At 55.9% G+C, this 129,465-nt stretch overlaps 4 protein-coding genes across 15 annotated transcripts; 1 reads left to right on the forward strand and 3 right to left on the reverse strand.

Moving 5' to 3' along the window:
• Positions 1-3: 3 nt before the first annotated feature.
• GRIFIN (galectin-related inter-fiber protein) lies at positions 4-823 on the forward strand (the record flags this gene model as incomplete). The annotated part of the gene is made up of 3 exons (XM_080830774.1): positions 4-89; positions 190-349; positions 653-823. 3 exons carry the CDS (start codon positions 4-6, stop codon positions 821-823), a joined length of 417 nt encoding a protein of 138 aa, XP_080686900.1.
• Positions 824-32,678: 31,855 nt separating this feature from the next.
• CHST12 (carbohydrate sulfotransferase 12) lies at positions 32,679-53,519 on the reverse strand. 12 transcript variants are annotated; one of them, XM_080830766.1, is made up of 4 exons: positions 53,446-53,499; positions 45,524-45,582; positions 37,483-37,679; positions 32,935-34,676 (listed from the first exon to the last, which is right to left on the reverse strand). In XM_080830766.1, exon 4 carries the CDS (start codon positions 34,586-34,588, stop codon positions 33,329-33,331), a length of 1,260 nt encoding a protein of 419 aa, XP_080686892.1. In that variant the 5' UTR covers positions 34,589-34,676; positions 37,483-37,679; positions 45,524-45,582; positions 53,446-53,499; the 3' UTR covers positions 32,935-33,328. The 12 variants fall into 12 exon arrangements, with proteins under 12 accessions (XP_080686886.1, XP_080686896.1, XP_080686892.1 ...); XM_080830760.1 differs by lacking the exon at positions 45,524-45,582 and having other exon boundaries at positions 32,679-34,676; XM_080830770.1 differs by lacking the exon at positions 45,524-45,582 and having other exon boundaries at positions 32,929-34,676; positions 37,543-37,679; positions 53,441-53,476.
• An 11,513-nt stretch (positions 53,520-65,032) lies between these two features.
• Positions 65,033-97,361, reverse strand: LOC308359396 (kinesin-like protein KIF19; the record flags this gene model as incomplete). Its single annotated transcript, XM_080830429.1, has 20 exons — positions 65,033-65,130; positions 66,208-66,315; positions 69,170-69,299; positions 71,065-71,457; positions 71,934-72,042; positions 75,640-75,767; positions 77,149-77,270; positions 77,876-78,146; positions 79,077-79,260; positions 80,407-80,584; positions 83,934-84,084; positions 85,848-85,970; positions 86,546-86,698; positions 89,495-89,689; positions 90,373-90,498; positions 90,626-90,762; positions 91,514-91,601; positions 93,309-93,419; positions 96,846-96,926; positions 97,263-97,361. The coding sequence occupies 20 exons, from the start codon at positions 97,359-97,361 to the stop codon at positions 65,033-65,035; spliced, it is 2,985 nt and encodes a 994-aa protein (XP_080686555.1).
• Positions 97,362-98,551: 1,190 nt separating this feature from the next.
• On the reverse strand, positions 98,552-120,033 carry EIF3B (eukaryotic translation initiation factor 3 subunit B). The gene is made up of 19 exons (XM_080830757.1): positions 119,571-120,033; positions 115,250-115,442; positions 113,518-113,637; positions 113,134-113,191; positions 112,813-112,941; positions 112,390-112,547; positions 109,453-109,584; positions 109,304-109,370; positions 108,883-108,929; positions 107,809-108,019; positions 106,874-106,946; positions 106,014-106,136; positions 104,514-104,592; positions 103,698-103,836; positions 101,944-102,069; positions 101,354-101,431; positions 100,945-101,053; positions 100,579-100,695; positions 98,552-99,950 (listed from the first exon to the last, which is right to left on the reverse strand). Exons 1-18 carry the CDS (start codon positions 119,977-119,979, stop codon positions 100,592-100,594), a joined length of 2,355 nt encoding a protein of 784 aa, XP_080686883.1. The 5' UTR covers positions 119,980-120,033; the 3' UTR covers positions 98,552-99,950; positions 100,579-100,591.
• Positions 120,034-129,465: the final 9,432 nt, after the last annotated feature.

The following is a 129,465-nucleotide window of genomic DNA, read 5'->3' on the forward strand; positions in this document are numbered from 1 at the left end:
TGCATGCAGTTCGAAGCCTTCTGTGCAGGGGGCCTGGCCCCTGGCTGGAGCCTGCTGGTCCAGGGACACTCTGACTCTGGAGAGGATAAGTAAGGGTCACCGCCCTCCCCAGGGAACCCCCTCTCAGCCTTGGGTGGGGTGACTCCCCAGCTACCTGCTGTCCCACAACTCCCATGACGCCCCCCCCAGGTTTGAGATCAACTTCCTGTCCGAGGCGGGGGAGATTGCCTTCCACGTCAAGCCCCGGTTCTCCAGCGCCACCGTGGTGGGCAACACGTTCCAGGGGGGCCGCTGGGGCCAGGAGGAAGTGTCCAGCGTCTTCCCGCTGGTGCTGGGGGAGCCCTTTGAGGTGATGAGGGCAGCAGAGGGAAGGCCCGTGGGGGGCAGGGGGAGGCCCGAGGGGACCGGGAGGCCATCCGGGCTATCCTGCTGCTGCTTGATAGGAAGGACGCTGTGTCCCCATGTACTGCAGAGGATTCTGGGTAAAGACTGGGGGAGTCTTGCGGCTGGGTGCACCCCTCAGAGAGGGAAGGGATGTCCATCTGGCAGGGGTGCAGGGCTCCCATCGGGGGACTGCACGATGGGGGATTCCATGTGCTGAGGGGCCCTGGGCTCCGTGGCGGACCATGGGTCACCAGCCTCCTGTCCCCAGATGGAGGTCAGCTCAGACGCGGAGCACTTCCACGTCCACGCCCAGGAGCACAAGGTGCTACAGTTCGCACACCGCCACAGGCCGCTGGCAGCCATCACCCGGGTGCAGGTGCTCAGTGACCACCGCCTGGCCCAGGTGGAGCTGGCCAGGAGGGACCTGAGCTGGTGGTAACGTACCTGCCCCCCCGCAACCGCCCAGCTCTGTTCCCTGCCGTACCCGGGATCCGACAGGCCCCAGCAGCCTGGGAGGGGGGCCCAAGGGAGCAGGGCCCACCGAACATGTCCCACCCTTAAGGCTGTACTGGGGTCTGGGCCAGGCTGGGGCTGAGGCAGGTGTCTTGGCTGCTTGCAGGGACGGGGGCCACTGAATTGTGCCCGAAGTCCCCAGAGGGAGCCTCAGTCAGCAACCTTCCCTTGTCCGGTGGAGCCCACGCTGGGAGAGCTGAGGGGAGTGGTGTGTGGTTCGGCCCCTCCCATTCTAGCTCCACCTTCAATAAAGTTTGAGCAGGCTGCAGGGGCTCTGCTGCTCTGGGGGGGTTGGAGGGGGTGAGGTGGGGTGATGGACACAGCCCTAGAGTCTCCCCACCAGAGATGGGGGTGGGGTCTTCCCCGAGACTCGTGTGTCCTGGGGATGGTCTGACCCCTCACCTCTTCCCCTCGCTCCCTGGGAGGGGAGTAGTGTCAGATGACATCAGATGATGGGGGGCTCCTGGCCAGCTGCCCTTGTGAGGCCCCTGGGCACACCCCCTCTGGCTCAACCCGTGGGGGAGCATCCTGCCCAGTCCAGGACCGTCTGCTGGGAGGTCCCGAAGCCTCCTTGCCCTGCTTCCTGTTGGGTGGAAGGAAGGAGTCTTTCCTGTTTCTCCTTGTCCCACCTGGAAGTGAGACGTGCTCCCAGCCCTGCTGTGTGTGTGAGCGCGCGGGTGCATACGTGTGCATGTGTGCATGTGTGCGTGTGTGTGTGTGTGTGTGTGAGGGGTGGGGGCAGGGTGGGCCTAGAGGAAGGGAGGGAGCCCTGGCAATCTCGTCCGGGGCAGCCGCCCAGTGCTGCCGTCAACCCCAGCGACTCTCTCTCCCCGGCAGTCATTGGTCTGTCCATCCTTCTACCTACCCATCACCTGTCCCTCGCTCTACCCTGATGGAAGTGCTGATGTCACAGCCCAGGATGAGGCTCCCCGAGGTTGTAGCCTGAAAGAGGGTGTAGCCTAAAGGGAGCTCCTTAAGGAAGAGGCAGGTTGGTGTAGCAGACAGCAGGGCTGAGCAGGGAAGGCCCTGGACTCTGGAGCCTGCAGCCCGGGTCCCACTTCCAGCCCTGCCTTCCTGAGGTCTGACCCTGGGCGAGTTCTGGGGTCTCTGGGGACAAGCGAAGCCCTCAGCCCAGGAGGGGGTCTGGGCAAAGCCCTGGAGGGCTGGCTGCACATGTCACCTGCTGTGCAGTTTCAGACACAACACGCATCTGGCCATCTGAGTTACAGACTGGGAAACTGAGGCTAGGGTGCAGGAGACAGCCGCAGGGTGGGGCCCGCCTGCCTCCTGAGCCGAGGGGCCATCTCAGCACCCCCACCCCCAGGTGAGACAATGGTGGCCCCAGACTCCAGCAGTGCGGCTTCCTTCCTGTCTCCGTGCACTTCCCTGCTGGTGTCCACAGCCCAGCTGGCCCAGGAGCCCCTTCCCGCCCTGCCCCCGCCTCCTGTGTCCACGATGGGGTGGCTGGGGGCTGGCAGGCAAGCCTGTACCCTGGGCAGACCTGCGGTAGCAGGAAGGGGGTCACTCACACCGCGTGGCTCAGGGGGAGCCCTGGCCTGCGTCTGTGATCTGCCCAGGCTGCTTTGCTCTCGGGGACTCTGAGGCCAACGATGGGGGCATCCCTGCTTGGGGTGCCAGGCCCCTGCTGCTCTGTGACCTGAGCTGGTGGCTCACACTTCCTGGGCCTCAGTTTCCCTACACACCAAAAGCTCCCATCACGGTGAAGTCGGTCTCCCCAACAGCCATGCAAGGTGGGAGGGCAAACTAATAAAATGAGATGCCGGACTTTTCCAGGGGGTGGGAAACGGGAGCGCCGAGCCCGGAGATGGCCTGTGGCTCAGAGTCGGACACACTGTGTAAGTTTTGCCGGGCTCTGCATGGGGGCCAGGCCCACACCGTCTCCCAGGAACTCGGCCGGGTATGCAGAGTAACACTCGTCCTGCAGACGTGAAACGGGCTCAGAGAGGCTGAGTAACTTGAGGAGGCTTGCTCAGCAAATGGGGGATGGAGCCCCTAAATCCAGGCCCGACGTGCATGCACATGCACATGCACATCGGTCCCTCCGCCACGGGCCCTGAACTGAGTCAGCTTCGCATCAGCCCTTCGTCCACTCCCGCTTACAAGCTGCCAGGGGACAATTCAGACCCCTGCATTCGTGGGCCTCAGTTTCCCCTTCTGTGAAAAGGGGCACAGGGAGCTATGAGCTCAGGGGGTCCTGCCCTGGGGGTGGAATGCCTTGTGATGACCCCTTCCACTACTCCCCCTGCCCTCAGCACACAGTGTGGGTGCCTGTCTGGCCTGTCCGGAACTGTGTCCCAGCGCAGTTCTGCAGCCTCGCGGCTGGTCCATCAGCTGAGGCCTCCTCCAGGAAGCCCTCCCTGACCTCTGGCTTGGCTTTACAGTCTCTGCTGGCCTCTGCTCTGCACCCCTATCACACGGCCTCTTCTGGAGGTCAGGAACCAGGCCATCCCCCAGCGGCCTGGAACACCGCTGGCTCTGAGAGGTGTGCTGATGGTAAGTGAGCTAATAAATGCCTGACTTGAAGAGAACCACTCAGAGCTTTGGACGAGCTAGAGACATCACCCCCCAATAGGGACCCCAGAAGCACAGAGGCTCCAACTAATAAGCTGGTCCCTGAACTCACGAGATGGGAAGGAGCCCAATCTCCCCCACCGCGGCCCAAAAGCCCTGCAACTTTGGCTTCATCCACACAGTCACCCTGTCACTTGTCTGTCTCCCTTCCCATCCTGAACCTCAGGGAGCCATCTCTGCCCCAGGGCCTTGGCACCGGCCCCTCCCTGCTGTTCTTCCCAGCATGCAGCCGGGCTCACTCCTTCCCGCTACCCGTCCCAGGTAGCATGTAGTGGTTCATGGGTTTAGCACCCATCACAGGTGCACAGCTGTCCTTCCCTACTGATGGCCAGCTCCACGACACGATCAACCAGGGAGCTCACCATGGGGGTCCTCACACCTGCAGCAAGGCCTGGCACATCACACACACCAATAAATATCTGTTAGATAAACGAGTGCATGGAACCAGACCTCGCTTAAACCCTTCTAGGGACAAGCAGCTCACTACCTACCACAGTAGCGACTGAAGCAAATTCTAGAGGTGGTTTAACTCCCACTCTTCCTGTCCCTCCTCTGCACCATAATGGTGGCTCCTTGGAAAGAGGCCACACATTCCCTGAGATCCTTCAGAGACCCTTAGACATCAGCAAGGTGGGGTGCCCCAGCCGGGGGAGTTGAAAGAGGCCCCTCAGGACAGCCCCCTGCTCCCCACAGGCTCAGCCAAGCCCTCAAAGCGCCAGAGTCCCCTCTCAGTCATCTGCGTGTGTGCGTGTGTGTGCGTGCAAGGGGGGAACCACTGGGCCGGGCTGTGTGGGGAAGCACAGCTGCCTCACCCAGGAGGTGGGGGCCCTCGCAAGGTCAGGTCCACAGGCTTCCGATGCCACCGGTTGGCTGAGGGTGCCAGGCCCTCTGGATGGTCGAGGAGAGAGCGGACATGCCCACAGGGCCACGTAACTCAATGAGGCAGGTGGGCACAGGGCAATAGGGACTGGTGTGGTCTGTGGCTTACAGGAAAGCACATGGCCCACCATGCTCAGCTCCTTCCTTGTGCCCAGGGAAGTGTGCAGAGTGGGCAGATCTTCCAATTTTAAAATATCTGACGTTAACGCATCTGATAACCTGTTTTGAAATACTAGTCATCATAGTGAGACCCAGACCCAGTATCAGTTGCAAAGCAAGCTGCCCCAGGGGCGGTCAGTATGAGATCTGTGGTCTAAAGCCAACTTTTACCCTGCTTTGTCTTCCCTGGATGCCGGAGGGTGGGGAGTGCCTTCCTGCCCTCCTGCCCATAGTCCAGCCCCTTCCTAAAACTTCCCGGGTCCACAGGGAGAAACAGACCACCCAGCAGAGGGCGCTCCAGACACGGGTTTCCCCTCAACCCCAGCTCCAGGTGGCAAAGACCCACTCTTTGTTTCCCCAGAATGAGAACCTAGGCCCGAGGCCCAAGGGAAAGACTGGAAGCATTGGGAATGGCCAGCTTCTCCCACCCCCCAACCCAGGCCTAATTGCTGGCAGAACCCAGAGCCTGGCACCGGGCTGAAGGATGGAATGAATGCACAGAAGCCCTGTGGGCGTGAGCAAATACCACTTCTAGGAGCCTCGGTTTCCAATTCTGTTGATGGGGCCGAGGTACGTTTGGCACCCCCAAGTGCAGGAGAACATTGTCCACATGAGCCCCTCTGCTCCCTCCCTGCCAGGCCCTGTGGACATCTCCACGCCCCCCCCCGCCCCGGGGTGTCCTGGGCCTTGGCTCCCCCTCTGCCCTTCCTGCAGGTCCTGGAACAGCGGCCATGAGTGCCCGGGTGCAGAGGGAGGCTGATGCCCAGCATGACCCTGGGGGTGCTGGGGGCTACCAGGCCAGGTGCGTGGGCCTAAAGTAACACCCCCTGGTTCGCCTTCTCTCCACCTAGGGCAGGGATGGCCTCGAGCAGCTGAGCCCATCACCTCCTTGGGCCCCCAGGGCCATTCCTATGACAGGGTGTGGATGATGCCTCTCCCAGGGGACCCACAGATGTCTCTGCCAGAGGTCCCACACCGGCAGCCCTGGGGACAGCTGCCCACGGGCAGCAAGGCCTGCCCCACAGTGGGACGAGAAGAGATAGGTACACACCTGACTGTCCACCGTTGACCAGCTCCGGAAGGCTCAGGAGACCTGGCTGCAGCAGCTACTCCTAGTAGCAACGGGGACCTGGGGAGGGGGTGGCAGGTGAAGTGTGCATTTCTCCCCCTCCCCCCGACATTTCGTCACGGAAAGTTTCAGACATCCAGAGAATGGAAATGCGTCCAGTGAACACCTGCAAACCACAGCTCCCTGAACTTGGGGGTGAGCGCTTTGCCCCATGGCTTCCTCCCACCCCATCCTGGGTTTCCATGCATTTCAGCCCAAGTGGCCAACCTTGGAACCACACCCTGGACACTCCAGCTCATGCATCCCTAACTAACGTTCACCACCCCTTCACAGCTCTTCTTGGAAGCCTACTTTGCTCTCCTGTGAAACGGGGTAGCAGTGTCTCCAGGAGCCTGGGGGCTGTGGGCCCTGGTGCTGCCAGGCAGGGGACACTTGTCACACAGAGAGGGGCCAGGGGGGCAAGGTGTGGACAACAGCAAGGGGCAGGGGTGGGACCTGGACGCTGGCCTCAGCTCCCCCCACCATCTGGCCTGGGCCCCCAACTCCCTTGTCATGGGACGCCCTGCATCCCAGAGGCTGGCCACAAGTGGGGCTGTCCTCCCTAGCTCCCTCCCTCCGACGCTGGCTGGCCGCTGGCCGGAGCTGTCTTTTCAGCACCAAGCAGAGCAGCCCTCCGCGCCAGAGCGCTGGACAGGACGACCCTGAGCTCCACACCCACAGCGGTGGCTGTAGACCCCTGGGGCAGGAGGAGATGAGCAGCCCGGCTCAGGAGGGTGGGACCCTGGGAGGCTGGGGGGCCATGGGGACCTGTGGGGAGTGGCTGGGTAGGAGAGGAACCCTGGGCAGGAGGGACCTCCTGGAAGGAGAGGTTTGGGCAGGGGTTGTGGCTTCTACCCACCCAGGGGCCAAGGTCAAGGTGGGATAAGTAGGTTGGCCGAGATGGGGGAGGGCACATGGAGGGCTCTCATCGCTTGGGTACCTGCTGGAAGATCGTGTCCTCTCTGTACCTGGGCAGTGGGGTCCTTTTCCCTGGGGAGCACTGCTCTTAGATGAGGCCCAAAGGCTTTCCCTCTCTGCCCTCTGCATGGCCCCAAGACTGCCAGGAGGTGGGAGGGCAAAAAGGGAAGCATAATACCCCCTGCTTGCATCCCTTCTCTGCAGGGCACCCCAGCTCCAGCTTTGGTGCCCCATGGATATCACCAAAGGAGCCCAGCACACTGACCCCCAGCTGACTGGGGGAGGTGCTCCTCAAGTCGGCATGGAGCCCCCAGCCCTGGGTCTTCTGGCCCTGATGGCTCTCCTCCAGGAGGTCAAGGTGGCACTGATGCGTGTGCCTGACCCTGGGTCTCCCCTCTGACCAGCGGCCTGGTGGTTTCTGGGGTCAAGGCTTGTCAGGCCATGGAGGTGGGGACCTATAGAGAGGACTGGGCCCCCTCTCTGTATCATGCACAGTCCTGGCTTTTTGCTGGGGAGCAGTGCCTCTGGTTTGCAGAGGGGGTTAGGATAGGGTCTAGCTGGCCTCATTGTATTTCAGCCCTGCAGCCATATTTTAGGTTTCCATGGGGGGGAAGAGCAGATAGGAGGAAACTGCCCACCCTAGTCCGCCCCTAGTCCCTCCAGCAGGGACTGGTCCCACCCCCGCCCAGGCTCTCCCTAGGAGGGCAGCCTAGACCAATGGGGAAGTGGGGGGTGGGGGGATCCAAGGGGGACAGGATGACTGGTTGGGGAAGGAACACCACCTTGCCTCTCCCCTCCCCCCAGGCTCTCCCTGACCTCCCACCTCCTCTGGAGGCCCCTCCAGGGGGTGGGCTCCTGTCCCCAGCTTGGGGGTGGGTGGTAGCACCACCTTAAGTTCCCTCTCTGCTCTCTCACCCTTGCTGGCTGGGGTTTTCATGAGCATTTCAGGAGCTAAAGGCAGACCTGGCAGAGAGGAGGGCAGTTGGGGAACTCAGGAGAACTAGGACCCTGAAGGCCTGGAGTGGGGCCAGGCCCTTGATGGCTCAGGAGAACAGGTGTCCTTTCTAACCACTTAGTGATGACCTCGCTTTTGCTCACAAGAGCCCTAGGAGGTTGTCTTCGTGGCTGACAGAACTCAGACACAGAGGGGAGCCACCTGTCTGAGGTCACATAGCTTGTCTTCGGCAGAGCAGGATTTGAACCCAGGCGACCTGATTCCAGAGTCTTCTAGATATCTGGGTGGCTGCAGTTGGAAAAATACATATATTCAGTCCCATTTGTAGAGTTTTTCTTCTCACTTTTAAAAAAAATGAGGTCTTTTTGGGGAGACTCTGACCCCCACGGCTGGGGAGGGGTTGGTCACTTTGGGCCAGACAGACGCTCCACACTCATGGCCCACGCTTCTTAGGAAGGAGGCAGAGCCAGTGGCCGAGCCGTATCCAGGCTCTGAGAGAGCCCAGGGAAGCCTGGAGGGGACCCCGTGTACTCTGGCCAGCTGCCTGGAACATCCCGGAACTTGGAGAGGCAGCCTCCTTCCGGGAGCACCAGGGCCCTGCACCTTGTGGGGCCCTGCACAGAGGGTGGGGGTGTGGCGGGGGTGGAGCGGCTCCCTGCAGCCCCTCGGGGAAGGCATTGCCAGCAGTGTGGTGACCCAGGCCGCACTCCGACCCAAACCTGGCTGTGGTTTCAGGACCCTGGAAACAGCTCCCCATCCTCATCTCAACCTCAACCCCTCTCCAGCCAAGAGCGCCATTCCTTCTCGGTAAGCACTGCCCTCCTTGACAGCCAGCCATTCTAAGCCTGCTAGCACGGGAGCGGTTCCAGCCCGCGGGACAAAGCCGTAACCAGGGCCGCAGACCGGGCTGACCCTGGACAGGCAGTTGGCGCTGCTGCCTCGCAGGGCCCCTCGCCATGGTTACGGCCCACCCGCAGTTCCACTCAGAGGCGGGCATTGTTTGGGCGCCAGAGTGTGGCAAGCGCCCAGGAGACCGGGCTGGCACAATGGCCTTGGCGTGTCTTTGGCCATGGACGTGTAGCTGAGTGCTTTCCCACGCTCCGGCCTCTCAGGAGCCCTGGGAAGGTGAATGCACCCTGGAGAAACTGAGGCCTGGAGAAGATGTGCATTAGGGAGTCGGGGCAAGCCTCGGATAAGGCTCTGAGTCAGGGCTTGCTTCAATCAGACAATGGGTGGGATGCCCAACCTTTGCTGAGCAGCGTTGGTGAAATGACAGCAACACCATGATGTGGACCATGAACCTATGTGAGCCAATGTGGTGGTGTCACCTGTCCCTCCTGCTCTCTGTAAGCCTGTCCCTAGGCAGACAAAAGCACATGCCGCTTGCACACTGTATAGCCTCCAAACCTTGGCCCCCATTGACCACTCTGCCCAAATGTCCTTCTCCTGATTCTCTCCCTATATACTGTCACCTTCCTTAATTCCTCCCCATCCAGTGTGAGGGGACACTTATTTCACTTGCCCCTTTCCAAGCACATGCCAATTTCCCTTTGGAGAACTGCCATGCCCTGCAAAGTGTGGTCCTGGAGTGTGGATGATCCTGGAGTCCACCCTCCCATCTCTGGGAGGTACCCCGGACGTACTTGGAAGGTCTTCTGGCTGGACTCTTCTTCTCACTGCCCAGATCAGCAAGGATGGGCTGGTTGGTGCATTTGCTTCCCAGACTTGGGTCTTGAATGGAATTTGCAAAGTTGGAGCTATTGCTTGCACCCTCTGGCTCAAGGCCACCACAAGGTCGTAATCAAACCAGGGAGAAAAGTAAGCGGCAGCAAGAGGAGAACCACCCTCACATATTCAGGAACGACAGCATTAGCAGCTCACTTCTTAGCAGAAACCAGAGAAGCTGGTGAAGACAGCAGAGTGACATGGCTAAAGAGAAAAGAAGCCAACCCAGAATCCTATATCCAGCAAAACTATCCATCCAAAATGAAGATGAAGGAAGACCGTCTCCAGGTGTGAAAAGTCTAAGGGAATGTGTTGCTAGCAGACCTGTCTTAGAGTAAGACCTAAAAGAAGTCCTTTAGGCTATAAAAAAAACAACCCAAGGTGGTCACTCAAGTCCGCAGAGAGAAATGGACAGCTCTGGGAATGATGGCACGCGTTAACACACCAGACTGTGTGCACACACCTTGCCAATGTCGTGTGTGGACAACGACAACACAGGGCAGTGGGGAGAGAACAAGTTGAGAGCCGCAAGGTTTCCGTGTTTCCCTGGAATTAAGTCAGGATTAATCAGAAGCAGATTGTGATTAAGAGGTACACCCAATCCTCAGGGAAATCACTGAGAGAGAGAGAGAGAGAGAAAACTAACAAATAGAGTTTAAAAAATCAACAGAGAGGGGTGCCTGGGTGGCTCAGTGGGTTAGAGCCTCTGCCTTCGGCTTGGGACATGATCCCGGGGTCCTGGGATCGAGCCCCGCATTGGGCTCTCCGCTCAGCAGGGAGCCTGCTTCCTCCTCTCTCTCTTCCTGCCTCTCTGACTACTTGTGATCTCTCTGTCTCTGTCAAATAAATAAATAAAATCTTTAAAAAAAATCAACAGAGAAATTTCAATGGCACACTAAAAAACATTGATATAACATGAAAGAAGGTAGTGAAGGAGGAAGAGAGGAAGGAAATAGTTGGGAGACATCTAGAAAATAAACAGCAGACTTAAAGATGTAAACCTAACTACGGAATAGTCAAGTGGTTTGGCCTTTGTTGCTGGCACAGAGCTCCTAAAACCTTGGAATTTCCTGATTGATGCCTTCTGTTCTTCATAATCAGCCCCTGTGGCCCACTCCTGGGTTTATGCTAATGAGGGCCTCGGGATGGGGCAGTGCCCTGGACAGCTTCGGAGGGGTGGTCCCCAGAGGAACCAGCCAAAGTTAGAGGGTTGGAAATTTCATCCTCCAGGGAAGAAAGAGGGCCCAAGACTGAGCTTAATCATTAACAGTCAATGATTTAATCGACCATGCCTAAGTAGAGAAACCCCATCCAAACCCCCAAACAAGGGGGTCTAGGGCTTCCAGGTGGTGACACAGATGTGCTGGGAGGGTAGTGCATCTGGAGGGGTGTGGAACACTGGGCACCCCTCTCCCTCTCCCCCACCCCCACCATGCCCTGTGCATCTCCTCTATCTGGCTGTTTCCGAGTGGTATTCTTTGTATGATGACTGTAATCCTAAGTACGGTGGTTTCTTGAGTTCTAGGAGTCATTCTAGTGAAGTACTGACCCTGAGGGAGGTCATGGGAGCCAATGAATGGGCAGCCAAGTCAGACAGGCGTGCAGGCAGCCTGGGAGCTCTGGACTTGCAGCTGATGTCTGACGTGGGGGCCGCTCACCTGTGGGGTCTGCACTGACTCCAGGGATTTCGCGTCAGAACTGAACTGACTTGTAGAACACTCAGTTGGTGTTGGAGGATTGCAGAATTGGGTTTATAGATATTATGTCAATAATTACATTAAATGTAAATTGGGGGTCTAAACATCCCTATCAAAAGGCAGAGGTTTTCCGACTATATTTTCTAAATACTTTAAAAAAATCAATATCCTGTTTCACACTGCCTAACCCTTTGATTCAAAGACACAAATGGATGGAAGTAAATGGATATGTAAAGAACAGCCATAAGAGAGCAGGGGTGGCTACGTTACTATCCTCCCACAAACGCAAGTCTAGCCCAGATGGCCTTACTGGTAAATTCTACCAAATACTTCAAGAAGAAGTAATATCAAATCCATCACAAGATAAAGGATGGGGGCAACGTTATCCTGATTCTAAAGTCAGACAATGACATCACAAGAAACCTGCAGAGTGACGTCCTTGGGAACACAGATGCAAGAATCCTTAAAAAAAATATTACAAACCAAATCTAGCAACACATACAAAGGACCAGATGGAATTTATTCCAGGAATGCAAAGCTGGTTTAATGTTCAAAACCAATTAATGGGATACACTGCATTAATAGAATAAAGGACCAAAAAACACATGATTGTGGCAATAGATGCAGGAAAAGCATCTGACCAAGATTAACACCTGTTGATAATAAAAACTCACAACATACTAGAAATAGAAGGGGATTTCCTCAAGCTGATATAGGCATCTATCAGAAGCTGTAGCTAATGACTGTGCTTAACGATGAAGGACAGAATTTTTCCCCCTCTAGCTTTGTTATTCAACTGTTATCCTTGTTATTCAACATTACACTGAAGACTCTAGCCAGGGGAAATAAGGAACAAATAAAATGAACCAAAACAAAAGAAACTAATGAAATCCAGATTGCAAAGGAAGAAGTAAAACTATCTTTATTCACAGAAGGTATAATCCTTAATGTAGAAAATCCCAAGGAATCCCCCAAAAGGGTTACCAGACTAATAAAACCAGGTTAGCAAGGTGGCAGGATATAAGATTAATATACAAAAATCAATTATAGGGCGCCTGGGTGGCTCAGTGGGTTAAGCCGCTGCCTTCGGCTCAGGTCATGATCTCAGGGTCCTGGGATCGAGTCCCGCATCGGGCTCTTTGCTCAGCGGGGAGCCTGCTTCCCTCTCTCTCTCTGCCTGCCTCTCTGTCTACTGTGATCTCTCTCTGTCAAATAAATAAATAAAATCTTTAAAAAAAAAAAAAAAAAAAAAAAAAATCAATTATAGCTCTATATACAAGCAATGAACATTCTGAAAATAAAAATAATTCCATCTACAGAAGCACAAAGAATAACACAGTAGTTAAATGTGACAAAAGAAGGGCAAGTCTTGTATACTGAAAAGAACAAAATATCACTGACACAAATAGTGCTTAGATGGAAAGACAATCTATATTTCATTCTCCCCAAAGTGACCTACAGGTTCAACACAAGCTTTATCAAGATCCTGGTAGGTTTTTTGGGGTAGGAATTGAGAAGCTGATCCCAAAGTTTATTCGGAGATTCAAAGGACCCAGAACAATTGCCAAAACAATTTTGAAAGAGAAGAGCAAAGCTGGAGGGACGGTACGACACAACTTCAAACTTGCGATAAAACCACGGGAATCAAGGCACTGTTATACTGGCACAAGGATAGGAATATAGATGAGTGGAACAGAACTGAGAGTCCAGAAATCAGCCCTTGTATTTATGAGCAGTTGGTTTTCAACCAACCAAGACAAGACAAAGCCAAAGAACCAAAGAACCAAGACAATTCAAGGGAGAAAGGACAGTCTTTTTTTTTTTTTTTTAAGATTTTATTTATTTATTTGACAGACAGAGATCACAAGTAGGCAGAGAAGCAGGCAGACAGAGAGGAGGAAGCAGGCTCCCTGCTGAGCAGAGAGCCAGATGTGGGGCTCGATCCCAGGACCCCAGGATCATGACCTGAGCCGAAGGCAGAGGCTTTAACCCACTGAGCCACCCAGGCGCCCCGAGAAAGGACAGTCTTCTCAACAAATGCCGCTAGAACCATTGGGTATTGCAAACACAAAGGATAAACCCCACACCAAGCACAAGAAATCACTCAAAATGCTCCATGTAACAGCGAAAGCTAGAGAACTTCTGTAAGAAAACAGTGGAAATCGCTATGATCTTGAGTGAAATACACCACCAGAAAAGCACAATCCACAAAAGAGAAATCCATATGCTGGACTTCACTGTAAATAAAAATATTCTCTTCAAGGGACACCATTAAGAAAATGAACAGATGAGCCATAAACTGGGGGAAAAGAGTGAAAGCAGCCCGGCAGCTTCTTTACAAAGTTAAATATGAACTTAGCATACGACCCAGGATTCCATGCTTGGGAATTGACCCAAAAGAAATGAAAACCTACGTCCACGTGCTGAGTACATGAATGTTTATAGCAGTGTCTCCATAACACCTCCAAGACGGAAGCCATCGAAACATCCATCCACTGGGGAAGGGAAGCACCAAATGTGGTCCAACCACACAATGGAAAGCTATTCAACAAGAAAGGAATGAAGGATGGATCCCTGCGATGTGGGTGGACCTTAAGAATGCAATGCTGAGTGCAGCTGGACACGGGGACCCTGTATTGTAGGGCTCCATGTACAGGAATGTTCAGAAAGGGCAAATTTACAGACATGGACACCAAGGGCTTGGGTGGAAGCAGGGGGTGGCTGTCGATGGGCTGGGGGAAGCTTATGGGGTGACGGAAATGTTCTGAAATGGGATTGCAGTGGTGATGGTGCAATCCTATAAATCTGGTAGAAGTCATGTAGGACAGGTATATTTTATGGGGTGCTAATCGCATCTCAATGAAGTCACTTTTAAAGAAGTGAATGTTATTTTTATGGTATTACTGTATCTGTGTTTGTTGTATCATTTTGCTGTGTCAAAAATACAATACCAGCGGCGCCTGGGTGGCTCAGGCAGTTAAGCTTCCAACTCTTGATTTAGGTTCATGTCATGATCTCAGGGTCGGGAGATAAAGCCCCATGTTGGGTTCCATGCTGAGCATGGGGTCTGTTTGAGATTCTCTCTCTCCCTCTGCCCCCTTCCTCCCACCCCTGCTCACACACATGTGCTCTCTCTCGCTCTTAAAAAAAAAAAAAATGCATAGATTCACATCTAACAAAACATGCACAGACTTCAATGCTAAAAACTGCAAACTCTGAAGAAAAAAAATAAAATAAATGGAAAGACATACTATATACCATGCTCATGGATTGGAAGGCTCAACATTGGGAAGGTGTCACTTCTCTCCAAACTGGTATAGAGATTTAATACAATTCCTATAAAAATTATGGAAATATTCTTTTTTGTAACTATAGACACAATTATGTTAAAATTGATGGGGAAAGGCAAAGGACTTGAAGAGGTAACACAAACTTCAATGAGAAAAGTGAGAAGAGTCCCTGTACCTGATTTCAAGCCTTCCTAGAGAGTGGCAGTGACCAACGCTGGATGGGATAGGCAGAAGGCAGACACAGTGGCCAATGGGATGGTCTAGAGAAGCCACGGAAAGCCCTGTGTATGTACGGCCAGCTGACTTCGGACAAAAGTGTGAGAGCAATTCCCTGGAGGGGAGATGGCCGTTCCAATAAACAATGCTGGAGCAATTGCATACCCTCAGGCAAAAAGCAAACTTCAATCCACGCAACACACCCAATTTAGAAAACCAACTCAAAAGGGACCATGCATTAAATATAAAGCTTTCAGAAGCTAACACAGGTGAAAATCTTTAGGATCTAGAGCTTAGTGCTGACACCAAAATGACAATGTAGACAAGAAAAAAATCAGTAAGCCGAACTGCATGAGAACCAAATACTCTGCCTTGCAGAGGACCCTCCTGAAGGATGAAAAGATAAGGTATAGAACAGAAGTGAATGTTTGCAAACCACATACCTGACAAAGAACTCCTATCTCGGGTACGTTAAGAACTCACAAAATCCCCCAAATGGGCAAAAACACCTTAGAGACATTTCACTGAAGAAGACGTGGCAGACAGCCCCAGTCCCTGAGTGAACACAGACCAGAGCCCGCCTCTGTGCCTGCTACCAGAGCTCGTGGGCCACGGGCAGGACATCCACAATGGGGCATCCCACCCACCATGGGGCATCCCACAGAATACGGCATGGGGACACACAGCGTGAACTTTCTGCTGGCATCATGGCACCACGCTAAGTGAGAAACGCTAAACTCAAAAGGCGACAGATTATATGATCCCATTTAGGTAACATTCTCGAAACGACGAAACCACAGAGATAGAAGCCAGACTTGTGGTCGCCAAGGTGAGGGACAGCAGGCCTGGGGTCAGCTGCACGATGGAGGGGCGGCACGAGGGGGTCTGCATGGGGGTGGAGTGTCTGGGTCTTGGTTGTGGTGGTGGCTCCGTGTTCACACATGTGAGCTCAGGACATGGAAGTAGACAGGCCCACTGTACTCCTGTCAGCCTCCTGGTTCGGATCTGACATTGTGATCACGTGAGATGCAGCCATTGGGGGAAAACCCAGGACCTCTCTGTGCTGTCTTTGCAGCTTTGCGTGATTCTGTAATTGTTTCAGAAAAAGAGGTTAGAACAATAGTGACAGAAGCGATCACTGATTCTCTGTTTCTGTGGGTCAGGAATTTGAGAGTGAGGTTGTATGGCGGTGCTGGCTTACGGTTTCTCACGAGCTTGCCCCCACGAGAGGGCAGACGTTGGTTGGCCTGCTGTCATCTGAAGGCCCGACTGGGGTAGGAGGCCCCGCTTCCCACTGGCTATAGGTGAGGGTCTCGGGTCCTTGACCGGTGACCCTCCTCAGGGCCACTTGAGTGTCCTGACATGTGCTGGCATCCCCCCAGAGTGAGTGACCAGGAGACAGCGAGGGGGAAACCACCTTCTGGGGGGCAGGCAGGCTGCGGGATACTCTGAGCCCTGGACGGGGCTGGGCGGCTGGCAGGACAGCAGGCCATGGAGTTCTGTTGCCAGGGTCTTTGCTGAGTCTCTCCTCTAGGGCCGCTCTGTTTCCAGAGAAGATGCTCATTTTCCAAGTGGCGTGGAAGTCTGTTCCCGTCTGCTGTCAGTCTAGGATGCCCACTGTCCGTGGGGCCTGGGGTCCCCAGGAGCACACATAATTGTTCCTTCCCTCTCAGGCTGGGCTGGGGAGAGGCGTCTGGGGACTGTTCCCCACCCCCCTCCACGCATCCTGGTAACACCTCCTGTCAGCCCCTCTGAGGATCCAGGGGACAAATCAGGCTGGGCTCGGCTTTCCCACGGCTGCTGATGGTTTACTTCTCCAGGACGGCGTGTCATTACCATTTGTCATCTCTGCTCTGGTTTCTAACATTTGCCGCTGTCACATTCTCTCCTGTCCTCCTCATACCTGCAGATTTACGCCTATAAAAATCTCTTATCATTGTCATTTATGGGAAGCAACAAAGGGAATGAAAGCAGATGCCTGTGTTTAATCACCATCTGGACCCCAGACATCAAAAATAAAAATTTTTTTTTAATTAGATTTTGCTAAAATCAGTTTTGGTTGGTTGTTGTCACCATGACTGATGCAGGCAAAATTCCCACACGTTTTCTTCCAAGGGCTCGTGGAGTACTTATTCCATGCCAGGTCCAAGGACACGGGCAAGGATGTCTCAGGAGGACGGGGGAAGGTCACCATGAGGGCAGCCCCCCCCCTCCCCCGGTGCCGAGAGCTGCTCCCGAACAATGAGCTGAACTTGAAATAAGGAGGGCACACGGCGGGGACAATGGCAACGCCATGGGCGTGGAAAGGTGGGGCGGGGCGTGGTGGCCGGCGCAGACTGCACGTGCAGGAGTGACTGGTGTGGCCCTTCGCAATTAGGCTGAGGAACTCAGGGGCTCTGTTGGCACCAGGGGGCCAGGAATGTCTCTGCAGATCTGTGGAAAACGCGCTCAGAGCCCAGCTACAGGGAGAGGCAAGCAGAATGACCTGCGCAGAGCCGAGGGAAAGGAAGAGGGAGGCCCCAATCACCCAGGAGCTGGGAACATTCAGTAGCCTGGTCTGGGTGGTGGTTACACAGGAGACACATATGTGAGAACTTATTGGGCTGTGCACGTGGGGATTTCTGCAGTGAACTGTGTGTAGCTGATGCCTCTCTTGGAAAGTAGGGACAATACTACTAATGTCCCACGGAAGAGGTAATCAGAGTATCAATTCAGGTGGGGTGGGGAGAGCCACTGCTCCAAGTTCCAGTGCGGCAGGAGTTCAGACATGGCTCGGGAAGGCAGCTTGGAGGAGGGGCCTGGAAAGGACGCATGGCTGGGAGAGACCAAAGCAAGCCAGGAGCCAGTGGGCAGAAGCCCCAGGAAAGACAGGGACAGAACATTCTAGAGACGAGACATTGCTTGAGTGAAACTGACAGATCCACACCGAGACCATGGCTCTGAAATGCAGCAGGACCCTGTCCCGGGAAGCTGGGACAGGACTTTGTCCCCAACAAAAGGACCCTCTGCGTTAGCCAAGGGATTCCCTAAAGGAGGCTTCCAGCAGTAGGCTCCCTGGGGCGTGAAAATGGGATTTGAGGGTCAGAGGCCCAGGCAGAGGCAGCAGCTCCTGGGAAGGTACTCCAGTGCCCGCCCCCGGGGGCCCCCCAGGTGGACAGGTGTATGCTGGGGAGCAGGGGCTGGGTCCTGCCACACTTGGGGCAGCATCGTGGACCTGGCAAATACCCATGTCCATGTGTCAGGATGACCCGGGCCACCTCCAGGATAGAGGAGGCCCAAAGACAGGCTCGGGCCTGGTGGTCCAGGGGGCACGTCTGCAGGGCCCCAGGGCCTGGGGAGGCTGAGACACACATCCCCTGGATCCCCCACGAGTTGCCCAGGGCAGAGAGTCCCCTTCCTCAGGGATGACAAGTGAGGGAGCTGGTGAACCTGGGGTCTGAGCCCTGCCCTGCCCTGTCACTGTCTGGGTGGGCCTGGCTGCTTCCCACTCTGGGTAAAGGGCCTGGGGGCATGCACCGTGAAGATGACGGATAGGGGGACATTCCAGGCCAGGGTGACCAACTCCCTGCCCTCTGCGTGCACCATCCTCACTTGGCCACCCGGGGCTCTGGTGGCCACAACGTAGCTTCTGGGTGGGGCTGGGCACATCCCACTCGCCCCCAACAGAGGCTCTCTGCCCATAGGGCGTCAGTCTGCTCCTTCAGAGCAATCATGTGGCCCTGGGCCCATCATTCCAGAAAGAGTCACCAAAAGTGCGACTGCCCAGCACTTGACCAGTGAGGTCAGCACCAGCTCGCTTAGTGGAGCCCCCTGGAGTGCCCTGCCAAGTCCGCATTTATGACCCGAGGCTGCCCCCTGGTGGGAGGTGCCGGGGACCAGGCCAGCCCAGCTCTACGCTGCCCCTCGAGGACACAGGCCACCTGAGCTTCAGGCCCCCCTGTTCAAAGGGCACCTGCTCGTCACGTTCCCTTGTTGCACAAGGCTGCAGGGTTCCCAGTGGACAGTGGGAGAGGGGGCATCGGCCCTGTGGAAGCACTGAGGGTCATTCCAAGGGAAATCCAAGGGACCAGGACAGTGTCTCTGGGAAGCCCCGGCTGGAAAAAGCGCCAGATCCTGGAGCAGGTGCTGGGCGGTGGCCTCAATGTGTGACTTTGGGCCTCAGTCTCCTCATGTATAAAACGGGAATAGCTCTGAGCCCCACTCCTTAGAGTTCTGCAGCCTATTATAGTGGCCACTGAGCATGTGGAATGAGCTGGTCTTACCTGGGGCGCCCTACAAGGGTAAAATGCACCCGGGGACAAAAACCTGCCAGTCCCCCAGAACATAAACTATCTCACAAATAGTTCTGATAGGACTCACAAGTTGAAATGACCATATTTGGGATCTACTGGGGCAAGTGCATTATGAAATTTAATTCCACCTTCCGCTCTTTGCTTTTTAAGGCATTTCCCTCCTCCCAAATTTTAAATTACCATGTGACTCCCAAGGGTTCTGGAGGATTCTATCAGTAGACCTTGACAAACAGCGGCCAAAACCATCATTACTAGCACAGAGTAGTTGCTAGAAGGAGAGATTTCTTCAAAACCTTGTGTTTTTATCTGAAAAACATCATAGTAATTTTGCATTCTTCTCCATAATCTATCTGTGCTCCTTTTCGTGAAAAACAAAATGTATTTCTTAACAAAACTTGGATCAAAGTCACTGGGTGAGGAAGACGTGCCTGCTTCAAACCTGTGAGTCAGGGGCAGGGGCTGTGGCTGGAGGAAGCAGGGAGGGCTGGGCACACTTCCAGGCCACGTGGCCTCTGTGAGCAGGAGGTCCCAGACCCACAGGCCCTGCTCCAGCCCCAACACTGGTGCCCGGCCTTCATCACACACGGCAACGACCCCGCCACAGGTGAGCATGGCCAGCCTGGTGACGATATCTCTGTGCCCCAAAATGTAACCGGTGGGTGGTCCTGGGATTCTCTCTCCCCTACACACCCCAAGCTTCCGGAGACAGGCTTGGACAGATAAGACCCTCTTCCAGGCACTCCTGCCTGTTCCTGCTAGCCGAGCCCCCCAGTCGATTCAGAGGGGGCTGAGGGGAAGCCAGAGATGGACATCCACCCCAGCCCAGGGGCTGAGCCTCAGACGATGCCCACCTCCCCAAGCCCTGGATACCAGGCTGCTGGGCTCAGCACCCGCGGATGGTGCCCAAGGGCCCAGTGTACAGCCTTGCCAGCACCTGCCCGTCTGACCACAGCCGTCCTGCTGGGGGACAGGGGAGGGCTCACTGTGGTCTCGGTTTGCCGTTCCCTGACCAGTCGCCAATGCTGAGCAGCTTCTCTCGTGCCCACTGACCGCTCCTGTCTTCTCTGGAGAGAGGTCCATTCGAGTCCTTTGCCCATTTCTGAAAAGGGTTGTTTTTCTCTTGGACTTCAGGTCTCTGTATATTCTGTACACTCCTCCCATCAGACTATGCTCTGTAAGGCTTTTCTCCCACTCTACGGGTGCCTTTCCACACCGTCGGCAGTGTGCTCGATGCTGCACACTTTCTTGGCACATGGTCTGCTCCAAGCCTCCATCCACGTGCTTCCTCACTCTCTCTGCTCCCCTGATCACGTGCGTGTGAGACTCAGGTGACACCTGTGGTGGCGTTTCCGTGCCCTTCTGAGTGGTACCCCAACTGCTCCTCCCTCTGTCTAGCTGGAGCACACACGCACGCATACAGGCGTGCACGCACCCGCACCCATGTGCACACATGCAGACACACATGCACACACATGTGTGCACAGATCCACACCACACACACACAGACACTTGTGTACATTCCTGCACACATGCACATGCTCCTGAATCCAGTGGCCAGACTGCAGGCCCAGCTGCTGACTTCACACCCTCCCAGGGCAGAGGCTCAGGAAAGCCTAGGGAAACGACTCCCAGTGGCCAATTCTTGTATGATAACACGAAGTGTTTGGACAAGACAGGACACATTTCCTCAAAACATCCCCCGTGTGCTGAGCAGAGCAGACGTCATCGTCTTCACTGGCTGAGGGACCCGGAGGGGCTAAGACCCCCAACAGAAATGCCAGCTCTTCTTTGCCCATCTGGAAAGTTCTCCAGGCAGTGGGGCAGAGGCCGAGGGATGGGGTCGTGATTCCCCTGAAGCAGTCATGGGTCAGCAGCCCGGCTCTGGCTCCCACTCTTGCCAGCCTCATGCAAGTCTTTTTTGGGGAAAACTGAGGGAGACAAGACACAGCAGCGGTCCAAGATCTTCCAAGATCTAAACACACCTCATGCGGATGAGGCCACCCTTCTGTCCCAACAGAGAAGGCAGATCTGGCTCAATGCTCGTTGGAGCCTATGAACAGACGATTTTCCGACCAAGGAGGGACAGTGAGGTAGTGAGCCCCTCGCCACGGCGAGTGTGCAAGGCTGCCATGGACTCATGGCCATACCAAGACCTCCTCCAACTCAAATATTTCCTTTACCTGTACAGATGTTAAATGTGCTTCTTCTTTCGACAGATGACCGTTAAGGGGGCGGCAGGTCCACCAAAAAAGCCACTTCTCAGGGAAGTCCTACGAAATAACCTCTGTGCTCCCATGGAGCCTTGTGTGGTTCCCATGTGGGAGCAGAGAGGGTCCACGCGGGGAGAGAGAATGTGGGTGGGGAGAGGCAAGAGGGAGGGGAATTTAGAGAAAGCCCGAGGCCTTTACAGCCTGAAGGCGTTGTCAGGGAAGGGTGGGTTAGAAGTGGCACGGGGAGGCCTCGAGGAGGCTGCTGGCCTCGCCGCCACAAGCCCGGCCTCTGCCAGACAGACGGTGGGCTGTGGACGGCCTTGCACCCAGGTGGGCCCGGTATGGCAGGAGCCGTGCAGTGGGGTGAAGGGCTAGGACCTCAGGAGGCCTTCCACTGTCCTTCCTCTGCCCCTGGTCCCCTGCAGCCCTCATGTGCTCCCACCAGAGGACACCCCACACTCAGGAGAAGCCAAGGCGGCCACCCCAGGGTGGTTCAGTCTCTGTGCCTTGAGGGCAGGAGCACATAGAGGGACCCTGGCCGGTGGTTGGCTCCAGCCCTCTCTGGGACCCTGGTAAGTCTGTCCCTGTGTGCTCCTTGGTTTCAATCCCTCCAGAGTGGGGGTCCCAGATTGTTGGGGCAGCCAACCCAAATGCCTTCAGCAGCCAGGCAGGCAACAGAGAAGGGGGAAGCTGGCCAGGTGGGGCTGACATCGGCCCAAGGAACGGGACCCAGAGAGCACGGCCCTGCCCACAGGAGCCCACAACCAGTTCCGTGGGAAGACGTGGCACCAACCTCGACACCCAGCAACCTCCCCGCTGCTGCCCCAGACGATATTCAGGTCCTTCCAGCTCGGGACAGCGTGTCAGGAGGCCGGCAGACACCAAAGCAGGAGAGGCCCTCGGTGGGGCCCTAGGAGCTGGCTGGGCCCTGGGGAGCCGGGCCCCAGCACTGAGCCCCAAACCCCCAGCAGGCCAGGCCAGGGCCAGGAGGCTCTGCGGGTAGCCCCCTGCCCACACTCAGCCTACAACCTGTGGCCAGAAGCCCAGAGGAACTGAAGTCTAGGATTCTGGGCCCTGTTTGCTGACTCACTCGAAGCTGCTGTCCCCCCCTCCCCGCGTCCGGCCCCGGGCCCATCTCCAGGCCAGGTAATCTCCACGTGTGTGGATCAGCAGCCAGACAGCGAGCAGTTCAAGCTCAGGGTGGGGGGGTGTGGTGGAGAGCCAGGGCTGTCCAGTTTCCCACTGGCTGTGGGCATGGGGCTCCCCCTTCCCAGGAAGATATAAGAATGGGGGAGGACGCAGCCAGGCATCCCCCACCCCGCTGGGCTGATGCTTCACAGATATCTTTGTACCGGGACAGTTCCTCTGGGTTGTGTCCGTGAGATCCCTCCCTCGAGGGGCATCGGAACTGGCTTCTGGAAGGAGCTTGTGGCCACAGTTGGAGCAGGAGGCCTCAGACGTCCTTGGCAGATAAGGACCCAGCAGCCCTGAATGCAGGCATGCCCAGCCCTCCCAGGCCGCCGCCCAAGTGATGTGAGCTGCACTGGACGGGAAGTGGCCCCCAAATTAACTAACACATTTCAGGCGAGATCTTCTTGGCTCCCTGGTGAGGCCGCACCCTGGGTATGACGGTCCTCTTGTCCCAGCCACACCCTGGGCTGGTGATGTTTTCCTAAGTGCTGGATTTTTCCTCTCTCCTCCTCTCTGCTCTGGGCCTCTCTGCCAAGACTCTGGGTCGCCCACATCACCCCACCCCAGCACATGAGGCCACTGTCAGCTATGCGCCCTTCCCACCGACTCCCCATGTTCCACTGTCAACAGGGGGAGCGCCAAGTCACCGGAGGCCATGCCAGTCCCTTCCAGCCACGGTCCGGGGCTCAGCTGGCTCCTCTAAAGGCTGGGCCAGGCAAGGCAGACCTCGGGGCCGACACACGTAGACACAGAGAGGCCATGGGAGGGGCCTGGCTCAAGTGCCCTGATGGCAAACCAGGCTCCTGAGGGGGCCTTTGAAAGGTCTGGGAAAAGCAGAGGTTCGAGGTCAGAACTTGTGGATCCTGGAGTAATGGTGGGATCTGAGATGGTTATGCTGCCTTTCTGCCTCAAATTCTCCATCTAGAAAATGGGACCAATAGTCCTGGCTCAGCCCCTGACTTTACAAGAACCTTGCACAAAGCCCCAAGCTCCCACTCACACGCCTTTTCCCATACAAGTCTCCTTTCTTGAAAGGAGTAGTCAGTCTCCAGACAGCCTTCTCCCTGGATCGGACACCTGTGGACAGGAACACGGAAGCCAGGCATGCAGACGGCGGTCGGGACAAACGGGGCCCCCACAAAGAGTCAGGAACCCACCCGCAGAATGCCCTGCGGGGAAGGCTGGGGGAGAAGGGCAGGAACTGGTTTCTGAGGACACAAACACTCACCAGAGCTGGGCCTGAGCCAAGCCTCACCTCTCGATGGAGGACAGAGCACACAGACCCCCCCCCCACCCCCAAGGCGGGGATGGCCCTTGCTCACCCTGGTCCACCCACCACGGCTGACACACCTCCTCTCCCCACCCCACGCTCCGCTCCAGCCCCTCCCTGGAGCCCTGCAGGCGCTCTGTGCTTGGGGACACATTTTTGGAAACTTTTTGAACCAAAACATTTTTCAATCAAACCTTTTAGAAGCCTAGACCACTGTCAAAGCCAATCTATATGGAAACCTGACACTTTCAAATCCATTTTGGGAATCTGTGCCTCAAAGTTCCGAAACCAAAGCATTCTGGAAACCTCCTGGAAGCAAGATACTCTGGAAGAAAAACAGCTAAAAGGGCAAAAGCTGTTTCATCGGGATTTTTCGAGCCCCCAGGCCTTGCCAGCGGCAGTTTCCTCCAGGACTGTCCCGGGAAGGAACTCTGGTGTTTGTACCAGGTGCAGAGAAGGGCTCACTCCATGCACACACACCAGGCGGTAGACAGTGGCGTCCGCATCTCGAAGTCTTGGATCCCGTGCTCTTTCCCAACTCTCAGCCCAGCACACTGTCCCAACTCTTCCCTCTTTCGGACACCATTGTTCTTGATATCGGTGGTAGGAAAACCCACCCAAAAGCCAGCATCAGGATCTCCTATGTCTAGACCCCCAGCTCTCTGGAGCCTTGGAACCCTTCCTGTGTCCAACAGGGCACAGAGTGGCTGCAGGACGCAGACGGGCGAGCAGGGACAGTATAGAGAGACGGTTCTTTGCAGCTCTGACCCCTGTGCTCGGGTCTGGGGTCCCTTGACGTCTCATCTTTCCCTCCCTCAGTGCCCCAACAGGCCCAGTGAGGCACCACCGAGTATGCACGTGGGGGCAGGTCCCTGTGGCCACCAGCCTGGGCTCCTGGTGTGGAGGAGTGGGGAGGGACACCCGGAAATGCATGGAAACACACGGGCCGAGGGGGAGCCCAGGGCTTGGAGGGGGTGGGGGTGGGTCGAGGGTCCCGAGCGACACGGCTCTGCTTATCGTTTTCAGCTGGTGGAGCTTTCTCGAGGGCTGTGACCTTCCCGTTTACCAGGAGCCAGCCAAGGTACCGGGTGCTACCGGCCTGATGGCAGCATCACCCCAAACTGGTCTCCCAAGCCACTGGTCAGAAGTGGCCTGTGCCCAGCCGGGGATGCAAGGGTGCCGATTCCTCCGCAGGGAATGCCCTGCGTGAGACGTGAGAGGTGAGGGGAACGTCTCTGCATGGTCCTGGTCTGGGGTGGGAGGCCCGTGTCTCCCTCACCACCCCTGCCTATCCGGGCCAGCGAGCACGGGGCCTGCTGCAGCACATCATGGGCCAGGGCCGGAGGCGGGGGGCAGCAGCGGGCTGGAACCGCACGCAGGGTTCAGGAGGCTCGCATGCTAGGGAAGACCGACAATGAGGGGCGTTCACGTGTCCTTGTCTGTTAGCGTTTATGGCAACGACAAGCACTGAAATTCAATTGTGCAAAACAGGAAATCCGGACTCACCACATGGCCCAGCAGTCCCATTCCCGGGTCTGAGCCCAGAAGGACTGCAAGCACGGTCCTGAAGAATTTGCACCCCGTGCCCAAAGGTGACTTATCTGCATGGCCAAGAGGCGCAGCCACTCGTGTCCACCGGTGAACAACGGGTAAACAGAATGTGACGGATCCCCTCCACCCCCCACTGCAATAGTTGAGAGGAAGGGAATTCTGGCACGTGCTCGACACAGGTGAAGCTCGAGGACGCGATGCTCGGTGAAATAAGCTGGACACAGAAGGGCAGACACAGGTGACCCTTGAACAGCAGGGGGTTGAACTCTCTGGGGCCGGACGGCAGTGACAGCTGCCCAATACAGATGTTCTCAATACCACGGACTTATGTGCTGAGAGATGGTTCGGACAGGGAATTTCACATCATGTGTATTTTACCACCACTTTATTTTATTATTTTTTAATGAATTTAGATTTTTTTTATGTATTTGTCAGAGAGAAAGAGGACACAAGCAGGGAGAGAGGCAGAGGGAGAAGCAGACTTCCTGCAGAGCAGGGAGCCTGATGCAGGGCTTGAACCCAGGACCCTGGGATCACGACCTGAGGCAGACTCTTCACCGGTGGAGCAGCCCAGGTGCCCCTTCCGCCAGCATTTTAAAAAGAACTGAAATTATCGCCACCAGGGCCACCCTCGGTTAATCCAAGAAAACGTATCCATGAGATCAACTTTTTTTTTTTTTTAATTGTGAGAAACCCATTCTCCCAAAAGGATGGCCAGCCTTCATATGATAAACAGGTTTACTGGCTGAAAAAAAGCATTTTAAAGGTTCTCACTCCAGGTTCACATAAGAAATAGACTCCAGTCCAGGGCAGGAGCTCCGAGGCTGGAAGTCACTGCCTGGCCCCTGGCCCGCTACCTGGATGCAGCTCCCTGGGCCTGCCCCTCACACCTGGGGAGGTGTGGGTGCTGCACCCAACGAGGCTGGGTGCGGTTCCCTCCCCGCCCCGGGCTTCCCTCCAGGGCCTGTGGGAATTCCTGAGCATAGTAGCCGACAGGTCAGGGCACTGCCCGAGCACAGCCCTCCGCTTTGAAACTCTGAAACGTTATAAGCAGAACATTGCCCCAAGACTGGAAAGGGCAGCTAGCTGTTCACGAAGGTGCCCAGACAGCACGTCACCGTTGCTCGTGCGAGAATTTCAAAGTGCATTTCGATAGACTTATTACCGCTCGTCAGGTGGGTGAGGTCAGGTGCACGGACACAGAAACGGAGGCACCAGAAGCTTGGTTGGGCTCCCCAGCCCAAGACAAATCGAGAACCAGGTGCAGAACGGAGCACGCTCTCCACACCCTTACAAAAGGGCTTATTCTAGCCAATCTCCTGGATAGTGGTGTTCTCGAGGCTTGCGTGTACACAAACCTTCCTATTCGTGTGATGACGGGTACCACCCAGAAGCAGAAGGAAGCTCTGAGTGTAAGAAGATGACTCACAGACCAGCCTGCAGACCCCTTTGCTGTGGGCGCCCCTGCTAACCATTCAGGCTAGCCCCCCCCTCCTGCCCCCAATGAACCTTCCTTCTCTTCAAAGCTTGGCGCTGTGCCCCCTCAAACCCGCACCCAGCCTAAGGGCGCCCCATTCCAAAGTGCCAAGACAGTTTTGGACGCCCAGGCTCCCATGCTGAGCTCAGGTCCAACACCCCCTCTCCTGGGAAGCTGTATGTCCCACTGCAAACACACACACTCACCGTCTCGCCTGCCTGCCAGCCCCCAGGCAGGACTCCAGGCTCCGACACTGAGATCCACAGAGCGCAGCAAGCAGGCAAACAGGCTGGGTTCCCTCATCACCTGCCGAGTCACCCCACACATCCGTGACACACGGCCCGCATCAGAGGCACTGGGGGTCATAAGCCGAGAGGAGTTCAAAGCCGGTACTCTTTCCCATTCCCTGTTAGCTTCTCTCTGAGTGATGCCTGAAGAAGTGATTCCGAGGGAAGAAATAGCCCAGGTCCGGACTGAACCTCTCTGCTGGTTGGAAGTGGTATCCCAGTAGGGGACCTCTCAGACCAGGGTCTTGGTGGAGTGAGAAGACAAAGTTTCGTCATGTGAATTGCTCACACCTGCATGAACCATACCCCACGTGCCCAGAGGTCATAATGGCTTCTCTTGGTTAAGGGAACAGCTCTAACCCGACTACAGGATGCCAATGTAGTGATTACACAGTGTAGGAGTCAGGATCCCGTATGTTAAATGCCAGAGACCCAGCTTGTAGGAGCTTTAGAAAGTGGGAGCGTGTTGGGCCCACACCTGCAGGTGTGGCGAGGCGCAGGAGGACCCAGCCTCGGGTGCGCACAGCCTCCAGCCCTCACCTCATGGTCTGACTCTCGGTGCGGCTCTGCTGTTCCCGTCCCACCGGAATGGCCAAGCCCCCCTACAAAGACTTCTGGCCGTGGGCCCTGGGTCTGATGGGTCCACGTGGGGGTGTGACACAGGTCTGCCTCTACCGAGCACGTGGACACCCCACCAGAGCTCAGATGTGGTGTGGGACGGCCTGCCCAACTCTTCCAACTGAGAGGGAAGGAGGGAGATGGGCTCTCTGACCAGGAGGAACGCGTGTCAGCATACACAGTAGGCGTCTACTGCAAGGGGTCATTCACCTGATTAGTTTCAGATTGATCGTCTACACTACCCCTGTTTTACGGGGTGGGCAGAAAAGGATGTGTAGTTTATAAATAAATGAGCAATAATTACCGCTGGAGAATTTGCTTGGGTGAGCGGACCCCCTTGGGTCTGCGTGGTATCTGAGAACCTGTTTCCCGGAGGGCAGGACCACCAAGGAGAACAGACCACCTGTCCGCCAGGAGCCTCACGTGGCCCTGAGTGGCAACCCCTTCCAAGCCAGGAGAGCAAACGCGGAGGAGAAAAGTCCTGCCAGAAACCGAGCTTCCCCCTGGAGAAACTGAAGGCGGCTCTGCGGACATCCGTGTGGCTACCGGGAAGCATATCCGGTGCTATGTGTTACAAACCAGCTGGCACCACTGGCCCAGAGCTAGGTCCCCCTCACGGTGCAGCCAAAGTGATACCCGGGGGCTCTGAAGGGCCTGCTGGGGAAGGTGACCAGCACAGTCACCAGATGTGCACGTCACTTGTGGGGCTTGGATCCACATCAGTGGGGTCCATGAGCTCCTGGCCCTCCAGCCACCAGGGCCAGCCAGCCAGCCCGCCTGCATCCTTCACTCCACGCTCCAGCCCTCTTGGGATGAGAGCAGGGAAGGAGAGGAAGCTGGGCTGTTCCTGCAGCTGAGCATGGACACGGCAGTCCTCACCCTCTCTGGGAGGAGGGACGGGGAGCCATAGCATCTTTCAGGGGAGAGAACACAGGAAGGAAGAGAAGACACACTATTCCTTTCTGAAATGGGGGATAGCTAACTTCTCCAGGAACGTTGCAAGCCGCCCTTCTGGACCCCACAGACCCCGGAAGTGCCGGAAGGCAGAAGCAATGAACTCTAAGCCCACTCAGTGCCGGTCACTGAAACTCCACCAGCCTTACAAACACCTGGACAGGACAATGGCAGCCCTCCTTGATGGGTTCAGAAAGAGGTTCAGGGGGGCGCCTGGGTGGCTCAGTGGGTTAAGCCGCTGCCTTCGGCTCAGGTCATGATCCCAGAGTCCTGGGATCGAGTCCCGAGTCGGGCTCCCTGCTCAGTGGGGAGCCTGCTTCTCCCCCCTCCCTCTCTCTCTGCCTGCCTCTCTGCCTAGTTGTGATCTCTGTCAAATAAATAAATAAAATCTTAAAAAAAAAAAAAGAAAGAAAGAAAGAAAGAGGCTCAGGGCCCCACCCTTTCACTCTCTCCCTCCCTGACCATGACCCGGGGGATGCAGAGCCCTGCCCAGGTGCAGGTGTATGGAGGAAGGCTCTGACTGCAGCCGGAGCTGTCCCTGCACACGCCTGTGTGCAGGGACTCAGCTGCAAACAGAAGCATGGGACAGCGGTTCTGGAAACCCTGGGGGGCTCCACGCATGCTCTGAAACGAAGCTTCATGGGATAGGCAGGCTGTACAGCCATGCTCCTCCTGGCTTCTGCCTCCCCTGCTCAGGCTCCTGTCCCACCCCAGGGGCGGGAATCCCTGCTCCCGCTGCTCCCTGCCATGTGCTGCCTGCTGATGGGCTGGGGACAGCCCTGCACTAGGGGGTGGGCGGCCCTGAGGCAGGCCCCTGCTCCTCTAACTGCTCCCCATCAGCGGCAGAGCTGGGTTAAAGCCCCACCTTCACGAACATACAGAGGCAGGTACCCAGGTACACACTGACTGCCCCAGGAAGAAGAAATGAGATCATGACCCTTGCTGAAAACAGACTTAAAGTTCTTCTAATAGTGGAAAATCCTTCAAAAGAAGGCAAAAGCAACGCAAGGCCCCCTAGACGTGCACCAGAAGCCGTAAGTGGGAACTTTGCATCGACACATGAAGACGCGTACCATTTCTAGAGGAATGAGGACTGACGGTGTCTCTCACTCGCACGTCTGTGCGTGCACGCGCGCGCGCGCGTGCGCGCGCGCATGCTTCAGGCATCGGGTGAGTTTCTCCCACATCCCTCTTCCCAACTGAAAACAGACAAAGTGCACTGGTGGCCATGCTGGGAGCTCCATGACAACGCGGAGAGGATCCTGTACCACACACCAGGGCGTTATTAGGACAGTGTGCAAATGTGTCAGCAATGGCTGGAGATGAGACGTAAGCAGAAACGAAGAATCAGGTTTATGGAATTGCTTGGTTAAATGAGCTAACTGCAATATCAATTTAAAAATTTTTATAGTGTCTTAGCACAAGAAAAATAATTTCTCTACAGGACACAATTCTGTGGGTCAGGGAAAGAGGCACCCGAGAGAGGGACAAGGTGGGGGCCCCCTCTCTTCCCACAGCCCGTGGAAGGAGGGCAACGGTTGATGAGGACCTTCTCTGCCATCACGTCCTGAGTCGTCCCCCAGTTGACCCCGAGGTCATGTCCAGCTGGCAGCACAGGAATCCAGACAGGTGTGTGGCTGCCGCGGAAAGCCGCTCCCACAGTCCCTGCACACATGTCCCCCAACACCCAGGGAAGCTGACCCACAGTGTAACTACCTGCAGAACCACAAATAAAGGAATGCAGAGCCGGGCCCTGCCCTTCGTGAGCCCAGCACCCGGTGAATTTTGTCGTTTGTCGGAACATTCCCAAAACAAACACATTTCAGCAAGAAACTACCACGAGAGACAGATGCCAAGAGCCACGCTGATGATGGCGGCTGAAGACACGTTCTAGAACTGCGATTTCAATGTGATAGCCCATTCTGATGAAAACCAGTTCCTCAAAATTACGGCCCAGGGCTGAAATCTATGGTGTCCTTAACACACGTAGAGGAGATTGGAAACTGTCCCCGATACTGTCCTTCTTCCCCAGGACAGCCTCCCAGCTCGCCTCTAGCCACGTGACATGTCATCTGCATGTCTCCCCACCCCGACGCAGTTTGCCAATGCTGACCAGGTCAACTACGACTCAGCAGCCCACTTCTAGGAACGGGAAGCTGTAGTTCACACAGATCTGTGCACACGCGTGAGCATGGCCACACTGCTCACAACAGCCAAGAGGTGGAAGCAATCAAGTGCTCCCTGGTGGGAGAACGGACACACGCCATGGGGTGGCCCATCCACCCCTAGGAACACCCTGGGCCTTGACAAGCAAGGGCGCGCGGCCACCAGCCACCGCAGGGACGGACCTCGAGGACAGCATGCTGGGTGAGAGAAGCCAGAGCCCAAGGGACAGACACTGCAGGATCCCACCTCTGTGAGGTCCCTGGAGTCGCCAGGGTCACAGACACAGTGAGCAGGAGGGTGGGCGCCAGGCGGGGGGAGGGAGGAATGGGCGCAGGGTTTCACCCAGAGGGGAGATGAGAAAGTTCCAGAGTCTGATGGCCATGGGGGCGGCACACTGGTGTGAATGCCTTTAATGTCTCCGAAACAGATACTTAAGTGGTTAAGAAGATAAATTCTATGGTACGCGTATTTGACCACGTATCGGTGGAGGGATGTTACAGGTCAGAAGAAAGATCTGTGTTGTGCTCTTCTGACTTTCCCCTGACTTCTCCCTGCTTCTCTTTCGTCATACACAAGAACAGCAGCAGCTTGGGAGGGAACCTCTCCAGAATACCATCCCTCCTCCTGTCTGTCCATCTCCCCACTGTCCCTGCACAGGCCCCTTCTGAGCAGGGCAGCAGCCGTCGCCTGCTGACCAGCTTCCCGGCCGCCTCCATGCCTCAACCCGACGCCACACTGACTCTCCAAAGAACCCAAATTCCTCCATCCCCAAACCTCCACCACGGCTTGCTGCTGCCTAAGTGAGACCTCAACTCCTGGGCCTGACAGTCAAGGCCACCAGACTGCACTCACAGCCCATCCACATCCTAGGGGTGGAAGTGAAGCCCACCAGCTCCAAGTCCTGGCCCCACCTGACCTCTGCCATGCAGCGTCCACACCAGAGAACAGGACCAAGGGGACGGGAAGGACATGCGAGGGCGCTTGGCAATGAACACCAGTGGTTAGTACCTCCTGTCTCTGACACATCCTGCTCCTGTGCTGACGTCACACACTCTACCATGGACGTCCGAGCCACCCCCCATCCTTCAGGCCGGGCTCATGCACCAGCTTCCTCAGGACACCTGCCTTTACCTCACCTCGCTTGCTGACGCTCTGTCCTTGAAGGCCTTCAGCCCACTGGCCTGGGGCTGGGGGTCCCTGCTCTCGTCTCACACAGCAGGGTCACAAGGTTCCCCGAAGGCAGAGCTACCCCATCTGCCTACTGACCTGAAGCCCAGTGCTCGCAGTGCCATGGACAGCTACGTCCTAGGAGTCCTCAACGTGGTGATGGCTCTTCAGTGACTCTAAAACTGGACTCCTTGAGTTGGAGCATCTTTGCTGCCAACTGTTTTATAAAAAGGGGAACTTACAGAAAGGAAAGTGGGTGGTTTTGGGCCCCGGGGAGCCCGAGTCTGAGGCGGGCACCCAGAGGCCACAGCTCAAACCTCAGTGCCATCCTGAAGCCATCAGAGCAAGGACACCACACATGAAGGAGAGCTGGCAGGAGGACGTCACAGTGAGCGGCCAGCTCCCCGGAAACTTGGGCCCTGAGGACCAGATGCTACAGACTAAGGAGACGAGGTCACACCTGAGGCCCACACGCCATGGAATGACTGCACATTTCCCGCCAACTACAGGGTCCCAGCCACAACTGCAGATTGGTCTGAACCAGATGTGCAGAAAGAGCCTTCCTGGACAGGCCCACACGGACACCGCTACGAAGTCGGGACCACCAAATGTGAGAATCCCATGGTCAGTCACATCCTCAAGGGGGAAGGTCACGGGAACTGAGGCCGACCAGCTATGTCTCTGACAACAATCCCATCCAAGCCTCACCTTGCTCACAGCAGGGAATGGATTCTCGGGTCAAAGCCCTACTCATCCCGTCCCTGTGACAGCACATCCATGATTTATAGCCTCATGGGAACAGCTAACATCCTGCTTCCATGACTGCGACCAGAGGTACGGTCTCAAGGACAAAATCCTTTCTAACTGCTTTCCCTTCTCACTGATAACACATGGTCAGAGAGCTTTGGCTCATGAAGCATCTGTCTGCTACCCTTTTAAAAATACAGGTGAGGGGGCACCTGGGTGGCTCAGAGGGTTGAGCCTCTGCCTTCAGCTCAGGTCATGATCCCAGTGTCCTGGGATCGAGCCCCGCATCGGGCTCTCTGCTCAGCAGGGAGCCTGCTTCCTCCTCTCTCTGCCTGCCTCTCTGCCTACTTTTGATCTCTCTCTGTCAAATAAATAAATAAATAAAATCTTAAAAAAAAAAAAAAACAAACACAGGTGAGGCCTGATTTCAAGGATAGGTTCCTCCTTTTTGCTGAAGATGACCATGAAAACTCCCTGCCCTCACCGGAGCTTCTGAGGTCCAATCCCTCGAAGCCCCTTCCCGAGCACCTGCCGCTCTACCAGAATAACCACGGAAGCAGGCAGCAGAAGCAGATGTGACCTTTACTCCATCCTCTCCTCCACTTTTCATATTAAATATCTGAAATATATTAATCTTAAAAAAACAATATTAACACAGTACTCAAGGAATACAGGCAGTGGAATAAACAGTACGTCCAGATTGCAAAACCGCAGGTGATATGAAAAACCGGAGTGTGGGAGCCGTCGATTCCAGGTGTCTCCAGCTGCCTGGTCAACGGGAGCGCTGTGGAGTTGCGCCATGGGCCAGACTGGGAGGGAAACAAAGCCATAAAAAAATACACATGGCAACCCCTCGCCCATCCTCGGGAGGAAGGCCGTGGTGCGGCAGGACCCTTGGTCCGGGTTGGAAAAAGCCCCACCCGCCCAGCTGGCTTTGAGGTCCGGGACTGCACCCGACGCCTTCAGTCTCTAAGTAGGTTTTCGGGCTTGGGGTAGCCAAAGAGGACAAAGTCGGCCTCGTAGAGTTTGTAAAGCTGCTGCCTCCAGGCCAGGGGGATGGTGGAGAACCAGTCCTCCTCCCAGCTGCTGGCAGTTCTGTTCCGGTAGCTTGGGGGGAAGTGCAGGAGCTTGTCCACCTTGAGGAGCCGCAGGAGCTGGGCGGCATCCTGGTCCAGGGTCTCCAGCTTCCCCACAAAGTCATAGTCGATCTGGCAGGGGTGGCAGAGGCGGTGCACCTGCCTCCAGTGCTCGTTGAAGGGCGCCAGCTTCTCGGTGCGCGGGTCCAGCAGATACTGGATGAAGTTGGCGAAGGACACCTTGAGGCCCGCGCTGAAGGCCTCGCTGACGGACGCGGGCAGGCCGCTGCGGTTGGCGTACATCTTGAGCATGGGCACCGCAAACTTGCGGTAGAACTCCTCGTTCTCCAGCTGGAACTTGCTGCGGAAGGCCGAGATGAGGCGCACAAAGGGGTCCCGCACGAACAGGAACTTGGTGTACTTCTTCAGCTTGATCTTCATCAGGTGGCGGGAGAACTTGCCGTAGCGGCGCCAGAATTTGTTGAAAGTCAGGTGGGTGCTGGAGTTGTGGACGTACTCCCGGGGGATGTCCAGGGGGTCGCGGTAGGGGGCGCCACGGTCCAGGAGGCTCTCGCTCAGCACAATCATCACGCGCTTCCAGTTGGTGCAGGCCACCTTGGGCACGTAGCAGTAGATGACCCCGTGGCGGTCGTCCACGATGAGGTGGTTGAGCTCGTAGTTGGGAATGTCGTCGAAGGAGCGCTCCTTGGTGGGGAACACGAAGCTGGCATTGGCGCAGAGCCCCCTGAGCACACTCCGCCTCTCGGCCTGCTGCCCGCCCGGGTCTGGGCCCTGCTGGGCGTCGCGGGTGGACCAGTCGTAGCCCCTCACGCTCTCCTCTGCATTGCTCAGCACAGGCCTGTTGGAGGCCGGCACAGAGGGCTGCTCTGTCCTTTTACCCGAAGGGGCGTTCTGCTTCAGGCTGCCACCGAGCAGCTTCTGCAAAAACGCGTCCACGTCAGACGTGAACTCCTTCTCCGCCCCGTGTGTGGGGGTGGGCAGCGGCGCCAGGGGGTGCGGCCTGGGGAAAGAAGTGTGCAGGTAGAAGTGGGCAGTGCCCACGTTGTCCCAGTACACGATGATCAGGAAGACCATGAAGACAGACCCCAAGACCAGCCACAGGCGGAAAAGCCGGGTTTTGGTCATCCTGTCCGTGGACGGGGTGGTGGGGGGGCCCTTTCACCTGGATACTGTCACGTCAGCTTCATGGAGACGGGACACTGCACTCAGGACCCTGGAAAGGTAACACAGAGCTACGTTAAAGACTACGGTCCACCTAGGGTGTCCTCTTGCACTCTGACTCCTAAGGACGGTGCTTGCTGATGTCTCGGACCTCCCTTCATGGTCCATGTCCCTGCCCCACCCCTCACACCTCCATCCTCCAAAACTCAGGCTTTACAAGGCCACCTCTGCTGAGTCTCAGCCCCTCTGTGTGATAGGAGGATGAATGCCGCTTTGAGTGCTGCTTCGAAGGGCCCGGAGGACGGGGGTGGCTGGCGAGGTCATTGGAGATCCTTCGTCACTGAACTGAAAAGGGAGGGCTGACAGACCAGGCTCGGGCAGGGACACAGACCTCTTAGGCAGGAAATGCAGAGGAGGAAGGAAAGGCGCTCAGCAAAACGAAAACACAAGGTTCAATTTGAGTGTATGCTACAACTTACAAAAATGCTAAAGATGTCTCAGCCTCTGAGGAAAACCTTTTGCTGTGCACATTTAATGCAAATAACCACATCAAAGACAGGCCACTCTGTGCGGCTGACATGTGCTGGACACTGCGCACCATCTCTGTCCCCCTCTACGTGGAAAGGATGGGCACACTGGAGATCAGAGGGGGGACAGGGAGGGTTCACGGGGCAGCTGAAAGGGGGCCCATGCAAGAGTTTTCCAGGCTCTAAGAGCACCGTTGGTAACCCCACAGAGGAGTGAGACCGTAGCAGAGCCACGGATGGAGATGGGGAAAGGCTGCCTGATCTTCAAGAACAGAAGGGCGGGAGGGCAAAGGGAGGCAGGGCAGATTGGCAGCGGCGAATGTCAGCGGGTGCTGGAATGGCACCCTGGCAAGGTCGACCAGCAGGCCCACTGGCTCAGGGGCAGGCGGCTGCCCTTGTGCATGGGGAGAAGCAGGCTGGATATTGGATTTGTGGTTCCCTTACAACTTGCACTGAAGGCTGTCCTCGACCACAGTCAAGATCAATTCCAGAAATGCCAGAGGAGCCCATCCTTGGGCCGGTCCTGCCTGACACATAGGCTGAGCCCCAATTCTGTCCCAGGTACTTGGAGAAGTGCTAGGGACACCACAGGAAAAATGCAACGTCTGACCTAGTGCTGGGACGCTAGCCCAAAGATGAGAGGATGTGCCGTCACCACCTACTGGGCCACCCCGGGTTTCCCTTCTGGTTCCACCCGGAGGGGGCTGCACCATTACCAATCTGCTCACTCACAACAGAACCACAGATGGAACACAACCAACAGGCACAGGAAGGCTCGGGAAGGACAGTCCAAGGACCTGGCTACTTGAGGTGCCGCAGAAGGACGAGCTTGTCCCTCGTCACAGAGGCCACTGCCTCCGACCCTGAAGAGCCAACAGGTATAGGAGAAAAGCTCCAGGAAGAGCCGCCGAAGAACCCTGGCAAAGGACGGGCAAGAGCAGCTGTGGTAAAGGACCGAACCTCTGCCCTAAGAGGCCTCTTCTGCCCGCACCTCCTGGGAGAGGCTTTGTTTACTGGGGGCCTTGGGCTAACAATGTGATCGGGGGCTGGGGACTAAGGTCAGCCATGTGGGGAGTCGATCTGTTTGATGACAAAGCCCGAGGAGAGACTGTGGATGCAAAGACATGGGGGCGCACTCGACCCGCTGTCACCCACGAAGATGTGGGGGCGCACTCCACCCACTGTCACCCATCAGCGGTAGCTGGAGTTGGCGCTATCTAGACCTCCCGCGGAGGGGACAACTCTTCCCTCTGCGTCTCTTCCCTTGGCTTGTCATCTGAATCCTTTGCTGCCACGAACCTGAACGGTGAATACACCTTTCCATGAGCTCCGCGGGTTCTTCCAGTGAATGACCCAACCCGAGGGAGGTCTTGGGACCCCACCCCCATTTATGACTGGTGCACAGAATGAGACGGGCCTTGTGCACTGTCCCTAACCTCACAGCGACCCAACAGCAGGAACATCTTTTTGGAGACACCTGCTCTACTTAGGCCAGACACCAGTGGAAAAACCACCCCTGCCCTCACGGTTTAGCAGGGCCAGGCAGGGAGCTGACCTTCCCCCTGGGCACCAACAGGCAGACGAAGATGGCACAGAGCAGCATAGTCACACTTGGACTCCCCTCCCCTTACAACAGGAGGACCCAGGGGGAGCTGGGCCTGCACCTCCATACCAGGCCATCATCACTGGGATGGACGGAGGTGGCACTGTGCTTCCCATCCCACTCCAGGATGGAAAACATTTGTCGCATATTAATCAATGGAGGTTAGCCCCTGATGGCCACCTACCAAGGTCAGTGTACCCCCTAGCCTCCTGCCAGATCCCCCAGTATGTGAGTCTGTTTACCTCCTCCCCAGGGGCAGTCTCCCATGCCACCGGCAGAGCTGGCCCACCCTGCCAGCGACTGAGAGCGGAATCTAGATGAACAAATAAGCTGGAAAGATGGGCTGGAAATCAGAGCTGGACACTGGGATTGTGATGAATGTCAAGCTATCCACCTAGATCAAAAAGAACCAATGATACAGGACAGAGACCTCGGAGCTGGACACAAGGCAAAAAAGATGAAGTGGACAGAAAAGCGAAGGTGGTACTAATCTGTGAACACACACGGCTGCAGCTATAGACCCGCCACACCTGGCCCCTGTGCCCAGTGCAGTCCCAGGACATCAGCTCTAAGGAAGGATGCTGGCCATGCTCATGGGTTCCACAAGACGCTAATCCCTTCCAGCGAGATCATTCCCCTCACCTCTCTGTTCTGAGGTCTATGTTTTGGACTCGGACCATCTGACAGCCCCTCGCAGCGTGTGGAGGGTAAAATACAAGTTTTCATACCCGTGTTCAGTGAGTGTGACCTGACAGTTTGAGGTTTCTGGAAAAGTTCAAGATCTGTACCCTTCTCTTCGGCCTTCACCTCCTCTCCGTAGAACCGTTCGACGGGCATGTGTCTTAATCCACTTGTTAAGACCAAGTGGGGTCCTTGCCTCTCCTCCAGCTTCTGACGGCTCACAGGGTCTGTTCCCCCACAGCACCTGTGGAAGGGGAGCAGGTTGGATCCTCTGGTTGGAGAAGAGATTCGTGTCAGCGAGAGGGCTGTCCCGTGGGAGGGGAACAGACTTACCCTGTGCGGCTTCAGAAGACAGAACTCAGACCTGGGTCCAGCCTAACGAGACAACAGATGCACGACCATAAAGGGGCCCAAAGCCAGAGTGTCCACTTTTCAGACATACTGGGAGCCCTGTCAGGATTAGCGGGCATCCAACAGTCTCAGACAGAGCACATCTTGGGGTACTCTCTGACTTCTCCCTGTCTGAACCTTCCAAGTCTGTATTCCCTGTGCATGCTCAACTATGCACCTGGGACCCGATGCATTTTCATTAAATGAACCTAAAAGTTCATGAGGCTGAAGTTTGGAAGCGATCTCCACCCACCTGTGCAGTTTTTGTTCACACTCACTTCATTTTGTTTTTTTTTATGGAGAAAGTAACACATGCTCACGGTACAAAGGTCGGCAGACAAAGGGCAGTGTGGGGCTTTATGTGAAAGGTGCTGAAACAGGCAAGTGACAGACAAAAAATGACATTCTGGTCACTGCCACCTTCATGAGTCCTTCCTGAGCCCCCAGCGCTCTCAAGGCCCCCCTACAGAAAAGGCCACCCAGCTGGGGGCACAGGAAAACCCCACGCGGCTGCAGCCCAGGGATGAAGGGAGTCACCGCGCTGTGAAAACATCAGAGTTAGAGGTGCTCGTCTCGTACACGGCTGCTGCCAGAGGTCGGCTAGCGCCCTTTGAGGGCATCACGGCTGTCCGGAGAACAGGAATGGTTATAATCTCACCACATCACAGCCTGTGTGTAAAGCTAGATCATAAACACAGGCCACTGAAGTTTTCCAGACCATCCCTTCCAGAGGATGTAAAAGGCTGAGCAGTTCCAGAGATGAAGGTGAAATCATATTAAAAAAACAAAAATAAAATTTAAAAAAAAAAAAAAAGTTTCGCCGAAAGCTGAGAAAGCAGCAAAGGGAAAACGTGCTGGAAAATGTCATGTGCTTGAGAGCCTGGCTTCCAGCTGTGTTTTCAGAGCAAGATTCCCAAGCTCCGTGGAAATGGGGCAGAGACCCGGTGTCCCATCCGTGGGCACAGGCACCACCACACATCAGGGACAGGCTGTCACTTGTGCACGGAGAACGCCAAGAACAGCCAGCAAGGAGGACATGTACACTGACAAATGCCAGGGCCTACAATAGTTTGGGGGAAACGGACGCTCTTTACTAGTCACGTCACACGACTTCAGTTGAATTGCAAGAAAAGACATGGTCGATTATTTTTAGGATCACAGGATACGTACAGGTAATATCTTTTTACTAGGAGCTGCCCTTTAAAGGGCTCTCACCACCAAGTGCGAGGTGCTTGGAGCAGTGTGCTACCCACGTCCTTTCCCTCAGGCCCTCTGCACGTGGCCTTGGGGAGGGCAGCATGACCCCCGACAGCTGAGGGACCCGAGGTCCAGAGGGGTCACATCAGCGTCTGGATTCAAGCCTCACTCCGGAAGTCAAGGCCCACGCAGGCTCCCCTGCTCCGCTGTTGAACGTCCCCGTTCTTCTGAACCGCTGTGGGAGGTGCAAGTGGCACACAAGCGACTGCACCGACTTCACGGGGACAGTCTGAGGCGTCTGGACTCCCGTGTGTGCCCCCGACCCCAACACCACGGTCAGAGCGGGAACACCTCCACTGACCCCCCAGAGCTCATGCCTGCCCCTTCTCACCCTTCTCCCCAGCTCATCCCTCCCCTCCAGCCACTCATCTGCTTTCTGTCACTATAAATTAGTTCGCATTTTCTCGAGTGTTCTATAAAGGGAATCACACGGCGAGCTTTGAGACTCATCCACGTGGTCATATAGACCCACGGCTCCTTTCTTCTGGATCTGGATGGTACTCTGCTGTAGGAGGCACTTGCATACAGGGTCCTGGTAGGACACCCCCTCCCCCCACCATATAGTCCCATCTCTCCCCAGGGACTGAAGTCACATGTGCGAAGTTTCTTCTTAGTCTAAGTTCAAGCTGGTGAACAGAAGGGGCTTAGAAGGATCATGCTTCCTTGGAAGTCCAGGTGCTGACAGGTGCCTCTCTGTCACACACAGGCACGTGTTTCCTGTGTTCTCTGACCTGACAGACACAGAGGCACTGGTCCTGGGGTCAGAGGTCACAGCCAAGTGAGCCCCAGTCAGCCTACAACCAGCCCTTGATGCTCCCCTCGGGTAAGTCTGCACAGAACAGAGGCGGAGCAGGCATACCGGACGTTTCTTTGTTACCTGTCCTGAACGTGGTTCTCTAAGTGCAAAGAAAGCCTGTCTTCTCTTAACCAGGAACCATTTAAAGTCGCTCTGATTTTTTCCTTATTTGGTGGATTAGCACCAAACACTATCATCTTTTAGCCTTTAATACACTCAAACTCTACAGTTTTGTTCTTAGTCCATAAATAACCTACGTAAGTATGACTGGGCACGGAGAAGCACCCCGGCTGAGGAGCCCCATTCTAGCCCTGAATGTCTCACAGCTTGGCCCCGGGCCAGCAGCAGGTCACGCGGGCAGCCCCCCATCCGGCTCTTCTCATCCACGCAGTGAATCTATGGCTTATGTTGTAAACAGCGAGTCAACTAACTTATTTATAATGAGGCTCCTAACCTGAATCAGACTAGACCACTCAGTGGGCTGTGGGTCATTGTAGGGAGCATTCCCGGGTCAGGGGCTGGCTGTCAGACAAGCACGGATGGCACACAGGGAAGAGGGCCCCGCCACCAGCACCAGCCCCAAGACAGCATCAGCAAGCACCCCCAGGCGGTGGGAGTCTGGGTGATTGACTTACTGCTTCATGGCTTTCTGTATTTAAAGTTGTTTTTGTTTATACTGAGCACTGACTGGTTTTTACTATGAGAAAAAAGCATTTTTCCTTTCATAAAAGATACACAGCAATAAAAAAAATTAAGGCATTAACGATCAAAGAAAAAAAAATTAACCAATTGGACTTCATGCAAATTAGAAAGTTCTGGGCATCAAAGGGCACTATCCACAGGGTAGATTCCCCCAGAATGGGAGAAAAATGTTTGCAAATCATGTATCTAATGAGGGTTTAATATCCAGAATAAATGGAGAACTCCTAATACTCAAAAGAAAAATAACATCCAACAACCCAGTTCAAGAAAAGGCAACAACTTGAACGGACATCTCCCTGAAGACAGGCAAACAGCCCCTAAGCACATGAAAAGATGCTCCACACCACTCATCGGGGAAACGCAGGGAAGTACCAGCTCACACCCATTCGGATGGCTCCAGCCAAAAACTAACAAGACAAGACGGGGGCTTGGCTGGCTCGGTCAGTGCAGGGTGCGACTCCTGATCTCAGGGTTATGAGTTCGAGTCCTATTTTAAAAAAATAAATAAAATCTTCAATGAAACAAAGACCAACCCAGAAGGTAAGTATTGGCCAAGACAGGGAGGAACTGGAACCCTCTGGCCCGATCAACGGGAACGCAAACTGGTGCCGCCGCTGTGCAAAACAGTAAGAAACAGTAAGAAGGTTCCCCCCAAAACGGAAACTTGAATAACCACATAAAATGACCACACGGCCCAACAATTCCACTTCTGGGTCTATAGTCAGAAGGACTGGAAACAGGGTCTCCAAGTGGTACTTGTGAGGCTATGCTCACCGCGGCATGATCCGCACCAGCCAACAGGTGGACCCGCACCAGCCAACAGGTGGACATACCCCAGCGTGCCCGGGAGGACAAACAGGTAACAGAGCGTGGCGTACATACGTATGGTGGGGTATCGCACGGCTCCCAAGAGGAAGGACGTTCTGGCAGCCCCTACGATGCGGAGGAACCCCCAGGAGCCGCTGTGGGGTAAAAGCAGGCAGGCACAAAAGGCAGGTGCCGTAGGATCCCACTCCCGTGAAGTCCCGAGGGGACTGGGAGGGAATGGGAGGGTCAGTGTTCCATGCGGACAGAGGATCAGTTTGGAAAGATGAGTGAATTCTAGAGACGTGCTGATGGCTGCACAGTGTGACTGTGACTGTGATTGTGCTCCAGGCTCCGTGAAACAGGCTTAAAAATGGTTACGATGGTGAGTTTTACGTTACATGTCCTACTACAATAGAAATATTGGAAAAAAAAGAACTGGAGCCACAAGAGCGGACGTGGAGGAACTGTCGAGAGGTACTGTTGAATAAATAAGGCGAATGCAGGAGACTGTGTAAAAAACACATGAATGACAGTAAATAAAACGCACAAAGACAAGGAAGGCCTGTAGTGGGGGACAGCCGTAAGTAACAAAGGCTATAAACCTAGAGCCACGGCTTAACCTCACAACCCTGCACAAAAGCTCAACAGATTGACTTTACCTGCAATATGTTTATCAAATGTTGAAGTTTTAGAAACGTACAATGATGGGATGGGTGTATGGAAACAAGATGAGTCTTCCCTTTGGGACTCCCCAAACCCCATGCATCTGGCTCTTCGTCGGTGAGACTGGTCCTGGAAGCCTTGCCTTGCCCTGGAGTTCTGCCCCAGAACCAGGCTAGCTTCAGGGGCAACCCCTTCCAAGCCCTTTCCAAACCGATGTGGGAAGCCCCTCCACGCCACTCGCCAATGAGGCTGAGGCCGAGGCCATGGGTCATGTTCAAGGTCAGGGAACAAGGGCAGTCCTGGGTGCTATCCTCTTCAGCCTCGAACGAGCCTCATAAATAGCAGTCGTGGAGACAAGGCGGGCCGAGGGTATGAAACAGCCTGTGCGAGGAAGGAAGGAAGGAAGGAAGGGCCTGTGCTGCTTCAAACAGGGTGCACAGCTCCTCAGGGGTGCACAGTGCAGGGACAGAGACCACACAGCACTGCCAACAAGCTTTACCTTGCCACATGGAGTGGGACCCGTGTGTTTCTGGCCCAGGCATGGAGGCAGCGGGAGCCAGGGAGGGCTCTGGGGGAGCACTCTGCTGCCTTCTGGGGAGGACAGCACACAGGGTATGGGGGGGCAGGTAAGAACTGAAGTGGGTAGCCCTTCAGAAGCAGAACCAAGTCAGGGAACAACACTGACCTCAAAGGAGTATTCATTCACAAAATAAGGGCATTATTTCCAAACACAAATCTCCCATGACTTCAAAAAAGCGGCTAACAAAAAGCCTCAGAGTTTTTGGAGACCCAGAGGCCCTGCTGAGCAGGCTTGCTGGGAGTCAGCCTCCAGCTTCTGCCTCCAGCAAGAGAATGGGGAGCCAACTGTCACCCAAAAGCTTCACCTTGAGGGCTGGTTTTCTGCAAGGGCCCTGTCAGCGCCCTGTGAACAATCAGGCTTCAGGTTAGCTTTAACCCCAACATGAGGCGGCTGTGCAGAAAGGGCGGTGTCTCAGCTCAGGGAGGGAATGCTTAACACTCCTCTTCTCACATATGCGAGGGCAGGAGCTCATGCCAGCAGCCCACGGAAGGCTCTGGTCTGAAGGGGCCCTTACACCCGCGGCGCGCAAACATCAGGGGGACGACAGGGCGGTCTGTGGTGGACAGCGGGAGGCTGAGCTCCCTCCCAGGCCAGGGTGCGTCACTCTCGTGGGGGAGAGGGACCCCATGGCCACACCGCGGGAGGACCTGCGTCAGGGCACCTTCCACACTTCAATAGCAAAACCGGTGACTGCAGGGCACACAGGTCAGGAGGCACGTGCTAGTTGATTCTGGGTCCCCTTTGCTGCCCACAAGGTTTCCGGGGCATGTGTGTGGGGGGGTGTTTCTGGATGAGACTGACCTCTAACCCTGTAGACAGAGTCAGGCCCACGGCGCTCCCAGACGGGGCTTCCCCAACCTACTTGGTGCCCGAACAGATCGACCAGGTGAAGCGAGAGAGAGTCTCCCCTCTGCCTGCCTGTCTTCAAGCCGGGACAGAAGTCTCCTGCCCTCAGGCTTGGACTCGGCCCCCCTGGGTCTGAGCTTCTCAGCCTCCATAACCACACGAGCCGATTCCTTAAACACATCTTTTTCCACACACCCTACGGATTCTGTTCTCTGGGGAACCCTCATATGCATATTTGCTTCATCACTTGCACTGTAAGGGTGCGTGTGTGTTTACTACACGTTGTAGACAGAAGAGATCGAAGGAGTGAGAACTAAACAGTAAGTGTCAAGAAATGGAGGATGCCTGGGAGGTCGGTGAAGCGTCCGACTCTTGGCTTCGGCTCAGGTCATGACCTTGGGGTCGTGGGACTGGACCCCACGTCAGGCTCCGTGCTCAGGATGGAGTCTGCTAGAGATTCTCTCTCTCTCTCTCCCCCTCCCTCTGCCCCCTTCCCCCACTCATGGCATGCTCACTCTCTCTCAAATAAGTAAATCTAAAAAAAAAAAAAAGTGTTAAGAAATGGATATATAGTTGTTTGCCACAGTAGAAAAGAATGTCCAATGAGAGACTTGCAGCCACTAGCCAATAGGACTATCCCAGAGGCCGGGTTGGAATTAACTTCCCCCATATAGATACCCCACTGTTCTGGCACCATTTCTTTGAAAGAACCTTCTTTCCTGATTAACTCACCTCTGCTTCTCCTTTTGTTTTTGAATCAGGTTTTATGAGGTCTGATTTATATACAGTAAAACTCAGTCTCTTTAACTGTAGAGTCTGACAAGTTGGCAAATATACACCACTATTAAGATTCAGGACATTTCCATTACTCTCTGAAGTTACCTCCTCCTCCCCCAACGCTCAGCTCTAGGCAACTACTCGTCTGTTTTTTGGCCTTGGTTCTGCCTTTCCTACAACAGCACCTAGTGAAACCATGTAGGATGCAGGCTCTTCACAAACTGCTTCTGAGGTCTGTCCGGGGTGGTGTTCATGTCAGCTGTAAGCTCCTTTTTGTATGGTCACCAGTATTCCATCATATGGATACACCACTGTTTACCCATTTACCAACTGATGGACTTTTGGGTTAGTTCCCTTTTTTTTTTTTTTTTAAATAAAGATGTTATTTATTTATTTGACAGACAGAGATCACAAGCAGGCAAAGAGGCAGGCAGAGAGAGAGGAAGGGAAGCAGGCAGGCTTCCCACTGAGCAGAGTGCCCAATGTGGGGCTCGATCCCAGGACCCTGGGATCATGAGCTGAGCAGAAGGCAGAGGCTTTAACCCACTGAGCCACCCAGGTGCCCAGGTTAGTTCCCTTTTTTTGACCACTACGAATAAAGCTGGTATCAACTCTTTCTGCATACAGACCAGATTCTTTTTTTATGCTAAAACTTTTTAAAAAGTCAGAACAGTTGGTATTAAAAAACATCCAGCATATTTTTCAATTCCTAGAAGGTTCTACAAGAACCATGAAAGTGGATATGCCACAATAATGCTTAGGGACTCTATTTAAAGACCAATCAAACTGACCACCAAAATATGATAAAAATCTTAAAATTACTTACGATTTTTCAATTACAAAATTTTAGGGGCTCAAGCGACTATAGCTAAGTTTGTAGGATACAAAGTTAATATACAAAAGTCAACTAGTTTCTTACTTATCCACAATGAACAAGTGAAATTTGAAATTAAAAACACAATTCCATTCATATTAGAACTCCCGAAAATAAAATATTTAGGTATCACTCTAACAAAATACATGTAACATGCATAGAGAGATATTCCATGTGTGGACAGAAAGACTCAATGTTGTCAAGGTATCAGGTCTTTAAAATCTTAAAAAAAAAAAAAAAAGATATCAGGTCTTCCCAATGTACAGCTTCAATGCAATCCCAATCAAAATCGCAGGAAGTTATTTTATTACCCACACTTTCTAACGTTTATATGTGAGGGGAAAGACCCAGGACAGACAACACATTACTGAAGAAGAATGAAGTTGGAAGACTTACCAGAAAGCCACAGCAAACAAGAGCACGTGGTATTGGCAAAAGAACAGAGAAGAAGATCACTGGAAAAGAACAGAGAGCCCAGAAACAGACCCATAAATACAGTCAACTGGTCTGGAACAAAGGCAACCCAAGGCAGCAGAGACAGCCCGCCTCAATTATGAGCGCTGAACAACCGGACGTCCACACGCAAAGAAACAAACACGTAAAAGAATCCAGACACAGACCTTACTGCCCTCACAAAAACGAACTCCCGGTGGATCACAGACCTACATGTACACGGCAAAACTAGAAAACTCCTAGAAGATCATAGGAGAGAACCTCGATGACCTTGGGTGATGCCATTCAGATACAGCAGCAGAGACCAGCCCCCTGAATGCAGGGACTGTCCACATGAAGATGTGGACAAGAATGCTCACTGCAGATTTACTCAAAATAGCTCCAGTCTGAGAACATTGCAGAGGTCCTTCACCAAGGGAATGAATACACAAACTGGGGTGGACTCGTTCAGTGGAAAACTACCCAGCAATAAGGGAGAACGAGCCACGGATTCATGAATCAGTACATGCAATGACACAGAGAAAGCTCTTGGATATTATGCTGAACAGAAGAACTCAAACATAGAAGAGTACATTCCACGTGATTCCACTCACAGGAAGGTTTCAAAAGGCAAATCCAGTAACAGAAATCACAGCATGCCAAGGGCCAGGAGGAAATCCGGGCGATGGAGATATTCTCCAGAAGCTAAACCTTTCCAACATGAACGCCATGAACTAGCTCTCACCAGTTTCCACAACACAGGATGAAAACACCAGCCCCGAAGTCTTACAGACATTCACACACCGGGAGGAAGAGGAAAGGCATCCTGGGGCCCAGGCCAGGCTCTGCTGTGTGGCCCGAGACATCACCTCAAGTCTGAGTCTTAGCTTCTCGCCCACAAAACACCACCGATTAAGGTCTTTCTGCTAATCAGAGCTACTGAGAACATGAATGTGATAACATATGAACTATTTTGTAAAATATTAAGCCATCCTCTTTGGACTAGGCGGCTGGCCTTATTTATTTTCCCATCTTTATCGCGCCCTCAAATATTTGTATTCTATTAATATGTTATTTTTTTATTACTCATACTTTCTACCAAGAGTCAATTATCAGCAAAGAAGTCTCTATGCTTTCAACTAATTTTATCGTAATTACAACAATGGCTAATATGTTTTCAAAAGTGATACGGTAAGGTCTTACGTGTATTAATTTATTTAATCCTCATACTAATTATGATAAAATTGGGGCAAAACATTCGGACAACTCGCCCAAGCCTGCATGGCTAGCACCTGCAGAGACCGGGCATTTGAGCCCTGGCAACTGATTTAGGAACCCACTGTCCCATGCACAACTGCCTGGGTTTTGGCAGACACTCAAAAATTATACTTTGTTTCTGAGAAAATTTGCTTCTTCTTGTCCAAATAACCAACTTCTGAGCATTAAATCAAGTGACACGGACTTCACTAAGAACTCCGAGAATGTTTCCAGTTTTATGCATTTATGCGACTGGCAAAAATATCAGAAACTACCCACTTCTTTTCCAGCTTCGCAAACACTACCTAAAGCAAAAAATTCACTGCAGTTCCCATCACTTAGTCAACAGAAATTTGGAAAGTTTCCGTGAGTGGTCTCAACATTTACTCTCTGGGCTGTGCCTGCATCTTTGGAGCTGGATTAAAACCCCCACAGTAAAACAGACATTCACATGAAGCCACCAGAACTTGGGTTCATCTGTTTATAGAATTACTTCATTTGTATTGTTAACCCCGAGAACTACATCTGACAGGGTATCTACATAATAACAAGTAATAAATGGTCATGTTGATGAAACAGAAGGTTAATGTGCATCCCAGGAGACCTGAATGAAAATCGAGCCCAAAGTTGGCCTGTGAGGTTAAGTAACTTCCCCCAGGAGCTGGGCCCAGGGCATGGAGGGCTATCCACTCACACTGGTCTCTTGGCCCCGGGTTCCTAAGCCCCACTGATCTCCCCATGTAGACGGGCTCTCAGGACATGCATACTAGCCCCGCATTCCCAAACTTCAAGTTCTTAGAAGCCGGGGATGGCATCTCCTGTACCTTCCACCTTCTTCATAAGACTCAAGGATTTGCTGCATGGAATTTAACTCTGGAGTCCAAATGAGCACTCATTTCTCAGAGTTAAGTTAATTCAAATAAATTATTTCACGGGAAAATATTGATGATAAATTTCACCATAACTGGTTTAAGAACCTGCCTGGAGCCTTCCCTCCAAAATACGGCCAGACTCTAACCTCTTCCAGTCCCTCTGGTGCCCACCCGTCCCCTGCACCCTGTTCCAGCTAGCCTCAGCTCTCACCTGCATGACCACAGCAACCTCCAACCTGCTCTCTGTGCTCGAGCCCACACAACCCACGTTCAACATGGCAGCATGGTTATTCTGAGACAAGTCAGACCATGCCACTTCTCTGCTCAAAACCCTCTGATCACTGAGTCTCACAGCTTCCCATTTCCAGTCCTTACAGTGGCCGCTGACAAGCCCTACCTGATGGGATCCCACACTCTCATCTCTTCCACTGGCCCCCTCACAGGCTCCACTCCAACCGCAGTGGCCTCCTTGCTGTTCGTGGGCTCCCTCTGCCTGCCCCGCATCCACTGTCCTCTGACTAGACGTGCATGCCTGGGGAATCCAGTGGCTCAACCCTGCACTGGCTTCTGACCTCTGCTCAGAGCTCACCTCATCGGCGAGGCCTCCCCTGGTCACTCCCGACCCTGCACTCCCCATCATCCAGACCCGCTTTTCCTCTGTGGCATGTGTCATCGCATTCAATACCACACGTTCTCGGGCTTACTTGCTCCCTGTCTGCACTAACCCATAAACTTGAGAAGGCAGGTGGTCTGAAGGCTTAGAATAGTGCTTGGTACACGGCAGGTACTTACTAAAGAGCTGTTCTGCTAACAGAAAACAGATAAACACAACTGACCCTGATTTTATAATTTCCGAAACCCGGCAAAGGGAACGGAGAATTCAAGAGCACTCTTCCTACTTTTGAATATGCTTGTAAACCCCCTTTACAGTAAGTTAAAAGAAAAATAATATAGTTCAAGGAAGCACGCAGCCTCTGCTATGCGACTACAGCCAGGAGACAGGATCCAGAGAACAATGACAATAATGAAGAGGAAACCAAGACAAGTCGACTCTCCTCTCTGGAGTGAGGAAAAGGGCCCAGGAGGGAGCAAGCCCAGCACCAAAAATGGGCGAAATTCTGCCTGCCTCACCCAGTAGAGCCGGAAGCGCGGTGTGACTGTCTTTATCAACGTTCCGCACACACGTGTGTATGTTAAAGGGTGAGATCGTGCTGGGGAGTTTGCCACAAACCCCAGCAGCGCCTGTCCCTTCCCCGTTACCCATCTGCACGGGGTTGGCCAAACCTTGCAGGCTCCCCATCGCCTCTGAAGAGCAGGGGACTGGCTTTAGGCCAGGGCCTCCCGCACTTCCCCCCGCCCCGGGGGGGGGGGCAGGTGGAAACGCAGTATCTCCTCCACCCGCCCCCCGTCCCCTTCACACACCCACGTCCCACTCACCCTACACCATCTCCAGACAGGCACAATATGTTTCAATTAGAACAATATTCAGTGTTTACATAAACGATCACTGCGCAAAGGCTGTTCACAGCCTCGCCTCGCCGTACACCATAATTATTTCTCTCTTCCTGCACAACAGTCTATTTTCCCTGGAACTAATGACAGTCTTGTGCTCTCATTTGCTTTGTGTTCCATGGACTCATCACTAATCCAGCCCAGCCCCACCAGCTGTCCCTGTCCACATCTCCTCTCCAGATGTCCCAGCGCCCGGGTGCCATGTCAAGTTCACCTTCCCCAAGAACTCTCTCCTGGGGAGTCAGCTCCGGACAGGTGTGCACGCTGGCCTCCCCACCTCCTCTCAGGAAAACCCCGTCTCCTCTGGCTCTGTCCTTCCAGACTCACCACCTCCCTATCAGTTGATTCCTTAAAGTACGTGAGACGGGAACTTTTGGGGCGTGTCTGAAAATACCTTTATTCTACCCTCTTTTGCCTGAGTATAGAGTTCGAGGTGGAAGGTACTTTCCTTCAGAATTCTGAAAGCCATGCTCTCTTGCTTTCCACCTTCCAGCGTTGCTGTGGACAAGTCCCCACGGCGTTATGCACCATTCTGTGATGACCTGCTGGTGGCCTGTTCTTACTCTTTTTCTAGAAGCTACCACAATCAGGGGTGCCTGGGTGGCTCAGTGGGTTAAGCCTCTGCCTTCGGCTCAGGTCATGATCTCAGGATCCTAGAATCCAGCCCTACATCAGGCTCTGCTCAGCGGGGAGCCTGCTTACCCCCCAGCCCCGGCCTGCCTCTCTACTTACTTGTGATCTCTCTGTCAAATAAATAAATAAATCTTTAGAAGCTACCAGAATCTTCCTCGTCCCAGAGTTCTGAGATTTCACAGCAACGGACCTTGGAGTGGGTGTGCACATCTCTCTCTCCATCTGCACTCTCACTACCCGAATTCTGAAACTGATGGCCTCGAAAGCATTTCCAGATAAATCCCATGTTTCCCAAACTCTCACTCGTTACTGTGGAAACATGGCATCCCTCACTGTGCAAACCTGCTCCCCACCTTGCAAGGACCCACACCGGGAACTGAACAGATGGGGAGAGCGAAGGACATCTGCCTTTTCACACACAGTGCTGGCCACGTAGGGAGCCCCCTTCCTCACGAAGTTTTGGTTCTAGGAAATTCTCTTGCATTATTTTGTGGACAGCCTTGTCCTATTTTCTCTCTTCTTACTGAAACAGATCATTCAGATGTCAGCCTCCTGCTCTGATCCTTCCCTTTTCTCTCTCACTTCCCATTTTTGCTTTTAGGTTTGTCTTCCCCAGCTCCTCAACTGTATCTTTCACCCACCAACCGGGCTTTTTATTTCTCCAACTGTGTTTTTTTATATCCAAGAGTTCTCTTTTTGGTTCTTCAAGTGTTCCCCCCACTTTCTTTTTTTTCTTACTAGAGTGGCCTGCTCTTGTCTCTTGCATACAGTAGTTCCCCTTCTCTGCGTGTGCATGTTAGTGACAGTCCGCTTGTTCAGTCCTCCTCCTGCACGCCCTCCACCGCCTGCAAGCGTGAGCTAGGGTCTCTACCTTCCAAATGAGAGGTGTCTTCCCATGTCCTTGGTTATCTGTTCCTATTTAAGAGGTAGGGTGCCAAAAGAACTTGGAAGCTTTGAACCATGGTGAGGTTCCATCTGAGCCTCCTTACCGGGGGCCCTCTGGTGTCACTATTTTTAGGTCCTTTCTTTTGAGCTACTCACACTCCCCAAAGACTTTTTCACTCTCCTGCCTGGAGAGGCAAGTGCCAGCTGGTGGTGTTCCAGGAGCCATCAACTCTACTCACTGCATCCCGCCCCTCTCCCCCTACCCAGCTATGCCTGGCATTTCCCATACCTCTCTGCAATATTTGTCAAGTTCTGTAAGCAGTTACAGAAACCGCCACCTGGGTTAACTGCAGGAAGGACGGAGTTGCTGTGTCAGCTATCATGAGGCCCATGTTCGCGAGAGTGGCTGAAGAAGCAGCAGCCCTTGGCCACAGCCACAGACACACTAAGGAGGTGTGAAACCAACAGCTAGCTTCTGGAGGGAGAGAGACAACACAAAATCAAAAATAAGATATAAGTTGTGGGTCTTTTTTTTGGTTGTTGTTGTTTTTTTTTAATGGTACACTAGCTGCATCTCCTTCAGCAGTATCAATAACCGGTCTCTCCTCCACAAGCACACCTTAGCCTCAGGACCTTTCTAGAAGGCAATCACCTCCCAGCTGTGGTGATACGCAGTAATGGCCATGAAGTGCAGGCCCAGTGTCAGCCGTCAGACGCATTTCTCTTCCAGCACCTATCCCTTCCTCGCTGGTATTCCCCAGGCTTCTGCCCCAGACACTCGTCCATGAGAGGGTATCTCATCCAGGAGGCCCACAAACACTATGAACCCTGCAAGCCTACAAGCCTACAACCCAAATGCCCCTCCACACCAGCTCCAGCACTTCCCATCACAGACAGCAGATCTGTCCTTCGAGCAGCCGAGTGAGAAACCTTGGTTACTCTAGCATTTTTCCTTTCCCTTTCACCACACCCTACAGAGCACCACATGCTGTGGGTTCTCCTGCTTGCTTGAATCTGATGACCGTCTCCACTCTTTCGGCCTCCATCCCGAAGCCATTCCCTCTACAACAGCACCCAACTCAGTCTCCAGCTCCCCACACCGTGAAACCACCTTTCCTGTTCCCTAGCCCTACTTTTCTGAAACACAGACCTATCACATCCCACCCAAAACCCTGACCACCCCCTCACTGAAGATCGGGATAACAGCCCAAAGTCTAAAACAGCATTCAAGGCCCTTCGGTAAGAAACCTCTTTTTGGCCTTAGCTTCCACCCCAATCCTCAAACCCCCTTTCTCAATGAATCCAGGGACTTGCCGCCCCGACCCCCCAAACACCCCATTCCCTTCCATGTTTCCACATGCCTTGCTGCCTCCACCTGGAATGTTCTCTCCAACCTTCACTCGTCCTTCAAGGCCACCACATCCATCCCACATCTGCACCACAGAAAACTCCAACACCAGGAAATAAACTTCACTCTTCCCCCTTTCTTCACACTTTGTAAATAACTGCCTAGACGCACGGGTCACACTGTATCATAATCAGCCTAACTTTATCACCAGCAGCTAGCCCAACTGGCCATCCTGCAAAGAACCCGTGGCTTAGTGTTTGCAGGACGGATGAAGCGGGCTCACAGTCACAGCGAGCCGAATTGCAGGCCTGAAATACCCACCCGAAGTCCTATCAACTAATTTGCAAGAAAACCACCAAGCAATTCCATGCAGACGCGGTCCAAACACCCAGGAGCCCGGCCTGTGCTGGGTGTGGGTACGCTCCTGGGGTGGGCAGATTGCAACACGCAAGTGTATCAAACCCGCCCTTGTAACACCATCATACACAATGTATGTAACTCCACCTCCATTTAAAACAAATGTCCTGACGTCCCTATGCCCCCTCCTTCTCCCCCCACCACCAGACCGAGGCCTGCACCCACACCCTGGGGGGGGGGCAGCACCCCTCAAGGTGCATCTGCCTGCCCGCGTTCAACCCGGGCCTCCTGAGCTTGTCCGAGGGCAAGCACAGAGTAAATAATTTAATAAATCGCGGACACACAGTGTCTTGTTGTGCTCCGCGCCAGCCGGACCTCGACGTGCGCCAGTGGCTCGCCAGGGATGCCCCGCGGCCAGGAGCCTGAGCGGGCGGTGGAGGTCCCTCTGTTAGTGGCCAGGGCACGGCTTCCTCGCGCGGGAGACGCGGCCCCGCTGTTTCTGAGCAGAGGGTCCCGGAGGGGTCCCCTTCCAGGCCTCGCGGCCCCAGAGCGGCGGCCTGGGGTCCCCCGGGGCGGGGCCGCGCCTCGCAGGCCGGCGGGAGGTGGCCGCAGCCCCCCGGGAGCGCGGCGGTGGGGGTGGAGGGGTGGGGGTGGAGGGATGGGGGCGCCCGCCCGGCCCGGGGTCCCCGCGCAGGGCCCTCGCAGCACTGCGGCGTGGGGGCCCCGCTCCGAGCACCGCCGAGCTGGCGTCCACGCTCCCGCGGCGCCCCACAAGGGGACCGGGAGCGCGCCTGCGAGGCGCCCCACCCGCCGCCGCCGCCCTCCAGCGCCGGGCGCCCGGGGGCTCAGAGAGGGTGCGAGCCGGGCCAAGGTCACACAGCGGCCGGAGCGGAGGCTCGGCCCGAGGCCGCAGCGGACCTGCTCGCGGGCTGAGGGAGAGAGCCCGGACCCGCCCGCCGCCCCGCCGCCCCGCGCCGCACGTCGCCCCGCGCCCCCGCCTCGCGCGCCTCAGCTCACCTCACCTCACCTCGTCGTCGTCGTCTTGCAGCCGCCGCCTCGCCGACCCTCCCGAGGCCGCCCCTCCTCCGCCGGCTCCGCCCCCGGCGCCCGGTGCCCCGCCTCCCGTTCCACATCTCGCGAGAAGTCGCTGCCCACGGAAGGGCCACGGAGGCTGAGGCACTCCCGCCCTCAATGCGCCTGCGCCCTCCGCACTCAGCGGTCCCTCCCCCCAAACCGGTGCCATGTGGCGCCGTATTTACGACCCTCGATCGGCCCCGCCCCCCGGCTCCGGGAGCCCGCCCCCTTCCCCAGCAGCCAATCCGGTTCTGCAGGTCGTGGCGTAGGCTCCGCCTCCAGCGGGTCCGCGCTAGTTGGGCGCGGGACACCGTTTGGAGCCTGGCGATGTCCCTCTGCGCTTACGGAGCGCTTGCTGTTTGCCTCGCTCGTTCGCGACCTCCGGACAGCTGGCAGAGGATCGCGACGCTCTCTGGCGGGGGCCTTGGGGGGGGGTGACCGAACCTCTCCGAGGTTGTCCCAGGTCCGTCCAGAGGGTGGTGCCTTCACCTTGCGGGCAGGTAGCAAAGCCCTAGGCCAAATGACCCTTGTTCTCACCGATGGGTTTTCTTCAGTGGGGATAAAATACGCATGTGACAAAATTCACCACCTTAACCACCTTAACTTGTTTCATGCACATTCATATTTGTGCAGCCTTCTCCACCAGCCACCCACAGAACTTTTCCAATCCGTGATGGTTTCTGCGGTTCCTCGCAGAGAACCGCAGAGTGCCTTCAGAGCGAAGGCTCTGTCCTCACTCCTTGTCCAGCGGCCAGTCAGCACGGAGTCCCCACCAGTTGGGTCCTGAGACACAGCAAGGCCCTGCCCTCCCGGAGTATCTCTTCGGCGGGGGAGGGGGGGGGACCGTTAACAAACAAGCCCACCGACTGCTCCTTTCCATTGGATCATCCTCTCCACCTGAACCGTGGTCAGGCCTCTCCCAGCTTAAAAACAAAAACAAGGGGCGCCTGGGTGGCTCAGTGGGTTAAGCCTCTGCCTTCGGCTCAGGTTATGATCTCAGGGTCCTCGGATGGAGCCCCACATCGGGCTCTCTGCTCCGCAGGGAGCTTGCTTCTCCGTCTCTCTCCGCCTGCCTCTCTGCCTACCTGTGATCTCTCTGTCAAATAAACAAATAAAATCTTTAAAAAAAGATAAAAACAAAAACAAAAACAAAACCAGTACCCTTTACCCCCTCCAGCTAGCACCTCAGCTAACACCTCAAAGCAGTGGGTCGCTCTCTACAGCCTCCAGTTTCCATAAGTCCTCTTCACTCCACTCCCTGGGAAGAGGTACCCTCCAGCAGGCAGGCAGCGCCAGCGTGGATGGGATGGCACAGGGCAGGTGCACATGGAGCAGATGCACAAGGGTGGGAGGACGTGGGACGGGGTGGCCTGGGACAGGTGCACACAGGGCGGTATGACATGAGGCGGGATGGCATGGGGGCAGGTGCACATGGGACAGGATGGCACGGGGCAGGTGCACACAGGGCCGGTGCACACAGGGCAGGATGACACAGGGCAGGTGCACACGGGGTGGGACGGCATGGGGCAGGTGCACAGGGAGAAGAGAAGGTAGTGGTTACATTCTAGGTCTTAAGTTGGTGGTAGGTGATGGGTAGGTTAAATATAAGATATTTATTTCACCTGTTTTGTTTTGTATATGTCTTAGCTTGCTCAGGCTGTCATAACAAAGTGCCACAGGCCAGGAGACTTCATCCCCAGAAACTGAATCCCTCTCAGTTCTGGAGGCTGGAAGTCAGAGAGGCTGCTCCCTTCCGAGGCTGCAAGGGGCAGTCTGTCCCAGGCCTCTCTCTTGGGCCTTTTGGCCATCTTCTCTGTGTTTCTTCACATTGCTTTCCTCTGTCCCTGTATCCACACTTCCTCTTTGGTAAGGGCACAGTCACAGTGGAAGAGGGCACACCCTAATGACCTCATTTTAACTTGATTTCCTTCTTAAAGTTCCTGTCTTCAAATAAGGTCCCATCTGAGGTTCTAGCGGTTAGTACTCCAACATGTCCTTTTTCGGTGAGGACACAATTTATCAAAAACTATATAATAATAAACTATTTAAAATGTTATTTCCTTTTTTAAAAAATTAATTTATTTATTTGACAGACAGAGATCACAAGTAGGCAGAGAAGCAGGCGGAGAGAGAAGGGGAGAAGCAGGCTCCCTGCCGAACAGAAAGCCCGATGCAGGACTCGATCCCAGGACCCTGAGATCATGACCCGAGCTGAAAGCAGAGGCTTAACCCACTGAGCCACCCAGGTGCCCCTAAAATGTTATTTCCTTTTAAATATTTATGAGAATGGTTAAAATAAAATTTTAAGACGTGACAATACCCAGTGCTGATGAAGGTGTCGAGAGCCTGGAGCTCTCCTACATGGTGGGGAGGAAGGCCAAATGGTCTGGCCCCTTGGAAAACAGTTGGGCAGTTTTGTAAAAAGTGAGAGCAGAAGTCTACCGCGCCAGCCAGCAAACCCACTCCTGGGTATTTGCCCAAGAGAGATGAAGATTTCTATTTGCACAAAAAGCTGCACATGTGTGTTCTTAGAGGCTTACTCATAATTGCCCCAAACTGGAAACAACCCAAAACTCCTTCGACCAGCAAACGATCAGAAAAACTGTGGGACATCCATACGGACAACACAGATGAACCTAGTGTGGGGTCAACCTCAGAGCAGCACACACCCTGTGATTCCACTTAGATGACATTCTGGTTGAGGCAAAACTGTAGTGGCAGGTGCCTTCTGGGGCTTGGGGTTAGGGGAAGGGTGACTACACGGGGGCAGGGGGAGGCTTTAGGGCTGATGACACTGTTCTAGATCTCGATTGCGGTCCTGGTAGTTACGTGGCTATGTTTGTCAAAGCTTCCGTAAATCCGTAAACTTCCCATTCAAAAGGACAGATGTTAACGTGTGAGTTAAATATCTTCATTTAAAACAATCTTCTTAAATGTAATTTTCTCCCAGCCAAGGTTTTCTTAATTATGAAGAAGTGGTGCACGACGAAGATAAAATCATTTAGCCAGGGGCCCTGCATTCAGAGGTGCTCGTTTAATATTTCCTCTAGGCCAGCAATTCCCCAACGATTCCTGGAAACAGCAGCCTACAGAGGGGGTTACGAACGCCCCCGCGGAAAGATGAAAGTGATCCCCAGTCAAATAAGAGTGGGCCCAGGAAATAAAAGTTTAAATGTTTAATTACAACCAGACTTCTCAGATCCTTTGCCAGGATAAAGCATGTTGTGGATTTTAAGGAATTCCCCCAGGAGTTGCCCCACATCTGGGGGGGTGGGTTCGGTAAAAGTTTGTTTGGATGAAACAGAGCTTCAGATGCCCAGGAGCCAGAGCCAGCATCTCACGTGGGAATTCAAGCAAAGCTCCCAGGCCATTTGGTGAGCGCCAGGACCCAGCTCAGGAAACAGGGTGAGGGTCTCAGTGGACAGGACATGATGCTGAGGTGGAATCAGCCCTTCCCTTGAGGGGGAGGGGGAAGGGGGAGCAACAGCAGAATACAGCGAGGTCCCCTTTGGAAGTGATGACACGTGGCGGAACCAGCTAGAGGTCGTGGTCACCGAGCATCGTGAACGGGCTGAATGCCGCTCCGGAGTTCACTTGAAATTGTTGGTTTTCGTCTTATGTCAGTTTCACCCTGATTAAAAAAAGCAAACCCAAACCCAAACCTAATTCTTCACCTTAACTCTGCACCTACATTCTTGTTTCCCTCTCTGACAGAGCTACGTATTCTCTCCCCATCACAGATGAGGTAGCAGAGGCTCCGAGAGGTGAAGCCACCAGCCAAAGACACACAGCTGTGTAAGCGGCAGAGTCAGGAGCAGGAGCAAAGTCAGGGCTCTGGGGCCAGCGCCCCCCAGCACTCCAGAGGTTGCCTGGGCCCGGGCACAGGCCCAGGGACTCACCTGCTAGGAGGGACCCGTGAGCAGGCCAGCTCCACCCAGAAGGTGACGTCCCTCTCCCCCTCCACCAGGCCCTGGGCGCAAAGCTGGTGGACCCCAGCTGTCTGTCTGTCTCTACAGCAACTTGGTGGTCTGTGGCCCGCCTCGGCCCCCGGTGCAGAGGTGGCAGCCTCCCCAGGCTGACCCAGCCTGGCTGGCTCAGTCTCAGTGTTTTGGTCTGAGCTATCTTGATGTCCTAAGCCGCCGACAGTTATGTCTGGTTTCCCAACCGCCACTACCACAGGAAGAAGAGAAAAGTGGCTGGGGCCCGGGCCAGGAAGTGTCACCTGCCTGTGATAGAGGCAGCAGGGAGATCCCAAGTGCACGCTGGGCACCAGATTGGTGAGCATCCGTGAGGAAGGAATGGAAGAATAAAGCAGAGAAGTGAGGATCCCCAAATCAACCCGAATCTTTGCAGGCCAGAGGGAAAATCCCAGAGAGCAGATGTGTCCTGGCCACGTGCGCCCCCTGCCCCACCCCGGGCTCACTGCAGCGTTGCTTTCCACTGTCTACCAGGTGCCAGGGCCCCGCCACGGATGCTGGAGCCATTTCCCAGCCCCTGTGCCACCTCTCGTCTCTCTGAGCCCCCACATCCTTAGCTGGATAATGCTGGAAATGATAACCCTTCCCTCCTGCAGCGGTTATGCCTGAGAGAGACGGTGTGTGTGGAGAGCTGGCCCCTGACAGCCTCTCTGCAGGGAGACCAGCTGCGAGGCACTGCTGCTGCTGCGTGGTGGCAGTGTAGGGGAGCGGGTGGGGGAAGAAGACCGGGGGTTGGAATGGAGACGGTGGGCTTAGGACTGGCTGATGGAGGAAGAGGGCTGAGGAGTCAAGGGTGAGCCACCAAGAGAGGTAGGAAACGCTGGAGAACAGTCAACGGCACAAGCCTTGTGAACTTGGTGCTGGGCGTGCAGAGCGGGAAACGCGCGCGTAACTGTCGGGAAGACAGCAGGGTGCTTCCTTCTTGAACTCGGGGGAAAAGGGGTGCTGGCTGGAGATGGGAACATCAGAAGTGATCAGCAACTACCAGGGCCCCAGGGCTCTGGCCAAGCCTGATGCACCTCACCCCAAATCTAGTCCTGGCAAACCCTCTCTGCTGCCTTCTGCTTCACCCTCCTGGTTGCTGGAATCGCCAGTAGGGGACAGAGGCCACCGAGGCTCCATTTCATTCAAGCGGCAGCAGGAGTCCCCAGAGGGAAAGGAAGGGGGCCCCTGGAGGGCCACGGTGAGGGGCCCATGGCTCTGGCTCATGGAGCCAGAGAAGCACTGTTAGAGTGAAACCCAGCCCCCCAGTCCCGCCTGCTAAGGGCTGTCCTGGGGGATGGACAGGAAGCCAGGGGACCCTGAAGGGAGGAGAAGCCACTAGCTGAGTCGTACCCAAGCCCTCATGATCCACACACAGGCTAACCCGTACAAACTCAGAAAGGACGAGCCAGCTCAGAGAGTACGTGACTCTTTCTCAGGAGAAAGCACAAGAGCGGTTAAAGGTCCCGTCACCTGATGGCTTCTGTCACCAGTGTGATCAGGGGCTTGTCCCTGCTTGCACACCTGCAAAGTCACTCCTCTGGGCCACCCACACTTCACATCATCCTCTGCAAGAAAACCCCCCAGCACTCCCCAGCGGGGGCTTCTGCCCTGCCCATCTCTCTCCAGGCCAGATTCTGGAATCTGCTCCCCCATGTCCCTCTCCTCTTGCAGCAAAGCCTCGGAACGACACAGTGCTGAACATGGAGTGTTTCCCGCAGAGTCCCCTCTTTGGCAGGTTCATGGGACAGCATCCACCCTGCAGGCAGGCAGGGGCAACTCACAAGTCTTCACGTGTTCTCTGTCAAAGCTCCAGTCCCCCATAGGACCTGCTGGGTCTCCTGCTGCAGTGCCCACACCTCCATCCGGAGCCCTCCTTCACTGCTTTCCTATCTCAGTCCTTTCCAGCTGCTGGAACAAGATCCCGTGGACAGGGACGCTTAGAAACAACACGCATTTATTGCTCACGGTCCTTCAGGCTGGAAGTCCAAGATCAAGGGGCCGCACGGCCACGTTCTGGGGACGGCCCTCCTCCTGATCCATGGCCAGCACCTTCTTGTTGTGTCCTCATGTGGTGAAGGGGTCCAGGTAGGGCACTGGTCCCATTCATGAGGGCTCCTCCCTCATGAACCAAGACCACCCCCACCCCCGCAGAGGCTCCATATCCTAATGCCATCATCGCTGGGGGTCAGCATTTCAAAATAGGAATTTGGGGGGGACACAAACACCGAGGCCACTGCACCTCCTGAGTCTCGCTCAGGGCTTCTGTGTTAACTGCATTACCTCATCAGAGCCAACATCACCCGTCTGCCCTCTACCCTTGCTCTGCTCCCTACCTGGGCTGTACTTCCTCCAGGAGGCCTTCTTTGACTAGCCTCTCTAAAGTAGCCTGCCCAGCACTCTCTCCCTGTAGCTTGTTTTCATCACAGCGCTCCCTGCTCATTCTCTGTCCCCACCTTCTCTAGAACGTGGGCTCCGCGAGGGCCGGTGTGTGGCTGCCCAGGAGTGGCTGTGTCCTTGGCACTTAGTGCCAGCGGGGGCTCCATTGGCCCCACCTTGGGCCTTCCTGGATTCCGTTTCCCTCCCCGACCCGCCTGGTACCTTTGCACCACCTGCACCTCGGGTCACAGGCAGAGGAGAAAGCTGACCCTCCAAGCCTCAGAGCAAACCTTCCAGGAAGACCTCTGATAAAGTCAAGGGCGGCACAAAACTCCCTCCCTTCCTGGGAGGGGCCCCATGGACCGGATCGGGGCTCGCAGCACGCACAATTACACAGGCACACAGGCAGCTCCGACAGGGGTTCTAACCGGGGACGTAGCAGCCCCAGAAACTTGGGGAGAATCCTTCTGTAGAACAAAGACTCCTTTTCAAGGGCTGAGTCCTACCCCTTCATCCCAGCCCCATCCGCTCTCTCAGCAGCGGCTTGGGCCGTGCAGCACAGGTTTCTGTCTCTGTGGCTTGGGAATTCTTTGAGAAATAATTCACATCCACCACACAGGCATATGTTATATAATTGTCATCATATAGACATAAAAGCATTTCATGCATACTGTTCGGAGCCTCTATTTTTTTTTTTTCAGTTGGTGTATTTGAGAGAGCTGCCCACACCAGCATATAATGGAATCACGGCTGTTTTTAAAATAATTCCATTTTTTTCCCACATTAAGTCATGCAGGAACACAGTAAAGGTTGAAATAGGTAGAAAATGGATGCAGTGAAAAGGGGTCTGCTGCCCATGTACCCCCAAGCTCCGTATTGTGACCCGTTTCTAGGATCTCCTTCCACGGCTGTCCCACCTGGCACACTCAGGTGACTGTAGACTCACGGGGTCGTGTCTGCTGCACATCCCAGCACCTGCGGGATCTTACCCAGTTGGCAAGCGTTAAAGGACTCCCTGATGTTCCCATTCCTCGTCCAGCAGTGGCACGCGAGGCACCAGGTTCCATGCAATAGAGAGACACACTCAGGTTTCTCCCTTGCTTGTGAACATGCTGTGGCTCCCTATTGCCCAGCATATCTGGTCTGGCTTCCAGGGGTGACAGGGAAGAGGCCACCCACCCTGGGTTCAAATCCCAGCCCAGTCACCTAGTCATGAGTAACCAAGGCAGTGCTCCAGGTCCCTGGGCCACAGGCAGATGATACCCCCCAGAGGCTTGCAGCGATGTGTGGGGCTGGGTAATGGTTTACCCTCCCCCTTCTTTGACAGTGTTCATTTCAGTGCCTGTGTTTCCTTGCCTCACCTGGGTCCCAGCACGGGTACAGCAAAGCCCCCAGATGGCTGCTCTGCATGTGTGCCCCTCTGCACATCTCCCATCATGTCACACCGCCGCGGAGGGAACCAACCTCCCTGCACACACAGATGTCCCAGGCCAGGGCCCCGGCCCTGCACCCCCAGCTCTGAGCGCAGTGCCTGCCCGCACCCGCTCATTCACTCACCCTTTCATTCCACAGCCATCCCAGGTACCTGCTCTGGGCCAGGGAGGATGCAGAGACGTAAGGCAGGGCCTGGTCTGTGGTGCTGAAGGTGCGGTGGTGGGGACACTCACAGAAAGACAGTCATCACATGGTGCATACACTCAGTGGCGGAAGAGGCTCTGAGTCCCTGGCCCAGTAGGCAAAGGGTAGAGGCCTCCTGGGTAAGGACCAGAGGCTGGCGGGAAAGGTGGGGAGGGCTTCCAAGCTGACAGAACAGGATTAACAACAGCAGCGAGGGAGGCGGGAGACAGGTGCATGGGTGTGCGTGTGTGTGCACGCGTGCATGAGTGTGTGTGCACGTGAGTGTATGAGTGAGTGAGTGTGCAAGGGATTTTTTTGTCCCGGATGCCTTCGGCCCTCAGACCTCGCCTTGGCCTTCACCTGCAGCCTGCGGACAGTGCTGAAACGGCTCTGAGTTTTGAACCGGAGTTTCCATTCTCTGCCCTAGGGCTCCTCTACTGCTGGGGACAGGGCGAGATGCCCCGGCCACTTGCGAACACAGCCTAATGCAGAGCCCGTGCCCCCCGGATCCCGTCCCCTGACACTCGGGGGTCCACTCCAGAGGCTTGCTCGTAAGCCTGAGTCCCGGCAGCCTCCGCCTCCGGCTGCTGGCAGCAGCTCCACGGTGGTGCCCGTGCTTGGTGGCTTTTCCCCTCTCCCCGCCCCCTGGCATCACCTCCCCCAGAAGCCACCTGTGCCCTATTGTGGCAGCCTCTGCCATGGTGGGGGACCTAAGTGGAGACACTTCTGAATTTGGGTTATTCTGTGGGGAAACTGGGAAGAGCATGCTCCCAGTCATTGAAGAGGACTTACCTCCGAGAAGGCAGGGGGTGGGGGAGGATGTATTATCGCTCCCTTTATATAACTTTCCGTCTTTTTAAAGTGGTGAGATCACAGTGTGACCCTCATGTCACAGGTACAAATCTGCAGTCACCTGAACTCCCATGCACCCACAAACAACCCCTGGGGACATTCAGACACTTATACAATTTTCCTCGGTCATTTTGGGCTCAAACTGGGCCAAATTCAAGATCTGCCCCCACCCTCCGTCCCCCAGGTTGACCCTGAGCTCAGGGGTCTCCCTGGCTGTCACAGACCGGCACAGAGCAGGTGACCCTCTCCAGCCTGGCTCTTCCAGGTCTTGTGTCACCTCCCATGATGGTGAATTTCATGTGTCCACCTGGCTGGGCCGCGGTGCTCACACAGGTCAGATGTTATTCTGGATGTTTCTGCGGGGGTGTTTTGTGGTGAGATTAACATGTAAATCAGCAGACATTGAGTAAAGCAGATGGCCCTCCGTAAAGTGCGTGGGCCTCATCCCATCATCCCAGGGCCTGAACAGAAAAAAAGGCTGACCTGTCCTGGGCAGAGGGCGCTGCCCCAGGTCTCCCCTGCTGACTCACCCCGCAGACGGTGGACTGGCCAAGCCTGCACAGTCACACCAGCCAGTTCCCTAAACTAAATACCTCCTCACACGCACCCCCTGGCAGTTCTGATTTGCTTGAGAACATTAACACCCACTATGAGGCTGGAGCCCCCATCCTCAGTCCCCCAAATGTAAGTGTCTCCTCAGCCCTTTCTCAAGTGCATGGGCCAGGCCGCAGCTCTTTTCAGCCCAGCTCCAGATGCAGTGTAGGAAGAGCAGGAGTTTCTTCTGCACACTCACGCCAGCCTAGGAACCTCTTGGGGTCCATGCCTGACCCCAAGCCTCATCCCGCCATCCTGTCATTTCTAATCTGCTGATGTCACTCCCCAGAAGTACCAGGGACTTCTCCACCCACAACTGGCAATTGCCTGGGCTTCCCCTCCCTGATCAGTTAAGATGAGGTGCACTTGTTCCTCTATCAAGTCCGCATCTGGGGGATGGGATGCAACAATGCTGAGAGGCAACTCTGCTCCTCCCAGCTGCCTGCTCCATCCTCCTGAGGGTATGGCCTTTGTCCTCAGGCCTCAAAATGGTGGCTAGAGTTCCAGCCCTCACATGCAAATTCCAGGTAGTAGGACTGAGGAAGTAAAGAAGGCAAGAAGCATGAAGAACGTGCTAATGATCCTTTGTGCTCAAATTTCCTGGAAGCAGCTGCTTCTGGCTTGTACCCCATCTGTAAGAACTTAGTCACGCAGCCATATGCAGCTGCAAAGGAGGGTGGAACATCCAGTCCTTATTTGGGAAGCCATGGAACTAGCTAAAAATTGGGGGTTCTATTATCCCAGAAGAAAGCGAGCAGAAATGGGGGGCAACCAGCAATTTTTGCCCTACCCAGGATCTGGGGCCAGGGTGGGAAAGAAGGAGTTATCTCTGCCTCCAGGCTCAGCATTGCCCCCCAGGGAAGGGGAGGTGGGCATCAGAGGGTGTCCCCAGCAGGTCTGCTCACAGCAGGCAATAGAGCCCCCAAAGATAATGTGGGACTGACCTCCCCTCCACACATTCCTCCAGAAGGCTCAGGAAGGACAAGCCCCCTGCAGGCCTTCCTTGACAGTGGGTCTTACGACAACGAGAGGGGAGGCAGGCTGTGGTGTCCAGCTGTGGCGTTTGCACAACACATATGAGCTGTCCCCCTGTGTTGGGCACCCATGCGTCCAAGACAGCCCACTTCCCAGGTGGGCTGCGAGGCCCCACCAGCACCTCCTTTCGGCCCTGAGCCCCAAAGTGCTACAAGTGGCCTCCCAGAGCCCCTTGCTTCCACCAGATGCCCCAGCCGGTGGGGATCCTGCCGCTAGGGAGGCGGCTCCAGTCCCCACGGCCCCCACACAGGGTGCCCCTGAGAGCCCGTCATGCGGGCAGTGGATTGAAAGCCACAGAAGTGCCAAAAGCAGAGCCAAAGAAGGTGATGGCCTGGCGCTCCGCGGATGGTGCTCCGGGTTTCCCAGACTCTTCTATCCTGATGCGACCTTAGAGCCTCGGTTCCTGGGTTGGCGGCCGACACGTTGGCTCCCGACCACTGGCCATGGTGTCCTCTGCACAGGGGCGCGTGGGGAGGGACGTGAGAACACAGTGAGGGGGTGGGGGGGGTCACGGGAGTGGAGGGTGTTCTCATTCCCGATGCTGGCTTGTTCTGGATCCCGTACACATATGGAGATGGGATGCTGACCCTTGGCTGGCCAAGGCTTGTGGGGAATGGGGGTTCACTGGAGCATCAACTCAGCCAGGCCACCACACCTGGGTGTTTGGTCAAACACCAGGGTCAGTGATGCTGCCCAGGTGTTCTGCAAATGAGATTAACGTTCCAGTCAGCGAGGAGACTCCCGTTGGACAGGGTGGGCCTCGCCCCATCAGCTGAAGAGTGAAAGCGTTCTCCCGCAGCAGAACCAGCAGGGAGGAGTGATCCTGGGAGGAGCACCCATGACTAGGAATGACACCAACGAGGCCTGCCTCCTCCTGAGGATCCTTCAAAAGGGCTCTGACATCCTGTCAACCACCCTCCCTCTGGAGGGGGTTAACGAGGCAGCTGCCAGCACAGAAAGCTGTGGAAAGCTGGCTAGCTGCCCCCGAAGGGTCCCCGGCAGGGCCCCATCTCTTGAACTCAGCTCCGGGGAGAGGGAGCCCTGTGCCTGCGGCCGCTCTCCACCTGCCCCCACGTGCCTGGTCCGCTGGCTGGCATCCTTACTTCGGCCTTCGTGGTCGCTTGGCGCTGCCCCGGGACTTGCGGGGGGCGCTGGGGGGCAGTGGACTGTGGTGTCGGCCTCCACTATCTGTGGACCCTGGAGGGGTGGGGAGACTCTAGTTCATGGTCGAGGCCGACTCCCGCAAAGCCAGAGTCCCCACTGCCGGGTCCCTGGTGCGGATGTCCCAGGCCTGGCCCAAGCCGCCAGCCCCTGGGCTCAGGACCTGCATGGGCACGCCTTCCTCTTCCAGCTCTGCATGGGCCCCTGTGGAACTGCGCCTCCCCAGCCTGGGACCCCACTTCCCCACACACTAGTGACACAGGCCTGTCCCGAGACCCCCCTCAGCCACTTTCTCCACCACAAAGGATGCATGTAATTAGGGTGGGGGCATCCTCGTGGAGTGTTTCCCATCCCCCACGCTGTTTAAATTGGCTGGTGCCACTGCCCCCAAGGGCACGGCCAGCAAACTCCTTTGAGACCCTTTCCCCAAGAACCCTTGGAAAGGAGGGCCTAATAACGAGTTCTTGACCTGTTCTGAAACAGTAACAGGAAAGCGTCTGTTAAAGGTACAGCAAGAGGGACTGAGGTTAGACATAAGGAAGAACTTCCCTCCCTGGTGGGCTTTAGGCCTATTGATGATTTATACCCATCCTTCCCGACGACTCGGCTGTGTGTTGGTTTTGGGGGTGTCGGGGGAGCGGAAAACATTGCCAGAGGGCGGGTCCCACCCCCAGAGAGGACTCGGGTGGCTCCTGCCTCCCAGGCTGGGGAGAGGGTCACATGCACTCAGAAGCCGACATGCTTAAACCATCTCCGGGTCACAGCCTCAGTGCCTCTGAGACACAGGCAGAGAAGAATGGGGTGTGCCCTTGGGGTTTCCGGGTTAGCACCCAGGCCCAGTGGTGTCATGGGCAAATTGGTGCTTCCACGATGCCACGGGCCAATGTGCAAAGTTAACAGCCCTCCTGGGGGGCTGTTCTAACCGTCAGTCACGGAACAGGTATCGCTGTTCCTGAATGCGAGCACCTAGCTGGCACAGTGCTCCTGCTCCCATTCGGGACCCGAGCCCCCACCAGGGAGCCACTGGGGAGGTATGGCTGCTGTGGACATGGCACAGGCACGTTGGGGGGACAGACGGGGGCGCAGGAGCTGTGGGATGGTGCAGGCACTGACCTCGGATGTCCCGGGGCCGGAGCGGGGCCTTGCTCGGGCCTGGGCTGCTCTGCCACGTGGCGCTGGGGAAGGTGAAGCTGACCTCGGGCACTGAGGGCCTCTTCTCATCTACACAGTGAACAGGAGAGGAGAGGACTTTAGTTTAGGGGCACCCTGTGAGTCCTGGAGAGGAGAGGACATCACGATCGATACAGCATGTTGAGTGCCTACCTCATGCCCACTGGGCTCTTTGTGTGTACTCCCACAGGCCAGCCCTTTCTAGAACATTCCCTCCTCCAGCTTTGGTTCCTTTCCCTCTCCCTCTCCTTCCCTCTCCTTCCCCTGTTTGCTCTGAGCTGGCCATGACCCGGCCGCGGAGTGAGTATCCTGGGGTTACTGAGTGGAGGAGGATGCAGGGAGGAAGAGGGTATCTCCCCGAGACACAGCTGGGCGCCCTGTGCAGAGGCCACCTGACGGCCTGAGCTCAGATCGCCGGCCCTACGGTCCACCCTGGTCACTTTGTTTTCATCCCAGCACCTGCCTCCTCCTGGTGCACGTGTCCCCACGAGAGAGGGGGCTGTTCTGTTCTCAGGCTGCCGTCCCCCCACAGGCCAGAGTTCTCCTGACACTTAACCAGGACTGGGCCCACTGCTGCTGGGGAATCGGGGAAGGAACGGGGAGTCAGAGGTCTGGGCCCAGGAGAGGTGACAGGGCTGAGCCTGCAGAGCGGGACAGAGACTCAGGAGTGCTGGTGGTGATGCACCATGGTTCGGCCCTGGTGGGAGACAGGGCTGTGGTTTCCCAGGAAATTCAGCGGAGGATTGCCTTGGGACACACAGACCCACGCCCGGAGCTAGCCAAAGACCCGGAAACAGAGATTCACCATGGCTGGGAGGAGCAAACCACCGGGGACAGTACAAGCACGTGGCCTGTGGGAGACGGACTAGTACTCGGCTGTAAGGGCCTGAGCCCCGATGCTCCCACCGCCCCGAGACGCCCTTAGCAAGAAGCCACACCCCATGCAAGAAGCCCAGCCTTTGCTCAGGGCACCCACAAGCAGGGCTCAGCACCTCCCATGAGTTGGGGGCTCCGGCTGTGCCCCTTTCTTGCCCACTGATGGGGCCAAGTTTAGCCCACTCTGGTTTACTGGAAAATGCTGGTTTCCTTTTGTACGCAGACGTAGGGAAGCCACTGAACCTGTCTAGCCATGACGTGCAACAAACAGTCAGTCATCACAGACAGAAAGCGCTCTGAAGATGCACGGGGGAGGCAGACCACTCGGGGATTTTCTGGAGAGCACTCCAGGAAAGCAAACAGCACATGAGTGGATGGAAACGGATGGAAGCGTGTCGCGGGAACACAGGAGCGGAGCTGGCAGAGAACAGCCGCTGCTGGTACCGGGAAGCTCCCACCGGAGATCTGTGTGCTGTTGTCCCGACATCTGGGTGCATGAGCAATTTCATCATAAAACGGGAGGCAAAGCAAGCTCCTTTGTAAATCAGCTGTAGAGACAGGTTCCAAGGGGCTTGTCTGCAGGGGACGGGAGATCACAGAGCCATGAGGCTTTGGCTACGTGGGGACAGCCAGGCTTCTCCCAAGCTGCCCCAGGCAGGTGTCCCCCTGGTGCCTCTCCAGGTGAGGGCCTGCTGGGAGGATGGTGGTGGGCACACACCTGGCCCTGCACCACAGAGTTCCCACGCCTGACGCCACTGCCCTCTCCGGGACCGGGTGACTGTCAATGAGCACGGTGGAAACAGGAAGATGAGTGAATCAAAGCTTCTGAAAGCGGCAAAGTCCATACGGATGAAGAACCTTGAAGAGCTTCCAAGGTTTTGCTGTCCTATCATGGGCCTGTGTCACCGCCAGCAGTCCCAGGAGCCGAACTGAGAAATCACCAGGGTTGGGGGGGTCCGAACTCTGTCCCTAGGCCAGAGATTTCTGAAGAGTTTGAGAGTGTGGATGCGAACCGGGTGGTGCAAGGTGTACACCCAGAGTGAGACAGAGTGTGGCTGTCACACCGTGGCCACGGCCCTAAGACACACTCCCTCCTTGACCCACACATACTCTGACATAGAAACAAGGTACAAGGGAAGGCACAGGAGTGTGGTTGGACACTAGGGAGTGGGTCTACACTCCCAGCTGTGGGACCTCGTGCAACGCCCCGAACGTCTGTGCCTCAGTTTCCTTCTCTGCCCACGGGGACAAGTGGGCTGACATCCACCAAGCGCCTGGCACAGAGTAAGCATGGCGTCATTGTGAGCTCTGATCATGTGGCCAGTGAAACAGGCTCCTCCGTGGCCAGGACTGGCCTGCTTGTGGGTTTTTCCCAGCCTCTATGGGATGGATACTTCGGCAAATATGACAGAGACACATCACTGGAAAGACCAGTGGAAAGATTTTAAAAAGACAGGATGCAGGCAGTTTATCCCAAATGGTGGTACTTCTAGAAGCTGGGTCTTGACATCCTCCTGGTGCAGGTCTGGCACAGCCTGTGGGCACCCTTGCGGGAGCACCGACACCCCCGCCTGCGTCCACCAGCCACACCCAGTGGCCCGCACAGGGGCCGGTATTCACGTCCTACCCACCCGGGAGGGGGCCACCTCACAGCCAAGTACACAGGTGATTTTCTCTCGTTGATGGTTTTGTCTGCATTCCCGAGCCCTCACCACGAGCGTATCCTGGGCACACAACCACAGGAGCCAGCACTCAAACCCAGGCCAACATGGACCGCACTGGCCACCCAGAGTGTTTCAAACTCCGTTGGATTGCTGGGCGGGCCAGAAGCAAAACTGAGCACCTCTGGGAACATGGCATCTTGTGGGACCGGGGGCCTTGGCCCACGCCCAGCCCCGAAAACCTGAAACTAACAGCAAGGCACAGACAACTGACAGTGGCGCACACCGTCATGCTTCCCAAAGACTTGCCCTGGGCAGGAGGGGCTGACAAAGACCTGGCCTACTAGCTTATCTTCCCAATCCTGTACCTGTGTGGACACTGAGGCTGGGCTTTGTCTTGGAGGCCGTGGGGACAGCAGGGAAGAAGCTCTTTCCGGATGACTTTGTCAGCTGTGGGAGTGCTGGGGACAGCTGGCTGTCAGCGGCAGAGTCTGGCACCTGCAGGGACAAGCACATTCAGGCCAGGGCATGGGGAGCGGGCATGGAAGGGGTGACCCGCCAAGGTCACTTTGAGCCAAAGCCACGCACAGATCACGGGTCTGCTGTGTGGCAGATGGCTGTAGGCATGTGGCGTACCTCAGCGCACACCGGCAGGATCACTGCTAGCGCTCTGACCTCCAGAGAGGAATGAATGAGTGAACAAATCCATGATCCTCTTCTGGCTGCTAGCTGTCCCCCCTACCATCCTCTCCTCTCCGTGCCCCCCCACAATAGGGGGGGTTAAATGGTTAACATTTAAATAGATCGACTGAGTAAAGCAAATTTCCTGCCAAGTGTGGGTGGGCCTTGTCAAATCAGTTGAAGGCCCGGATACAACAAAAGCGCGGACTGTCCTGGGAGTGAGGGAGACTGCTCCTGCCTAATTGTCTTGAGCTGGGGCTTTGGGTTTTCTTGGCTTTGGACTTACACTGGTCTCTAGCTTGCCAGCCACGGCTCTGGGATCTGTCAGCCTCCATAAATCACGTGAGCCAATTGCTTATAGTAAACCTTTCTTTGTGTGTGTGCGTGCACATGTGTGAATGTGTGTGTGAACATATATGTGTGTGCATGTGTGCGTGTGCATGAGTGTGTAAATATGAGTGTGTGTGCATGTCTGAGTGTGTGAGCATCTGTGTCAAATGTGTGCATACACATTCTACTGCTCGGAGAGCTCTGACTGGTATGCTCACCTTCTGACCCCTGCTATGGTCCCACCTTTAATCACACCGAGTGATGGTGGAGTGGCTTCAGATTGAGTTAGCAAATGTCCACTGTGTGGCTGGCAGAGGCAGAATGACGTCTGCCAGGCCCCTGACGACCAGCCAGCATGCCCAGAGCGAAGCCTGCTCACTTCCTCCAGTTTATTTAACTAAGTGTAGGATGGAAAGAAACCTCGCCAAGGAAACACCATTTCCATATAGACTAGAACACGTGGCAAACCCACCCTCTCCATCACGCAACTGCAACTTCACACCACCATGATCACTGTAGTCAGGGAGTGGTCAGTGAGGTCAGGGAGTGGTCACTGGGGTTAGGGAGCGGTCAGTGTGGTCAGGGAGAGATCACTGCAGTCAGCTAGTGGTCAGTGCGATCAGGGAGTGATCAGTGCAGTCAGGGAGTGATCACTGCAGTCAGAGAGTGGTCAGTGTGGTCAGGGAGTGGTCACTGTGGCGCTCTGCCGTGTGCTGGATTTTGCTTAAATGCTGATGAGACTTCCACAGGTCGACACCATCCAGCGTCCCTGGAAGGTAACTAGAAATGAGGAACACCCCACAGAGGGATGCCCAAGGGGTCAGAAATGAAAGACGACCTACTTGGCCATGAAACAGGGAGCAGATGACCATCAGTAGCCGCTCAACGGGACCGCGTGTGGAGCTCAGCCCCGGCAGTGGGGGGTCACGCGTGCCAGGCTCGGTGCCAAGCTCCCGTGGAAACGGGACACCATGTGGAGGCAGCTGCTATGTGGCTGACATGTGCTAGAACCTAGTGGGGCACTTTAGGGCTAAAATGCCAACACCATTTGCGCACATGAGCACTTATGGAAGAACGTTAGGGAAGGACCCGAGATGGGAAACTGCTGCCTGCACTGTGACGTGGCTGCAAGGAACATGCCCACACCTGGCTTCCGATTAGGAAGGGGTGGGCGCGCCTGGGGGACCCTCCCTCTCTGCCGGCTCCACTGGACCCCGGGACTGGCCTAGGAGGCCCGCCAATGTCCACCTACTGGCTGCACGCTCCAGGTGAGGGATGGTGACCGCTTCCTCCTGGCCTTCCTCTCCACAGAGTGGTCCCTGCCCGGGCTGGCAAGGGGCCACCTTCGGTCTGCTGGGCTTGGGGCTGGGGTGACACTGGCCTTTGGGTCCCTGGAGTCCAGGGCCACTTCCTCCGGAAGGTGGAGGGAGGAGTGGCCGCTGCCCCAACCGCGGTCCTGTGCCCTGAAGCGCCGGGCAGCTGCGATGAGAGCGATGCTTTTGGTGCTCACGGCCATGTCCTCGAGGGCCTGGGCGCTCAGGGCCGGGCTGCTGGCCTCCGCTGTTGCCCGTGAGGTGCCCACGTCTGGGCTGGTCATGGAGCACAGCTTGGAGACCAAGTTCTTCACACTCAGGGAGTTTGATGGCTGTAGGAACCAGTGCCACTGATGGTCAGATGTCACCGGGCCAACCCAGTTGGCCCGACCCTGGCTGCACCCCAGAAACCAACTCAGGGCCAGTGATTCAAGGTCAGTTGGGTGGGAGGAGGGCCAAGACAGGTGCGTGAAGAAGCAATCTCTGGGACCAGGACACCCCAGAGGCACAGGTCACTGCTCCCAAGGGCCGAGGGGCCCAGGGCATCTCACACGTAGAGACATGGATGTGGCTTCTCCCAAGGGAGCTGAGCTTCCAAGCACCCCTGCTAGGCCAGAGGACTCCCCGTGGGGCAGGGGGTGTCCTCAGCACGTGACCCAGAGTGCGAGCGCTCACTGGTCATGAAACTAGCAGCTTCTTAAAGGTAGTTCATAGGAAAGACATGAATATTCACAGCCGCCCCCACCGCTCTGCAGGAGCAGGGGAGGCCTCCCCAGAGCCTAGGCCCCACTTAGGGCCGCACACCAACCTCATGAGCTGGAGGGGTCAGCAGGACGCGGAGGGATGGTGGAGGGAGAAGAGAATCTTGCTTGTCCAGCGTTCTCGATGGTGTGGCTTCCAAGGACCTGTAGCCACTGCTGTGGGGGACACGCGATGCACCTGCTGAGGTAGCTGCCGGGGCCTGCGGCCCTTCATCCAGCCAGGGACAGCAGGGTCTGAACCCCAGGACACTGCGGCCCATGTCAGGCCACAGCAAGGGCAGAGGACACGCTGGGTGCATGAGCTCAGTGTCCTTATCAGACCTGAGAGGGCTGCAGGAACCTCTGAAGTGGTGGTCAGCAGATCAGAAGCACGGGTGGCCCAGGGACTCCACCTGCAGCTGGCCTCTGCCATGGGGGCAATCGTGTAGAGGACAGAGGCCCTAACTGGTAGGGTCTATACCAGCTCTGGGTGGTCAGTGTCAGAACTGGGCTGCGGCACACCCAGTCAGGCATTCAATCAGCCACGGGACAAATGCAACAGGAGCAAATGTCTAAGCAGAGGCCCAAAGAACAACAATGGAAGACCTGTGCTGAGTGCTGTCAGGAGAACTTGCTGGGCACAGGACAGCATGGGCAAAGGCCCTGGGGCAGGGACCAGCTTCGCACATCCAAGGCACAACAAGGAGAGGAGGATGGAACAAAGACATGGACTTGGCCCAGGACCCTGTGTGTGGAAGACTTTGGCTGTTGGAAGGGTAAGGGACGGTGACAACCTTCCAGCCAGAACTTCCAGAGAGAACTACTCTGCAAGAACAGCGTTTTCTAGCAGCATCCTGTCGAGGCAGGTCATCAGCGACTGCAAGAACAAAGCGTCACACGTCACACCCAGGCTCCCTGACCAGTGGACTCACATCCCTGAGCTGTGCTCTCTCATCTATGAAATCTGAGTGGTGACAAGCCGAGCTGCTGGGAAGACTGCCAACCCACCGCTGGCTGGACGACAAGGGGTGTCTGAGCACCATGTGTACTGCGGAGGCCTCTGGACGCTGTCAGGAGAGCACAGGCCGGTGCCCCAGGGCCAGTGCTCCAAACTAGAGACAGACGCCTGGCCTGCATTTCCTCATGGCAAATCCAAGCAAGCTCTGGCGCCCCTCCAGCCCCCTCTTCACCCATAGAGTGAGACAGCATGTGCCCTTGGTGCAGGGGGCCCCCCGAAGCCCATCAGAGCGCCCCAGCTCCCTCCCACCAAGGGCAGTGCCTGACATGGGCAGGAACATTTCCTCTGCCAGATGCAGACTCAGGACATGGCCCGGGAGCAAATGGCACCCTCCCCTCCCCTGCCCCTTGCAGCTGCAGAGACAGCGGGTTGAGGGCAGGGGTCGCGTCCGTCTTATTCACCTCCCACTGTCCGGCACCGGTGCTCAATGAACACATAGTGAGGTGTGCAGATGCCCTGCTTGCCCCTGCAGCAGCCACCCCTTGGTGCTGGTAAAGAGCCCCAGAGCAACTCTGCGTGACGACATGGCCAGCCCTGAGACGTGGTCTGACTTGGCCTGTCACAGTCCTCCCTTCCCTTCTCTGTAGGGAACTGGCGTAGCAGAGAGCACACGATTCACTGACTTAGGGACATCTACGGGGGAAGCTGATGGAAGGGATTTTTCTCCCAGATGAAAAAGAGAGCCCGGCCCTCCCTTCCTCTTGGAGGTATGATCTGTGGAGCTGTGGCAGCCTCTTTGACCCTAAGGGGAGACGTTATTTCCATGTAGACACATGGGCATCATCAAGTCGTGTAAATCACGGCCCCAAGTCCACTCTTCCTGTGTATACACCTGTGTTGATTAGATCACCGCACTGAGAATTCTGTCACTTACAGCCAAAAGCACTCTGAGTGAGGACCAAGAGCAACCGAAAACTAAAGGGGATCTGGGGCAGAGGCCCAAGTCCAGGACGGGAGCCTAGCTTGCATGCGAGGCAGGCTGACGGGCTTCCTTCCTGCACCCCTCACGTTAGGTGGTCCGCTTAACGGCAGCCCTGCGTCATGTGGCCCCACCATGTCAGCATGCATGGCCCTGCAGGGAGGCTTGGTGACCCCACCAGCCATTGGACGGGACCATGGGGCAGTTGACCCACATAGCTGCGACACAAGCCTGGTCAGCATGGCTCAAGGGCTGGCTGCCCATGGGCCATGGGCTGGATCCCAGGGACTCCGCCCAGTTAGGGCCCCTGTGCTGGGCCTCAGCTGTTGTATGGGAACTGGCTTGGCCACCCTGGGTTAGGCCGTGGGCGTCAGCCGCCCAGCCCGGCTGCCGGGAAACACAGCTCCTCTCGTGCCATCTAGAACATGGAACCCGCCCTCCGGCTCACGGCAGACAGGGGGCTTCGCTGGCTGTGTCCCCACAGTCCGAGCTACTGTAGGGCAGACCCTTCCTGTCTACACTGAGGACTGGAGGTGAGAGGCTCACTTTGCAACCAGCCTGCAATCAGCCCGATGTCAGCATGGGGCCAATGCCCGTCTTCTCTCACCCACAGGTCAGTGGCAAGTTCAAGCAGGTGTGGGCCCAGGAGCAGGTGGAAGAGGCATCTAGTCCTGACTGGGGGGATGGGTGCTTTGTTCTCCTACACACACGCACACGCATTCCCAAACATACACACGCACCCCCATGAGACACTGCAAACATGCACACACTTGCACACATAGGGATACCTGGGCCCAAAGAAGCACATGCATGCACACACACGTGCGCACACACACACATGCACGCATGCCCCAAGGCTGGAGCCCTGCTGTTCTCATTCCCCTGAAGGACATGGAGCAAGACGAGGATACGGGGCCCCCGCTGCCCCCGAATGAGACAAACCAGTGGCAGAGGGATTTGGGGCCAAACTGGGGAAATGGGCCCCTGGCGAGGATCCGAGACAACATTGAAGATATCCTGCTATTTTTCCTGGGGATGCTAATGACATCGTGGTCACGGACAGAGGCATCCCAGCTGTAGAGCTGCATACAGACATTCTGGGGGGACAGGTCACGACGCCAGGGGCCCAGGGGACAGCGGCGATCTGAACTAGGTCCCCCCAGAGCTCCTGTGCTGAAGCCCCTGACGTGACCATTCTGAAAAGGGGCCTTTGGGAGGTCAGCAGGGGCCCTGAGTGCACAGGACTGTGGCCTTCCAGAGAGGGGGGGGGGTCCCTCTGGCACACAGGTGCATGGCACAGACGGGTGTGCAGGCTAGGAAGAGGTTTTCGACAGAAGGGCATGCCACCACTCCCCTCCCCCTGCAGTTGCCCCGCCTCCACACTGTGAGAAGTAGGCGCCAGGTGTAAGCCCCCTGCCTGGGTCACGCTATCAGGCAGACGGGCGGCTAAGACGGGACACACACCGACCAATGCTAACGTGAAAACTGGGGGGCGAGTCTGTGAGCAATTGCTTTACGGGTCTGCTCTGGTGTGGAAGGCATCGAGGCTAAAGTTAGCAGAAGAGAGGGGGGAAGCAGCGACAGTGGCGCACAGCGGCCACGAGGGAACAAAACACAAAGTGAAAACAGCCTTTCTGGCGGCCAGCCCACCAGCCTTGTGACCACCCTGCGCCTCAAGGATCTCCTGGACCCGTTCGTTTGTATGAAACAGCCCTGCAAGGAGAGGACATCGGGCAGATTTCCCAAGAGGAGACCCCAGGACCATGCTCCCTGGGGCCGCACTGCGCCTGCCGAGAGCACGGCAATGCCCAGACGGCAGAGGGGAGAGTACGGGTACCTGTCCGTCTCCAGCAGCATCAGCGGCAGCTCAAACTGGGCACCCCACGGGAGGTCCTTCCTGTCGTCCGGCTGGTCTTGGCTGGCCTCCTCCGGCGGCGGTGGGGATATGTTCAGAGCCGAGCCATCCTGGGGGCAGAAAGGACGCTCTGTGCAAGGGCGAGAGCCAGGGAGCACCAGGGCACAGCCTTGACCTTTGAGCAAAGGTGGCACACAGACAGACACTGTCAGAGCAGCCTCAGAGACCACAGGCCCTCAAGAAGCCACGCAGAGTCATCACGTGACCCAGCAACGGCCCCCCCCCCCCGCCCCGCTCCGGGGCATACACCCGAAGAACTGGGATCAGGGACTCAAGCAGGTGCTTGACACTCATGTTCGCGGCAGCATCACTCCCAATAGCCACACGGCAGAAGCACCCATGTCTATCAGCAGATGGTGGGACAGACACGAGGTGGCCCAGCCACACCATGGAACATCCCTGGGCCTTAGAAAGGATGTTCTGACACCGGCTTCTGCAGGGACAGACCTGGAGGGCATTGTGCTTGGTGAAGGAAGCCAGTCCCAGGAGGACAAGGACTGTCAGGCCCCCAGGTCATTAAAACCACAGGGACAGAGAGTAGATGGTGGTCCCCGGGGCCACATGCTTCCTAGGGACAGACCTGCGGTTCAGTGTAACACCCTTTCTGAGCTCCGGGAGCGCATCTAGAGAAGTGAGCCTGAGGGTGGTCTTGGGGACCCTGGCACACACTACAGGACACACGGGAAGAGGGGAGGAGAGCCTCCAAAGGCTGCATTCTGTGATCGAGCAGGAAGCTCTCAGATCACATGGCGCCCAAAGCCACAGATGATGCAGGTACCAGGGATGCCAAACCAGGGATGGGAAGTGGCTTTACACACCTTCGGATCCCTGGACCAGGCCCCGTGCTACACTTCTGGGCCACTGCCCCTCGCCCGCTGGAAGCCTGGGGGCTCCCCATTTTCTCTCCTGAGAAGGTGAAGCAGGGGGGGCAGGGGCCCAAGCGGCGGGCAGGGTGGAGCTGGTGACAACAGCAGCCATCGGCAGAGTACGTGCAGAGCCGTCCCCCAGCCCTCTTCCCCAGGGTGTCCCCGGAATCGGCCCCTGATGCCCCAAATCACACAGCAGATTGCTGGCATGCCCCGGAGGAGAGATAAAACCCACTGAGGTTCCCTAGAAGATGTCCCTCCCAGGATCCCCGAGGCACCCCGGTCCTCCCCACGCTCTGGCATCCTTCCCCTCAGCCCTCTGTCCCCCACACAGAGTCTGCAGCTGCCAAGGGACACGGGCCCGCGGGGTGAATGTCTCCATGGACCCAGAACACCCCCTCACAAACCTTCAGGGCACCCTCAAAACCTCCCCAAAGCCCGGCCACCACCTCAGCTAACCCAGCGCTGCCCACGCCAGCTCCTAGTGGGGGCTGAGCTTCTTCCCCCGGTGTTAGGGTCGGTTTCCTTGTGGGGCTGGTGGCGGGAGCACCCTGGACGGACTCACCTGCAGGGAGCTGGACAGGACTGAGTGCAGCAGCAGCAGGTGGTTCAGCGAGCCTGTGCCCAGCTCCCGCAAGTACAGGCGGAAGCGCCGGTCCAGGGCCTCCGGCACCTCGACGCCGCCACCTGCGGGACCCGGGAAAACAGGCGGATGGGCGAGACGTCCCTACTAGTGTGAAAGACAGCATCATCTTTTTATGGAAGTTTGTAGGCAGACGTTCCAACCTGATGAAGGAGGATTTTCTGGGGGCGGGGGGGCTACACACACTTCCCCGTGGACAGTTGGTGCCCCATGTGAGCGATTTCTGACATGCTGTGCTTGGCCTTCCCTAGCTTACATCACAGAGAGTGTTTCACACCCAGGGACAGGGGCTGGGGACAGAGTGGGGGACAGGTGCAGGGGATAGGGGCAAGGGACAGGGGCAGGGGACAAGGCGGGGACAGAGCAGGGGGCAGGGGCCGGGGACAGGGTAGGGGACAGGGATGGGGAAGAAGGTGGGGGACAGGGGCTTGGGACAGGGCCGGGAACAGGGCAGGGGACAGGGGCAGGAGACTGGGCAGGGGTCAGGGCAGGGGGACAGGTCCAGGACCAGGGGTTGGGGACATGGTGGGAGATAGGGATAGGATATAGGGTGGGGGGACAGGGCCGGGGCGAAGGCCAACGGGGGTCTGCCTCTACGCCCTGGGAGACCGGGACTCTGCTTGACCCGGGCCGGGGCGGGCGGCCTCACCCTGCACCAGCTGCCACAGGTCCTGGATGAGCCGCTCGCACAGCAGCCGGTGCTGGTGGTGGCGCTGGATCACCAGGTCCTTCTGACGCAGCAGGCTCCCCCGGCAGAGCTTGTCGGCCCGCAGCTCCGTGTTCTCCACCTCCAGCTCGTGTGCCCGGCACAGTAGCCGCAGCACCTCCCGCTGGTCCTCGCTGACCGCGTGCGTGGGCAGCAGCTTCTCCAGCTGCGATGCCTTTCTCTTGGCGTTGGCCAGCCGCCGCTCCAGCCCGGCCTGCCGGGGAGACGGAGCACTCAGGGCCGGCGCCTGCAGTCTGTGCTCCCATGCCGGTGCGTTCCGGGGGGCTCAGCTTTGCAAACCGTGCTCAAGAGAACACGGTGCGGGGGAGACCTATGGGCTCCGAGGACGTGTGCCCATCGCCCCACACTAACCACACCCTTTATCTCCTGTGTTCCGATGCTTTCACATCTGGGCCCTCGCCCACCCTGGAGGGACTGCCCCTCCCAAGGTGAGCTGGTTCCCAAGGGCCTAAACCACTCACCCAGGAGCACAGATCTCCAGGGCAGACCAACCAACCCAGAGCCTGCACCCCAACCCCCTCCTCCACAGGGCTCTCCACGAGCCTAAACAGACACTGTGCACGGTGACCACCACGCAGACGCCGGGGTTCTCCAGCTATGCCAGAATAGGGACCATGAGACGATGAGCCACAGCGTCACAACTCATGGTTGTGCAAGAGGCTCCTTTCTGCAGGGAGGAGCCTGACTGACTTCCTCTGACCGTGTCCCTCCAGCCTGTGCCCAAGACCTGACTCAGGGAAGACGGAGCAAGAGGCCGAACCAAGCACAGACCCATGGGGAGCGCCTGCCCACAGGACCCCTGGAGCTGGAGGCTCTGCCGCTCTGGACAGAGAGGGTGGCTGTCTTTGTAGATAGGCAGGAACTGCCTCGTCTCCACGGCCACTGGCTCCTCTGTCCCCCAGGCCACTCCTCCTGCGCGCTGACCCCTGCCACCCCCGCGGCCATCACTAGCATGAAGGGCAGGGACTCTGCCGTCGGCTTCCCCTGTCCCTGGGGACATGGAACAGTTCATCTCAGCTCCCTGAGCCTGGTCCCCATCTACAGGACGGCAGTGGCAGGCCCCACCCGGTGTACTGTGGTCACACCGCTGCCGTGACCCTGCACACACAGCCCCTTCCCCCACCTTGAGGGCCGCAGTCTTCCGCTGCTCGGCCAAGAGCATGTTGACCTCCTCTCTGGCCAGAGCCACCTCGTGTGGCTCTGCGGACTCGCCCTCGTCCCCATCCACGTCGGCGTCGGCTGGCTCCTCATCCTTCTCTGGTGTCCTGTCCCTGTGCGTGTGCTGGTGGGTCTTCTCCCGCTCCCAGCTGCAGCCACAAAGGAGGGGCCAGGGGTCAGGGTGCAAGCTATGCCCAGGCTGGTCTACCCACAGGCCTGGGCAGAAGCGGGTCTGCTGCCTCGTCTTTCCAATCTTGTAAAACACAAAAACTCACGAACAAAACCCGGAAGGAAACAGAAGCAGTGAACACTATACAGGATTGTCGGACGATGAAACACAGGTCTCTGCTGCCTGGGGCTCCAGCTCTGCCCCGGGGACTGCGGGCCGCCTGCACACAAACACGCTCCCGCTGAGCCCAGCCCCCTCGGCCGCAGGACTTGGGGGGCAAGAGCACACTGGGGCTCTAAGGATTAGTGTGATGACCTCCACTCAGGGCAAAACCTCAGAGGGCCACCAACAGGCTGTGAATAACCATGGGCACCATTCGGGAGGGACAGTGGGAAGGGAGGACAGAAGCAGCAGGGCTGGGGGCAGCGTGTGGATGGAGTGGATCTCTGGGTGGAAGAATTCCTCTGGTGCAGGTATCATGCTCTGTGTATAACTCAGAAAATACACAGAAAGGAGGAAGCGGCAGGAGAAGGAGAAATGCGGGGAGGATGGGACAAGAAAGCACTCAGCGTAGGTTACCACAAGCAGCAGACCCAGGCATCCCAATCTGAGCAGGACAGGGCCGGGCAACCCCGCTCCTGGTGTGACTGTAACTAGCACCCCTCCCCCGCTCAAAAGCGTCCCACTCCAGGTGACAGACGACACAGTCCCTCCATATGCGGTCAGTCTATTCACGGTACGTACAAATAGCAAGGATGTGAGAATGGCAGAAGGGTCCTGGCCTGGTGTGTGGGCAAACCCACACCCCCTCTGAGCCTCAATGTCCTCTTCTGTGAAATGCGGTTGATCCTAACCTGCCAGGGCTGGCTCTGGACCCCAGGCTGGGACAGAGAGATCGCAGGGACCCAGATCTCCCACCCGGATCTCCCACCAGGCCCAGCTTGGCTACAGGGGAAGGACAGCAGGAAGAGATTGTGCCAGGAGTCCTGCCCAGGAACACAGGGTGCCCTCACTAAAGTCCCCCTTGGGGACCTGCAGGCAGTAGCACAAAGGCGCTCCCATCAGTGGCCCGTGGTGTCCTGGCTGGCCTCCCTGCCCCTTGCGGCTGGTATGCGAGCACACTCACTCTGCAATGGTCAGCAGGTGGCGGGACACGTCAACGTGCATCTCGATGTTGGTGTTCTCCAGCTCCACCAGGCTGCGCCGCATTTCCAGCTGCTCCTTGAAGGCCCCGATGAGCTGCGCCCTGATCTTGTTCATCTGCAGGCAGCTATCCTCCTCTCCATCGTGGGCGGGGATCATGACTGGGGGCAGGAAGAGAGCCAGCTGCCCCAGGAGCAGTGCCACCTAAGCCAAGCTTGAACGCCTTGCTTGCCCACCAGCACAGGCTCTGCACTAAAGAACTCTGTACATGTTTAGAGAGATGGGTGGGTGGATGGATGGATGGATGGATGATGTGTGGGTGGATAGATAAATATCGAATGGATGAATTAGATGGTCTCTTTCCCTGGCTTGGGGTCAGATTACCGTGGATTTGAGTCTCAGGCACCCAAGGAGGGGTGTGGCTGGGCTAGCCGTCTGAGCTCAGACCTCACTTCCTCAGGGAAACCCTCTCAGATTCTCAATCTGGGTCCACCTGCCACTTGTTCTGGTAACACCCTGCCTTCTCTGTCATAGTCCTCTGCATATCGATAATCGATAAACATTTTGTGATACATCTGACACCTGTTTCCTGCTAGAATGTCAGTTCCACAGAGTAAACTAGTTCTTTTTGTTCCCCATGTAAGTTCCTACCTAATGGTTGTCCATGATTCACGGACAGTACTCCCTGGCCACCCCACTGTAGCTCCGCTCTGGCCACACACGGTCTGTTCCCCTGACCTGGAGGGCAGTGATCAAGGGGCACGTTTTCCTTAAATACCAAGTGATCTGAGATGGGCAAAATGAGCACTGCATCCAGAGACTAGACCACTTAGTCATTAAAACAAGATCTGGGGGTGCTTGGGTGGCTCAGCAGTTAAGCGTCTGCCTTTGGCTCAGGTCATGATCCCAGGGTCCTAGGATCAAGTCTCACATCGGGCTCCCAGCTTGGCGGGGAGGCTGCTTCTCTCTCTCCCTCTTCCCCTGCTTGTATTTCCTCTCTCGCTGTGTCTCTCTCTGTCAAATAAATAAATAAAATCTTTGAAAAAAAATAAAACAAGATCTTGGGGGCACCTGGGTGATTCAGTGGGTTAAAGCCTCTGCCTTTGGCTCATGTCATGATCCCAGGGTCCTGGGATCGAGCCCCACATCAGGCTCTCTGCTCACTGGGGAGTCTGCTTCCTCCTCTCTCTGTCTCTGCCTACTTGTGATCTCTGTCTGTCAAATAAATAGATAAAATCTAAAAAAAAAGAAAAGGGGGGGGCGCCTGGGTGGCTCAGTGGGTTAAGGCCTCTACCTTCGGCTCAGGTCATGATCCCGGGGTCCTGGGATCAAGCCCCACGTCGGGCTCTCTGCTTGGCGGGGAGCCTGCTTCTCCCTCTCTCTCTGCCTGCCTCTCTGCCTACTCGTGATCTCTGTCCGTGAAATAAATAAATAAAATCTTTAAAAAAAAAAAAAAACAAGATCTGGAAATGCTCATAATGCTCCTGACAGAGGCGTGCACACCAGGGTCCCACTGCTGCCCCAGGCACACCACAGCAGGACCCAAGGGAGCCCGTCATCCCCTCAGGGCTCACCAGAAGACCACCACCCCTCACGACGTTGCCTGTCTCCCCAGAACACCTAGGACCAGTCCCAAATAATTAAGAGCCCATCAGGGTGAAAACCCTTGCGGCACGCATCCCTGTTGACCCCCGAGCCCTGAAGAAGCCCAAACATCCTGGTCACCGCTCAGCTTTGCACATTCTCTACAACCACCCCATCTTCCTCCCCACTGGCCTCCCAGCCCTTCACTGGCCCATGGGACTCGGTCTGCCATCAACCACAGCCCCTTCCCTTTGAGTACTTCCTTCACTCTCTTGCCCCAACAGAACCCTGAGCCCTCCAAGTCACCTAAGACAGAGGGACACCCATGTGTCCAAGGAGGCTGAGTAGCTAGAAAGCCCCAAAGTACCCATCAGATGGGATGAGATAGACTCCAATGGAATGCTCCACGGCTGTTAGAAAGAATGTGGCAGATCCACCGCGCAGGTGGACGGCCCCTAGGACACACCGCGATGTGAGGAAAACAAGAAACAGAACAAGAGCCGCAGGCTGGTGTCACTTGCAGAACAGCCCAAAGCCGATGCCCTGCTTCACATGCACAAGCACACAAACCACGTGTCCCTCTCCGGACACCAGTGTCCATGATGCTGCACATAACATGACAGGCTCACATCAAAATGACAGCAGTGACCTCAGAGAACACCCCCTCTTCCCAGTGCTTAGACACAATGCCTGACTTATAGGACCTCAGAGCACAGAGCAGTCGGCAAATCCACGGGACAAACAACTCAGGTTCTTGAGCAAGAATTGGAAGGAAAACCAGGAATGGATTCAGTGGACGGCCACTGAACAGAAGAGACCACATTCAAGGTGTGGCCCGGTCACATGGCTGGGCTTGCCCACCCAGCATCCGAGGACACCAGCAAATATGGGAGCATCTTCTCGGGTGTGGGAAAGGCACCACTGTTTTGTGTTGGCCAAGTCCTTGCTTCTTGGGGAGTACATCCTGACCTATTTCTGAATACAGTGATACGATGTCTGGAATTCAATTTGAGATGACAGGATGGGGCCACGTGGGAGGACAGAGCGAGTGAGAGTGGCGAGGAGTGTATATATATACACTTACATACACCTGACTTTCCTCCTGGTGGTTTTTTTTTTTTAAGATTTTTATTTATTTATTTGACAGAGAGAGAAATCACAAGTAGGCAGAAAGGCAGGCAGAGAGAGAGGGGGAAGCAGGCTCCCAGCTGAGCAGAGAGCCTGATGCGGGGCTCGATCCCAGGATCCTGAGATCATGACCTGAGCCGAAGGCAGAGGCGTAACCCACTGAGCCACCCAGGTGCCCCCCTCCTGGTGTTTTTAAGGACACATTTTTTACCTACCAGTTAGCTTATAATTTCTGGAAAAGTTATGAGATGCTGACCCATAAGGGAGGCCTACTGAAAGCTGGTTTGGGAAGAAGGGGGGAATGAAGAGAAACTGTGTGATGGGCACAGGGTCTGCTCTGGGACCAGACGGAGGTGGTGGCCACAGGGCACCGCGGACAAGCCGCAAACGCCACTGAGCTGTGCACGCAAAGATGGTGAACTGTAAGTTGTATGAGCTTTGCCTCAGTAAATAAATACAAATTTAGATGCTGACATTGGGGGGAGTGGAGAACTCTCTGTACTATCTCTGCAACTATTCTGTAAATCTAAAATTATTCCGGAATGGAAGACTGTGTTTTTAAAGAAAAACTGATCTGGGAGGAAGGAAGAAACAAAACAGTGGGAGGGTGGGAAGGACAGGAAGGTAGAAAGGAGGCGCTCAGGAGAGGGCAGGGAAGGCGGCCGCTCCCCCAACACGCTGTGGGCCAGGAAACAGAAGGCAGTGCGTGGCAGGCGAGGACTGAAGCCCATGGCCACGGCCACGAGCTCGGGGGGGCAGGCAGCAAAACCACAGGGACCCCAGGAAGCTCGGCTCTACCTTGCGCATCCCGGGTGCCGGGGTCGCCTCTCCTCTCCTCCTCCTGAGTCTCAGTTTTGGACTTGAGGCGCTCGATCTCCCGGCGCAGATCAGAGATGACGTCCGTGTACTGCGCGATACGGGAGGACGCGTTCAGCAGGTTACGCTTCACCTGTGGGGGGGACCCACAGTCAAGGTCAGCACTCGGAAACTGCCCCGCCACGTGATGTGCTCGTGATGCCACGAGGACGACGGCACATTTGGTTAGGAAAATTTAGATTGATGCAACTTGACCTTAAAGACAGAGGGAACCGGACTCCTACCCTGTGGGGAAGAGCCCTGAGGACACCAGCCAGACATAGAAGGACACGCCTGGGAGCCCCACGCACACGAGGACCTGGAGTCATCAGCCTTACAGACACAGAGAGCAGATGGTGGGGCCGGGACTGGGGTAGTAGTTGGGGGTCCGTGCATCACAGGGACAGGGTCTCCGTGTGTGGGAATGGAACATTCTGTAGCTGGACGGTGCCCCTGAACCAGACGCTGAGAAATGGTGAAGATGGCAAATTTTATGTCGTGCATATTTTGCCACAGTCAAGAAATGTCCAATGATCCTTCAAGAGTTGTTGAAAGCCCCTCCGCTTGGGTAAGCTCTGCGATCACTCTGATCGGCGCCCTCTGGACCGTCCCCTCTGGAGTTCTGTGTGTACATATACATCTACAGACACACACGGAGCTTCTCAGTAGAGGCTTGGCTTCGGTTTTTAATGTAAATTATATCAGACCAGAGCTCGGGCCCCACAACCTTGAGATTGAGACTCGCCAGCTCCACCTACTGGGCCAGCCGGGCTCCCCCCACAGCTCTTCTCTAACTTGCTTTCCTCATCCAACGCTGTGGCCAGGAGGCGTCCACTGCACAGCTGGGTCTAGCCCATTCCTTCCAAAGCCGCATAGTGGTCCACGGCAGGACGCACCCGTCTGCACGCCCCGTCCCATTCCGTGGGCACTTTGGAGCTTTCGAGCACATGGACCTGAGAATGTCTCTGGTGCGTCTGGAGGGTGGAAGGAGTGGTCGCCGTCTGCACAGCCTGCCCTCCGATACTCGAGGCCTAGCATCCTTGACCCAGCCCCTCAGCACTGTCTTCCCAGCCACTCACCCTTGTAGCACCCCGTGGCTGCCATTTAGAGCACTGAGCATAGTTGGAAGTGACATACTGATCTGTGGGAGGTGGGGTTTGCCATGTGCCCCCCACACCCGCAGCGAAGCTCACAGTTTGGCTGAGAGCAGAGGCCATCCTGCCACTGAGCTCAGGGCTGTGTGGCAGGGAGGGCTCGACCCAGGTCTGATGGTGGGGATCACAGCTCTACTCGCTGGCCGCCAGGCATGCATCCCTGAACCCATGCCCCGCCTCCTGACATGAGCCCTCTGTGCTGAGCACAGCAGCCAGAGCCAGAGAAGCCAGTGCTCGCAGCGCTGTCCCCAGAGCCGGGCACCCTGTGCTGTGAGCCTGCTCCGCTCGGGCTGTGGAAGGTTGGAGAAGTGGCTTTTTCTCTCTCTGTCTCTCTCTCTCTCCGTGCCTCAGCTGCCCAGGTTGCAGAACGGGATAACAGGCCCCACCTTCCGGGGACATCTGGAGCTCACAGTGCACCTGGAGGATGGCTAAGTCCATGTTGGAAACATCCCAAGCCCTGTGACTGGGGCCTTATGTGAAGAAAGGGTCTTTGTCGATGTAATTAGGGATCTCAATACGAGACCGTCCTGGATTTGGGGGGCCCGAAACCCAAGGCCTGCGTCCTCATCAGAGAAGAGAAGGGAGGAATAGAGAAGTCAGGCGCCACACACCCAGCACTGCCAGGAGCCGGGGTGGAAGGGGGACCACCCCCAGAGGTTCCGGAGGGAGCGCGGAGTGAGAATTTGGCACGTGGGGGCCTCACCCGCGTCTTGATGTTCTTGGCCCTGTAGGCGTAGAGCAGGGTGGTCCGAGACTCCTCGAAGGACGTGCTGGCTGGGCTGATGTGCGTGATCATCACTGTGCGGCTGTTCCCCCCCAGGGCGTCCTGCTCAGCAGAAGGTCCTGGTGGAGGTGAGGGGAACGGGACCCCACCTCCCGTCCCAGGCCCCTCTGGACCAGCCCTCTGCGGTTCCCGCTCCAAACCCTGAGAAAGGCAGGCAATGCCAGGACCGAGGGTTTGGTGCTCAGGGAGGGGATGCCAGGACAAAGTGAGATCTGCACCCGGCCCTCCCAGGCAGACTTCTGCTCTGATGAGAACAGAGTAGATTGAGAAGCTAAGTCTATAGAACGTTTAAGTACTGCTTTGCTGGCCTGTTCACCCACATCCTTGCTACGTAAATAGAGGGGACAGTGTCCAGCTCAGAAAAGAGGGCAAAGTCTCACTGTTAGACTATCCAAGATGGGACAGGCAGCATCAGTAAGGTAGTGAGCTCCCTGTGGCTGGGAGTGTGCAAGCCCAGGCTGACCCCTCCTCAGACGGTTGGGGCGGGCGTCACACAGTGACTAGGCATGGTTTCTACAGGGTTCTCGTGCCTTCAGGGGTTCCTGGAGGGGCCCTGAGACCCGGGTCCGGGCCTCCCTCCTGGCAGGGACGCCCCCTACAAGGCGGGTGGGCTGTACCTTCAGCAGTCGTGTGAGCTTGCTGTCCCGGAAGTTCACATACTGTGCCCTGCTGCCGCCTTTCTCGCTGAGTGCGCTGATGCAGTTGCCCAGAGCCAGCAGGGAGCGGTTGATGTGGGCGCCCTCCTTCATCCTCTTGCCGCGGTTCTGGGTCTGGGAGGGAGAGGAGAGGTCCGGTCTGGGCCGTGTGCTGGCCCAACCCTCCCCGGCCTGAGAGGCTCAGCCGGCACGCATGGATGGCTCAGATGGTTATAGGAGGGGACGAGGCAGAGCCGCGTGCTCACGCTCACGGGGACCATAAGCTCTTCGTTAAGTGAAATGAGAACTGGGGTTGGGGGCTGTCTGTGCACAGGAGCCCCACCTTCATGAGACACAGACCAGGGCTCATCCTGACAGCAACCCCCAGGCCGGAACTTCCCCATCCTTCGGCAGTGGCTCGGTATCCCCTCCTGCAGGGGCACTCCCCCGCTGGCTCTCCAAAGCGGGGACCGTAGCAGCCGGACCACCATCCTATTTCTTCCACCACTCCACTTGCCCGGCAACCACCTTGCTCTCTGCTGCATTCCGCATCTGCCTGCCCGCTCCCCACTGGACCCCGGGCTCCCTGGTAGCCAAGTGTCCCCGGAGCCCAGGACCCTGGCAGCACCCAGCCCGCAGTGTGGGCCTCACGGATGAGCCAAAATGCCCTCAGGATAAACACCTCTGAGTGCAAGCACGGCAAGGTCTCTTACTTTCTTCCCCTTATCTGTAGTTTCCACATTTTCTGCACTGTGCTTCTAATACATTTGAAATCAGGAAAAAAATGTTTTTCTCATTAAGGGCGTGGGTTTGGGAGGCAACCTGGAACATGGTTTGAGAATCTCGGACAGATCTCCCAGTCTGCCCCAGCTTCCTCACTCTCCCAACCTCACGGGGTAATGGGGAGGATTTAGTGTGTAACATGTGCAACAGGCCAGGTCGGGCTAGGCCCCCAGAGGCAAGTGGTAAATGCCAGCTACTACGTTTGTTATGGGGGAGCCGGTGCAGGGCGGGACCGCAGCTGCTAGTGTAGCTAGAGCCAGGGCAGCTGCTCATGTCACGTGTCTGTGTCATAGAGTTGGGGGGCTTTCTCCGAGACCTCGTGCCCTGGAACAAAGGCTTTCACAAGTGATTTTCTATGAAGAAACAACAGCTCATGAGAGCCAAGCAGATTGTAAAAGTAACCCACGTAGGCCACTTGAATATACACCTAAACCCAAGCCAAGGCCCAGAGAGGGGCAGTGGCTTACCTAAAGGCACACAGCAAGTCAGAGCAGAGTGAGAGCAAAGACCCAGACCCTGGAACCCTCCTGGTAACCCTCTCCATCTTGTCCCAAGGACACAGATGGGCCTAGCTAGAACAGGCCACAGTCCCAGACCTCTGTCACATGGGGCACCCCTGTGTGATCTTGTCTGTACCCACATCTGTCCGTGGGTCAGCTATGCCCTTCCCTCTGTGCTCTAATGCTCTGACAGCTGGGGTCCTTGCTGACCCTGGAGGGACTGCCCTTCCCAGCATTAGCCAATTCCCAGCGATACAGAACAACCTTTTCAAATCCAGACCACCAACCCAGAGCCCACACCTCTGCCACCTCACTCTGGGCCACTGTCACCCTGCACTAATCCCCCAGGGCCGGGGACCAGACAAATAGCCATTATGCCCCAGAGCCATGGAAGTTACTCCAACTAGCCATCCTGAGCCTGCTCACTCCGCCACACCCGCTCCTTCCGGGGGAACCCGCGAGAAGGCTGTCGCCCACAGTGCGGCCTCCCTCTGCCTGCTGACCGGCCCTGCTGCCTCCCAGCGTGAAATCCCACACACCCTCCTCTGCGAACTGTGAGTGGGACTATCTTTGCAATGGCGGTCATCTCCGGGTCTCCTGGCCCTACTGTGCATCAAATGGTCTATGAACCCATGGCATTTCAAAGCAGTCTGCCCCTGGCCGCTGGCCCGGCCCTCCTCACTTCAGCTACAGGAACACCAAGGGCAGGGCATGAACAGATGTGACGACCCCGTGATCAAACCCCAAACAGAGAGTGTCAGTGCAAACCGGGGCCAGCTAACACAGCAGCAGATGGCACGGATTTGGGCAAGACGCCCCTGGGTCCAAAGCTTGGATCTAACACTGAATATCTTGTGCATGGCCAAGTCACTGCACCGCCTGGGGCCCAGCCCCCACATCGGCGGCCCACCTTATCCTCTGCTGGGGGGATTACATGGATTACACCTGCTAAAGGCCTGGGCGATTGGTGACAACACTACTGTGCAAGCACGGCCTCCGTCCAGCACCTGCTCTGTGCCCGGCCCTGGGCTGGGCAGAAGGTAAGCACAGCCCCCACTTCTAGTGACAGGTACCGCCAAGGACAGGCAAACCAAGAGCTTGGGGGCAGGCAGGTGGGACCCTCAGAAGGACTGTCAGGCTTACATCCACATCGGGCTGGAGTAAACTGGGTGCCGTCCTCCTAACAGCCACGCTTTGCACACACTGTTCCCTCCACCTGACATGCCCTTCCTTGCATCCCACCAAACTCCTAAGGACCCCCTCAGGCTCAGCCCCGAGACTGCATGCCAGCACCCTGCCCTCCTCTGGGCTCGCACAGCTCTGCATGGACCCATCTCCAAACACAGGCCTTCCTGTGCCGTCTTCATCGGCTCACGCGTCTGTCTTCCCCCTGGAGGCTCGGCACTGGGGTGGGTCTGGGCACCGCTCATTGTCGGGACAGCCTGCCACTCAGGACTTACAAGCCTGCAGGTACAAGCCCTGCGGGCTCTGCCTCGCAACACTTGAGACTCCATGCACGAGGTAAGCAGGTGGCGGGCGGGCGCCGCCCTGGGAGCTGCGGGTACTGGCGGACGAGGAGGGGCAGGGCCCCGCTCACAGACTGCGAGGGGTAACCATGGGGATGTTGGGTGGGGGGCGGTCAGAGAACCTGTGACGCCCGCTCCGAGCCCGCCAGGTCCACCATGAAGAGCCTCCCGACGCGCACTTCCTCCAGCGAGTCTGCCCCGCGGCTCCGCCGGTGCACGGTGACCTGCAGCACGGCGTGGGAGCGAGAGGACGTCTTGTTGGCGGCGGTGGGCTCCTGCGTGCGCTGCCGGTTGCCTTTGGTGAGGAGCTGCATGATCTGAGGACACAGGTGGAGCTGGGCGGGGGCGTCCACACACTCCCCCAGCACCATGTGGGGCCCACAGGAGGGCTGGTTCCCCCAGGCCCCCTCGGGCAGCTCTTCGCAGAACCTTGTCTGGCAGAAGCAGTGCCTTGGTTGTGGCACGGAGCAACCCATCGATCGAGCTAACCAACCCAGCTGGGATGGCAGAGGGCAGACACTGATGTCGCCCTCCCCCTTCTCTACCCATGGCAGACCCCGTCACTGGGTCACCCACATCTTCCCCACACAGCCAGGGCCAGTTCTAGAACCTTCCGCCACAGAACCCCGCAGGCATACTGGCTCGCTGAGGTTGGCAGGTGGGCTGGAACCCATCTGTGTGCAAGCCGCTGCAGGAACCAGGCTGGTCAGCCTCGGTGGGGTGCCCACTGTGTGCCAGGAGGCACTGGGACCACAGAGCATGTGGGGGATTTCAGACCGGCTGGGACTGGCTGGGGTGCCACGTGGGAACGGGCTCCTCACCCACATCTGGGTGCAGAAGGAACAGTGGTCAGCAATGTCTGCCCTGAACACACCATTTGCCACCCCGTTAGCCAGGAAACAACGTGGGGCCGCGTGTCTGGCTCCCCTCCATGAGCTCTGGAGAGTGTGGCTGCCGAGGCCAAGGCCCCCTTCCCTCTGTGGGCCCCCGTGACCCTCACCTCCTGGGCGTTCGAGGTGGAGACCTCCATGATGCCTGCGATCTGGATGTTGCCCCGAGAATCCTCCCTCAGGTCCAAGAACCCCGAGGATGGGTTCAGGAGATCCCGGATCACTTCGTTATAAATCTGGGAGGACAGACATAAGCGGGAAATGCAGCAGCTTTGGGGCAAGAACAGCGCAGTAGGTACATCTCCGCAGAACTCCGACACCCTGAGGGCTGAGGTCTCCCAGGAGGCCAGTGGGCAGGCTCACCTCCAGGTACGACATGGACACGCTGCAGTCCGCATGGTCGCGGGTCTCCTCAATGGCCCGGAAGAGGTCGGTGAGGGTCCGCAGGTAGATGCCGGGCTCCGCGTCCATGCCCAGCATGGTGTAGGTCTTCCCCGCGCCTGTGGGCAGGTGGACAGCCGCCAAGGCGGGGAATCCTGAGGCGGGCTCCTACCTTGCCTGGGCACGCGCCACCAGGAGACGGTCCACACCTCCGCCACCTTAGGCAAACAGTCCTGAACACTCAGACCTGCTCATTTTCTGTTTCGGAAATGGGGGCAAAGGGAAGCCTGCGAGAGTCTGATGGCTCCCCTGCACAAGAAACCCCGGACACGGGGGCCGGGCTCGTGCCTATCGACAGGAACGCCACCTGCCCCCTGCCCCAGCTCCCCAAAGACCCCCCTCTGCCAGAACCTGGCAGGCAGTAGGTGCGTGCTAACGTCCACGGTGTGAGTGACGTCCCCAGACCGTGACCCTGGGCCAGGGGCTTCCCAGGCCTCCATCTCCCCATCTGCGCCAACCTCTGCCATCCTGGCTTTCAGGACGTGAGAGGTGGCTAAGCTTTGGGGACCATCGTGGAGTCCAACTGCTAGTTGGGGAGACGTCTGTGGGTTCTTGTGGGCAGCAAGGGGCAGACGTGGCTGGACCCCCACGCACATGCCTACCAGCCGTGTGCGCTCTCTGAGGCTCAGCTTCCCCGTGTGTGCCAAGAGGGTGGCGCTCGCTGCCCATGGGGGCCTCTACGAGGATGGAAGGAGCCAGTGGGCGCAGGGAGAGCAGCACGCGCTGGTGCAGGGTGGTGCTCTGTGCTGGGAGGGAGAGCACTATGGCTGTCAGCCCCACCCCCTCTGGGGGCCCTGCCCTTGGCAGTACCTGAGGGGCCATAGGCAAACACCGTCACGTTGTACCCAGACACGACACCTTCCACGAGGTGCTGGGTGGTGGCACGATACACATCTTCCTGTGGACGGATGGAAGGACAGACAGTGGGACACGTGATCCAGCCAGAGTTGGACCGGTGTGTGGTGTCTGCACATGGCCAGGGACCGTCGGGTGGGGGCCAGTCTAGATGCGGCATGGGCTCCAGTCCCCATCCTGCTGCTGTGCTACCCCAGGGAGTGAGACAGGGCCGGGCTCCTGGAGAAGCCACCGGGGAGGATTACACACGAGCGTGCATGACAGCTCCCGCCATGAGGCCTGTCACACGTCTGGTGATGGACGCGGATGGGGCCACTCCAGGCTTCTCAGGAGCCAAGAGAAGTCAGACACAGTGCCTGGGACTGGAAGGCAGCACAGGACTTGTAAGGGCATTAGGACCCCTCATCATGGGATAAAACCAGGATGGGCCTGACCAATCTCAGGCCAACAAAGTCCCACGTAAGGTAGCCAACACCTAGCAACAAGTGTGGTAGTGAGCTCCCTGCCCACAGGGGTATTCAAGGAAGGACACCTCCAGGTGTGTAGGTATGGCTGGACCTGACAGAAACGACAATGCTGTTATCTGCTGCCCTTCCTCCGCACCCGTCTGGACCCTGCTCCCCATGTCATAGAACTGTCCCAGTAGCCCTGGATGGCAACACGGCTCACAGCATCTGGGCATGGGTACTGCTTTCCCCAGCTCTGGACTTACATCATCAGGGACTGGGACCTGGCCTGCAACTCTCTAGCGTCCAGCCTTGGTTTCCCCATCTGTACAATGGGCCCCATCACAGGACAGTGTGGAGAGCTTCCAAGAGGCTGGCAGGACCACGCACGTGAGGACAGCCCTCAGCAGGGGCCGCTGTTCAACTCCCTCCTACTTCCAGCCCCATGAAGATCTTGGGAGTAAGAGCACATGTCCGCTTGGACAACACCTGACTCGGCCACACGGAGCAAATCCGTTCTCGATAGAACTATGGCTGCATCCTGAAGCGGGGGGCCACTCCCGGTGCCCCCAGCAGCCAGTGTGTCCGAGACAAGCCTTGCCGGGGCCCAGCGGGCAGGGACAGGGTGGGCAAGGCTGGACAGGTCTCGGGGCCAAACATCCCCTAGATGTCCTCTCCCTGGCGGACATTCCCATCTCAAGAAGCCCGGGTACCAATCCTGCTCTGCCGGACTCCCCAGGCTCCCCTCTGTGGCGTGGGGTGATAAGACCCCTCTCACAGGTGGGGGTCAGGGGCTGAGCTGGACAGCCTTTCCTCCTTGGGGGAGGGTGCTGGTGAGTGCGGCCTGATGCTGGGACTCCCGCGCTCGGTCTGCGGAAGGGGCCACCTAAGGCCCGCGCCAGGACCCCTCGTCCCCTGCAGCTGTTCCCGCTGGCTCGACCCTCCTCCGGATCCCGGCTCACCGCCACATGCCTGGCTGGTCCCCACGACAGTGCTCACTCAGCACCTGCCTCCCTCGCTGGATGGGGGCCCATGTGGGTGGGGAGCATGCTCCAGCCACATGGCAGAGGGGACCCGCCCTGTCTGGATCGACGAACAAGAACGTGCGTGAACCCGGGGCCCCGTGCGTGAGGCCTCCCGCTCCCTGCCCCAGGACAACCCAAGTGCCAGCCCCTTATTCAGCAGGGAGACTCCTGTGACAAGTGGTGGACGGGACCACCTGGTCACTGAGTCCTCCCCAGGAGGGCTCCAGGGTCTGGTGAGCTCCCGTGGGAGCTCACAGGGGCCGGTGGGCCGCAGGGTACCTGTGACGCATGCTGGTCCAGAACAGCGTCGAAGATGAAGGTCTTCTCCCGTGACCGGTGCGTGCGCAACGTGTCCTCGGGATCTTCGCTGGGGCCCATGAGCACCACTGTCTGCAGTGGGGGAAGGAGGTGTCAGAGAAGAGGCTACTCACAGAATCAGGGTGGGCTCCATGTGACCAGAAGGACCCCAGGCCTGGTCCTTGCCTGAGAACGCCCAGGACTTAGTCTGCATCCCAGAAGGGCTGCAAGCCTCTTTGCTCAGCCGGGGCACCGGGGTGGGGGCTGGTCCTCCACCCCTGGGCATCCTCTCCATCTCTCATCCATGTTCCTGCACCCCTGCCCCGGGCCTGCTGAGCTCTGCACCCCAGCACCCATTCAATAGGGACAGGGCCCTTTGATGAGTTAAAGGAAGAAGGGATGGCAGGAGCTGGGTCACTCCGTACCCCCACAACCCCGGGGTGCCCAAGAGTGCACCCATGCCCCTCCTGTCCACCCCCCAAGCTCTGTGGTCCCCTCTGCTACTCCAAGCCAGTGCAAGGTGGCCCCCTCCCCCAGGCCTCTCCCATCTCATACAAATACATAATTACGAAGCACGGTGTAGGAGGGCCTCTGGGGATGGGGGGCAGGGCAATTAGAGATCAGTCAGCTCTGTTTACTGCAGGAGGAGCTCCTGGGCTGGTGGGAGGCATGGGTGCTGGGTGAATCCTGCATGCACAACTGGGCAGACCAAGAGCCCGGCCAACCTGTGTACCCACACCCTACTGGCCACCCGGCCAACCCCTCCCTCTGTCCACAGCTTTGGAAACAGAGGCCTCAGGAGGCAAGGGCTGCCCAGAGGCTCCTAGGGAGTCAGGCAGGGCTGGGAGCCCCCGGGGCCTGCCCCGGCTTCAGGCCAACAAGTTTTCCATGACATAAGCTAACCACTTTCAAACTTTGTGGAGAAGATCTCAGGAAAGGGACCCGGTGGGGGCAGCCCCCATCCATACAGTTCCCGCCAGGTGAGCACGCTGTCAGCCAGGCCAGAATGTCAGGGGACCAGGTAGGTTCAGAACAGGCTCTCACCAGCAGAAGTCCTTGGGCAAGTTTCCCCACCAACCTGGGCGCTGTTTTCCCATGTATAAGGTGGACTTGGGAGCAGAACCCACAGCCGTAAGGGGCACAAGCAATCACATGCTCAGTATCCAAGAAGTATCAGTTGCAATGGCTCTCATACGCGAAAAACAAACCTTTTTTTTATTTGCTATAAAATAACACGATTGAGAGAAAAGAGCCAGCCATAAACACATGTGCTGGTGAGGTATCATCAGTACCGACTTCTTTTGATTTTGGTCGCTGTCCCGTGGTTGCAGAATATCTGTGTTTTTAGGGAACACACAGGGACATCTCTGGGGGTGGAGGGGCGCAACGTCTCTAGCAGCCCAGCGAAAGGGAGCGCGTACACACAGGGAGAAGAGGCCAGGCGCCCCTGTGGGGGAAACGTGGTGGCAGACAACACGGGGGCTCTTACCCGGGTCTCTCTGCCTCTGGCTGGCCTGAGGTCCCATCAGAATATGGTGTTACACAGAAACGTGGATGTGCCACCACACAGATGAGCCTCAGAACCACCAGCCTGGGTAGGACCAGGCCACACCCTGTGGGCCTCAGTCAGCAAGCCGGCCAGCGAGGGCCAGGGGAGGGTGGGGGGCAGCTCAGAGCAGGCAGGGGACCCTTCCCAGGAGATGGAAATGTTTCGAACTGGACAGAGGTGGTGTCTGCCCAGGGCTGCGTGTCCTCACAGCCACTGACTTGCTCAGCTTAAAATGGTGACCTGTAAGTTACAGGGGTCTCCCTCCAGTTCTTAAAAACCCAGCTGTGTTTCGTGCAGTATGGAGCAAGGGGGCCTTGGAGCCAGGCCCCAGGTGGGCTCTGAAAGGACCCTGCAACGGAAGGAACAGAAGAGCAGGCGGCATGTGGGGGAAGGGAGGGCAGAGAGGGCCTCGGGGACCTGGCACACACAGCCCCACCTGTGCCAAGCAGACCAGCCAGGTCACAATGTCCGAGGCTTCAGAAGGACGATGGCCCCGGGAAACATGAAGCTTCAACTCACAAATGTCACTTCCTTCCCCGCCCTCCAGAAGTGTCCTGTTTCCCTCAAGTCACCGGATCCCCAAAGCCAGAGGAGTGGGAGAGTCTCATCATGACCTGCGGGAACCCCTGGGCAGCGCTCATGCCCACGGAGCTGCCCGGGACCAGGGCCAGCAGGAGACACTTCTCGCTTGGAGGTCGGTCACCTCCCAGGTGTGCGAACGCCAGGACCAAAAGGGGGCCTATTGACTTCCAGTATCAGGGAGGACAGGAGGTACCGTGGACAGTGGGGGCACTCCCCAGGAGGACGTCTGTTGTTTCCAGATGGACTAGCACCAAGGTCTGGGGACTAATGACACTACCCTGAGAACCACTATCGATCCCAGCAAATTATTCTGCCTTCAGAGTTATGTGACAGAGCCCTCCTTTCCTCCTCTGACCACGCACAAGGCAGTCCCTGCTCTGGGTGGTCACCAGTCCCCAAGTGACAGCAGCCCGGCTGGGTCTCTGCCACATCCCTGACCCCCAGCTCTTAGCACGTGAACTCAGCAGGAGTGATGCTGCTTCCATAGTAAGAACACCTACACTCTTCACACCTGAGCCGGATTCGTCCCTGCACGACTCTGCTCCCCCCAGTGTAATGACTGTCACCATGGGCTGCTCATGGATCTAAATTCACCACAGCCTCTGCCCAGGGCACCCTGAGGTGTCCGCACCACCGAGACAGCTGTCCATTTCCTTGTCCCACAGCATCCTCTACAGCTCCCCAGCTGCCAGGTCAGCACGGGGCACCCTACCTGGTGGGGACTGCCAGCCAGGGCTCCCCAACATCCTGGTACTTCGCCTCTGACGTGCAAACCTTCTCCTAGGCACGGCATTCAATCCCTCATTACAACTGCCTTTCTAAAGACAAATGGAAAAATCCAATTCATCTGACAAAATCTGTCTTAGCCCATACTTGGCATTCATTCTGCCATGCGACTCCCGTCACCTGCAGGGACAGCTCAGGGACAGCTCAGGGACAGTGGGGTCCCGGCAGAACCCGCTATTACCATCGTTACCAGGGGCCCTTTTCAAACGAGGGCCCTAGACCCTTAGCTAGACCTGCCGAAGGGCTCTGGTCCCCCCGCCTCTCCTGCCCTGTGTCCTCAGAGCGGCCACACTCGCCCCCGCCCCAACCTTGGGGGCTGACTTCCCCTTCTGCCAGGACCGCCCCCTCTCGCCTCCTCTGGGCACTGCTCCAGGTCTGAGAGTGACCCCTTTGCCCTGCTTGATCCTTTGTGACAGCGAGCAGGATGGGGACCATCCTGTGTTCCTCTCAGCTCTGCCTGGTGTGGGGAACAGCTGGGAACAGCTGAGCCACTCAGATGAGTCAACGAGGGAGAGAGCAGGCTGGTGAAGCGCATGTAGGTGAGCGTCGCAACCTGGTGAACGCATGCCCCGTGCCCCCACCCCGCGCCCCTCTGGTCTCACCTGCTCCCCCACCTTGTGGGCGATGACGGCAGCCCCTTCCTCCAGTTCTGTGTCACTGAGTGGGCGGATCCGAAGCGCTACCTGAGGGCAGAACACCATGGCAGCTGCCTTCCAGAGGCCCCTCAGAGGCTGCTCCCCATCCTCCCAATGCACCAGGGCCCCGCACCCTGCTCCACAAGGGTCTCCCTGTAACCGACCTCAGCTCACCAACCACCAAGTAGGCTAAAGTTCCCCCTCAGGGCCTGGAGCTTGTTGGGGGAATCACAGGGCTGGTGGGGGGTGGGAGGAGAGGCAGAGACAGGGGAGTAGAGGCAAGGCCCTGGAAGGGGACCCACAGCCCCGCACACTGACCCGTGCCAACAAGATGCCAGGAGGGTCAGGAGGTGGCAGCCTGGGAACACAATGGGGGATGCTCACCGTGAGCGGCTGGTCCTTGGGCTCCACCTCTCTCATGGCCGGGCTGCCCCTGGCCGGGGAAGGGCCAGCCGCAGGACCGGCAGTGGGGCCGGCGGGCATGGCGTGCTCCCTGCTCTCCTGACAGGCAAGGCAAGGCTACCTGTCTGCCCAGAGCCCCCACCCCCCCGCCCGCCCTGCCTCGGTGACATCAGCAGGCCCCAGGAGCCCAGCCAGTCCTTAACTGTCGCACACATGGGACCGCACACGTGGTTCGGGAGGCCCCGAGCAGCTGGGTGGCCTGGGCCCCGGAGGACACAAGCCAGCTGCATGCTGGGCATGCGGGGTCGGGCTCCAGACCTTGGCCCAGACTTTATGTCTCTGCCCTCACTCACGGCCAAACCCCAGGTCTCCTGGATTGCTTCACCTACTCTACAGGGAAGCCTGAGAGACAGAGGCTTGGCCTTGGAGCATTTCCACCAACAGGCAGCCAATCCCACCAGCTAATGTTTAACAAAAGTAATCTCGACTACAAATGTTTCTCCCCATGAATCCATTTCTAGAACAACCTTGAAGTGACCTTCAGGTTTCTGCTCGGGACATCTTTCCAGCTGCATTTCATCTCCACCACACCCTGGGCCGGACCGGCATTGACCATCAGGCATCCGTGCAGGTGGGCCGGGCTGTGCCCCGCTTTTCCCCACAGCCTCTGGGGAGGTGTGCCCTCATGGGGAGAACGACTGGCATGAACAAGCCGCTCCTGCGTTCGATGTAAGTCACTCACAGGCCAGATCCAGTAAGTTTGCGCCTGAGAAATCTGGCTTGGGAGACTGCAGCCAGGTGCTAGGAGGCGCAGAGGCCAGTGGAGCGGCGGGGGCCCGGCCTGAGCTCAAGTGATTCCCCCCAGGTCAGCACAGCTGTCCCAGCCTGGCCCTGTTCTCTTCCAGGCAGCAGGTCAGCGCTGAGCACCAGTACGTCCCCACCCCACCACCGATGCAAAGGGAACAGAGAGCACCGCCCACGGTGATGCCCGTACCTCCCTTCCACGAAGGCTCCAGCCTGTGACCCACAGGCAGATGCCGGGGAGCCCAAGGCTCTAGTTCCCGCACAAGGGCAAAGGTCTCCTCTGGAGACAGGACCAGGATGGTGGGTCCATGCTGCGGGAGCTGGGGCTGCACCCACCCTGATGCCCAGCCAGAGGCCAGAGCACAGAGGCTGCCCCAGACACGCAGGACAGGTCAGGCCATTCTGCCTGGCCTGGCCTGGGAAACCTGTTTCTAGAGTAGAACAGAACAAAACAAACACACGTGTTTCAGAAATTCTTTTATTAACAAATTATGTAAAACAATTACAACTAACAAGTTTAAAACAATCAAAAGTAAATTTTTTGAAAGCTCTGTTAAAAATCTCGGAAAATGACCAAAGCCTGGACTTTTTCTTTCTTACTGCCATCAAATGTAAAACCCGGGACTCGGCACGCTGAGGTTTAAAGGACGTGAGCGTGAACAAGGGGCACCCGTGTATTGAGGGGGAGCCAGGACGGCAACGGCTGGAACCGGGAATGGAACACCAACTGTGCCTCGCAGCCGGGCCCGGGGTCGCAGCAGGCCGCCCACCTGCTCCTCCAGCGCAGCCCCCACGGGTCAGGGACTGCCCTGGCCCTGCAGACGACAGCTTAGCCTCCAATCCCAGAACCTTTCAGGTCCATGCGAGCCCCGGTTGGGCGTCTGCGGCGTGCCCGTCCCATGCTTCACTGCTGCCCATATCAAGCATCGGGCTCCCAGACAGACAGAAGTGCAACCACGGCAGCCGAAAGGCACCGACCATAGCAGATGTTGCAAATAAACAAGGGCCAAGGTTACACGTCCTCGTCTGCCCCTGTTCCAGGAGGAACGTGAAGTTAGATATTCAGAGCACCACACGACAGTGGCTGAAGTGACAACTCTCACAGACAACTTCAGACGTGCATGACTCCAAGGAAAAGTCTAGAGGGGTTTTTCTCACCAGGTGAAATGAGCATAGAAAACAACAGCTGATAAGCCCGTTTTCTGCAGGGACGGGGCCGCTGCTGTACTTTACAGGGCTCCGCTGAAAACGCACAGCCACAGGAGGATGGAGGCCTCCCTCCTCGCCACATCGGCCTCGGGGGCCGGCAGCAGTAGGCGTGCTGAGCCCAGACTGCTGCCACGGCCAGGGGCAGGGGGACAGGCACCAGATTCAAGGCCGCTATCTACGTGTAAAAACAGGAGAAAGACAGCGTTTTCGTACAGGTTTGCTTTTATTTCCACGCTCAGCCCGTTGAGAAGCCGGCACAACCTGAACGGCGCCTGCAGGGCGCAGCTTCCCTGCGGTGCCCGGGACGCAGCTGGGACACAGCCACGCCGGCCTGCGCGTAGGGCAGGACCAGTCCTCGAGGGGAGGTCGCTTGGCTGTGCACCTCAGGAGGACGGGAGTGGCCCCCGCAGCGGCACACAAGTGTGAGGAACAAACACTGGTGGTGTGACTCTAAAAATCCCAAACAAGAAAAAACTTAAAGCAGTGCCTTCGATCCTCCCCTGCGGTGGAGACCAGGGGCTAAAGGCACAGTAATGTGTGGAGATGGAGTCATCTGGGCACACAGTCTAGAGCAAGAGAAAGCACAGGTAAGAATTCAGGCATCGTGCAGGCTTCCTGCAGAAGGACGACCTGGTTCCAGCACGCGACGTGGGGATGCTGCAAGAAGGGAGCACGCATTCACTCTCTGCTCCGCACTTTGACAAGAGGCATGTTAGCAACAGCGACCCCCGACAGCACACCCTGATGGGCCGTCACTGACTACACGGTCTCAGTCCCTCTGGAAGGGACTCCGGAGGTCTGTGTCAACCTGATGTCCGAGACGAGCAGGAGCAGATGCCCCGGGGGGCAGCCTCCACAGCGAGAGCCTCGCCTGAGGACCCGCCCCGTGGGTGACTCTGGGTCCTCGTGCGTTCACTGAGAAGCGCCCTGCCTCGCCTGACTGACCGAGTTCTGCAGGCTCCTGGCTCTGCGGGGCACACGGACGCCATCTCCCAGCTACACATCTGGAGACGGTCCACGGCTGGCCTCCTTCCTCCTCCCCAGCCTGTGTCTTATCCACAACCAGACCCCACTCGCAAGGCGCCCTACCCTAAATCTGGGACTCGAGGCCCTGCTGCCCTCAGAGGAGAGCTCCAGCTCTGACAGCCAGGATGAGCACGGGGCCCCCTGCAGCTGCTACACAAGGGACATCCTGACCCCAAGGACGTGACCCTGGGAATTTCCTCACTTGAGGGACCACACAACACATCAGGGTCCTGCTCGTCCCCACCTGAAGACGTCTTACCACAGTGCTCGGGTCACTCTTGATTTCCCAAGGGAATGATCTCCTCAGTAACAAAGAACTCGATGGTCTCCTCCTCCCAGTCCTCCACATTGCTGTCCAGCTCGTCCGTGTCCACACCTGTGAGCAGGCGAGGGTGAGCTGCATGCACACACGCTCACACCCACGTCCACATACCCGCATTAGCTGAGAACCCAGTGTGAACACGGCAAGGTTCCCTGCAGACAACCACGGCCGTGGGAAACTAGTCCCTGACAATTTAAGGATCTTTATGACACTCGACGTTTAACTAGAACACTCACACGATACGGTAGAAAAACGTCTCAGCTAATGCATACTCTAAAACACGGGTCTTCGGCTCAGAGTTACCTCCTCGCAATTCCAAACGTTCACTCTTCTGCTCCATATAAAGTTCTTGGGCCATTTTCCGGTATTTTCGGAAGTCTTCCATCATGGTGCGTCTTCTCTCCACCAGTTCCTGTGCATGGAGTTGGGGGAAGCTGACAGACCCCTCACCGTGGCCAGCCCTGGGTGCTGTGAGCACCACTCTATTCAGAGAGGCTCTTAGGAAAGGAATGGGGACACGTGCTCTCCTCCTCCCTCCCCTCACTCAGACCAACCCCGCGTCCCCCACATCTGGATGGCCAGCCCCCCGGAGAAGTGTGCCAGGGCCCACCAGTCTGCACAAGGCAGCGGCACAGCAAGCGTCTGTGGCACACGCAGCCGTCCTCCCCCTTGGGCCTGATGCTGGCCCCTCCCTCAGTCCTGGAGGACTAACCTTTGAGGCTTTGGACTGGCTCAGACGATCCTTCTGTTCAAAGATCTTCGAGTATTTCTTCAGATCCTTTTTAATTTGCTGCAACAAAAACAAAGACAAGACACTCAAGATTGAAATGCTCAAAGGATCTCCAAAGTTGTCAACGTGCGACAGCCTCAGGATCACAAGCACAGAGGTGCCCACGAGCACACGCACCGGCGCCGGCCTGCAGGTCTCACTGCGCGAGCGCCTGCCTCTCATGGGAGCCATGTCCCGCAAGCTTGGCCCCGACGCCGGCAGCACACTTCACAGTGACCGCACACACGTGGACACCCTCTCCCAGCACCGCCGGCACGGCTTACATCCCCTCCGCTCCATGCAAGCGTCCTCGAAGAGCACGGACACGGCTGGCCATGACCTACAAACCCACATATATGCCCCTGCAACTACTCCTTCCTATGGGGCCCCCAGGGCTCTCGCATCTCTTCAAAGGGCGCCCCAAACGTCCCGTTTCCATTCCTCAGGCGTGACCACCCGAACACTGACAGAAAAGAAGTCTCTGTCAGTGCCATGAGGGCGTCCGCGTTTCCCTGGCCCCGGGGGCCCCAGACCTTTATCTGATCCTGGCTCAGGAGCGTGGGGGGCCGCGGTCTCCACAGCAGCTGGCAAAAGCGGTCCTTGTTGTTCTTCTGCAGAAGGCGTCCTTGGAACGTCCACAGCCAGTAAGCGTTGTCCACCTGCAGGGGGCAGAGGCCCGAGCGCTGCTCACGCTGTGACTCCCACAGGACGTGCTCCTGGCCCTGCGCCCTCCCAGAGCCCAGCACACCAAGCATCTCGTCCACATGGTCTGGGAGCCCTCACGTAGCTACGCCGTCGGCACCCGGGAGACTGCGGAGAGGCGCGCCCGCCCGCAGCCCGGGAACACAGTCCACGTGCCCGACGGGAGGTGACATGGAGTGCAGCTGCACAGCCACCGGCACGGGCGCTCCTGCCAGAACCCAGCTACTGCGCCAGCAGACGCGCTGTCCCGCTCAGCGGGCGTCTTTCCTGACAAAGGGAATGGCACCGGGGCCGTCTCGCTGCAGACCGGCCCTCCGGGAGCCTGGGGTGCTGGACACTGGCCCACGGTCTACAGGATTTCGGCACCAGATGGCACTGCACACGTGGGCACGGTCTACACGCTGGTCCCAACACACAGACTCTTTCCAAGACACAGTGTTCAGGGACAGCTGTGGGGTCTGAGCTCCCGCACGTTCGTGCTTCATCACACAGAATCACCCTGATTTGATCACTCAGGCTCTGCACATGTGCATGATCTTGTTCAAGTCTCAGCCCTTCCACCAGCAAGAAAGAGTCGACTGAAAAAAAGGCTTGGTGGAACTCACCAGCAACCCAGGAGCACCGAGCATGAGAACACGGCTGCAGACCCACCAGCACGTGCACACCACACAGAACCACCTTGGACACAGCCTCTCACACTCATGAACGTGGCATTTCTGAAGTTTTTCAAGTTACGGATGTTTGAGACTGAGTACACGTGCACACACACGTTTTCATGTCCTTTCGGGGAGTCCCAGACCCTCGGGCAAGCAGCCCTCTCCAGTGGCTCCCACGTGGCACTCGTCCCCCCAGCCAGCCCGACTGAGGACCACGTGCCAGGCAGAACCAGAGAGAAGGCCCAGCCCACACGACATGGCACTCTCGCAAGAAAAGGAAGAAACACACTGTAAACAGTGGCCTCAGGGGACCTGGTGCCCCTCAAGCACCCAGAAAACAGAGCAGGGCGGGGGAGTGGCGCCCTGAGGCAGAAACCCCCCACACACAAGGGAACCGCGACTCGGGCAGGAGAGGCAGGAGAGGCGCAAGCATGGGCCACACGGTCCTGCCGAGCGAGCAGAGGCCAGCAGAGGGCCTAGGAAGCTGGGTGCCAGATAACGGGAGGCCAAACCATAGACTTCTTGAGGGGAAAATGATCCTACTGGGAAAGTGCACGTACAGCACAGCCCGTCCTCCCCCACTTCTGAGCCTCCGAGGCCCGTGTGGGTGAGCTCCCAGCTGTGGGGAGAAAGCACACCCGAAAAAGCCCCCCAGCTCCTGCTCCAGAGGAAGGGGGCTGGACTCAGGCTGCAGCCGGCCTGAGACGCAGTCCGCTCAGGAAAGGGAAATCAAGGAACGCCAACGAGCTTGTGGAAAAGCTGGCCGTCTCAGGGGTGCTGCTGAAGAGGTTTCCGGAGCCGCCAGGCAGGGCAGCAAAGTGTGACTAACAGTACCCACCTCACGGAGACCCAGTGTGGCGGGGGGCAGGGACACGCAAGGCCCAGCACAGCCGGGTCCCACACCACACGGGCCACACAGGGCCCCGTACCTTATGGCTCCACCAGGACACAGAGGTGACAACGTAGCGCCCAGTGGGGTCCCACTCCACGTCGGAGGCCATGTAGTGCTCTGCGATGTTCATGACTGTACAGTCCGACGTGTCAACAAAAGCCAAGGCACCGTTCATGCTGGGGAGACAGAGCAGTCAGCACGCCCACAGCCTCCGGGCGTCCCGCTCCTCAGGCTCCGGGGTGGACTCGGAGCCCCGCCATTGAGGAGGAAGTGCTCCGTAGGGAATGCACATGGAAGCCCCGTGTGTGTGCCCCAGATTATCTAAAAACAAGCAGGCGCCTCCCACAAGGTCAGGAAGGCAAGAACTCTCAGTGCGTTCTGCTGATGCACTGGCGGACAGGGGCGCCTCAGGCTCCCGCACAGCTGGGACAGTGGGTGAGCAGGGGCACGGAGGGTAAACACCGCCGCATTCATGCTCACGCCGCAGAGACAGCCTCACACCCGTCCGTCTGCTCGAACCGCCTTCCCGCAAGATGATGCGGGTTTCCCACTGAGCTCACTGCCCGGCCAGGAAGACATCTCGTTCAACCATGAGGACATCGCAACACTCCCACGTCTTCCAGACAGAAAACACTCGCACTGCTTTCATGACCTGCTTTCGACCCAACTCTGGGCAATGTGGAAACACAATAAACCCATCCACCAAAAGTACGGGGACAGCACTTTCACACAAGGACGCTCCATCACCGTGTGAAGGAACCGCCGTGACCCACAGGGACCCAAGTCAGGCCCCACAGTGGCCCACAGAGCGCTGGGCACCACAAGCACAAGGCATCAGGCCGCAGAAACCCACCTCCTCAGGCCAGCCAACACCACGAACTGTCCCTGGGGGCTCCAGAAGATGGTATTCGCCTGCTGCTTGTCAAACATTTCTGAAAACAAGAAGAGCATCTGTTAAGTGTCTGTCAAGATGCCAAAAGCAGGTGTGACTGGCATGGGCGACAGGCTCATGCTGCCCTATGCAGTACGTTCTCACGTGCACCCCACACCAGCCCGGTGCCCAGGAGCACGATCTTGGAAAACCCTGGGCCGAGTACACTTTGTCACAAAATACGCTTCAAGAAGAGAAGAAGCATTCTAAAGCTACTTTACCGTTTGTAGTTAACGTTTCACGTTCAAAACAATTTACGTCCCAGGGAAGTTGGACAGAGGAGTCACTACAAACACGGTCGCAAGGTCTCCACGAGGGCGAGGAACCCACCCTCTCACCCAGTGCAGAGACACAGGACCCAAAAAAGCCTAAGATCCATCCATCCAGTGACTCAAACCACCTTTCTCAAATGCTGCAGTCAGAAACGTGAAAGCCACCATCTCTCTCAACGCGCAGCCTGCCTCCATCCAACAAAGACCCCACAGAGACCCGGGACAGCGGACAGCACTCAGCCTTCACCCTCGGGCCTCTAGTCAAGGGCACAAAGTGAACCCCAGCCCGACCTGGGCCTGCAGCAGATCCACAGACCAGGGCCGAAGGGTGACAGGGAGACGGGGAACGACAGCACAGCCCACCAGGCAGGATTCTCAGACCAAGATAAAGGTGGGAGAGAAAGCCAAAAGATGTCCTTGAACGGCCACGGACGTGTCAGCAGGCCCCACATGGTCACCCTTCCAAGTGGGCAACCCCGAGCCCTCAGGAGAGAAAGGTGTGTCTACACTGGCTATTCACAAACCTGCTTTCTAACCAGAGACAGTGCCAACCTCCTGGCAGCCTAGAATGGCCCCTCTTTCCTTCTACGTCACAGGGAATTAATAGTGCAGTCGGTTTGGTGACAGCCAGCCTCCCTGTCTCCTGGAAACACCGCTGATCTCCCAGCATTCCCTCAGGACAAGCTCAGCACCCGAGCCGCTGGGTATGGGGACACACAGCCCGTTTCCACTGCTGAGGTCCCCACACAACATAAGCAACTGTTCACCCCACGGTAGGCGATGCCCTGGAAGGGCCTGCTGCAGGCAGGAGCGGGTCACCGAGGGAGGCCAAGGAATGAGGGGAGCCCCTCGAAAGCGGAGCAGAGCATAGCGAGACGGGGTCCCCAGCAAAGAGACAACAGCTGTGGTCACGAGAAGGAAAGCACATCTGCTCAGAACCCCTCTCTTGGAGAGCCTGGTGGGAGCTCCCTGAGGGGCCACAGCCTGTGCGGCCACCACGAGGAAAGCCAGAGCCACAGGGCCCTCTTGGCTGCGGGACAGCCTGAGCAGCGCCCCCAGCCAGCAGAGCGAGCGTGTGCAGTGACCCTCCAGAGGGCCCGTGTGTCCCTCCTCCCTCCCGTGCGCCCGTCAACGGGGCAACTTTACTTACTGATGAGCTCGATCTTCCCGTTGCTCTTCACGTGGTAGAAGGAAACGGATATCCGCGGAGCTTCCCCGTGCAGCACGGCAAACTTACTCCCATTTGGCTCCCAGGCAAAGGCTATGATGGTTTCTGCCATCAAGAGAGAGAAAGTCTTCTGTTTTCTTGGTCGAGTAACGAAGTAACGTTCCCAATCAATGTTCCTGCACAGCCTTCAAGACTCAACCCAAGAAAACACTCAAAATCCTTAAGTTTGTTAAACCACATGGAAGGCCTAGGAACGCGGGCGCGGGGACTTGGGTGAGACCAGCCTGGCCAGGCGGGAATGCCGCCTAAGTGCACCCCACTTGCTGGCGCTCGCCTCCACATTCTCCATACAGGACCCCACGGTCCCCTGCGGCTGACAGCACAGAGCACCCAGGCCATACCCTCTTGCTCTGTCCTCCTCTCCCTCGCAGACCAGAACACGACTAAGACACAAAACTCGCCAGCAACGCAGGCTCCGGAAGCACCAGAGCACCCGCTCGGTTTTAGGTCCAGAATAAAGCTCTCATCACCCGAGAACTCGTTTGTCACATGAAAAGCCCTTCTACTGCCAGTCGCTGTAAACACCAGGAAAACCCACTCCCCGCGCATCTCTCGGCAGGAAACTGGCCAGGACCCTCGCTCCTCGGCCCGGCAGGGGTGTGGAGAGAGAGAGGGCAAGCCGCATGGCAGCCTGAACGGAGACGCTCGTGTTCAGGCCCGGGAGGCAGACAGTGCGCACAGTCAGGGCTGCAGCCACCTGTGCAGGTGGGCAGCGCAGAGCACCAGGGCCCAGAGGGCCACACGTGGGGACCACCTACCACAAGGGACCACACGGAACTTGCCTTTCATTTCCACCACGTCGACAGGCACCTGTTTTTCCCTCATTCGGAAAATTTCAAAATTTGTGACAACACCCTGTTCGGGAGAGAAAACATGGGGGTGATACTGTGGAAGCTGAAAGCGCAAGAAAAATGTACCCCGACGACAAAAGAACGTGACGGAAGGGGACACGTGCGCAGTCAGTAAAGGTGTGTATCTACGTGACAGAACTCGGCCCAGGAGGTTCCAGGCAGCACCCTGCACCACCAGAGGAACCCACAGGTGCCATCCCGGTGCAGGACAGCAGGGCCCCTCGACCCTCCTGCCACACCCCTGCATGGAGGCTCATGGCTACGCACTGCAGTGTGTCTGCCAAACTCTGCAGCGCCCTGGAGGCCCAGCACCGGGGGGTGTGTGTGTGTGAGAGAGAGACCCTGCAGCGATCTTCTGGACAGGGGCTTTAAACAGAAGCCAGGATGCTGCCTCATCCCAGACAGCCTGAGGGTGCGGATGACAGGCCGGTCTACCCACAGGCACGTGCGCGCGGGCCGGCACAGCCACCTAGCAGAGCACCACTCAGCACTGACCCAGAATGAGGCGCAGACACATGCCACAGTGCAGAGGAGCCCTGAAAACGTGCTCGGTGAGGGAGGCCAGGCCACACGATGCATGCCTTCATCCCCACCAAGTGTCTCGACACTTCTCTGTGGGAAGAAGGTGGAGCAGCAGGCGTCGGGAGCCCAGGGGATGCAGCACTGGGGTGCTGACGGGTGCGGGCTTTTCTAGTGGATGAGAACACTCTCCAGTTAAGAATGTAGCAAGGGCCGCACGGGCCTGTGAGGCTACCAAGAAGCCAGTGGTTCTGAAGACCAGCCACAGGTGCAAACTAACAAGCCACTAAAGAGGAGGTGGGCGCGGAGCTGGAAGGAGGGGCCCCTGCTCGGGGGCATCCACTCACCTGGGTCCCTTTGGGGGTCCTATCCACTTTGACACACAAATAATCCCCGTTTTTCTGCCAATGCAGCTTGCAGTCCACCACGTTGAACAAATTCCGAACCCTGATCTCTTGTCTGGTGGGCAGCTGCATCAGGGTGACCCTGGCCGGGATATCCTTGTCTTCAGGCACCCAAAAGGCTATGATGTTACCCCCAGGAGACCACGAAAAGTCCCTGCAAGACAAAGAGAACACAGCGTCAACTGATGAGTGGCTAGGACGCTGCCAGGAAGAGAGCAGACTAGTGGAGATCAGGCTCACCGGCCAGAAACCAACATGGCGCTCTGCTGCCACACGGCAACAGCCACCTTCCCTGGGAGGCCCCCCCCCCCCCGCAGCTGCTGGGCCCCAGTGGATGCCCAACACCCTCCAGCGCTCAGGGAAGAGCGGGCCTCAGAGGGCGTGACGGGGTCCCACGGTGGAAGGACCGGCTTTCAGCGTGCAGTCACCTAGAGGCTGGGCGCCCTCACAAACCAGACTTTCTCTACTGTGATGGTGATGGGGAACCAATTCCTGGTGTAGCTCGTATCATGAGCCAACCTTGTGCCCGAGAACTCAACCCAAAAAGAGAACCGTTCATGTCCCTGCACGGCTGACAGCTCTCTGCAGAGACAGGCCCCTCTCGAGGAGACACATGAGCCGAGTGTGCCTGTGTTGGGCCATTCACCAAGGACCTCCCAAGACCCCTGCTCGGTCAGCAGACCTCACAGAAGCCTGTCAGCAACGTGGAGCCCTTCACCCTCCGCCCTCCGCCCTCCGCCCGTCTTCCCCAAAGACTGCAGCCTGAGTCTCTAGTCCCAAGGACTAGAGACCTCGTGACTGCACGAAGGGTCTACATGCAGGAGAAGGGAGAAGGGAATGTGGGCCGTGAGCCCCACAGAGTCGCAACAAGCAGGCCAGCGGTGGTGGGCCGGGGCCTGCCGTGCCGCCCTTGGGGACCATAATGAGGACACGGTGTCCTCTCCAGCTGAGGAAGCACCGAGTGCCGGAGCAGGGGACGCCCGCTCCTACCGCCCACCTGTGACAACACTCACTCACTTTATGCCGGAGATCTTCAAGCTCTTCTTGTCCAACAGGCCCATAGACTACAGAAAAACAAGGGTTAAAAAGGAGTTAAATCACACCACTCTCTCTATAACACACCTGCATTTTCTCGAAAAGGAAAGAAGAGTTTCTGGAATGAGCCCAGCAAGTAAGCCCAGCGGGGGACACACAGCAAGGAAACAGTTCACCCGCAGCAGCAAAGTACCCATCTCCAAAAGCCCTTCTGTTTCCTCCCATCCTGGACTGACGGCAACAGCACAGGCACATCAGGGCCCGGAGCCCGGGGCAGCTATGGGAAAGGGGCAACTGCAGAAAGGCTGGGCTCCCCTCATTCTGCACACATTCACTGCTCTAGCCGTCCCCTCGCCCGCGAGACAAGGGAAAAACCATGCCCCCAGGAAACCGTGTCACTTACGGGAGTTTCATAAATGCTAAGAGTGTCGAGGGTCATTCTGGCAAAGAATTTACCATCGTGGCTCCACCTGAGAGAGAAGAGAAGTGTCAGGCCCTGTTGTGAGCAGAGAAGGCTCCACACGCTTGCCACGGGCCACCGCGTTTACTCACTTAAAGATCGGCCAGTGGGCTGAGCTCTCGCAGTGGAAACCCCTCTTCTTCTGTCCGGTCAGGATGTCCCAGATGATGATGGCTTGAGGGTCGTCCGGAGTGTCCATCAGGGGGCTGAATGTCACTAGATACCTGTCACAAAGGGAACACTGTTGATGATCCCGCTCACCGTCCCACCTTCTCCTCCCCGCACGTCACACTGTATGTGGACGAAGTGAGCACCGGTGCCCACCAAGCCTCCACTGTAGACAGCGCCAGGCCTAGGAGCGGCTGTCCGACTCAGCACAGTCTCCAAACCCTGTCTTCTGGGAAGGCTCTCCCCGCTCTGACCATGGAGCAGACCATCTGCGAGGTACCAGGGCACTCCAGGGGCGGCCCCCTTGAAGGCTTTCTCCACAAAATCAGGACACTGGCAGACCAGCAGACATCAAACCGAAGTCTTCGTGTGTTCCAGACGGACTGGGGTGCAATTCTTGATTTTCGTCGATGTTTAGTTGGCCCAAGGAAGGAAAAAGACTGGCCACGTGCATTTCAAAAGCCAGCACTCATCCATCTACGCCAACCTCTGTGCCTGGAGCTTCTCACTCTCCCAACGCTGGCTTGTCTACGCCCAGGGCCCCAGTTCACTCCGCTGACACACAGCACAACCATCTAAGCCAGAGGGCCCCCTCGGAACAGGATGCAGGAAAAGGCAGAAGCAAACTCGAGGAGGAAAGGCCGAGGATGGGCGCTGTCCAGGTGCCCTGAGGGCCTCCCAATGGGATGGAGTCACCTGCACCCCCAAGTTACAAAGTTCCCTCCACAGACCTATCCCAGACATCTGTATCAATGTGACGCCGCCACGCGGAATAAAACAGCTTGATTCACTGCCTATCTGGAAGATAGTCCTTTCACACCCCTTTGTAGGACGAAGCAGGCACTGCTGCGTCACACAAGAGCTTCCTGGGAGCACCAGGGACAGACATTGAGGAAGATGGCCCAGGGGGGCTGGCCTGGAGCAAAGAGAGGTCTATGCACACCAACACCACCACACGAGTCTGGGATGCAGCTGAAAGCAGCTGCCGGCCGGCCAGAGGGGGCTCCTCCCCACACTCGCCATACGCGCACAGGGCCTGGGAGTCTCCACGCACACTGGGTCCCAGCACACGGCCATTGTAAGGAGCACCTCAGGTGTCCTGGCCCCAGAAGGTGCCAGTGCCCATGAAGTCGTGAGACCTCCAAGAAGACACGCCAGGAAAATGACTTCACCAAAACTAAGAAATGTCCATCATGGAGAAGTCAAGGTTCACGGAAACACAAGGATGTAAGGAGCCAGTTATGGGCCGCCCTGAGGAAGCATCAGACACACATGCCCAGCGGCCCTATCTTCCTCACAAGCCACCACCGAAGCGCCACATGGGAAGGGCGGGCCACACAGGGCGACAGATGGACTGCACACACGGGTGCTAGGGGCTGGACATGGGTGCACGTGCACATTAAAAGATGCTGAGGGGACAGGTCAGGGCTGCTGGCCGGAAGGAAAGAACCATGACCAGAGAGAACGCACGCCTTCACCCAGAGCAATGCCTGCTTCCTAGAGGAACCTAGCACTTGTCCAAAATGCCCAAAACAGATAGGGTTTTGTTTTGTTTTGTTTTAAAAATTTTATTTATTTATTTGACAGACAGAGATCACAATTAGGCAGAGAGGCAGGCAGAGAGAGGAGGAAGCAGGCTCCCCACTGAGCGGAGAGCCTGATGTGGGGCTCGATCCCAGGACCCTGGGATCATGACCCGAGCCAAAGGCAGAGGCTTTAACCCACTGAGCCACCAAGTCGCCCCAACAGATAGGGTTTTTTTTTAAGATTTTATTTGTTCATTTCAGAAACCTAGCAAGGGAGAGCAGAGCAGGAGAGAGCAGTAGAGAGAAAAAAGCAGGCCTCCTACTGAGCAGGGAGCCTGACACGGGACTCAATCCCAAGACCCCGGAATCATGATCTGAGCTGAAAGCAGATGCTTAACCGACTGAGCGACCAAAGCAAAGCACCCCTGCCCTAAACCGTTTTGAATTAAAAATGGCAAAATGAGAAATCATTAAAGCTAGAAATTTACCATATAAACCTTACCAAAGTCCTCTCTCTAGTTTTCCTGGTGTTAGGAGATTCTTATACCAAAAAACTCAAAAGCAGAGCAGATGTAGGAGAGCCATGTCTCAGGAGCCTGGGGACGTGGGGGGCTATCACGACCCCACAATGAAGTCAGACCACGTGGTTGGAGGCCGACCTCTTCTGGACAGAGGAGGGGACACAACAGGGAAGGCTTGGGGATAGCTCTGAGCAGGGGACACAAAGAGCGGTGCCGCAGGGCATGCTGGGCCCTGACGCCATCCGTGAGCGCCCAGGAAGGAGGACCCTGCCAGGCCCCAGGAGTGCTCCTTCAAGCTCCTGGTACCTGCTGCCACAGACCTCTGCGCTCTCAAGCGCGAGAAAATGCCATTCACAGTGAAGTTACACGCACAGGACACGTGCCTGGACTAGACCTGGAACTGAAGGGACAAAAGCTTTCCAGAGGCTGTTACTAGACCAAGTGAGATGTGGGAACAAGGTAGCACTCAAGTAGAAGCAGCAGATGACACCAGACCCTCACCCAGCACTGTGGACAGGTGAAGGGCTCTCCCTGCCACTGGAAATGCACGGGGCGGGGGGGGGGGGGGCACCATGCTTCTACTAACTCCCAGTGGCTCAGGACCAAGTCACGTGTGTCTGGCAGAGAAACAATAAAGCAAACCCCACCAAGCGCTAAGTGGGGAACATCAGCAAAGAGTACACACGAGCTCCTCCTATGTCTCCTGGGATACTTCCGTTAGGTTTGAAATTACTGCAAAATCCGAGCTGTACCATTAGCACAGACGCCGGCACGAGGCAAGCATGGACCCCACCTGCCTTTCCTCCCCGCTTACCTCTCACAAGGCGAGAAGTCAATGAGCTGAACTCCCTGGTGGCTGAACCTCTGGATTTGCTTGAACTTCTCTCCGCCCCAGAGAGCGATGCCTCGCTGATGGAACGTGGCCAGGTAGGTGCCCTTGGGGGACCAGCGCACGTACGTCTCCGTCCACCTCTGCGGGAGAAGTCAGAGCTCGTGTGAATGCGACCCCAGCATGCAGCACAAAGCCTCCTCCTTCTGCAAGGCATCAACTCCCCAGACTCTTAGCCAGAAAACACAAGAAGCCTCCCCACATCTTGTGGCTTATTTCAAAGCCAGAACAAAGGATGTTGTTCTCAGGGATGCATTCTGGAAGAACACGACACTTCACCTGCTCGGGTACCCACCTCGCTGCCCACAGAAATACACAGTAAGCCCCCATGTGGCAGCAAACACCCACCGCTCTCTCTTCGATGGAGACAGGATCCTTCACGTCGTTCCAGAATATGGAAGTACGGTCTCCACTCTCAAAAATGACACTGTACTGATCTCTGCATTCTGCCTCTTCAAGCCAGTACCGTAAATTTCCCTGGAAAAAGAACCAAAGGCAAGAGATAGAGTACATCCCATCAACTTCCATCCAAGAAGCCATATTCCTGCCTCGTGCTCCTGGAGGTCCGAGCAACTCAGGTGGGCAGCAGCGACTCCTAAGGAGCTCAGCCTGCAGGCCACAGGGCTGCCCAGATTTCCTTTCAAACACGTACAGGTCCCATGCACGTACCAGGTCTTTGAAGGGCTGTTTCTCTGGAATATCCCACTCATCACTGATGGTCATATACCTGGAAGAGAAAAAGGAACTGATCAGTAACACACAGCATAACTACAGGGAGGAGGCAGGGAGAGACACACACACAACGACCGACACTGGAGGCTCTCGGCCACAGGCTTTGTGGTGCTGCCCCTTGTCCCCCTCAGGGGAAGGGAAAGGGGAGGGAAGAGTGGGTGAGGGGTGCTGGTGGCCAGGAGTGTCAGGGGCTGGGGCGGAACAGGGGCCCACGGCAGCGGGCCTGGAGAACAGTTCCCCAAAGGGTCACCAGCACAGTCCCAGAGACACAGAGCCTCTCCTGCCCAGTGAAGGCCCAGGCTCTCACCCAATGGCACTTACTTGTCAAAGTCCGTGAAGAGGTTGACCCTGAACGTGTGCTGCTTGTCCAGCTTGTAGCCATCAGCATTCTTCACGGCGTCCAAGGCATGGGCAGGAGACGCATATTCCAGGAACGTATACCTGAATCGAGACAGAGTTCAAGTGCAAACTGTAAGACCAGGCAGGCTGTGCTCAACACAACAAGACCATCCATGTGACTTGTAAGCACCGTCAAGGCCTGTGACCCATCTACTGTCACATCCCCGAGAGACAAGTCACTGGTGGAGCAGTTCCCTAAACACACACAAAATCCTAACAGAAGACCCAAAGTCCCTAATGCCACAATCAAAAATCAGACAACAGATGACTAATGAAATGTTTACTATCTTGACTGTGGTAGCGGTTTCACGGGATGTACACGTGTCAAAAGTTATGAGATTATGCACTTTCAGACTACGCAAGTGTACCACATGGCAGCTTTCAAATAAAGCCATTAGAAAATCTGAGAACACGTGTAGTCTGATATTGTGTATTAAAAGCAAAATTATAGGGGCACCTGGGTGGTGCAGTCAGCTAAGCGCCAGACTCCTGGTTTCGGCTTAGGTCATGATCTTGAGGTTGTGGGACTGAGTCCCGTGTTGGGCTCCGCACCCTCAGCACGGTGTCTGCTTGGGACCCCTTCTCCCTTCTCCCTCTGCTCCTCCCCCCGGCAAATAAATCCTTTATAAAAAACAAAACCATAAATGCTTTCAGAGGATGCTTCAGAGTAACAAACACAACACAAGAAACTGCTGGTCAAAAAGAAGTTACCCTTCCACCTGATTTCTAAGACAGAAAACGTAAGAATTATAACCAGCATTTGGCAGTTGTTTTTTTTTTTATACAAAACGGTTTCTTAAAAGCTACCCTAGGTAGTTTCAAATCTGAATTAAAAAAGCATCAACGTTATCATCTTCTCATTCCTGTCCCATAAAAGACGATCTGTGTGTATGGAGGCCAGTATCACATAACACTCTCCTGGAGAAACGTCCCAAGGGCTTGCAGCACAGCAAAGAAAACTCGTGTTCTGCTGGTCACGTGGCCCAGTTAGAACCGCCCGAGCACAATCCCATGTTGTCTCGGGGTGTTCGAAAGGGGTAAAAGGGGTAACAGCGACATTCGCAACGTCAACTGATAGAACAGCCTCGTGATACAAGAGTACGACACAGCAGCAAAAATAAAGAAACCAGAGTCATGTTTACAAAAACTTCACACCGATTTTAAAAAGCAAATTCTAGGACACGGACCTCACACTACCAATTTTAACAGATGAGCTACTTGAGGTAACAGCAGGGGAGAAGTTGCTAATGAAGCCGTGACTACAGCTTTCGCCTTTACTGTAAGAAGCATCACCACCCATTTCAGAGATGTGAAAATGTCAGAGGGGGGAAAAGCTCATTTTAGAATCAGTTAAGATACCATATATAGAATTTTCCTGAAATCCTGCCAGCTTCCAGTCTGCTGGTCCCCTTATCCAGGAGGCATCTTATGTCAATTACTGCTCTGATGGCACAAGATTTAAAGAAAAAGCTCCGATTTCTTAAGAGTTCAGCAGCCCACCCACAACGCCTGAATTCCGGAACCACGGGCTCTCCTGTCGAGGGTATGGAGCCCTCAGCTGAGGGCGGGGAATCAAAAAAGAGCAGAACCACTGGGGGAGGTATGCACCGTGTACATCCACAGGGACCTCGGCCACTGGACCGCCACCACTCACCCTTTTGTCTTCCCATCCTCCTCCGGGTAAAAATCATTTGTGATTTTCCCAAACTTGGAGAAGATCTTATGGATGACGTTTTTGAGCTTCTCCAGGCGGTCAGGCCCCACCTGAGGGACGTTGTCCACCACGATCACCGAGTCGATCCCATCGGCCTCCTGGGGCCGGTCCTTGAGAATGTCCCCCAGCAGCTCTGTATGGACAGGAAATTGGACAAATGACTTTTTTTGGACCAAGCAAAATATTAATATGTTAGTTTAGCACGTTGAACAAATTTCCAAGAAGTAAAAAAATGATTAAACGCTTTCACTGTAAGCAAAAGAAATCATGGCCCTGAACTGAATCAAAATTTAAACTTAACAAGTGAGGAAGACTTTAACTCTGCATGCTCCTTCTGTCCACTGATATATCCATTCATTCCCAAAAATAATGGAAGACTTCAAATGAAATTTTTTACGAGATGTATTAACACTGAATGCCAACAAAGAGGATGGGGCCTTTCTCCAGGAAAAGCAGAGCCACAGCCTCCTGCACGGAGCCTTCTCTGACCCACCCAGAATCAAACTTTCTCCCCATTCAGGTTAAGACAAAACAACTCAAACCCAACAGGACCCAACACTATGTATAACAGCCTTGCAAGCAAGGAGATGAGACAACCCACAAGCGCCTGAGAGCACAGAGCGATGCCCCTTCCTACTGTCGGTGTCCTCGTTCCATGAAGAGCCTCCCGGAGCACGTGGGAGGCCCCAGCCATTCAGACCGTAAACCCACAAATGCTCAGGAGTGTGCCTGGGACACAGTAAGCAGTACATGGTAACCATTATGTTGGTAACTAGACCCAAAAACTGAAAATGCAAAAACAAAACTGAAAATTATGGTCATGTCACCTAAAAATTAAGATCATAAAACCCAAATCTTAAATACTCAAATGTCTTAGGTTTGCTTCATTTCCATAAGACAACTGGCTGGATGGGAGAAAGAGGAACACCAGAAGAAGCCGCTTGGGGGAACGGCCCCGCAGGTGTGGGAGCGGACGGGACCGCCTTCCGTCCAGGAGATGCGATGCCATCTGGGCGCCGGCCCATGGCAGTCTGATCCGCAGCCCGCTGCTGGCCTTGAAGTCTTCGGGGACCATGAAGCTCCAGCACCAATGAACTCCCTGACCCGCTGCTGGAGACAGGGACCAACATTCGCAGGTCAAATGGTGTGTCAGAGGAGGTCTTCTTCTTATCAGCTCTGCACAAACCCTCAACCCAGTTAGCTCGTCTGGAAAGCTATAAAGTTACAAAGCACTGGCTACATGAGGAGCTCAAGCAGATTAAAGCACAAGGTCAGATGAAGCTGCCTCAGTCCACGCAGCCCAGAGAGTCCCACAACTCAAACAGCAGCACTGGTGGTGGCTTTTACTTCCATACCGTGTGCCCCGGAACCTAATTATGACTCCAAGTTTTGAATTCCACTCTTAATTTCAACATGCTAAACAGGATACACGTCCGAAAATATCCTTTGCTCCATTTCATTCCCACAAGTTAAGATGAATTTTCTACACTTTTGTGTTAAAAATTGCCCTTAATAAAAAGTTTAAAAGGTCTTTCAGAAAGGAAAAAATTCTTTTAATTTCAAGAAGCAGGCCCTGTTATAATTCTCTAATTAATTTCAAATACTTTCATAAATGATACTGAAAACATTATTTTAAAAGAATTGCCTCATAAACTGCAAAAAGGCTAAAATTGAGAGCAAGCAAAGAGAAAAAAGAAGGAAAGAGGCCAACCAGAGTCCCAGCTATGGGAGGCGCCCTCCTGGTGAGGCTGGATGCAGCTCCTTGGGTCATTTTTAAAGCTCACTTGCCATACAATTAAGTGGCCTGTTTAGCCTGATCTGAATTTACAAGGTTTACAATAAAAAAGTTCAGCTTTTACACAAAGAGTGGCCTCCTTCCCACAATCTTTTTAAGTGTCTAGTTTGTAAGACTGCGCCCACAGTCGGTAAGTGAAGAAACATAGCAACTGCACGACGGAGAGACGCGTGTCCTTCATCGTCACCAGCCCATATGCCAGGTTACTCTTGCCGAATGGATTCCCAGCCTGGCTCCAGGAGAAACAGGAAGAGGCAATTCTCAAAACTAAATACCAAATGTAAAGATAAATAATATTTGACAGCAAAACAAACCATCTTGAGTTAAGAGCTTGGTCATGGGGGCATCTGGGGGGTTCAGTCGGCGAAGCATCTGCCTTTAGCTCAAGTCATGATCTCAGGGTCCTGGGATCGAGCCCTGTGTTGGGCTCTCTGCTCAGTGGAGGGGGAGGGGGGTCTGTTTCTCCTTCTGCTTGCTCACTCTCTCAAATAAATAAAAATCTTGAAAAAAACCAATTTTGTTATGTATTTGTCTGGCTGACCATCAAAGGCAGCTGAAAATTTAAACAGATGACCGATGACCACAGGAACAAGGCAATGGGACAACAGTCTAACATCTCAGAATCAGGAGTCAGGATGACCACATTGGAGCTGCCGGCACGTCAAGAGGCCTCTTCATGAGACCCTGCCCACTTTCAAAAGAACCCATCCATACTTTCTGCATCTCGCTCTGACCCCGCAGGGCAGGTCTCCTTAAACACAAAATGTCCTGGGGCCACTGGCACAGCCAGATAGCAATGTGCTCAGTTTCAGATTCCCATGACCAGGGGCCTTTTGGGGCACTCTGCGCAAGTGTCAGGATCACAACGGCCCCCAAAGGCCTTCTCAGCAGTCACTTGGCCTGGCTGGCTTGTGCCCATGTTGGTTGGCATCCTGACTGTCCCACAGCCCAGTTCTGGGAATAATTCACATGGTAGTAATCTTGTGCTCAAACAATTGCTTTTTCAAAAACCAACGGCAGAATAAACATTCAGGGGCTCAAAACGGACTTTCAACCCAAAACTTAGATTTTAAAATGTAAGAAAAACTGATGCAATAAAAATGAAAGTTGATCAGGGTGGGAGAGTGTGGTGGGCATCCCAGCGATACGGCCTCCTTATAAATTCTCCCACACAAGGAGCACGTTTTCTCGCAGGGAGGGGACTGCAGCAGGACCAGTGGCCCAAGTGTTCCTGAGCTAGGCAGCCTTTCTTGCTGTTCATACCATGCCGTCGCTTATGAAACAGACTGTAAGGATAGTGACAACAGCAGCGAGCTCTTTAACAGTATGTTTAAATTAAAAGTAGATGATGCTGTTGGTTCCCTAGGTTTTCTTTTTTGTTTTACTTGAAATTGTTTGATTCTGACTCAGTCTCAGTGTGATCAGACACAATACCTCAAAAAAAAAGTTGTTTTTTTTTTAAAAGATCTCATTTATTTATTTGACAGATCACAAGAACGCAGACAGGCAAGGAGGGGGAGAAGCAAGCTCCCCGCAGAGCAGAGAGCCCGATGCGGGGCTCGCAAGGCTCGATCCCAGGACCCTGAGATCATGACCTGAACCACAGGCAGAGGTTTAACCCATTGAGCCACTCAGGCGCCCCCCAAAAAACGTATCTTAATGTGACATCTGATTTTCTTGGTGTGGTCTGAGCTACTTCGCTGATGGTTCATCTTTCCTATCTTACTATAATGTAGAGGAATCCACTGATGTCCTCAGAGCTCAGAGAGCTCAAATAGCTAAAAACAAAACATAAATGAACAAAAACAAATGAGCTTAGCCACCTAGAGAAGTCGTTAGGAGACAAGCTCTAGGGACAAAAGCAGACATAACACCTGTAAACTGAATCAAGGTAAACAGGAAACCAAAGCAAGCTACATGAGTGACACTAAATTCAGAAAAGATTATCTGCCAAAAGGAGGAGAGTGATCTACCTACAGACCTAACAGACTAAACAGGAATGTGGGGGGAGACTCAGCAGTCCTGCAAAGGAATTCTCTGAAGGCAGAAGCTTTCATGCAGCAGGGGCAGAGAGGAACCGACTCTGCCCCAACCTGTTTAAGGAACAGCACCGCATGAACCCGGGAAAGTGTCCACACGAAGTTGGTCCCAAGAGTTTGACAAGTGTGGCTCGTCCCTCGGGGCACCCAAGGCCTGCACATAAGGAACCGTCACCCGCGATAGTGAGGCACGTGGAGCGTCCCGCTTTGCTCGATCCCAATTGCCACGCACGGTCGCGGCTCCAGCTTGCGCGCTGTCCCCCATCACCACCCTCCAAAGTCCTGGTGCCGGTGTCCATGAGAGGCTCCCAAGTTGTCCCCAAGAGGCCCTCTTTCGGAGAGAGAAAACAGTCCCTACGTGCGGGAGGACAGCTGCAGCGCGGGGTCGCCCCTGCCGCCCCCCCCACACACCCCCGCGCCGCCTCACCTTCCTCGCTCACGTCGTCTACGAAGTCCTCGGGGTCGCTGAAGGAGGGTTCGTCGGCGCCGCCGTCCTCCCCGCCCGCCCCCTCGGACCGCGCCTCGGCCGCCGCGTCCCCGGCCTGCTCCGCCGGGGCCTCACCCGCGGCCGGGGCGGGGGGCTCTTCAGGCGGTGGCGGCGGGGACGAGCCGGGGGCCGAGGCGGCTCTCTCCTCCCCGTCGGCCGCGGGGTCGGCCGGTTTGGCCAGCACGTCGGGCTCCGACCCGGCCTCCGCGTTCTCGCCGCCCGCCGCCTCCTGAGCGCCGGACCCCGCGGGCCGCGGCGGCTCCTCCCCCGGCGGCGGCTCTGCGGCCGGCTGCTGCTGCTCCCCGGGCTCGGCCGCCTCGGGCGCCGCCACGTTCTCCGCGTCCTGCATGGGCCCGCCGCTGCCGCCTCGCCCGGCCTCGCCGCGCTTCCGACTCTCCCAGGCCGCACCGCGCGGCGCCTGCCGCCGGGCCATGTGCGTGCAGCGGGCCGTCCCACGGGGCTCGAGGGGGGGGGCGCCCACGCCCTGATATTCGCAGCGCGCCCAGAGGGGTCCCGGAAGCGCAAGCATGTGCATCGGCGGCCACAGCAGCGCGCCCATGACACGCGCGCGCTCGGAGCCTCACACCACCCTTGCGGGGCTCAGTCCGCAGACCCACGGGGGGGTGCTGCGACTCCCCCCGTCTGTGCTGCCGGGTGGTTCCGTCCAACATGGCAGCCACTCCCGGCTTCTCCCGGCGGGCGCTGCGCCGCGGGGCCAAACCACTGGCCACGCCGAGGGAGGGGCGAGCGACCGGCTTAGTAACTGAAATTGCATGAGCACAGAACTCTACAGGATACCCTAGAAAAAGCTACGAGCTCGACGAACGCTCTTGGTCGTGACATAGCCTTTCGCTAGACAAGTACTCTCGCTTACACGAGTAAGCTCCCCCCTCTTCGCGTGCGCTTTTAGAGTCGTCTACTGACTGGGCAAAAGAATGGACGATTCCAAAATGGAAAAGGACCTCCCGGCGGCCCAGAAATGGCCAGCACTGCTGGAAAGACGCCTGTCCGGCGTCAGAGCACCATGAGGGAGAGTCGCTTGAATCACACGCCCGAGCCCACGGCGGCGGCGGTAATTCCGTCTTCCCCCATTCCGAGGGGCACCATGGTTCCGCCCGAGGAGGCCTCAGCCCTCAGAAGCGTGAGCGCGCGGGTGGGAGAGGGCGCATCACGTGGGTGGGCGTGGCCTGTCGCATCTGAGGCGGGACCTGCCGCCGCGGGGCGGGGCCGGCGCTGGCAGGTACGCCGGGACGTGTCCAGCGCGGGTCCGCCGCGGTGGAAGGCGGGTACGGTGGGGGTCGGTGTGTACCGGGTTCCGAGGCTCAGGCTGTACTTTCGCAGATGTACTTTCCCTCAGTCGGAACAACACGGGCTCTTGTTTTCAACAGAAGGTTCTCGACCTGGGTTCTGACACTGGGTTCGAATCCTCGCCGTCCTACTTCCAGCTGTGCGGCCTTTCTGCCTCAGTTTCCCCATCTGTGCGGACAGCCCGGTTTCCCCTGGAGGTCAGACTTCGCCTAATTTCTAGTTGTATCTGCGGTTTTCATCCGTCACTGGGTTCTGCCAGCCTTTCTCTGGTAGAAAATGCTGAAGGTGACAGATCCACCAACAAGAAGCAGATATGCACAGAAAAGCTTGGAAACAGCTGACCTCAGCTGGCAGCGACGTGTGTTTTGGGGAAGGTTTTTGGGGCATGCATGTGCGGCATAGAGCTGCTGGCTGCTTGTTACTGCTTCTCCATGAGGGGCCTTGTCATTTCTTTTTCTATATATATATTTATTTAAAGATTTTATTTATATATCAGAGAGAGAAAGAGAGAGTATAAGCAGGGGGAGGGGCAGAGAGATAAGCAGGCTCCCCACTGAGCAGGGAGCCGGATGTGGGACTCGGCTTGAAGACCCTGGTATCATGACCCGAGTCAAATGCAGACACTTAACCAACTGAGCCACCCAGGTCTCCTTCATAGATATATTTTTTTTAAGTTTATTAATTTATGTATATAATCTTTATGCCCAACCTGGGTCTTGAACTTACAACCCGGAGATCAAGAGTCCCATGTTCTTCAAAAGGAACCCGCCCAGCACCCCAGCCTCGTCATGTCCTTTAACGCAGGTGATGGGAATGTGCCCCCGATGCAAAACGAGACATCTCTTCATGTTGTAGAGAGCACCCCAAGACCATCTGCTATCCCACCCCCCAAAAGTCTGAAGCACCCCCACAGAAGCAGTTCCAAGTGTGTGAGGGGCCCAAGTGGGGTGTGCTTTGTTGAGGGTACGGTGGTGAGCAAGGAATGCACGATTCTTGCCACCTTAGAATTACAGCGTTAAGAGAGACAGCATGCAGGAATCGAAGCATCCTGGAAGTAGGCGTCCGTGTTCATAATCTGTGATGGGTTCATCAATCCCAAGCCAGACTCTGCTCCCCTCCAGGGTGGGTGGGTGCACTTAATCAGTCTAAGGAACAGAACGTAGGAGAGTGACACTACGTCCCCTCTAAGTCTACATCCTAAAAATGATGGGCCTCCACTGGGAGCTCGGTCTCTTCTCTTGGCTTGCTGGCTCTGAACTGAGCTAGCCACCACATGCCCTAAGGATACTCAAGCAGTCTGTGGCAGGGCCCCGGATCGGGAGCAATGGGACTCCCCACCGACATCAGCTCCGGGCATCGGCTCCGGGTTGTCCAACAGGAGAAATGGGGGTGGGACCCACAGCCCCTGCCCCGGTCCCAAGAGAAATCAGACCCGCTCACACCTTGACTTTGGACGTCCAGGCTGCAGAATCGGGTATTCTGTTATGGCGGCCCTAGCAGACTAGCACAATAGGGAAATGCATACAGTACCCAGAGAAAGACCTAGAAGGAGACACACAAACTGAAAACTGGCTCTGAGAAGGCAAGTAGCATTGGAGATGCTGATTGAAGAAAACTGATCACCGTAGAATCGTGGTGGTAGGTTTGTAACTGGCCCTTGTGAGGTTCTTTCAACTTCTCTGTATGTTTTCACATTTCATAGTAAGTTATTGGGGCGGAGGGAAGGAATAAGGAGCCAGCTTCAAGAGATCCCCCCCTCCCCCCAGGACCACGTGAGCTTCTAAAGAATAAAGAAATCGTGTGTGATGTCAGGTGAATATTGCCAAGTATCGTGTCACGACTCTGAAAATAATCCAAAGACTCAAGCAAAAAGTCATCAGTCTTGCCTTTCATATTTTTTGCCTTATACTTCAAGGTATCTATCAAGAAGAATTTTAGCTAATAAATGCAAAGGCATCAGCAAAAGTAAGGAAGCAACCTTTCTTGACCCTTATAAAATAAGGGTACAGAAACTCTGTCCCAGGAGTGACGAGGGTCCCAATCTCACATACTGTGGGCTGTGTTTCTGAATACTGAAGGCTGTAATTCTCCCTCCCATACTACTTCAGTTATATCCCACAGACTTATGTGGTGTTTCTGTTGAAAATGGTGTTTCTAATTTCCGTGATGATTTCCTCTTGGACCCCCAGTTTATTTGGAAATGTGTCATTGATTTCCAAATATTTGAGGATCTTCCAGATAGGCTTCCAAAATGAGTTTCTTGTGCGATGATGTTGTGGCTAGAGAGCATACTTTGTAGGATTCCAGTCCTTTTTAAAATTTGATATTTGTTTTCTGGCAGTAGCGTGACACCTCGGTGAAGGTTCCTCGTCGGCTTGGAAAAGGTACTGTGGCCGCTGGATGGAGTGTGGTGTGTCAGGTTGAGTGCGTGGACAGCGCTGTTCAAACCTTCAGAAACCTTTCTGGCTCTACCTTTGCTCAGAGAGAGATGTCAGAATCTCCACTTCTCGTGATGGATTTGTCTGTTTCCCCTTTGTCTTGTCCCCTTCTTCCTGGATGTCGTGTTCTGTAGGACAGGCAGACGCACGATGAGGGTGGCTTTGCCTTTTGGATGAATTGACCCCCATTCCCATTTTAAATACTCCTTTTTCTTCCCGCTATGATGTCCTGTTCTGGAGTCTGCCGTGTCTGACTTCCAGGCTGTCTTCCAGCTTGCTTTTGATCAGTGTTTGCATGGTGTCCTGCATTCAGCTGTGTCCCCTGGAAAGACACGCTCCAGTCCCAGCCCCCAGGACCTGTGAATGTGACCTTATAGGAAACAGGGTCTTCACAGACATCGGCAAGTTGAGTGGGCCCTAATCCAGTGACCAATGTCCTCATAAGATGGAGAAAACTTGGACAGATCGCGGAAGGGAAGAGAACGTGAGGATCGAGACACAGGAAATGGTGGGTGCCAAGGCCGAGAACGGCCAGGGGTTGTGGGCAACCACGAGAAGCTGGAGAGGCTTGGGCAACGGATTCCCCCTCGGAGCCTCCAGAAGAAAAAACCCACGGACTCCTTGATTTTGGATATTCCACCTCCAGAACTGAGAGAATAAATTCCTGTTGAACTGCCCAGTCCGTGTTCGTCGCCATCTCTGGATAGCTGGATATTTAAAGAGGGTTTTACAGAGAACGTCTAGTAGGACCTCCCTTTTAATCCAATCTGTTCGTCTTTGCTTTTAAGGGGAACATTTATCTCATCTGTGGCCGATGCAATTACCATTCGTTTGGGGATTAAGTCCATTTTCCGTCTGTTCTTTGTCCTTTTCCTGGCCTTTTAAACACTTTAAAACACTTGATTGACAATTCTTATGCTAGTGGCAGCAGGCTCCAGGCACCGTAAGGCACTGTAGGTCGCTTAGTTTATCGTAAGCTCTTTCCGTATCCGTACACAGAGATCCACGTCCTTTCTCCCCACAAAGTGGATCATCAGAGAACAACTGGGACGTGTGAGTGTTCTCCACACGCGAGTTAAATGGACTCATTTGAGGGAGACCGATAACAGACGACGGTTACCCACAAACCAGGCAAAAGGATGTTTGCTGGGAGAGAGACCTGCAGTCCGGGGCTGAGTGCGGCCCACTGCTGGCCTTCCTGAGGTAGCATTCCCATTTCCATCTGTTGCATGATTAAACCTAATTTAACACTTCGCAAAGTGGACCGTGTCTCCATTCGGAGAACTGCGAAATGGGGAGCAAGGCAAGAAGCTTCCATAGAACAAAGAGAACAAGAAGAGAAAAACGGAACCTTTCGGATCAGCCAGGGTCACACAGTCACCCTTGTTTGGGGTCAGAAGGGACAGGGAAGGAAAGACGGAGTTCGGGGTGGGTGGCGTGTAGGGACTGTGGAGACTGGGTTCCTGGGTCCTTGGGTCACCTGCAGGGACCAGAAGTGAAGGCCAGAGCGGCTCCATGCGTCTTGGGGACAGAAAGTCATCGCAACACCCTATTTTTAAAACTTAAATGCATTTATAGGTGAAATTTAGAGTTCCCACAAAGTCACAAGTTTGATGGGCTAAATGTTCTGCCGCATCCCCCCTCGGGAGGCCTGGAGCTGGGGTGGGAGAAGCCCAGGCGGAGGCTGGGGTGCTTTCCCTTGCCCAGGAAACGATGGGGGGATTCATTTCACGTCACTGAACCTACATCCTTGCCAGAAGCTGCAGCGATAACAGTAGGTAACTCGGCAGGAGACAGGGGAGAAGCAGAAGTATTTTCAAGATGGTGGGCCAGGTTCTGAAGGGTGGAGGAACCCGCTGTCCCCGAGGGGACTGACCCTCCCACCTCACCTCCCAGCTATGGACCCACCTGGGCTGCTTTGTCAGCACCGAGGCCCAAACTCAGGGGCCTGAAGGACCTCCCCTAAATAGAAAGGTGAGATTGAGTTTCGTGTTAGCCAGGTGAGTGGACGCCCATTCTGGATTTATTGTGATTTGGGAAAACGAAACGAGATGTTTGTGTATGTCTTCTGTATGTGAAAGAACAGTGCCTGTGTTACGGGATTTTTTTCTCCTTCGGTACCCGTGGTTCTCTGTTCCACTGCTTCGAAGAATGAGGAGGTCGGGTCACTGGGGGGCTCCATCGGTGATGCGTCTGCCTTCGGTTCAGGTCAAAATCTTGGGGTCCTGGGATCGAGCCCCGCGTCAGGCTCCCTGCTCAGTGGGGAGCCTGCTTCTCCCTCTCCCTCCGCTGCTCCCCCTGCTTGTGCTCGCTCTCTCTCTCTCTCTCTCTCTGACAAATAGATAAAATCTTTAAAGAAAAAAAAAAGAAAAAATGAGGAGGTAGACTAGACAGAGTGGTGGGCAGCAAAGAAAGGTTTTTTGAGCGATAGCAAAGTGATAGTAGGACGCCCGAGGACCTGAGAAGGTGGTCACCGGAGTTTCTAAGTCTAGGGGGTTTTAGGGGCTGTTTTAATCTGATTAACCCTCTCTGTGCCTGTCATCCGATCAGGTTTTTGTCACCTATCTATCACATGGGAAAGAGTGGAGGGCTCCTTCCTGGGTGGGTGGTGTAAAATCCTTTTAAGGGTGGTTTTCTGGGGCACCAGGACGACTCAGTGGGTTATCGTCTGCTTTTGGCTCGGGGTCCTGGGATCGAGTCCTGTGTCAGGCTCCTTGCTCAGTGGGAGTCTGCTGCTCCCTCTACCCTCCCACCCCTACTCGCTCGCTCTCTCTTGCAGGAGCACGTGCGTTCTCTCTAATAAACAAATAAGATCTTTAAAAAAGGTTTCATGGTGATTTCCTCTTGGTGGAGCGCCCCTTGTCCCCGCCTGCCTTCCAGGGGTCCCTCATCACCTGTCACATAGTCAACTCTCCGATGGCCTGATTTGGGTGATCTGTACCCAGCCAGCCTGCCATCCCGTGGCTGTGGGGTTTGGGCGAGAAACGCACCTGCACATCACAGGGCTTACAGTCCTGCAGCAGCTGGGTCTGCATATCCAGGAGGCCACGGTCTCTGGCGCTCATCCCTCCCAGAAAGCTCCTCATGCCCCTTTGCCGCTGAACCCTGACCCAGGCGCCGCTGCTTTGGAGAGGAGGAAGCCAAGTGGTGAGAAAAGAAAATGAACACAGGAACAAAACAAGCAACTCCGGAGGGAAAATTGAAAACCAGCAGGGTGCTCTCCAAGTTTCTGCTCACAAAATTGCTTTGTGTGTACATTCGAAGAGAGGCCAGGTGTTAGAACAGATTTGCACTTTCTCTGTGATTTTTCTATCCAGTTAAAAACAGAACTTCAGTGGGTAGAATCTGAGATTGCAACCTATCCCGTGGTGGTCAGGTGCTGACGCTCAGAGCACTGACGGCCCAACGCCGGGCCACTGTGCATACAAGTGACCGTCCGGGGAGGGCAATAAAGTTTATTTATCACACCCTTGTCTGTCGTGATAGATGTATAGTATAGGTTTATATATGATATAACATAGATCTGTGTGGACAAAATATAATGTATATAATATTTCATCTGTATATCGTATTTTGTATAATACTTATCACGTAACTAGTAAAATTATTATATACATGGCATGTTTTATATATTAGAATATTTATGGTATTTGAGTATACTTATAAGTTAAAATTATAAAATACTACATATAGTAAACATGCAGAGTAAATACACAGAACGATAAATATATAGCAAAATGTATAGTAAATACATATTTATATGTAACATACACAAGCTAACATATAACTTGTATATTATATGCCCTCCACATGTAGTGTGAAGTACCACATATAGTAAAATTGTACATCTATAGAGAAAGGCAAGGACATTGTAAATGTAAAAACACACATGCGGTATACAGACATGTCTAGTAAGATGTGTGTGTCACATATATTAGAGAACATAATGCATGTTTGTGGTCCTTATTTATATGTCTTTTCCTGGAATTGCACTTGTTTCCCATTATGCTTATTTTTTAAAAGATTTTTATTTATTTATTTGACAGACAGAGATCACAAGTAGGCAGAGAGGCAGAGAGAGAGATGGGGAAGCCGGCTCCCGACCGATCAGAGAGTCCAACGCGGGGCTCAATCCCAGGACCCTGAGATCATGACCCCAGCAGAAGGCAGAGGCTTAACCCACTGAGACACCCAGGCACCCCTCCATTATGCTTATGAGATTAGTTTATTACCATGTACAAAGCCACAGCTCGCCCATTGCCTTGCTGGCTAGCCTTCCACTGTAGACCACATCCCTCTTTATGCCTCCTCTGGCCCTTGGAAATTTGGGTTGTTTCAGCAGAGGGTCAATCTAGGTCTGGAATGGATGGGGCCAGAGTAGGGCGTCTTCAGCTGTAAGATGATGTCACATTTTTCCAAAAAAGCCAATCTCCATGGAGACCTCAGAAGAAAACTCCCACCATCAGTGTGCGTATATTTGAAATTCTCCTAATGATATCATCATTGAGAGGCTGCAGCTTGGAGGGGCCTGGCAGGCTGGCTCAGTGGGGAGAGCATGCAACTCTTGATCTCAGGGTTGTGAGTTCAAGCCCTGCGCTGGGTGTGAAGTCTCCTTAAGAAAACAACGTTAAGGGGCGTCTGGGTGGCTCAGTGGGTTAAAGCCTCTGCCTTCGGCTCAGGTCATGGTCCCAGGGTCCTGGGATCGAGCCCCACGTCATGTTCTCTGCTCAGCGGGGAGCATGCTTCTCCCCACCCCCGCCTGCCTCTCTGCCTACTTGTGATCTCTGTCTGTCAAATAAATAAATAAAATCTTGAAAAAAGGAAAAAGAAAACAACATTAAAGAGGGCGCAGCTCAGTACCAGACGTCACAAGAGTTTGGAGCCCCATCGCTGACCAGCGGCTCTGCTACCAACCCCGTGAGTGGCCTCGGATGATGGATCCAAATGCTTCTGTGGGCCACAGTCTACTCACCTGCAAAGTGAGGACAAAAATTCTGCTTCGAAGGGCCCTGGGAACCAAAGGAACATGATAACTAATTCCAGTGCCAGATCTTGGCTGGATCCCGTACCGGGGGTGGGGGGAAAAAGATGCTTTGAAGCCTATTATTGGGTGAATGGACAAAACCGACAAGACTGGAATACAAACAGAAGATTAGGTAAGACGTATGAATCCGGTTACATGTGCTGAAGTTGACAGCTGTTGCTTAGGTGACGTAAGAGAACATCACTCTTCTCCGGCAACTGCTGGGAGCATTTGGACGTGGAGGGCCATGATACACACCTCGGACTCTAACATGTAAATACGGTTTGCAAGAGGAAGCAGGTGGGGTTCCGTGGTAAGGCCAGGGAACAGAAACAGTGGGAAAAACTCAGTCGCTCAGGAAGATTGAGAGCAAGAGCTGCGATTTCTGGGGGAGCTCTGGAGCTCGCCAGAGGCCCCAGCAGGTAACAGGTGTGTTTGGAGAGGTCTGTCGACGTGAGTGCATGATTGAATAAATAAAGGAACGAATGAATCGGTAACTACATAAAAGATGTGAGATTGGGGCTGGACCACAGTTGGGGAGAACTCTGTGGGTTAATATTGACCTTTTTCTGAAGTTTGATGTGCCCCAGCCCACTCCTAGCACACAGGACGTCAGTGTTGTCCAATAAAACTATGTCACATGGGTAACTGGAATTGTCTACCCTACAAGTATAAAAAGAAAAGGTAAATATTTTGATGATGTTTTGTTTAACCCAATGTATTCAAATATTATCACTTTAACATCTACAGTTAAATCAGAATCAAACTTTCAAAATCAGCCAAAGAACATTTATAAATGGACAATAAATACAGTCAAGAGGTGTGGGGTTTTTTGGTTCTGTTTTTTGGTGTTTTGTTTTTTTTTTTGTTTGTTTGTTTTTTTGTTGTTGTTTTTTTTTTAAAGATTTTATTTATTTATTTGACAGAGATCATAAGTAGGCAGAGAGGCAGGCAGAGAGAGGAGGAAGCAGGCTCCCCGCTGAGCAGAGAGCCCAACGTGGGGCTTGATCTCAGGACCCCGAGATCACGACCTGAGCCGAAGGCAGAGGCTTTAACTCGCTGAGCC

This window comes from Martes martes, assembly GCF_963455335.1.
Source record: "Martes martes genome assembly, chromosome: 18".
NCBI lineage: Eukaryota > Metazoa > Chordata > Mammalia > Carnivora > Mustelidae > Martes > Martes martes.

Excerpts from the sequence above, each read along its gene's own strand:
- CHST12 (XM_080830760.1), bottom strand. The coding sequence starts at position 34,588 with ATGACCAAAACCCGGCTTTTCCGCCTGTGGCTGGTCTTGGGGTCTGTC.
- EIF3B (XM_080830757.1), bottom strand. The coding sequence starts at position 119,979 with ATGCAGGACGCGGAGAACGTGGCGGCGCCCGAGGCGGCCGAGCCCGGG. Across the intron at positions 112,942-113,133 it reads AACAGCCCTTCAAAGACCTG|GGAAATTTACGGTACTGGCT; the intron begins GTACGTGCATGG and ends TTCTTTTTCCAG. Across the intron at positions 100,696-100,944 it reads ACGTTTGGAATTGCGAGGAG|GTGTGGACACGGACGAGCTG; the intron begins GTAACTCTGAGC and ends GCCTGCTCACAG.